The 144,179-nt window shown below is 30.7% G+C and overlaps 7 protein-coding genes, 6 long non-coding RNA genes and 1 pseudogene across 29 annotated transcripts in view; 7 read left to right on the forward strand and 7 right to left on the reverse strand.

The window, feature by feature from the left end:
* Positions 1–2,686: 2,686 nt before the first annotated feature.
* LOC123266946 lies at positions 2,687–3,985 on the reverse strand. Its single transcript, XM_044731384.1, has 2 exons — positions 3,165–3,985; positions 2,687–2,798 (listed from the first exon to the last, which is right to left on the reverse strand). The coding sequence occupies exons 1-2, from the start codon at positions 3,947–3,949 to the stop codon at positions 2,795–2,797; spliced, it is 789 nt and encodes a 262-aa protein (XP_044587319.1). The 5' UTR covers positions 3,950–3,985; the 3' UTR covers positions 2,687–2,794.
* A 5,897-nt stretch (positions 3,986–9,882) lies between these two features.
* Positions 9,883–19,163, reverse strand: LOC123267031. The gene is made up of 3 exons (XR_006509946.1): positions 19,151–19,163; positions 16,917–16,931; positions 9,883–9,960 (listed from the first exon to the last, which is right to left on the reverse strand). It is a non-coding gene; the product is annotated as an uncharacterized LOC123267031 (long non-coding RNA).
* Positions 19,164–26,635: 7,472 nt separating this feature from the next.
* Positions 26,636–49,824, forward strand: LOC123267526 (forkhead box protein F1-like). Its single transcript, XM_044732187.1, has 2 exons — positions 26,636–28,011; positions 49,570–49,824. The coding sequence occupies exons 1-2, from the start codon at positions 26,868–26,870 to the stop codon at positions 49,803–49,805; spliced, it is 1,380 nt and encodes a 459-aa protein (XP_044588122.1). The 5' UTR covers positions 26,636–26,867; the 3' UTR covers positions 49,806–49,824.
* A 12,324-nt stretch (positions 49,825–62,148) lies between these two features.
* Positions 62,149–66,990, forward strand: LOC123268181 (importin-4-like). The gene is made up of 4 exons (XM_044733081.1): positions 62,149–62,365; positions 63,207–63,293; positions 63,371–66,350; positions 66,427–66,990. Exons 1-4 carry the CDS (start codon positions 62,312–62,314, stop codon positions 66,540–66,542), a joined length of 3,237 nt encoding a protein of 1,078 aa, XP_044589016.1. The 5' UTR covers positions 62,149–62,311; the 3' UTR covers positions 66,543–66,990.
* Positions 66,991–68,336: 1,346 nt separating this feature from the next.
* LOC123268182 (adenylate cyclase type 2-like) lies at positions 68,337–80,262 on the forward strand. Of its 9 annotated transcripts, none has more exons than XM_044733082.1 (14): positions 68,337–68,522; positions 72,593–72,727; positions 72,828–73,048; positions 74,959–75,115; positions 75,203–75,352; positions 75,589–75,710; positions 76,394–76,641; positions 76,728–77,077; positions 77,166–77,473; positions 77,547–77,723; positions 77,792–78,056; positions 78,135–78,227; positions 78,300–78,539; positions 78,949–80,262. In XM_044733082.1, exons 1-14 carry the CDS (start codon positions 68,412–68,414, stop codon positions 79,765–79,767), a joined length of 3,396 nt encoding a protein of 1,131 aa, XP_044589017.1. In that variant the 5' UTR covers positions 68,337–68,411; the 3' UTR covers positions 79,768–80,262. The 9 variants fall into 9 exon arrangements, with proteins under 9 accessions (XP_044589017.1, XP_044589018.1, XP_044589025.1 ...); XM_044733083.1 differs by having other exon boundaries at positions 77,190–77,473; XM_044733090.1 differs by lacking the exon at positions 68,337–68,522 and adding an exon at positions 71,667–71,685.
* LOC123268183 lies at positions 72,973–74,143 on the reverse strand. The gene is made up of 2 exons (XR_006510188.1): positions 73,998–74,143; positions 72,973–73,038 (listed from the first exon to the last, which is right to left on the reverse strand). It is a non-coding gene; the product is annotated as an uncharacterized LOC123268183 (long non-coding RNA).
* Positions 80,263–84,669: 4,407 nt separating the features above from the next.
* LOC123266716 lies at positions 84,670–85,479 on the forward strand. The gene is made up of 2 exons (XR_006509843.1): positions 84,670–85,056; positions 85,392–85,479. It is a non-coding gene; the product is annotated as an uncharacterized LOC123266716 (long non-coding RNA).
* A 108-nt stretch (positions 85,480–85,587) lies between these two features.
* On the reverse strand, positions 85,588–86,664 carry LOC123266715. The gene is made up of 3 exons (XR_006509842.1): positions 86,384–86,664; positions 85,889–86,053; positions 85,588–85,729 (listed from the first exon to the last, which is right to left on the reverse strand). It is a non-coding gene; the product is annotated as an uncharacterized LOC123266715 (long non-coding RNA).
* An 870-nt stretch (positions 86,665–87,534) lies between these two features.
* On the forward strand, positions 87,535–90,232 carry LOC123267084 (syntaxin-7). Of its 3 annotated transcripts, none has more exons than XM_044731576.1 (5): positions 87,535–87,794; positions 88,066–88,203; positions 88,265–88,334; positions 88,891–89,284; positions 89,955–90,232. In XM_044731576.1, the coding sequence occupies exons 2-5, from the start codon at positions 88,095–88,097 to the stop codon at positions 90,201–90,203; spliced, it is 822 nt and encodes a 273-aa protein (XP_044587511.1). In that variant the 5' UTR covers positions 87,535–87,794; positions 88,066–88,094; the 3' UTR covers positions 90,204–90,232. The 3 variants fall into 3 exon arrangements, with proteins under 3 accessions (XP_044587511.1, XP_044587510.1, XP_044587512.1); XM_044731575.1 differs by having other exon boundaries at positions 87,535–87,790; XM_044731577.1 differs by having other exon boundaries at positions 87,560–87,622.
* Positions 90,233–92,423: 2,191 nt separating this feature from the next.
* LOC123267136 lies at positions 92,424–94,041 on the reverse strand. Its single transcript, XR_006509978.1, has 3 exons — positions 93,776–94,041; positions 92,731–92,974; positions 92,424–92,642 (listed from the first exon to the last, which is right to left on the reverse strand). It is a non-coding gene; the product is annotated as an uncharacterized LOC123267136 (long non-coding RNA).
* Positions 94,042–95,291: 1,250 nt separating this feature from the next.
* On the reverse strand, positions 95,292–99,769 carry LOC123267870 (annotated as a pseudogene).
* A 2,538-nt stretch (positions 99,770–102,307) lies between these two features.
* On the reverse strand, positions 102,308–106,528 carry LOC123266859. Its single transcript, XR_006509883.1, has 2 exons — positions 106,305–106,528; positions 102,308–102,670 (listed from the first exon to the last, which is right to left on the reverse strand). It is a non-coding gene; the product is annotated as an uncharacterized LOC123266859 (long non-coding RNA).
* Positions 106,529–132,396: 25,868 nt separating this feature from the next.
* Positions 132,397–134,648, forward strand: LOC123266860 (putative ankyrin repeat protein RBE_0220). Of its 3 annotated transcripts, none has more exons than XM_044731301.1 (2): positions 132,397–132,414; positions 133,426–134,648. In XM_044731301.1, exon 2 carries the CDS (start codon positions 133,439–133,441, stop codon positions 134,591–134,593), a length of 1,155 nt encoding a protein of 384 aa, XP_044587236.1. In that variant the 5' UTR covers positions 132,397–132,414; positions 133,426–133,438; the 3' UTR covers positions 134,594–134,648. The 3 variants fall into 3 exon arrangements, 2 of the variants coding, with proteins under 2 accessions (XP_044587236.1, XP_044587235.1); XM_044731300.1 differs by lacking the exon at positions 132,397–132,414 and adding an exon at positions 132,421–132,622; XR_006509884.1 differs by lacking the exons at positions 132,397–132,414; positions 133,426–134,648 and adding exons at positions 132,421–132,622; positions 132,753–132,988.
* A 1,168-nt stretch (positions 134,649–135,816) lies between these two features.
* Positions 135,817–144,179, forward strand: part of LOC123267086 (triple functional domain protein) — a 31,102-nt gene continuing 22,739 nt past the window's right edge. For 3 of the 5 annotated variants that reach the window (XM_044731581.1, XM_044731584.1, XR_006509960.1), the window contains exons 1-14: positions 135,817–136,011; positions 136,791–137,067; positions 137,162–137,275; positions 137,650–137,974; positions 138,061–138,719; positions 138,920–139,030; positions 139,381–139,473; positions 139,905–140,083; positions 140,174–140,321; positions 140,404–140,595; positions 140,674–142,140; positions 142,501–142,802; positions 142,903–143,605; positions 143,687–144,043. In XM_044731581.1, the coding sequence (XP_044587516.1) occupies positions 136,816–137,067; positions 137,162–137,275; positions 137,650–137,974; positions 138,061–138,719; positions 138,920–139,030; positions 139,381–139,473; positions 139,905–140,083; positions 140,174–140,321; positions 140,404–140,595; positions 140,674–142,140; positions 142,501–142,802; positions 142,903–143,605; positions 143,687–144,043 (4,902 nt within the window). In that variant the 5' untranslated portion in view covers positions 135,817–136,011; positions 136,791–136,815. The remainder of the gene's footprint in view (positions 136,012–136,790; positions 137,068–137,161; positions 137,276–137,649; positions 137,975–138,060; positions 138,720–138,919; positions 139,031–139,380; positions 139,474–139,904; positions 140,084–140,173; positions 140,322–140,403; positions 140,596–140,673; positions 142,141–142,500; positions 142,803–142,902; positions 143,606–143,686; positions 144,044–144,179) is intronic. The other 2 variants (XM_044731582.1, XM_044731583.1) reach the window with 2 other exon arrangements.

The following is a 144,179-nucleotide window of genomic DNA, read 5'->3' on the forward strand; positions in this document are numbered from 1 at the left end:
CCCGCTATTCCCATTTTGTGCTGACTTTCCTTTCTATTTTTTTTTTTCGATTGAAAATGAAAAAATTTCTAAATTTGGCTTATTTATTATGACTTTGGACTGAGGTTTTTTTGGATTGTTTTTAAAAGCTCGGAAGTTGAATAAAATTGGATAAAAACAACCGTAAAGTGTATTAAGGGCAACGATTCAATTATTTTATTAAAGTATCGTTTTTAAATTGTTAAAAATCTAAATATTTTAATTATTTTTCTTGATTTAGCGATTGTTTTCTCGACTTCTTAACCGTACTATGTTGTGTCGATTCATCTGACGAAGAAAAAGACTTAATTTTTACCACAAAATTTAATAATGGTGTAATTTGGAGTTCGTAAAATTCTCTTCATCTCGGATGGCGCGCCACAACAATATAAAAATTATAAACATTTTGTTAATTTATCGCACTATAATGAAGAATTCGGAATAACAGTAGAGTGGAATTTTTTCGCTGCGGCACACGGTAAAAGACCATGTGATGAATTAGGTGTTACTTTGAAATGAATGTCCGCACGTGCTAGCCTACAATTGCAACCTCATCTACAAATCGTAACACCATTACAATTATTTGAGTGGGGCCTCAAAAAACTTACTAAATATTAATGTTAAGTTTTTGAATTACATCATTATTAAATTCTGTGGTAAAAACTAAGTCTTTTTCTTCGTCGGATGAATCGACACAACATAGTATGGTTAAGAAGTCGAGAAAACAATCGCTAAACCGAGGAAAATAATTAAAACATTTAGATTTTTAACAATGTAAAAACGATACTTTAATAAAATAATTTAACCCTTCGTTGGTCGCGCTATGAGCTAATCGGCGCCTAACAACTAAATCTATAGAGACTCACTATAGTGCAAGCGAGAAACTAAGAAAAGCGCAGCCAACGAAAGGTTAAGGGGGTATTCTAGTCTAGAAGCATGAATTTCGGGTAATTTTTTAAAGTGCCGTAAAAAAAAGGCAATCAATATTTTTACGATCCATTTTTTATGAGTTATTTATTAATATTACAAGAATACAGAAAAAAATAAAAAAAAAATTTTCAATTTTCTTAGCGGGAAGTTAATAAAAAAAGTTGAAAATTCAAAAAATTAGCAGCTGATGATAAGTTGGGGGGGTCTCAAAAAATTGGCACCTGACCATGTCCACGATTCCAACCCTCCTAGCAATCGGAAATAAAAAAATAAAAAAGATTATTAATCTAGAGTTATATCGATATGGCATGAACTAGGGAAAAGTTGAAAAAAAAATTTTTCACAAAATGGCGACTGCCTGAAAAAAAAAATATTTTTTGTACTACTTTTTTTTTACTTTTTCCAATTTTTTAAAAATAGTAAAACTTGAAATTTGGGGATGACCGTAGTTCATGTCATGTGAGTCTATAGAATATATGAGAAAAAATTTGGATAGCTCGGACTGGGGTTTGAACCCAGAACCTATATATATATAGATAACGCAGCCCCTGTTAAAAGCGGAACTAAAAATTCCAATTTTAAAAGGTTCTCCACGGGATTTATATTTTGGCACACCCTAATATATACAGAATGTCCCAGAAGTAACGAACGCCATTGTAGCATCTGATGAAAAAAATAATTCTGAGACGAAAAGTCCTTAGCCATTTTTCAATTAACCGCATAGATAATTAATTATTAATTAAAAATAACGTCTCTTTATTTGTTAGAGAGAGAGCGCCAGTGTCCAGTAAAGTATGTGCCAAACAAAGACACAACTAACTGTATGACTAACTAGTTTCTATAGCTAACGTAGTCACACATATTTACTTACACATTCACACGTGCAAGCGTCTTCGTTGGAACGCACTTGACTTGACACTAGTGCTCTCTCTCTCTAACGCATAAAAGGACTTTATTTTAATTAATAATTAATTATCTATGCGTCTGATTAAAAAATGGCTAAGGACTTTTCGTCTCAGAATTATTTTGTTTATCAGATGCTACAATGGCGTCCGTTACTTCTGGGACACTATGTATATATTAGGGTGTGCCAAAATGTAACTCCCATGGAGAACCTTTTAAAATTGGAATTTTCAGTTCCGCTTTTAACAGGGGCTGCGTCTGGGCATTTCCTGATATATTTTGGTGTGAGACAATGCATTTGATTTTCATAAAATTTTTTAACAGAAGCTGAGTTTGGGTATTTCCGGTGAAAATTCAAAATTTGGCCGGAAGTGCCCAATTAAATCTCCTGTTAAAAATCCTATAAATAATCAAATGAATTCTCTCAACCCAAAATATCTCAGGAAATGCCCAAACACAGCTGCTGTTAAAAGTGGAACTCAAAATTCCAATTTTAAAAGGTTCTCCACGGAAGTTACATTTTGGCACACCCTAATATATATATATGATATTGATAATGATGAGAATGATATAAGTAATAAATTAAGCGACAAAAATAATGAAAGTGATGACAACAGTGATAACATTGAAGATAAAACTGGTTCAAATAAAAGTTTTCAAGAAAAACTTCGACAGTGAGCCTTAAAAAATTCAAACAGTCTTCAATTAAGGGAGGGGTAAGGGTTTCAGCGTAAAAAAAAACACTTTTTTTGTGATTTTTTATCTCAAATATCGATTGAGCAATTTTATTCAAACCTTCTATACATTATTGAGCATAGTTTTGACTAATGTTCTGTAAATTTTTCATACAAAAATATTAAACCATTAGCCCGTGACAGAGCTTCCCCCAGGACGTCTTGAAAAAAAAAACAATTTGCGGTGTTCACTGTAACTCGGCCGGAAATTATCTGAAAATGAAAAACCATAAAAATTTAGTTAAATTATAAACAAATCTTCCCCCCAACGTTCTCTGATTATTTTTTTTTTAATTTAAAAATTTTTGGCGGCCATCTAAAGTGTGAACCGTTATTTTCGACTAAAATTTCCGCCATTTTGTGGGTGGGAAACACCCTTAATGTTAAAAAAAAAATTTTTACTAAACGTAGGGGGGAGGTATTTTATATGAAGAAAATGTGTACAAAGTTTGAAATTAATCGGTCGAGTAGTTTTCAAATGGCAGTGAACACGGACTTTGAAAAAGTAGTTTTGAGAAAAACGCGTTTAAAGTTTATGAAGCAAAAAAGTGAAGAAAAAAAAATTTTTTTTAAACTTACACAGAATCATCAATTCCAGCTCCATACAGCACACATCCTTCAGCATTGTCGATGTCTTCAGCCTGTTTTTTTTCAAGTCTTCGTTTTATTCTGGCTTCTTTGCTCTGCTGCACAGCTTGGAACTCGGCCCTATCAATGCGATTGCTGTCCGTAGATGATGCATACTCGTGAGCGCTTGGGCCGACACTGACGTCCATGTCAGACAGAAAAGTTAGAAGAGCACCAGCACCTTCATTGAATGTGCATGCAGCTACATAAGATGCAAATTTAACAATTTGTCTGCTGCCAGATAATTTTTTCGGTGCAATTCTCCAAGTCAGCTGGTTCAAACTTTCGTTGGCATTTTGAGTAAAACCTCCAAGACACCTTTCTAGAAGTTCGTCTTTACTCAAATCTTCATAAATCGGTTTGATCGCTTCTATGATATCTTGTGGAAGTGGAGTGTAGTCATGATTGAAATTTTCCACTCCTGTTGTGGCCAAAGCTTTTTGATACGAACACCACGAGTTCTCACCGCTCATGCACTTATGGTGTTGAGGGTAATCGTCTGTTGACTGCTGGTGGTAGAACGTTGCCCAGACTGCATTTTTCATTCCTTCTAAAGAATCACAATTATGTCTGATTGCTGCTCCGTAGTATCGACTCAAATTATCAATGACTTTTCCAGTGAGCTTTCCTTTGCCACCGAGTAATTTACTTTGTCTTGTTTTACCAGCATTTTTTCCGGTTTTTACAACTTTATGTTCAACAGTTTTATTTACTAGATCACGTAGACGTTTACCCATTCTTTTTTGCACGTGACCTACACATTCTTTTTTGCACGTGACCTACACAAACAAATAAAAAAAAACAAGAAAATTTGAATAAAAATACCATACATCGTTTTGTCGGTGATAAGTGATCTGTTTATACTCAGAAAACCACATTTATTGCCGTAAATCATCGAATCAGGATCAGTCAATTCGTTTAAGTGACGTACATTGCTGACAAAAAAAGTGTTTTTTTTTTTGCATAACTTCGGAATTTCTTGTCGAATCATTTTGTAAGTAAGAAATTTTTAAACACAAAAATTCATGTTTACTGCCACGACTCGCATCAATACGGATGATTTATTCGAGAGATACCGCATATCAAAATTTTCAGAAAAATGTGTTTCTAACAACCACTAATTTTTTGAGCTTCAAGAGCTCGAGAATGTATGCGTGCTATATTTTTGAGCTCGAAGAGCTCAAAATTTTGTAGAAACTTTTTCAAGTGGTGTAAGTTTGAATATGGGAAGAAAATGAGAAGTTCTAAGGAAGGCCTGCAGGGTCAACCTTTTCAAATTTTTTTTTTTTAATAAACAAAATTGAATATCTTTTTGAAGTGAAACTTCTTTAGAATCGTTGTGATTTCAAACTCGATGAAACGAAAAAATAGGTCCATAGAGACACAAACACATAAATGTATAGGATTCAGCCAGCGAGAGAATGAGATAGAACACTTTAGACGTTCTCACAAGGAAACTCTCTCCGGTGTCCCCCTCCGATTTTGATGAAACTGAGATATGTTATTCTCCGTCGAAATCTAAGAGACACGTATTTTTTTTTATCTGCGGAAAAACATTTCTAGGGGGTGAAACTACCCCTCAAAGTTTAGCCTCCAAAGGGGTGTTTTTCAAGTTTCGCATACTTGCAGTTTAAATAATCGAATGGGACCAATTGCATAATTTTCAGGGTGGAAAATCATGAAAAATGCTTTTGGTTTTATAATAAAACAATGGATAGAACAAAAGTTATGAGGGTTGAAAATCACAAAACTTTTATAAAAAAAAAACTATTCGATGGATTTCAATGAAACCAACGGCAATCGGAAGAGGAAAAAAAAGTAGAGAATACGTCTTTCGGGGTTTTTCCGAAAAATTAAGTTTAGGGGGTGAACATCCCTTAAGCATATCTACATTGACCACCAAGAAAATATCGTTTTTTATATTAATTTCGATATGAATTCATCAATAATAATTTGTTCGTACATTTCTAGCATTTAGAAAATAATAATAATATTATATCTTAATATTTTACTTACTTGTTTACTTCTCATCCCAAACTTTATTTTGTGTATCGGGACATCAAATATTATAAATGTCATGTAATGTGAATCTGTTTTGGAAAAAAAAGAAAAAAGAAAAAATGCTTACAATATATGCTTTACTATAATCAAATTAAATTTAAAAATAATTTACAAATGATTTTTTACAAAAATATTTAATATTTCTGATGTTTATGAAATTTAATACTTAAATTCATCATTTTGTCATATGCAGATCTATTCAATATATGTTTTGCAATCGTGATGTTCATGAAAAAAATGTTGAAAACACAACGACTTTTTGCACCATGAACAGCGGATAATTGCTATATTTTGACAACCAGGAACCTCACAATGAGAATTGCATGATCTGTGAAATGCAAAATCCACAGGATTTTCGAACTTATCTGGTTTTACTTCTGTGTAGCCACTTTTGTACCACGAGTACTTGAATAAATTTATGTACCGAGGAGATGACAATTGGATATGTGTAAGTGATTGTAATTTTATAATGTTATTTCGTAAATGCAAGTTTATGTCCAAATTCATCAAAACTGTACGATCCGAAAAATATCGAACAAAATTTTTCCATACTCGGAATCCAAAAACATCAAGCGGTTGAATTTTCCCAGTTGTACCTTTTGGTAAGATCATTACTTCAGTATCTTTATTTGTTGGTTTAACGCTTTGTACAACTTGAGGACAATGCCCAGTCCATGAGTCAATTAGTAATAAAGATTTTGGGCCCACATTTGGAAAAACACCCTCTCCAACCAAATTTTGAAATGATCTGAAAATTAAAAAATATGAACTATTTGTATCAACAATAACTTATGCGCAAACCAGAAAAAATAAAAAGAATAATTCGTACCTGATGTAAGTTTTTCCTGATTTTGATGCTTCTATGTATACATTATGAGGTCTAAAAAGTGTTGTTTCAACTATTGGTCCAATTTACCACTTGGTTCTTTTAGAACCAAAAAAGTGGGGATAAAGCTTTCCATCAGCGGATACTGTTGGTTGAACTGTGTAACTATGAGTAGTAGAAGTAACAGATTGTACAAGACATTCTACTTGCTTCTCTCCTTCAACAGCTAAAGTTCGACCGGAATGCATTTCCAACTGAAAACCACTTTGATCTGAATTATATACGTTTGCTAATTCATAAATTTTAATTTTTTGTTTTACATTATTGACGAATTCCTCAGCTTGCTGTTTTAATGATTTACTATCTTCAATGGTTTTGGACGTGATAAACTTATTTATTTTTCTTGATACGATGCGATGTGCTCTTTTGAATGACGCGATCCACTTTGTTGATGCTTTAAAACGGAAATCTTACGCACCAATTTCTTTTTGAGCTTGTAAGGCCCATCTTTTTATGTCACAATCATGTACGATTAAACCTGCATCTATAGCTGCTTTGAAATTTTGTAATGTATATTCACAAATTCTTGCTAATTTTTCCTTATAAGTCCCTCCCTGATTTAAAGTATGAGCCCATCTTCGTAACTGTCGCACAGATTGTACCTTTCTAAATTTTTGTCTAACACTGTCTAAACTTAAATTTCTTTTTCTGCCACTACGCCAGTACTCGACGGCTTTCAATTTATATTCATAAGATAAATCTTCAACATCCTTAGTGCATTCGTCGATAGGTGTTTCTTGATCAACTAGTGCATTTGCCCACTCTTTATCTTCCACGACTTCCATCGTCCAATCTTTATACGGTTCTTGGAAATGCAAAGAACTTTCTTCGACCATTTTGACTCCGGAGTATTCGTTTATAGCATTGAGTAAAATATTTTCAAAACTTTCTTTGATTTGTATTTCTTCGTCATTTACTGGCGATTCTGGAATGTTCATGACTTGAAATGTTGTTAAGAGTAGTCTTATAACATTTATAGGATTGACTTTCATTTTGCTCTATGTACTAAAATAAAGATTTTCGTACAATTTTAAATTATTCACTTATTAAAAAAAAAAAAAAACACGATTATAATATTGAATTATAAAAGATGAAGTACATCGCAGTAACTAAACTAATCTCGAAATGATACATTTATTTATACTATGTTGTTTTTCACATTACTGACTCATATACTAAAAATATAATTATCTCTTTTTTTGTATGAGATAACGATGAATGATTATTATGATTATAATAAATCATTATAAGCATTTTTTCTTTTTTTTTTTTTTTTTTTCCAAAGCAGATTCACATTAAATGACATTTGTAATATTTGATGTCCCGATACACAAAATAAAGTTTGGGATGCGAAGTAAACAAGTAAGTAAAATATTAAGATATAATATTATTATTATTTTCTTAATGCTAGAAATGTACGAAAAAATTATTATTGATGAATTCATATCAAAATTAATATAAAAAACGATATTTTCTTGGTGGTCAATGTAGATATGCTTAAGGGATGTTCACCCCCTAAACTTAATTTTTCGGAAAAACCCCGAAAGACGTATTCTCTACTTTTTTTTCCTCTTCCGATTGCCGTTGGTTTCGTTGAAATCCATCGAATAGTTTTTTTTTTATAAAAGTTTTGTGATTTTCAACCCTCATAACTTTTGTTCTATCCATTGTTTTATTATAAAACCAAAAGCATTTTTCATGATTTTCCACCCTGAAAATTATGCAATTGGTCCCATTCGATTATTTAAACTGCAAGTATGCGAAACTTGAAAAACACCCCTTTGGAGGCTAACTTTTGAGGGGTAGTTTCACCCCCTAGAAATGTTTTTCCGCAGATAAAAAAAAATATGTGTCTCTTAGATTTCGACGGAGAATAACATATCTCAGTTTCATCAAAATCGGAGGGGGACACCGGAGAGAGTTTCCTTGTCAGTCTCCTCTTTATGCGACTCTTCGTAGCATCCCCACTATCGTTTACTAAGCATTGTCTATATGTATGCTCCTGTGTAGTGGAATAGTCAGTATATCTATATCTATATCTATATCTTGCTCCAGGTCCGAGCGTTTTACGTGTTTATGTTAGTCTGTGTTTAACGTAGTTCCAGCGTGATATAATATAAGAGCGTTTACTATGGACAAAAATTTAAAAGCCTCGGCACACAGACGTTCATACATACAATTACATATTGTTAGTCTAGTGATCTGGCAACGTTGCTCTTGAAAACCGTGAAAGATTTGAATTTCCCGCTTTTTATGCTACACTATTTCAGGGAGCGTTGCGTACGGCGTTGCCGAATCGCTATAAATTGTTCAATGAGCAGGTTAGAAATGGATCGAAAATTATTTCTTCTAATTATTATATCTCGATAACAAAACGGTGAGGTGCTATTTTTATTTTTTTAACTTATTCTAAAAACATTTTTCAACACTCTCCTAATTTTTTTTCCAATTCTGCCGAGAGAATATTTTAATATAATAAAAAATAGTTGAAGAGACCGGACATTTTACATACTTTAAATGGAACATGACCCTCAAAATCGCCAACTTTGACTTTAAATATCTCGCGATCTAAACGGTCAAAAATTATGAAATTTTAGGAATTTATAAATAAAGCTATTCTGAACCCGTAAAAAAAAAATCAGTCGAATCTGTCGAAAAGTGATTTCATGCTGGAACTACCTTAATACATGTGTTTGAGTCTGCGTATGAGTAAGCTTTAATATGAAGCAAGCGTGTTGATGCATTTTTATTTGTGTGAATATTTTCATCTCGTTAATTTTACAACTATCCCAAAAACTACCAGATCAAAAACAGTAATTGACGCTGTTTTCCAAAGATGGTTATTATTTACAAGTGGGATCAACCTAAGCTAAGCCATGTTCATTTTTTTTTTTTCATCACATTGAACAATTTTTTTTTTTTCAAATTGTTTGTTTTTTTATGTACTTTTTAAAAAAATATATCTAAAACATCAAAAAAATATAAAATAGAAATTTTATCCAAAAAAAATGAAAGCCAAAATTTTCTTCTTTTGAAGGCAAAAAAGCTATCGAAGTCATTATTTTTTTCAAAAGAAGACATTTTTATCTTAAATGCACCGTAAAAACTAGCAAAATAAAAAAAAATTTTAATTTTTCACTTAGTTACGGCCCAAAATGAGGTTGATCCTACACGGAAAAAAGAAAACTCGAAAAATTACGTTATAAATAGTAATAAAATAAGTGTCCCGCCGTATTAAAAAATAGAAAAATTACAGTTCGAAATAACATTTTTCTGAATTTAAACTTTGAATGTTAATTTTCAGAGCTTTCAATGTAAATATTACACTTTACAATGTAATTCTTATAAAATATGTAATGATTACAATCTGAAACTGTAATTTTTCCAGTTTTCATCAAGGAGCGCCACGTTATACATTATATATTGTAATTTTTCGAGTTTTCTTTTTTCCGTGTATTTGTAAATTATTACCCCAAAGATATATAAATCAAATTAAAACTAGAGCATTTGTTTCCTATTTTAGTTACTATAAACCTCTCGTGTCATTTGTTCAATGTGAAAATATAAAGACTTAATAATATGTAATATATATAATTGTTTACTTCGGGCTCGTGCAAGTTTACTAAGCTCTTGGGAGATCTTAGCAGATCATGTACCAAAAACTAAAAGTGACTACATTCTCTCTAAAGAATATCTATAAGAAAACAATGCAAGTAGTCCCGTCGAAATTTCTTCTTAGCGATTTTTACTGAGTAAGGTCTTTATTTTGCCTCTTCTCAACTGGACTAAAGGTATACTTATCTAAGCTCAATCCAGCGAAGAACTTAGTAAACTTGAACAAGCCCATTAAAATATTAAATAATTTTTAGGCTCGGTGAAAAATAATTAACCTTACATTTATCCTATGTAACGTCCACGTTTTCAAAATATAATTATCTAATTAGTCCCCGGCTCGAAATTTGCTCGCCGGAGTCCACACAGTAAAAAATATTGTGTATTTGCGTCAAAAACGGTCTGTGTTAAAAAATTGTGTGTTGATTTTTGTGTGTTAATTTGACACTTTTTTTGTGTTACCTGAATTTTAACATGAAAATAGTGTTGTTTTCAAGATATTAACACTTTTTGTGTGTTACTAGATAAAATGACACAAAATTAGTGTCAAGCGGGAAATATTAACACTAAGTTTGTGTTGTTGGCGCGTCCTTTCTTCAGTTTACGCGCCAAACGCATTGTTTTACCGGACAGCTACTTAACCACTCGGGCGTATAAATTATAGTGTCTAATTTTATGAAAAATAGTTTATTTAATTATATTTGATAAAAAAAACCAGTTTGTTCACAATTAAAAAAAAGAAAAATTGATATTAATTAAAGTAAGTAAAAGTTTACTACTTTAGTAAAAATTTGCTACATAAATTATTATTTAACGTTAAAATTTATAATATTTATTAAAAATGAAAGACTTTGAACAATTTCTCTGTTAGTTTAACAAATTAATAAAAAAATATAAAAAAATTTATTGATTTTATGTTTTTCTTTTGCAATTTTACTTTACATTTTCTGACACTAGTTTTATTTATTTTTTTTTTTGTAGATGACAGATAGTTCACAAGGGAATATTATGTTTATTTTTCATTGGCTAAATAATAAAGTTTGGGCGAAATTACAACTACCTGTTACATTAAATGATTTCATTTTCAAAGGTTAATTTCTATACTTTTTGACATTTATTTATCAAACTCATTCTTTATGTATGTTGTAAAAAATAATTCTTTATTACAGATCGTGATGTCTTTCCCAGTTTGATTGAAACAGAGTTTTATTTCACTGATTCAGATGATGCTAGGTTGGATGATATTTTGGTCGACTACGTTCTCTCCAGTCAATTTAATTTAATTATTACCTTAATGTGCGTATTTAACGCTAAATATAAAATTAAAAAATTCATTGTACCTAAGGCGTGTCTACGTGATTTAAACCACATCAAATCGGCTTTTAATTTAAATATTTATTAACATTATAAAATAAGCCTGATTATTATTTAATCACAAGTACAATTTTAGTTTTATTGTATTTCATTTTTTTTTCATTGTCATTTTTTTTATATCTTTTATGTAAAAATTACAATTAAGAGCAATTACAAATTATTTTTGCTCATTCATTTTTATTTACTCAAATATTTTTTTCTCTTATTTTATTTATAAATTTAATTATTACCTTAATGTCCGTATTTGACGCTAAATATAAAATTAAAGAAATTAAATAAACTAATTTTCTTGATAAGCGTGAAGATTTATTTATTTTTAATTGATTCCCTAACCTTTATATTCAATAAACTCAAATAATAAGTGAGTTAACACTTTTTTTGTGTAAAATCAACACAATTCTAGTGTTAGATACAGTCGACACAAAATTAATGTTAATTTTAACACACTATTTGTGTTAAAAATTCAACACTATTTTTTGTGTTGAAAATTAACACTAAAATTGTGTCGACGGATTCTAACACTAGGATTGTGTTGATTTTACACAAAATTTTTTACTGTGCAGGGTCTTAAACGGGGATTACATTATAAATAACAAAATATAAACAAAACACTTCATTTTAAATAAATCAAAGAAAAAGGAAACCTCTTTATTGGTCTGATTATGTTAATAAACGATATAAACAATATATTAGAAAATTAAACAATATAAACAATACATTAGAACACTCTTTTCACACATATTCGCGGTTCAAAATTATTAACGCGGTTCAAAATCAAGAAACAATATAAACAATATAAGCAATATACACTAATATAATAGAAACTTTCTATCCAAACATACACGACGGTATTCACAGTTCAAACTCAAAAACGCGGTCTACAAAATACTAACTAGTTTCCCAATAACACCCTCCCCCCCCCCCTCAGGGCGACTAGCCGTCATCCCTGAGGGTCCTAAACTCTACCCTGAGAGCAAGTGGAGAGTATCCTCCTCGCTCCCACCTACACGGCTTATGATCACCTACCGTACCTCAGCTGAAGGCTTCGGCACGGGGAGTCGCACTTTCATCCGGTCGGTCCACGATACTTACCTGGGCCTTGTTCAGACTCCAGGTAGAGTATCATCCTCTAGAATTACTTAGTGAAGAGTTTACTTGGTAAAGAGTATTCACCCGAGTAATTCTCCCGAGAAAGAATTGCTTGTCAAAATTATTTTCAAAACGGAACTTAACATATTTTTGAATCATCACTACAAACGAAACATCTTCGCCATCTATCGAGGCTCGCGCAAACTCAACGATCGTTAAAATAATTCTAAGTTTTTATTCTACAAATAATTTTTCACAAAACTATTTTCTATTTTAATCGCCATTTCTTTCATTATCTATCCATTCGTTTCGTTAAATTCACAATTCTTTATTATTTTAATCGTAATTTCTTTCATTCTCTATCCCTTCGTCGATTTCCCATTCTAAATCTTGCTTGGGACTTATAATAATTTTCCCAGTCTTTTAATTTCTTTTACAATTAATTTTTTTTGCTCGCTTAATTCGCTCGGCTTCAAAATAATTTCTCACACGCTTAATTTCTTAATTTAATCATACCTTCGGTAACAATAATATAATATTATTAACTAAATAAATACAATAACTAAATAATAATCGCCGCACTAATAACAATAATTGTTTCTATTAATTTTTAAGTAATTAATTAAAATAAAACTAAAATACTCAAATACAAAAAGTAAAATCTTGGTCATACCTAATACTCCTGATACTCTATATATCTATCTCAATCTCTCGTAGCCTACCCCTGATTGAAAATACTCATTAAAAAGTATCGAAAATGATGAGATTTGAATTGTTTTCAATAATCCGAATTCTTTTTTTAAGTATTTATAAATGTACAGTTTACATGAAGCGACTGTTCATTTTTTCAATACTTTTCAATAAGTATTTTTATTCAGGGACTTTTCAGAAGTTTCACTTCTACCGTGTGTGACTTGCACACACACATTTTTTAAACTTATTTTGAATTATTTTTTATTAGAAAACGATAAAAGTCTTTCAAATTAAAAAAATTAGAATCATTTTTCTGCAAAGAAACAAATTACTAAAAAAAAATTTCTGAAATGCGCAGAAAATGTTATAAAAGCATTAAAAAATTTGGAAAGCTTTTTAAAAATTTTTCGCTAGGATTTTATTGATTCCTAGACATCAGTAGTCGGTTGACGACAAAATTTTTAAAAATTTTAAAACGAATAATTTTTACTCTCCGGAAGTTTTCTTTATTGATTGAAAATAATTTAATCGTGAAAGTCGAAAATACACTGTATAAAAATCGGGAGGGAACTATGAGTGAATTTTTACTCTAATCACTCGGATAACCGTTGTGAAGAAATAAAATACTCTGCGCTTACAAAATTCTAAAGTTATTTTTTACAAATGATTTCAGAGTAATTACTAAAAAAAAATTAGGAAAACGGTTGACCCTGAAGGCCATTCCTGCAACTTCCCGCTAATTCCATACTTAGGCGCTTAAAATTGCACCAATGACGTATTTGAGCTCTTGGAGCTCAAAAATACAATTTATGGGTTATTTTGAGCTCTCCGAGCTCAAAGAGATTGCTTTCCTATGCTTTAAAGCTCTTCGAGCTCAAAATTTTGATAGAAGGTTGATAAAACACTATTTTTTGAGTTTTCAAACCACAATAACTTTTGAATGAATGAACCGATTTTCACACGGTTGGCCGTATTCGACGCAGTTTTTTAAGCCTTATTAAAATCTGTAAGTTTCAATTGATCAAACTAGAAATTTTTGAGTAATTCCAAAAAAACACTTTTTTAGGTTTTCTTTCCTGCACGATATCTCTCGAACTAATCAACCGATTTTGACCGGATTGGTGGCGTTGTTGATCAAAAAAGCCGTTCGGAAGTTATTCCAAAAAAACCACTTTTGAAAAAATTTTTTTTTACAGTTTTTTTTAGATTTTTCGAAATCTATCGGTCCGAATCGATCCAAATTTTTTCCAAAATCTAAGTTTGGATAAGCCCTTTCGAATGGCGCCAACCGCGATCGAATCGGTCTAGCCATTCAAGTTATGAGAGGTTTACATGCTTACACACACACACACACACACACACACACACACACACACGCACGCACGCACTCACACATACAGACATAGTGACACCCTCGCGGGGATAGTCTGGAAAGCTTCCTGTGACCTTCAAACGTCGAGATCTGATGAAAACTCGATTTTTGTAAAACAGGGTAAAACCAATGACTTCCCGATTTTTGAAAATCTGAGATTTTCTTAGCGGGAAGTTAAAAAGTTATCAACATTACTACGTTTTATTTAATGAAATTTATTAGTTTAATGGAAAGAAATGAACTAACTTATACCAATTTTTAGAATTTTTCAACAAATAAATTATTATAGGAAAAATTAATCAAAAAATGCAACATGTAGAAATTATAATGAAAAATATTAATGTAATATTTTTTTTAAATATTAAAATTTATTTATTCTATTAAACTAAGGAAAAAGATTACGTTAATTTCTAAAATTTCTAAGCACGCATTTTGTAATTTTTAAACGAATAAAAACTATTGTTTATTTTTATTTCATAAAAAAAAAATAATGAATTCAATCAGCGGAATTTTTCTTAAATTAATAACATGAATACCATCCTTTTCGGAGTAAATTCCACTTTGAAAGGATTAAATCAATTAAAAATCGTCGAATTCGCAAATCACTCCGCAAATTTTTTACAGTATACTCTCAACATATTTCATCAACTAATGAATTAAGAAGGAAACAATCACACAACTCACAGTGTAATATCCAAACTAAAAATGAATGTAAGGTAGGAGATTAAAAAGATGATCTATCAAGAAAATAGCAAAGGGTAAAATAAGATAACGGTAGGGTTTGTAAAATACGTACAACCAGTGGTACAAAATTACGGTATCATGTAAACAACAAGACTCGTCGGCCCGTCTGATGACGTCCTGGGTGGGCTAACTTCTATCCCTCACAAGATCTACACAGTGAACTGCGCATCACGTGCTGAGATCACATGGGGCATTAAATTTTATTCCCTCATTTCGATTCATATCACCCTTTTATAGATTGTAATTATGGAAAGTAAAAATTTTGCTTCTTTAATAAATGTCAAATTTTTCATTTCTTTATATTTATAGAGAAAAATTATAACAAAATCAATTTATAGAGAAAAAATTATAACAAAATCAATCAATTCAATAATTTTCAAATCATATTAATAGAATACAATACTATAAAATTTTCACTTCAAAAACTCGGAATTCATCAGGCAATAATTTTCAAACTCAATAAGATTCCAATCATGATGAATCTCTTCGATTTCTGAAAAAATTATCTGAAACAGTTTGTTCGTTTAAGATGAAGAATATTTATACATACACACACTTAGATATTATCCTAAAAATAGTCACAAATTCTTCCGAAGACCTCACAACGTCAACATATGTCGAAAATTCAACTTTTACAAATCAGAAATTCATACTAAATTTGCCACTTTTTTTACACTTTCTACATATTTTGAAAATATTATTTTTAACTTCCCACTAAGAAAATCGAAGATTTTCGAAAAATCGGGAAGTTATTGTTTTCACCCCATTTTGCAAAAATCAAAGTTTCAACAGATCTCGACGTTTTAAAGCCCTAAGAAGCTTCCCTGACTATTTTTACCTTGATGTCCGTACGTCTGTGTGTGTGTGTGTGTGTGTGTGTGTGTGTGTGTGTGTGTGTGTGTGTGTGTGTGTGTGTGTGTGTGTGTGTAAACCTCTTGATAACTTCTGAACGGCTTGAACGATTTGATCGCAGTTGGTGTCATTCGAAAGGTCTTCGCCTAACTTAGATTTCTTGTAAGTTGGAACCGAATCGAACCAGTAGATTTCGAGAAATTGCAAAAAAAGTGAAAAAAAAAGTTGTTTTTTTTTTCATTTTATTAAAATATCTCCGAATCGGCTGAACCGATCGACCTTAAAAACTAATCAGCTCTTAACCTTGAAAACCTGCATCGATTGCCACAAAAAGCGTCAGAATCGGTTGATGCGTTCGTGAGATATCGTTGTCGAAAAAATCGAAAAAAGAGATTTTTTTGTAATAACTCCGAAATTTTTCATCAGATCAATTTTTTTGTTTAGAATTATTTATAGAGCTCAAAAAATTACATCGATTGCTGCTAACCGCGTGCAAATCAGTTAATTCATTCAAAAGTTATATCAGTTTGAAAATTTAAAAAATCGTGTTTTATCGAACTTCGATAAGATTTTTGAGAGCTCAAAATAACACATAAACTGTATTTTTGAGCTCGAAGAGCTCAAAAACATCATAAATACAATTTTAAGCGCTTAGGTACGAAATGAGTGGGAAGTTGCAAGGATGGCCTTCAGGGTCAACCGTTTTCCTAATTTTTTTTTTAATTTTCGAAAAATCTCTGTGTTTCATAAAATTTTTTTTATAATAACAAATTATTATGCGATAGACCTAAAAATTCAAATTTTTTTTAGAAAATGCTTATTAAAATAATTTCCAGATTTTTTGGTCGATTTATTTTAATAGCCTTACCACTAATCTATAAATTAAAAAAACTGCCTCAAATACCACAGACCTTGTGTGAATCTGTTAGTTCCTTAAAGAAAGACACAAACTAAATGTAGCGATACGTAAATTTTCAAATGTTTTGATTCGAAACAAAGCGGAAAATTCCAAAAGTGATACAAAATTTCAAAACTTCTTTTTTATCACAAGTAAATTTACTTTTAACACATAATAATAAAAAACAAAGCTTTTTTTAGATACAGAAAACTCCAATTTTTTTTAGCATACGCCGTTCTTATTTATGAAGGATAAAGATTGAAAAAAGTTCGGAAAATCCAAAAGTGCATGCCTCATAATCTCAATTCTCATAATAAAATTGATTAAAATAAAATACAAATACTTTTAAATCTTTCGCGCCATTGTCCACCCAGAAAAAAAAGGTACTGCGCATGTGTTGTAAGTGAATCTTATTTACAAGATATAGATATCAGACGATAAGTGGATTTTAGTTTATTGATAATTATAATTAAACTACATTGAATTAGACTGTGATCATTGAAATGACTTAGTTTTGGATAATACTAAAGCGTATAAAAAAAAAAAAAAATGGATTTGATCAGTTAAGTTTTTCGGCAGTTATCGTGACCACGCCAATTTCTATACATACTTCAGAAACACGGACGTCCACGGAATAATTTTTTTTAACATTTTTTTTATTTATTTAAAAAGCAAAATGTCTTTTAAAAAAGTCTTAAGGGTTAAAACTACACTGAAAAAAAAATTTTTTTCCACCCAGGAAATTGTTCCAGTAAATAAACTGATATAGCTGTGTGAAGAATACCAAAGTTTTTTTCCTACACTAAAAAGTATAGTGACTTTTAAAAAATTCGGTTTTTTCCGCAGCAAAATACCAAAATAAAAATATTGCCGACTTAACCTCATTTGACACAGACTCAAATGATCTGTTTATGATACGATGGACCTCTTTTATTATAATTAATAAATTAATAATAATTAATTTATAAATTATAATTAAATTAAAAAAATTTAAGTAATCATCATTTAATTTAAGAAAATTAAAGTAATTATAATAATTCAATTGAAGAAAATTAAATTTAAAAAAAATTAGGAAAACGGTTGACCCTAAAGGCCATCCCTGCAACTTCTCGCTACTTTCGTAATTAAGCGCTCAAAATTGTATTTTTTACGTTTTTGAGCTCTTTCAAAAAAATAATTTTTGTGTAGTTTTGAGCTCTCCGAGCTCAAAAGTCTGATAGCAGTTTAATAAAACAGTATTTTTTGAATTTTCAAACCGCAATAAATTTTGAATGAATGAACCGATTTTCACGCCGTTAGCGGCATTCGACGCAGTTTTTCAAATTCTATGATATAATTTTAAACACGAATTTATCAGACCGGAAATTTCGGTGTAATTAAAATAAAACACTTCTTTTCGATTTCTTTCGTCACGATAACTCACGAACGAATCAACTGATTTTGACCGGCTTGGTGGCGATCGATGTGGTTTTTCGATGTTAAGAGCTGATTAGTTTTTGGAATTGATCGGTCAAGCCGTTTGAAAGTTATTCCAAAAAAACCACTTTTGGTGGTTTTTTTTTCGCAGTTTTTTTAAGATTTCTCAAAATCTATCGATCCGAATCGAGAGAGGTTTACATACAAACACACACACACACACACACACACACACACACACATACAGACGTACGGACATCATCGTAAAAATAGTCAGAAAAGCTTCTTAGGGCTTCAAAACGTCGAGATCTGTTGAAACCTCGATTTTTGCAAAACGGGGTAAAACCAATAACTTCCCGATTTTTCGAAAATTTTCGATTTTCTTAGCAGGAAGTTAAAAATTTAAGTAATTATTAATTAAAGTATTGAAAAATTGAATTTTTACTTACCTAAAACGGCTTGATTTCTATTTTTAACTTCCCGAAAATTGAAAATTTTCAAAAATCGGGAAGTTATTGGTTTTACCCCGTTTTTCGAAAATCGAGTTTTCATCGAATCTCGACGTCTCGAGGTCCTAGAAAGCTTTCCTGACTATTATCACGATGATGTCCGTACGTCTGTATGTGTGTGTGTGTGTATGTGTGTGTATGTGTTGACCGATTTCATCGCAGTTGGAGTCATTCGTTTTTTTTTTTCATTTTTTTTAAATATCTCTGAGTTGGCTGAACCAATCAACTTCAAATACTAATTAGCTCTTAACCTTGAAAACCCGCATTGATCGCCACATAGAACGTCGAAATCGGTTGATGCGTTCGTGAGATATCGTCGAAAAAAATCAAAAAAAGTGTTTTTTTGTAATAACTTCGAAATTTTTCATCAGATCAATTTTTTTGTTCTAAATTTTTTATAGAGCTTAAAAAACCACATCGATCGCCGCCTACCGTGTGGATATCGGTTGATTTATTAAAAAGTAACAACAGTTTGAAAATTAGAAAAATCCTGTTTCATCGAAATTTGATAAGACTTTTGAGCTTGAAGAGCTCAAAAGCATAGCAAAGCTATCTCTTTGAGCTCAAAATAACACATAAATTGTATTTTTGAGCTCGAAGAGCTCAAAAACGTCATAAGTGCAACTTTAAGCGCTTATGTAAGGAATTAGCGGGAAGTTGCAGGGATGGCCTTCAGGGTCAACCGTTTTTCTAATTTTTATTTATTGAATCAAACTTGTATAGTGAATAACTCTTTAAAACATGAATTAAAAAAACAATTACCGTCAAAGATTTATTGCAAAGATGGTAAACCCCATTCGAGCAACTTTTATCGTACCCAAGGATCCATTCAAATTATAATATCAATTGTAACACAGCTAGGTAATTATTGTTCAATAAATAATAAATTAGTACAACATTTTAATTATGTAAACAAACACGCCAGAACTGTGAAATTGGAGAGAAATCAGAGAATTGGTGGCACTACCACTGCGATTGCTATGGTAACGCAGCATCAAGTTTTAGCTCCAGAAAAAACTTAGGTATTCTCAGGCGAAAAATACCAATTTCTTTAATATTAAGAAACGTATATTGTATATAAAAAAAATTTGGATAAAAATATTTTTTATTCTGGATGAAAAAAACTTTTTTTTAGTGTAGAGTTTTTCCATGACATTTATGTGTAAATATTATTCTACAAGTGCGATGGAAAATGAATAGAGACAATTTTAGCTCAAAAAATCACTTGATTTTTGTAAGACGAGAGTAGAGCACTATCTCATCTGCTTTGCTTATGAGGCGTGCAACATGAGGATTTATTCAACGCAAAATATAGATTAATCATTATGATCTCAAATAAAATTCTAATTCTAAAAAAAAAATTGTGCTATCTGTTACATTTACGTAGATATTTCTTAATTCAAAAACATTTCTTCGTGCATAAAGACCAACCAATAATACTTCCAGTATCAAAATAACCTCTCGAACAAAATGGTAAATAAAAAATAACTCGACTTAATTAAATTTTTTAAACGCACCACTATGCTATGTCTTGTTTTAATAATTGCTTTATTTTTGAATGAGAGAATCATCATTTCTCGGTTGTTATTTGAGATGTTACTTAATACGCGCTTATTGAGCATATCGTAATAAGCAAGCTTATATGTACCAATGAGACCCATCAATCTGTTATTAGTCATATAACGTGATCGAGAAATAAAAGAAAGCCTTATTTTTATCATCAAGACAAATCTTTATATTTGTTGCCGACAGAAGTTTATCACATGCACGCATGACTATGTGTGACCGAAATTCTACGAATAATACATATATTAACTCATGTAACCAAAAACGATACGGATAATAAATTTGAATCTTTATCTTATTGAATTTTTATGATGATATGAAAGAAATCCATTTTTAGTTACTTTATTTATTCTATTTTTCACCATCTCAAATTCATGCAATTTTATCTTCATTCAATAATTTAACTTTTGAGGGAGAATATTACATTTTTTAAGGGCATTAATTAAGTACACGGAAAGAAAAGTGAAGGAATTTTTACTATTTCACTATTGTAATTTTTATTAAATTGAATAGTAACGGTGGACTATACTTCTCATTTAGTAATTTTTACGATTTACTTTTGTAAATTTTATCCAACAAACAAGGGTAGCAAGAAACTTAAAAAGTCGAACAATATAGAGCAAATTATACAATATGTGTTTGTAAACTTTACAATTCAACTATTCGACGGTACTTTGGTAAAACCTCGTATCTTCGATGTATTTTAAATGAGAGATACGAGGTTTAATCCAGTCGGCAGGGAAAGATTAGGCTGTTTGTTTACGACTTCCAATGCAGATGAGGTAAATTGCAATTTTTTTTTTTTTAAATACTCAGAAAAATATGTAGATCATTTTTACAAAAAAAAAAAAAAAAATCGCGGAAATTCAATTGTTCAAAAAATAGCCTTTTTGCAAGTAGCTTTACATTGAAATATCTCGGAAACGACGCAAAAGTAGTCGAGACATGCTGCATATGAAATTTAGAGAATTAAATAAGGAACAAAATGAGCCAAACCCGATGTCTTTACAACCAATAGTTTACGAGATATTAATTTTTTAATTAAAAAAAAAACGCGGTTCCGCTCAAGCGCTGATAAACAAATAGCTGTATCTCGGCAAAAAATTTAGTTTTTTAACTTCCCGCTACGAAAATCGAAGATTTTCAAAAATCGGGAAGTTATTGTTTTCACTCCGTTTTGCAAAAACCGAGTTTTCATCAGATCTCGACGTTTGAAGGTCACAGGAAGCTTCCCTGACTATCCCCGCGAGGTTGTCACGGTGTCTGTGTGTGTGTGTGTGTGTGTGTGTGTGTGTGTGTGTGTGTGTGTGTGTGTGTGTGAAAGTATGTGAACCGCTTATAACTTTTGAACGGCTTGACCGATTTCATCGCGGTTGGTGCCATTCGAAAGGGCTTGACGAAACTTAGATTTTGAAAACTATTTGGACCGATTCAGATCAATAGATTTTGAGAAATCTTCAAAAAACTGAAAAAAAAAATTTTTTCAAATGTGGTTTTTTTGGAATAACTTTTAATCGGCTTGATGGTTCAATTCCAAAAACTAATCAGCTCTTAACCTCAAAAAACCACGTTGATCGCCACCAGTCCGGTCAAAATCGGTTGATTCGTTCGAGAGATATCGTGAACAAAAGAAAACCGAAAAAAGTTTTTTTTCGGAATAACTCCGAAATTTTTAGCGCGATCAATTCAAAGTTTAAGATTCTTTGTGAGTCTTGAAAAACTGCGTCGAATGCTGCCAACCGCGTGAAAATCGGTTTATTCATTCAAAAGTTATTGCGGTTTAAAAATTCAAAAAATAGTGTCATCAAATCCCTATCAGACTTTTGAGCTCGAAGAGCTCAAAAGCATAGGAAAACAATCTCTTTGAGCTGGGAGAGCTCAAAATAACCCATAAATTGTATTTTTGAGCTCAAAGAGCTCAAAAACGTCATTGGTGCAATTTTATGCGCCTAAGTATGGAATTAGCGGGAAGTTGCAGGGATGGCCTTCAGGGTCAACCGTTTTCCTAATTTTTTTTTTTTTAATTAAAGCTATTGTTATACTCTATAAGCAAAAATATCAGCTAAGCTCAAAAAATTTTTTTTGAATTTAGATGAATAATTTTCTGTTTTTCGAATTTTTGCATTAAAAAATATTTAAAATTAAAAAAAAATTATTTTTTTTGCATAAAAATGTTTTTCCGCCAACAAAGAATCAGTACGAAGAAAAAAAAATTTTTTTTTTAAATTTTTTTAATGCAAATAAACAGTTAACAAGTTTAAAAAAATATGAGCTTGCGGGGACTCGATGTCCGGATCCGAGGAAGTGCGCGTGCGCTATTCCCCTCAAACCGTTGTCGGAGAGTGATGAGGGAAATAATAAGAATGTGAAGCGAATAATAACAATAGTAAGTGCCCGCCAAGATTTTCATCATTTTTATAATTTTTTCTAAGTCTTAATTAACTTTTGAAAAATCAATTTCACAATATAGGTATCAAACGATTGCTAATTTCATGAATCGTAAAGATATCCTATCGTGTGAAGAACTTTTTTTTCGAAAAATTTTTTCTATTTGTTTAAACAAATATTTAATGAACAATTAAAAATTTGTTTCCACAATGTAGGTATTAAACGATTGCAAATTTTATGAATCGTCAAGATATCCTATCGTGTGGAGAACTTTTTTTTCGAAAAATTTTTTCTATTTGCTTAAACAAATAGTTAATGAACAATTAAAAATTTGTTTCCACAATATAGGTATTAAACGATTGCAAATTTTATGAATCGTCAAGATATCCTATCGTATAAAGAACTTTTTTGCACGCCTCATAGCGCGAAGCGCGTGAGGTTGTGCTTTATACTCGACTCGTCAAGTTCAAGCAATTTTGTGATCTTTAAATGCCTCTATCACAAGCATACTACACTTATACAATGATATAAGTAGATGTACACCGAAAAAACAGTTAAATTAAACCATCTTTTATTTTCTAAAATCATTTTAAGTTGCTATTTTGAAAAAAAAAAAAACGTTTTGAAAAAAATTTTACGTGGACGTCCGGATGTCACCGCATTTTGGATGTACCAACGATTACTCCCGAATAAATTGATATTTTAAGACCGGACCTTTTTTATTAGTTTAAGAATTCGATGAACTGGGTCCGTATTTCATATCAGTGGCCTAGTTTGCGTATTTTTTTTTAAATTGAATTTTTATTAAAATTCACTACGATACAACCGTACAAAGCCAAACGAACTTTTCTTATTTGTCACATAAAAACTATGGAGCCACTTGATCAAGCTAGATTTTTTTAGACTGCGTGCGCATATGACAAGAAAAAAGGGCGCCGATATTTAAAAAAAAAATAAAAAATACTCTGTAAGAAATTACTTAATTATAATTTTTTTTTTTTTTTTAATCAATTACACAGTTAATTGTTTTCTTAAAAAATGAATGAGCGTTATGAAGCGTGACTTTTGGATTTTCCAGACGTTTTTTTAATTTTTTCTATTTGTTTAAACAAATAGTTAATTAACAATTAAAAATTTGTTTTCACAATGTAGGTATTAAACGATTCAGAATTTCATGAATCATAAAGATATCCAATCGTGTGGAGAATTTTTTTTTCGAAAAATTTTTTCTATTTGTTTAATTCTGAAAATCAGAAAAAACTTTTTGATTCAAGAGATAAATCTTGTTTCTTTGATGTTTTTCCAAACTTCGAAAAATCGACCCGAAAAATCGCTTAATGGATAGATCTGCAAATTTACAGGACTGTTGAGCCAAAAAAGCTGAACAACTTATTTTTCTGTAGTTACCTCGAAAGTATTGCTCTAACTAATAGAAAAAAATTTTTTGGTAAAATTTGAGCTCTCAATTTTAATATCAAGAGGTACCTATTTGTGATTTTCAATTTCCAATTTGAAAACAAATGAAATTTTTTTTTTTCTTTAAGGATTTTATAACGTTTTAACGAATGGAGAGGGATGGAAACTGACGAATTGAAAAAAAAAAAAAAAAAAAAATTTTTTTTCTTAAAATCAGAGCTTCTACATTCAAAAATACGCGCATAAAATTTTACATCAAAATTTTGAAAATTTTCAGAGTTATAGTAACTTCAGTGAGAGCAGGTAGACCGACCGCTTTCGCCGAGCACTTCGACGAAAATGTCGCATCCTCTAAAATACGAATTGAAATAGTCAACAAAATAATTGGAAAAATCATGGACAGAACCGGAGATAACAATGACGAACCCTAATAAGGCCCAGGCCGATAGTTTAATGTGAGTACAAATATTTCCTGAGATGCATGATTCAGACTAATGTAAAGTAAAATCGACTAAAAACTTCGAGTTTTTTTCAAAACTACTTTATTCAAACTGATGGTATCATCGATAATTCAAACAGGTATCAATCGATTTTCAAAAATTTTTTTTTGTTCCGTTCGTCATATAGTGGCTAAGGTTTCGCGAAGCCGATTTTGAAAATTTTGATTTTTAAGATTTTTTAAGACTGTTCGAATCCAAAAAAACAGCCAAAAACAAAAAAATTTTCAATCGGTCACCACTTTTTTTCAAGTCAGAATAAAAAAAATCGGCTACGTGCTGCGATAACTACATTTATACAGTTTATAACGCAACTAAAATTTTTTTTTTTCGGATAATCCGTTTTCGAGAATTCGATGCGACCATGAAGGAGGAATTTTTTTCTGAGACTGGACAAGAATATTAATGATCTTGTAACGATTTGATATTTCTTGATGAAAATTTAGGATATTACCGGAATTTTTTTTTTTTATTTTTGTTTTTAAATGAAGTTGTAAAAAAAAAATTTTAATAATTTTTTAAAGTTACTCTCATTACTTTTCTTCGAATTTTTGAAAAAAAGGAAAATATCTCGATAATTGCTATTTTTGATTTTTTTTTTCTATTAAATACTTTGACATTTTTATTAAAATTCGTAACTTTTATGTGGTTAGGTAAAAAAATTTAATAATTTTGTAAATACATTAGTCGGGTAGAAAACGACAAAAAACTTATAATCAAATCAAGGGGAGGCGAATTTCAAACCCATCAATGTACCGTGAAATATCCCTTACACAAATGATGCTCAAGCTACGTTTATTTTATTAAAAAATTTTAATGTTTGACTAAAGATCGCGAATACACGATAAAATTGACCAAATATGTGATTTTTTTACTTTCAGATTATTAATCCGTAATAAACTTTGCGAAAATTGTAGAATTCATCATACATCATTTGGGATTGAACTTTAACACTGAATTACTTTTTTAAACCAGTCGACTTGGTAAAAAATAATTGTAAACCTTATTTGTAGATCGTTAAATTCCCTTTAAAAATATTTATTAAGTTTAACGATACATTAATTCATTAAAAACGTAATAAGACTTTAAAAAATTTTTTTTTCTTGTGATATACAAACGGGAATTGAAAATCACAAATAAGCACCTCTTAATATTGAGATCTCAAACTTTACCAGAAATTTTTTTTCTATTATCTAGTACAATATTTTCAAGATATAACTACAAAAAAAATGATTTAACTTTTTTGGCCTACCCTAATAATAATTTTCATATCATATTATTTACAATAAAATTTCAATGGCATATATATATACTTGTGTGTTTGTAAATTACATTACCTGAAACGTTTTAAAAATTCTTAAAATTTTTTGAACCATCTAACATTAAATCACTTACGTAACGTAATTTCATTATATATTTTATTATGTTAAATTAATTTTTTCTTTAATATTATATGGAGGAGCCTGTTGTGCTCCCCTCCTTACCCCAATCTTCATTAAAAATAATAAATTTTCATTCGACAATGTCCAAATGGAATATATCATTGGCTCAAATAATTATTTTTTTCAATGTGCAAAAAAATATCTTTACATTTGAGTACGGGCTAATTGAGGAAAATTTTATAGGTTATAACAAACAAGGCTTTATAAAAAAAAATTTAACCAATTAAGCTTATATTACAACAATTTTTTTTTTTATGAATTTCCATTTCTTATACAATAATAGAAAGTTATGAACAAAAGCTGAGATCATTATTATAAATCATGAGTTACAAAACACCACTTCTAAAGATACAAAATGAATGCTTTAATTTTCATATGAACAACTAACAGTTTTTAACAATACACCAGTGGTTTTTTTAAAGTAATTTTTCAAAAATTCGAAGCCTCTTGGTTGGTTAATCTAACTATGAATCTTAAATATTTTACCACTCATGTATCAATACCCGCCCAAAGGCGTGTTTAAAAATATCAGCCACACCTTCCCCTAGTGTTTTATCGTATCTCATTTAGACATTTTATCTGATTTCCAGTCAAGCGAAACAGTCGAACATAGTAGTTCCGTCCTCTCATCACGAGAGAGAAATAGCTTTTAAAAATAAATTTTATAATTGATACGATAGATTATCTCAAGCAGTTTACTTTGTTTAGTGTTTTAAGTAAATTAACTTAAAAAAAGCGATAATTGTTATTGATTGATAGAATAAAATGTTTTGTATATTAAAGTTATTGTAATTTTCTAAATTGATATCCATTGTGAGGTAATAAACAAAGTGTTAAAAAATGAAGAATGAAGTTGATGTTTCTTCTCTACAAGTACTTAATCATAATCTAATTAAAACATCAGCAAATTCGCATACATTAAATTCGCGTAATCCATCAACGGTTATTGCGAACTTATCTCGAAGTGAAAGTATTCTAGTATCAAATTTAACAACAGAGCCAACACGAAAATCTGGTGCCCGTCGACAAGAAAAACCTCCTTATTCCTATATTGCTTTGATAGTGATGGCAATCCAATCCAGCCCAGAAAAACGGCTAACGTTATCGGAAATTTACACTTTTCTTCAACAACGGTTCCCTTTTTTTCGCGGAACGTATCAAGGTTGGAAAAATTCAGTGCGGCATAATCTGAGCCTAAATGAGTGTTTCGTGAAGTTACCAAAAGGTCTAGGAAGACCAGGTAAAGGTCATTACTGGACAATTGATCCCGCAAGTGAGTACATGTTCGAAGAGGGAAGTTTTCGCCGCAGACCACGAGGTTTTAGAAGAAAATGTCAAGCATTAAAACCTCAATACAGTCAATATTTTGGTGGAACTGCCGGAGTTGGAGGAAATATCCAACCTCCTGGTTACGACAATTTGGCTGGAACAATAGAATATTCGAATAGTTATCCAAATCAATATCAAAATTATCAAGAATATGCAGTATACGGACCGTCTGCCGGAGCAGTTGCAGATTGGACGTATCCTGAGTACAAATCAGCTCCACCAATAGCGGAGGTGACTTACAAGACAACCGAAGTTACTTACAAAACCGGAGACAGTTCTTTGTATCGTAACAGCGACATTTCTTTGAAAAATGAACCTTACTCGAGGAATCAGGATGCCATAATTACTTATAGACCTAATGAATTATCTTTCCCGCACAATCATGCACATCAACAAAGTCAAGATGTTACTTATAAAACCGAAAACGAACACCAAAGTCTAGCTATTTGTAATTACAAAACTAGTGACAATAATTCGAGTCATCAACAATCACAATGCATACCTGTTGAAGACTATCACATCGGTTATGGATTTACTGGAAACTCCGGAAATGTTCCAGCGCTGAGAGGCCTCCAAGGACAATCTAACTCTCTAAGTTCGATTGGAAGCATTAACAATTCACATGGAGAATCTCAAAGCTCATCGACTGAACATGGTAAATAACATTCATTATTTTTAATAAATTTGATAAAGTGATCATTTAAAAATGGATTATTGTTGTGTAATATATAGAATACATATGTGGAAGTTGTACGTGTAATATTTATGGGAATTCTTTTTTCATAAAATTTTTTCGTATTTTTTTTAATTTTCTATTCTTTGGCGTATTTAAAACCGTAAATTAACGAATTACAATACTCAAAATTTCAATTTGTAAGTTCGACTTCAAAGTTTCAAAAATAGCAATTTTTTGAAAAAGTTTATATAAAAAAGTTTTTTGTCTACTTTTATATATTTTTTAAATAATTTCCAAATAGCATGTTGTGTGTAGAAACAAGTGATTAAAAGAGACCATTTTAGACGACGGCAACTATAGCTGCCTGAGCAATTACCTAGATATTATTTATATTATCTGTAGTGAAGCTTGAAGTTTTGATGTCCAAAACCAGTTCGAACGCTGGAACTTATATAAAACCGAAAGCGCAACTTTAACGATCAAGTTATTAAGTTATTTTGAGATTTACAATGAGCTAAAGCAATTCTTACAGACCTTGAATGATACTATCTTCATTTAGCAAGCAACTCAAGAATTTAAAATTTCGGGAAGAAACCGATTAATTTTTCTCGGTAAACAGTCGCATGGGTCGGAAATTGTCTTATTTGGCAAACGACATCAACGGACTGTAAACTTTATTTCAATCAAAATAATAAGAAAATATAAGTAATAGTTTAAGAAAATAAAAAACCCATTTTAATAGAAGACCAAACTAAACAGTAGAAAATAATTTTCAATAAATTTAACATAAGAATAGAGTCATTAACAAAAAATTTCATTGCATCGTAAAAAAGCGTAGGCCCTGTTGAAAATCTCCAATAAGATCCCATTAAAAGCGACAAAAGCCACTTAGAAACCAATAAAATTTATGGGTTTCTAAGTGGCTTTTGTCGCTTTTGATGGGATCCTATTGGAAATTTGAAACAGGGGGGTACTTGATGTCAATTGTTGTAAATATTTTGACAGATATTGGTAAAAGTACACTGATAGAAGGATTTCTTAGCATTTAAGAAGATTTCATTGTATTTAAGAAATCATTTCTTAAACATCATTTCTTAGTATTTAAAAAATATTTCATAGTATTTAAGAAATATTTCTTAAATACTAAGAAATATAGACATTTCTTAAATATTAAGAAATATTTCTTAAATACTAAGAAATATTTCTTAAATACTAAGAAATATAGACATTTCTTAAATATTAAGAAATATTTCTTAAATACTAAGAAATATTTTTTAAATACTAAGAAATGATGTTTAAGAAATGATTTCTTAAATACAAAGAAATCTTCTTAAATACTAAGAAATCGTTTTATCAGTGTAGAGTTATATTGAGAAAATATCTTAAAAAGCACCATACGTTTTTTTACAATAAAATAAATTTTTTTGTTAATCACTCTATTCTTATTTTAAATTCATTAGAAATTTTTTGACGTGATAAAGTCTTATAAATTGATGAATACCGACAGCGCTCACGAAAAAATGTAACGTTCCGCCTGAGCCTGTGCGTGCAAGCGAGAGCGCGCAACAAACGATAGAGAGGCCCAAGCGTTGGCTTGTGTCACATATATCTCTCTTTTCGCGTGACGTCAGAGCTAGCAGTTATAACACCGGTCTATAACTAATTGTTCATGATTATATTTAAACAAATTATTTAAATTAAATTTTCAAAAACTGTTAATAATATTTGAAAATTAAAAATTAATGTTTATAGCTAGTTTCAAAAAAATTTATGTCAAATTATATCAATTATATCAGATTATTATTGTTGATAATATTAATGATTGTTAATAAATAATATTAATTATAAATAAATTAATTAATAATAATTATAAACGATAAATTAATAATAAAAAATAATAAAATAATTAATATTAATTATAAATAATAATAATTATATCAATTATCAAACTATTGTATCAATTTTTAATTAACAATGTATCAACAAGTCCATTTTTTTGTTAAAATAATTTTTAAATCATCACGTAAAACTATCGTCCGTAAACCGACTTTACAGACAACCAATTTTATTATTTAGTTTGGTTTTTCCTTAGGAAGGTGTTTTTTAGTTTTTAAAGCTAGTGTTTATTTTTTGTTTTTTAGTTCGATATTAAAGCGTAATTTTTAGTTTTTTAAACTATAATCTCCCAAGCGACACAAAAATTTTTTTGGTAATATTTTGTTGAATTTAAGTTGAAAATTATTAATTTTTGACTTCTTGTTAAATAAAATTTACCAAAAAGTCAACAATTTTTTACGTGACGCTTGGGATATCAAGTTTCTATCTCTAATATGTGACAGAAGTGGGTAATTTGCGCGTCTGCTACCTCCTTTGAAGGTAATATAGCCGTTTCTCATCCATGCTCTCTCCATGATAAATTCAAAAATCGCTAATCCTGGTGATTTTGGTCAGGATAATGGGTTAAACTTTAAATTATTATACTATCATCGGTCCTTAATAAGTTCAAAAATTATGTTACATAGATAGATAGACAGATACAGGCGAAGCTACCCGAGTCGAAAAAATAAAGTTAGATAAGCTTAAATCAATTGTTTTAGTATAGCAGTGAGGTTCATTTAAGTTAATTTTTTCAACTCGGGTAATAAAAGAACGGTAAAAAAAATTTATTTTTCTTAATTCATAAAAAAAAATTTTAAACTATAACATCCGAATTATATTAATTCAAAATATTTTATTTTTTAAACACATTGGTAAAACACGTTTACATTAAGAAAAAGAAATACGTTAAGAGTGAAAAAAAAAAATAGGAAAACGGTTGAACCTGAAGGCCATCCCTGCAACTTCCCGCTAATTCCATACTTAGGCGCTTAAAATTGCACCAATGACGTTTTTGAGCTCTCCAAGCTCAAAGAGATTGCTTTCCTATGCTTTTGAGCTCAAAAGTCTGATAGGGATTTGATGACACTATTTTTTGAATTTTTAAACCGCAATAACTTTTGAATGAATAAACCAATTTTCACGCGGTTGGCAGCATTCGACGCAGTTTTTCAAGCCTCACAGAGAATCTCAAATTTTAAATTGATCGCGCTAGAAATTTCGGAGTTATTCCGAAAAAACACTTTTTTCGGTTTTCTTTCGTTCACGATATCTCTCGAACGAATCAACCGATTTTGACCGGACTCGTGGCGATCGACGTGGTTTTTTGAGGTTAAAAGCTGATTAGTTTTTAGAATTGAACCATCAAGCCGATTAAAAGTTATTCCAAAAAAAACACATTTGAAAAAAATTTTTTTTTTTCAGTTTTTTGAAGATTTCTCAAAATCTATTGATCTGAATTGGTCCAAATAATTTTTAAAATCTAAGTTTGGCGAAGCCCTTTCAAATGGCACCAACCGCGATGAAATCGGTTCAAGCCGTTCAAAAGTTATAAGCGGTTCACATACTTTCACACACACACACACACACACACACACACACACACACACACACACACACACACACACACACACACACACACACCGTGACAACCTCGCAGGGATAGTCAGGGAAGCTTCCTGTGACCTTCAAACGTCGAGATCTGATGAAAACTCGATTTTTGCAAAACGGGGTGAAAACAATAACTTCCCGATTTTTGAAAATCTTCGATTTTCGTAGCGGGAAGTTAAAAATGGATGCTAAAAATTTCATTTAAAAACTGCAAAAATTGTTTATTTGTAAAACTTATAAATTAAATTTGAGTAACTGGAATTCACTTATTGCTACAATGAGTACATTTAATTTTTTTTTTTTTTTTTTCGTTAATTTGCTTAATCGCATAGTAAGCTAAGAAAAAAAAACTAGTGATCTTATTCAGCTTTACATGCAGGAACAAATTAATTTACCCCATTTTTCCTCTAACACATATAAGGGATGTGTATTCAAGCATATATTATATATTTTAGTTTAAATAACATTAATGAAAATATAAAATATAGCATACATTTTTTAGATCCTACATATATACACAAAAAAAAAAATTTACTTGAATCAAGTAAATAATTTTGAAGAACTTTATTTTATTGATTTGAGTAAAAAAATTCTTAAACTAAGAAATTTTTCTTGGTTTAAACAAATTTTACTTTATTCAAGAATTTTTCGTCTTGATTCAAAACAATTAAACTGTTCAAAATTATTTTCTTGATTCAAGAATTTTTCACTTGATTCAAGTTAATTTTTTTTTTCTGTGTACCAGATATATTTTAGAAAATGGGTACTAATTACATATTTATATTTTTGTGCAGATGAACAGTTTGATAAATTCAATAAAAATATATTCACGGATTAAATAGACACATATACATAGCCTTACGTAGATTTGTAGATAAAAATCTAAGTACACGTGGGCATGTATATAGACACCGGAGTGGCGCAAAAAATCGACTTTTTATCGAGTCTCACAAGAAAGTACGTTATATTAGCTTCATCATATTTAAAGAACCCCCTTCAAAAATCAGCTCGATTAAAAACTTTCCACAGTTCACTTAATTGAAATTTTCACAAACTTCAAAATCTCTAAAAAATTAAATATCATTGTTTTTCATTTTTAGCTTCCCGCTAAGAAAATTGAAAATTTTCAAAAATCGGGAAGTTATTGTTTTCACCTCGTTTTTCGAAAATCGGGTTTTCATCCGATCTCGACGTTTCGAGGTCCTAGGAAGCTTTCCTGACTATTTCCGCGGTGATGTCACCGTGTCTGTATGTATGTGTGTGTGTGTGTGTGTGTGTGTGTGTGTGTGTGTGTGTGTGTGTGTATGTAAATCTCTCATAACTTTTGAACGGATCATCCGATTCGATCGAAATAAGCGGCGTTCTGAAGAGTTCCTTTGCCCCTAGAATTCTGATACTAATTTACAGAATTTGAGTCGATCAATTTTGAGAAATCTCAAAAATAAAATTTCCAAAAATTTGTTTTTTTTTTAATATCTTTTAAACGGCTGAACCGATCAATTCCAAAAACTATTCAGCTCTTAACGTCAAAAAACCACGTCGATTGCCACCAGTCCGGTCAAAATCGGTTGATTTGTTCGTGAGATATCGTTGTCGAAAAAAATTGAAAAAAATGTTTTTTTCAGAATTTCTATGAAATTTTTGGTCTGACCAGTTTACGCTTAAAGATTTTTTAAATAACTTAAAAAACTTCGTTGAATGCCGTAAACCACGAGAAAATCGATTAATTCATTCAAAAGTTATTGCGGTTTGAAAATTCAAAAAATAGTGTTCTATAAAACTTCCATTAGCCTTTTGAGCTCGAAGAGCTCCAAAGCACTGAACAGTGATTTATTTGAGCTCGGAGAGCTCAAAATTACAGAAAAATCATATTTTTGAGCTCGAAGAGCTTAAAAAATAAGTGAATTGTTGAGCACTTAGGTATGGAGGTAGCGGGAAGTTGCAGGGATGGCCTTTGGGGTCAACCGTTTTCCTAATTTTTTTTCTCGTTTTTATTTCATTTTTAACTTTCCGCTAAGAAAATTGAAAATTTTCGAAAATCGAGAAGTTATTGGTTTTACCCCGTTTTTCGAAAATCCTGTTTTCAACGGATGTTGACGTTTTGAGGTCCTAGGAAGCCTCCCTGAATGTTTCCGTGGTGATGTCCGTATGTCTGTATGTATGAGTGTGTGTGTGTGTGTGGCCGTATGTAAACCTCTCATAACTTTCGAACGGCTCGACGGATTTCATCAGGGTTGATGCCATTCGAAAAGGGTATTTTGAATACAATTTGGACCGATTCGAACCAGTAGATTTTGAGAAATTTCAAAAAAAATACAAACAAAAATTTTTTCAAATGTGTTTTTTTTTGGAATTACTTTTAAACGGCTTTACTGATCGATTCCAAAAACTAATCAGCTCTTAACATAAAAAAACCACGTCGATCGCCGCTAGCCCGGTCAAAATCGGTTGATTCGTTCGTGAGTTATCGTTGTCGATAAAAAACCGAAAAAAATGTTTTTTCGGAATTACATCGAAATTCCTACTTTGATCCATTAAAACTTAAAGATTCTTCAAGATGCCTGAAAAGCTGCGTCGAATGCCACCAACCGCGTGAAAATCGGTTTATTAATTCAACAGTTATTGCGGTTTTAAAATTTAAGAAATAGTGTTTTCTTAAACTTTACCAGATTTTTGAGCTCGGAGAGCTCAAACTGACACGAAAATTATATATTTGAGCTCGAAGAGCTCAAAAACGTAGTAAGTGCAATTTTGAGCGCTTAAATTCGAAATTAGCGGGAAGTTGCAGGGATGGCCTTTAGGGTCAACCGTTTTTCTAATTTTTTAACTTGCCGCTAGGAAAATCGAAGATTTTCAAAAATCGGGAAGTTATTGTTTTCACCCTGTTTTACGAAAATCGAGTTTTTATCGAACCTCGACGTTTCGAGGTCCTACGAAGCTTCCCTGACTTCCCGCGATGGTATCTGTATGTCTGTATGTATGCATGCTGTGTGTGTGTGTGTTTTTATTACTTGTATTAATTTTCAACACCAAAACTTCGAACAACAAAAAATAAATAAAAAAACAGAAACAACTCTGTGTGTGTGTGTGTGTGTGTGTGTGTGTGTGTGTGTGTGTGTGTGTGTGTGTGGATGTATGTAAACCTCTCATAACTTTTGAACGGCTTGACCGATTTGATCGCGGTTGGTACCATTCGAAAGGGCTTGACCAAACTTAGATTTTGAAAATTATTTGGACCAATTCAAATCCAGAGATTTTGAGAAATCTTCAAAAAACTGAAAAAAAAAATTTTTTTCAAATGTGTTTTTTTTGGAATAACTTTTAATCGGCTTGATGGTTCAATTCCAAAAACTAATCAGCTTTTAACCTCAAAAAACCACGTCGATCGCCACGAGTCCGGTCAAAATCGGTTGATTCGTTCGTGAGTTATCGTTGACGAAAGAAAACCGAAAAAAGTGTTTTTTCGGAATTATTCCGAAATTTTTCCTTCTATCAATTGAAACTTGAAGATCCTTCATAAAGCTCAAAAAACTGCGTCGAATCCCACCAACTGCGTGGAAATCGGTTCATTTATTCAAAAGTTATTGCGATTTGAAAATTAAAAAAATAGTGTTTTATCAAACTTTTGAGCTCGAAGAGCTCAAAAGCATACAAAAGCCATTTTTTTGAGTGCGGGGAGCTCAAAATAATACACAAATTGTATTTATGAGCTCGAAGAGCTCAAAAACGTCATGAGTGCAATTTCAAGCGTTTAGGTATAGAATTGGCGGGAAGTTGCAGGGATGGCCTTCAGAGTCAACCGTTTTCCTAATTTTTTTTTTTTTTTTTTTTTCGTCTACTAATATATTTTTTTTTTCGAAAAAACTTTAAATTTATAATTTAATATTTAAATATTTTATACATTGATTTTTAAAGTAGTGTACTTAAGATGTTTCAGAATTACCGGAATTAAAAGTTGTTTTTTAACATCTCAGCATTTACCACTAAATTTTCAAATTTTATGATTTTTTTGTACTGCTCTAAAACCTTAAATATTTTTAGTATAATTCTGAAAGTATTGTGAAGTTTTCTCATTAACAATGAAAACATCTCATCAAGTCTCGTTAAAAAAAAAAAAAAAAAAATAAAATATTTTTAAAAGGTTTGAAAAGTGTACAAAAATAATAAAAAAAGAAAAAAACCTTTCTTACCACCCACAGATTTCTTCAAGTTAATGTGTTGACTTTTACGAGCGTAAAATTTTTACATTGATCTCAAAGGATACAGACAAGGTTACGTTGAAATCGAGCCATCTGGAAATTTTATAGACACTTTACGCGTCGAACGTCATTAGTCAAGTAACACAAAATTGTCTAATATAATAAACTGCTTTATAAAATATAACAACTGGTCTAGTATTGGTTCAAGTCTGAAATGAAGCTATTTTTCGGTTTCAAGTAAAGTTTGTAATCAAACCGGTCGATTTGTAAAACCTAAATTTTTTTATAAATCAAAAATTTACGCATTCATCATAATTTTATAATTTAATGTCCTCTTAAGCCAGTAAATTAAACAATTCTCTTTTGCTTGTAGCGGTCGATTTATTTTATTAGACCCCTTAATATTATCCTTGTTGATCGTTCATGTTAAACACACCAGTGGCTTAAAAACTTTCTTAACACTTTACGGATATGTAATATAATGAAACGGAAGAACGTTGTCTCTCCGATGGAAAATGACAACGGCTATTAACTGACATGACATACCCGTCAGTCTATTAAATTTAAATCTCACATTCCTTTTTTTTAACTCACTTGTTATATTTTCAAACATCTTAACACGTGTTAGACTGTCGAAATTTGTACGAATTTTTTTTCTCTTCAGTAAGCTATTAAATTTTTTTTTATATACTTTTAATTTATACTTTTTAAATAAAGAATGTTAATCCAACTCAAATTTTCAAAATTATGAAGAAAAATTTATTGCAAAACGCCTCTCCTTTTATTTCCAATTTTACGCTGAGAAAAAAAATATTTTTCAGACAAGGATTTCTTAACTCAAGAATTTATTGAAATGAACCATTTAATTTATTTATTTCTTCACAAAATAATATCAATGTCTGCTTTCATTATTAAAGATAAACAAACAAATAGCTTCATTTAAATTAAATAAGAACTATGTTATTCAGTTCTTCAAAAATACTATACTCTCAACGTTTTTATTATTTTATTTATATGCTTACGTTTATTGCTAAAATAAGAGTGCCGATTAAAATTAATAGTTTATGATAAAAAATTATTTTTTGATTTGTAAAAAAAATTTATCGACAGTTTCTTATTTATATTGGAAAATATCTTATAATATAGAAGAATAAACTCATATGAATTCGAGCTTTTTAAAGTCGATTTCGAGAGAGAGAACGGCAAAAACTCGCGCTTTTTTTTATTTTTGTTTACTTGAAAGAAAAAAAAGATTACTTAAACCAAGAAAATTTATGGGGGAACCCAGGTTATTTCAAAGCAATATGAAATTTTCTTGAAAAAATAAAATTATGTTTTTCGTTTTCCTAAATATTTTTATAAGTCAAGAAAATAAGTTCTACCATGAAGAATGTTTCTTAATTGCATAGGTGCACCGTGTAGTAAAATTCTGGGTTCTCAGTTCCACATTAGAAAAAAAACTTAGAAAAATTATAGCTTATGGTTCACAGTATAGAAGTTGAGCGCGCTGAGCAAAAAAATTACTATATCAAATTCAGATTTTCACAAACTCTGTGAGAAATACATTTTTTAACTGTGAAACTATATATTAAAAACTATGAAAATCAATACTTACAGGAGTATTTTATAAAAATATTATTCGAAACTGTATTTTTTTTTTAGTTTCTTATTCAGAGCTCCTGTTATTACTACAAAAACTGTTTCTCTTATTACGACAAAAATTACAGAAATGAATAATAATTTTTCAAAATTCAAATATCATTTTGCAGATTTCATAAAAATCTAACTGTTACATTTGTCTTAGTTTGGGCACTTCCGGCCAAATTTTAAGTTTTCACCGAAAACGCCCAAACTAAGCTTCTGTTAAAAAATTCTATGTAAATCAAATACATCGTCTCCCCCCAAAATATCTTAGGAAATGCCCAAACACAGCCCCTGTCAAAAGCGGAACTCAAAATTCTAATTTTAAAAGGTTCTCCACGGGAGTTACATTTTGGCACACCCTAATATATACATAGTGTCCCAGAAGTAACGGACGCCACTGTAGCATCTGATAAACAAAATAATTCTGAGACGAAAAGTTCTTAGCCATTTTTTAATCAGACGCATAGATAATTAATTATTAATTAAAATAAAGTCCTTTTATGCGTTAGAGAGAGAGACCACTTTGTACCGGCATCTCGTATTTAAAGCCAAGATACATAATCAGACGCATAGAACAGTTGGGCTTTTCATGTAATACTTATTATACATTTTGGCACGTTGAATAAAGAAAAAAAAATTAATAACATTAAAAAAAAAGGAAAGAATAAAAGTAAATACAGATTAATTTGTAAAAAAATATAAGGAATATTTTAGAAAATGACCGTATACTTCAGTTTACTTAAGAAAGTTAAATATTATGGGTAAAACCAATAACTTCCCGATTTTTAAAAATTTTCAATTTTCTTAACGGGAAGTTAAAAATTAATAATATTTTGGGAAGTACGGGTTAGCGAGTGAGCGAATAGAAATATTTAAGTTTAAAAAATTTTATTGAAATAAATTTAACTATTAATACACGCGTGTAACTTAAAAGCGAAGTGAAGCTAATGGGTTTCCAGGACTAACTGATTTTTTTAAAGTGTCCATCTCGGCCTCTGACCTCTCAGGAGGTGGGGGTACTCGAGGAAAGTATTGAGAAAATATATAGGATAGGAGTACTTAGTTGTACGTAAGTATGGAACTAGGTACAAGTAGGTCTAGGTATAGGATTGATTCTGAAAGTATGTAAAAATTACAGAAGTAGAAGTATAGTTAAAAGAGGAGGAGAGAGATATAGGTACAGAGGTACAGGTATAGAGCAATCCGAACAAAAACAGTTTCACTGTAAAAAAAAATCGCGCCAAGTCCACGTTCATAAGACTATTAAGAAAAAAAAATTTCTTATTTCTTTACAAAAAGATATAAAATTAAAAAATTCAAGTAACCGATATGATTTATTGTGTGGTTGCAAAATATTTTACTTTTAATGAAATTCGTGAAATCTATTTACTAGGACTTTTTTTAAATTGAAATACACAATGACGCACACCAAGTACGTTCCAAAATTTTTTTTTTAATTTTCAAATTTACAATAAAATTTTTTTTAATTTCCGAAAATCAAATACAATCATATCAGTTACTTCAATTTTTTAATTTTTTTATTTTATATCTTTTTGTAAAGAAATAAGAAATTTTTTTTTCTTAATAGTCTTATGAACGTGGACTTGGCGCGATTTTTTTTACAGTGAAACTGTTTTTGTTCGGATTTTAGTAGTTTTTGTAATTATAATAAAAATTTACAATTGATACCAACTTAAATCTCGCGTTGGCTGCATTTTTTATAGCAAACTATCCTCTTGAAGCTACAGTTTATGTAAAAACAATTCCAGTGCACCCTGGCGGATGTAGATGCAAGCTGTGAAATGTATTTTTTTAACTGTAGTTTCCCATCTATTGGAAGATTACCATGTATTCTCGAATTATTTAGTCTGTGGCATGTCACTTTTTACATAGAAAAAAAGTCAGGATCGAAATTTTTGAGCTTGCTATAGTTTGTGCTGATAAAATTTAATAATTTCAAGTAGATTAATTATTATCCGAACAAAAACAGTTTCACTGTAAAAAAGTCGCGTCAAGTCCACGTTCATAAGACTATTAGGAAAAAAAAATTTTTTTTTTCTTTACAAAAAGATACAAAATAAAAAAATTAAAAAATCCAAGTAACCGATATGATGTTTATGATTTTCGGAAATAAAAGAAAAATTTTATTGCAAATGTAAAAATAAAAAAAAAAATTTTAGAACGTATTTAGTGTGCGTGGTTGCAAAATATTTTACTTTTAATGAAATTCGTAAAATCTATTTACTAGGACTTTAAAAAAATTGAAATACACAATGACGCACACCAAGTACGTTCTAAAATTTTTTTTTTAATTTTTAAATTTACAATAAAATTTTTTTTAATTTCCGAAAATCATAAACAATCATATCGGTTACTTGGATTTTTTTATTTTTTTATTTTGTATCTTTTTGTAAAGAAAAAAAAAATTTTTTTTCCTAATAGTCTTATGAACGTGGACTTGGCGCGACTTTTTACAGTGAAACTGTTTTTGTTCGGATTTTAGTATTTTTTGTAATTATAATGAAAATTTACAATTGATAACAACTTAAATCTCGTGTTGACTGCATTTTTTACTGCAAACTATCCCCTTGAAGCTACGGTTTATGTAGATGTAATTCCAGTGCACCCTGACGGCCATAGATGCAAGCTATGAATCACTTTTTACTGTAGTTGCGTGTCTATAGGAAGGATTACTACACATTTTTATTTTATCTAGTCTGTGGCGCTGATATTTCCCATCGAAAAAAAGTCAGGATCGAAATTTCTGGGCTTACTATAGTTTGTGCTGATAAAATTTAATAATTTTAAGTGAATTAAGTGTTATAATCGATTATAATTAATTAATATCAGTAAAATAAAGTATAAATTACTTTTATAATATATCATTTTGGAAAAAGGAGAACCATATAATTAAATAAAATTTTGCAACCTGGAAATACCGTTCTGCTTACAGTAAACACAGTCGGTAGTCTGGCGCTCCGTTTACAACGGGATTTTTGAACGGAACTTGGCGCCAGATTCTACCGAATCTGTGGATAATTGAATATAATTAATTAATATCAGTAAAATAAAGCATGAATTACTGTTATAATATAAAATTTAGGAACAAGAAGTACCGTAGAATTAAATAAAATTTTGCAACCTCAAAATACCGTTCTGCTTACAGTAAACACAGTCGGTAGTCTGGCGCTCCGTTTACAACGGATTTGAACGGAACTTGGCGCCAGATTCTACCGAATCTGTGGATTACTGAGCTCATGGGTCCGGTCGCTGGCCAGGCGACAAGAGTTTTTAATCCCTTAATTGCTTTTTAGAAAAAGGTAGGTTATTGGGATATTTTTATGAAAAATATTTGGGAAAGCCCTTAAGCTTCTTACAAACAAACTTATACATATTTTTAATCTTACTACAATACATTTTATTAGGGTCTCGCCAGCTGCAAATGTGAATTTTATTATATTGCACCAAAATTACAATAAACTAAAATTTCCCAAAATATTGTTGCAGAGACGAGACTTTATCAATCGCTTGGCATCATCAAGTAAATTATAATCCGGTATAATTTATGGTGATGAGACACAACTGAAACTTTTCTAAGAAAATCTTAATAACGTTGTAGAAAATCTACAACTTAAATAATAACTGCATCAATTAACCATTACTAATAAACAATAATAATTATTAACTAAATAATTATATATGATAATAATAATAATCAAATAATTATAACTAATGATAATTAATAGTCAAATAATAAAATTATAATAATAATAATAGTGAAATAATGATAATAATTAAATATTACTAATTATAAATAATAATAATTAAATTATATTACAAAGGAGTGGGTGAAAGATATGACCCCCACAATATCAAAAAATGGAAGAAATAAAAGTGAATAAAGATATATTTGTAGAAAAATATAACGAATGTTATGAAAAACAACCTAACAAACGACCGTATAATATTTACCTTTTTTAAGTAAACTGAAGTATACGGTCGTTTTCCAAAATATTCGTTATATTTTTTTACAAATTAATCTGTATTTGCTTTTATTATTTCCTTTTTTTTTAATGTTATTAATTTTTTTTTCTTTATTCAACGTGCCAAAATGTATAATAAGTATTACATGAAAAGCCCAACTGTTCCCGTGAAAAAATATTCTGATCAGGCTTGATATGAGCTGATAAGGCCATATAAAAATTTTTGATATGTTCATATCTGGTCTGATATGATCTTATATGCCCATATTTAATTTTTGATATGTCCTGATATGGCCTGATATGAAAATTGGCCATATCAGGCCTGATCAAGCCTTATCAATTTAATATGTCTATATCAGACTTGATATAGCTTGATATGCTCATATCTAATTTTACATTATTTTTTAATAGGTCCTGATATGCCCTGATATAACCTTATAAAGTTATATATACTTTGATAAACTTGAAAAAAAAATCCCTGATCAGGGTTGATATAACTCGATATGGATTCATATGGTCTGATATACTCATACCCTTACCAGCACATAATTAGTCTTATGTACTCATATAAAGGCATACCCGAATAAAAAAAAACTATTTATCATTATATATGATTCATATCTAATTATATAGAAGCATATGTAATTCATTTATAATTATATAGATGTATATATAATTCATATAAAATTATATATGAATCATATAGAATTCTATATAATTTTTTCTACTCCAGTGAGTATTGTGTGATTACCATAAAACATTCTCTTTTTCTATCTAAGAGTCTGTTACTCCAATGATTAACAATCTTTTAATATATAGTATTTTTCGGATGAAATAATAGGAATTAAAAAAAAAATTTAATTTCACAAAAATTATTAGTTTGGTCAAGTTCAAAAATTGTTAGCCAGGCCCTCCAGCAATATATAGTTCCATATACTAAACAAATAATTCCATTAAAATTTAAGCTTTCAATTCTCATTTTACCTCGATTATTTTTTTAATTTCAAAGAAATTATAAATTTTAAAGCAACGAAGTACCTGAACAATATATCGTAGAATCATTTTTGCGATTTCATGTATACATAGATAATTTTATAAATCTACATATAGATACTATTATTATATATATATAAATATTGACAGTTAATAATTAATAAATTAGATAAAAAATTTTGTTCACTACGAATCGATCATGTATACGATTCGCATTACTTGTAGTTATAATAAACTTTGTTCTCCAAGTAAGTCTTTTAGGTAAACGGGTAGTGAATTAGTCTTTCAAGCGGTAAGTCCCCGGTTCGATTCCCACTCGCGCCGATTTTTTTTTCCTATGGAAATAATTATATATAATTATACCTAATTATACATAATGATATAGGGCCATTTTTCATTTATAATTATGTAATATAATGATATATAATTTTTTTTACCGGGGCGGGTACATCCCGACTAGAAATTTTAATGTAAGACCTATTGGGCCCTCGTTAGGTTTCCTAATAGGGACCCCACATGGGGATGTCACGCAAAGTCCTATGCGGCCCTCATTGGGCAATCCCTCTCAGGTCCCAATGGGGAAATCCCCATCACAGCCCAATCTAAATTTTGAAAGAAAAAATATTATGATTTTCGAAAAGATTAAAAATAATTTAGAACCATATACTCATATTATATTATGATCTCGTTAGTAAATTTAATTTGAATTGAAATGAAATCGTTGATAGAAAAAATCCTTGTCGTGAGTTGGGCTCGAACGTGCGTCCTTCTGGTCCTCAGTCCTTGACATTACCGCTGGTCCAAGCAGGAGTGCTGATGAGAAAATTTCCTATCTCAATCATATACATGAACTTTACCGGTTGATTGAGACATTATTCATGTTATGTTCAAGCTTTAAGAAATTTTTTTTTTTTAATTTTTATTTATCCACTTTACTGACGTGAAAATAAAATTTTTGTATAAATTAAATAAAAAATTTAAAAATAAAAAAAAAAAAAAGACTGAAAAATGTAAAAAACTTGAAAAAATTAAAAATAATATTCCTTAAAAATTTCCGATTAAATTTGGAATCCCCCTTATACCACCACAAAATTTTTTTTTTTGAAAATTAAAATTCTTTTGAAATGCAAGTTATTTTTTAAAATTTTATTGTATGGATAAAAATTTAATTATGAAAAAGTTTAATTTTTTTTGCAATATAAATTCTTTTGCAAATGTGAATCCTCAAAAGTTGGATATTTTTCAAAAATTGAATTCTTACATACTCATAATAAAAATTATCTTTATATAAAATTTTTTTTATACTGAGAAGAAAAAATTCGGAGTATGAATCTTGTTTCAGCAACATCAAAATGTATTTCAGTCTAAAAACTCACACAGAAAAAAAAATTTCTTGACTAGAGAACAAAATTCTTGGCTCAAGAAAATTTTCGGGTGCCTGAAGGAAGACCGAAGTTGTGTTGGCCGAAGTAAAAATTTTTCTTGAAATTCTATTCTCGGTGGAAGTAATTTTTTCTTAATTCAAATTATTATAAGTACTTGATACAATAAATTTTTATATTTGATCAAGATTTTTAGGTACTTTAGAGAAGCAGCGCTACCTACTTCAGCTGAGAAAAAAATTTTCTCTTGAATATTTGACACCCATTTTATATTATTTTAGCGTGCAATTATACATATTAAATGAAAAAAAAAAGATTCAATATTATATGATCTTCCCATTTGACATGTTGATCAATAAAAATATTAATGAAAATTTACTTCTATCGAGATATTTAATTTTTTGGAGCTAGAGAAAAATTTTCTCAAGGTAAGAAAATTTACTTCTATCAAGAACTAAATTTTTTTGGAGCAAGAGACTAAATTTTTTCAAAACAACAAGATTTTCTTAACTTAAATAAATTTTCTTGGATCAAGATACTTATTTCTTTAATAAGCAAGAAAATTAATTTTATTGGAATAAGTGAAATTTCTTGTGCCAAAAAAATTTTTTTTTTCCCTCAAGAAAATAATTAGAAAGAAAAATATTTTCTTGGCTTAAGTGAACCTTTTTTTCTGTGGAGTACTTGAATTTAATCTCGAATTGATCCCAAATTAATCTGGAATAACTCCGCTAAAAAAACTTCGGATTCACTCTATACGCGAATCGTTTAATTACTTTACTCCAAAACTCCGAGTAATGGGATTGAATTTTAATTTGGATTAAGATTTATTCCAAATTCATCCCGATTTTTTAGAATGTATTTTTAATCTCGTAAAATTAAATTTTTCAAAATATAAAGTTATGTAAAATTTGATAAATCTAAATTTTGTAGTTTTTATTTAACAATGTTGGATGAATTTTTTTCCTAATTATTTTCTATACTTAACGGCTAATTTTTATTTTTATTTCTAATTAATTTACAATGAATATATGCTAAGAATATAAGCTCACCAGATCTTTGGGTGATTGATTTTTTATATAAATAAACGATTGTCTAAATTTAAAGATTATTGATTCATGTATCTACTCTCAGGTTGGGTTATTCCAATTGGATCCTACTACGAGCCCAGTTAGGAAAACCCATCGATGCTTTATTTACATTACGTTGGAAAAATCCTCTCCGGTCCCACACCGATCCCACTTAGGAAAACTTAGCAATTTTGTTTTTCGTTGGGTTATCCCTCTTAGATCCCACACAGGACCCTATTGGGAAAAACTGAATAAAAATTTTTAATTTTACGTTGGGATTTCCTATTTAAGGAAGGGAAGGAACCCGCGGGTGATTCTTTTTTCGCCATACAATTGTGTGTTAGCAATCGCAATAGTATAACTTTTCGTTTCCTACAAAATCTTGATAGACATCCCAGAGCAGAAATCATCATCTGCTATACAATGATAGAAATTCTCAATAAAAATTAGCATTAAAATCACGTTAGTTGTAGGATATCGAGCACTGCCTCTATCACTTGTTGATTATTGAAATAAATTTTAAAGTTCTTTCAATGAATTCAAGCCGATTCTACTGTAAAATTTTACCTTACCTATCATAAAATGAATTATTAGAATCTAAAGTCTATGATAGATTTCCAGGAAATCGTATCAAGAGGCACGAAAGAAAAGATATTAGGGTGTCAAAAATTGACGTATTGTGAAATCTCTGAAGCTTTCGAACCAATAGTGTTTAAATTTAGTTTCTTTTTTTTTTATAATCCAATATCTACTAAAAACTAATTAAATTTTACAAAAAGCGACTCCATGTGCAGGCTGCGTGAAAGTGGTGGAGTTTATTTTCAAAACACTTGGAAATAAATGCTCTAGGAAGTTTTTTTGCTCCTTGAGCTCAAAAATACAACTATATATATTTTCGAGCTCGATAATCTGTAGTTTTTTGAAAATAAAAGGCTTTTTTCCTCATGAAGAGCGCACTTACGAAACGATGAAAAATTCCGAAATTCTGCAAAAAAAAAAAAACATTTTTTTTCGAAATCTTTCGACAATGATAAGGAGTTTACACACACCCACACACACGCGCGCACGAAGACATCATTTATCTATCCAGTAAGCCCCTACATTTTTTCGTTACTTAAATTTTATATTTTAAATATTAATAGTTATTTTCGATACGTATGCGCAAAGATAGGTATTTTGGTAAGCTTGAAGTGACGTCACGAGGCTGAGATTATGAGTGCATTTTCAACAAAACCGAGTACGTTGTTATCGGTCGAGCGAAACGAGACCAGATAAAGCGTACGAGGTTTTGTTGAGAATGTATTTATAATCTCAGACGAGTGTCATCACTTCAAGTTTATTACCAAAATGCCAACCTTTGCGGATTTGTATCGAACAAAATTTTTTGTAATAGCAACGGCAAAACTCGGATTTGAGAGGATGCAAATAAAATTTTATTCATTTATGAACAGTCACACGTAAATAAATGACAAACTAAAATATTAGTAAAATTATTTACAAGAATCGACTTGTCGCAAAGATTTTTTTTTTTTCGATTCATACTCTCCCTGGCGGACGATTGTAGAAATAAACGAAACTAAATATCCTATAGTGCATTTTAGCATGCATGCGGAAATATAGAGACAGATAGAGAGCAAGATGTCACTTATCGATACGTGTGCGTGAAAAGTAGACTCAACTATAGATGTCCAGATATCATTCATTTTACCCTTCCTAACTATAGCTCGAAAATCCAAGTTTCGCGGTTAGTATTACAAAAAATAATTTTTATTAATAAAATGTCCGAAGTAGGCGTGGCTTACACAAGCCAGAGCACCCGTTTTCGGCCGTATTTTCATCCCTCTGGGGAAATTATAAATATTGGTCCTTCAGTTCCGGGAGCTGAGACTTTTTTTTACGAAATGTCTTCCTCTTTTTTTAAGTTTTTTTTAATTTGAAAGATCTTTTAAACTAAACCCCTTTTTTTTAGTTAATTGTTAATGACTTTTGCAATTTTTGCAAGCGGTACTTCCTTTTTTTCAAAAATCATCTACATGCCATATTCCCAGTCGAATGAACTTCAACCATATTTTTCGAAGACTGCTGATACAAGTTTACCAAAAAGGCACTTGTTAATTATACTATATTGTTTTTTTATCAATTAGTGAATTTTTATTTTATTATCATATTGATAATTATGGTTTTGTTATTTGTAATTTGAGCGATCACTATTTATTTAATTATCTGAGTATCCATTTGACATCTTCTAGTTAAGATAAGAAAATTCGAAAATAGTTGACACAAACAACTCATAAAATTATGTAAAAATAACTCAAATTTTTACAAAAAATTTGTTCAGAATACAAACATTAAATTTTAATTTAATTTTTTATTTTTTTAACTTTACACAGTGAAAATCAATAGTTACTAACCAATAAGAAGTTAGTGATTTCACTCTGATTTTGAAAAATTGAGCTTTCATCAATTTTCGACGTTTTGAGGTCCTAGAATGCTTATCTGATTATTCTTACGATGGTGTAATTATGCCTGTAAGCCATGCATAAACTTTAAATGGGTTGACCGATCGAAACACGGTTTAGGGCACATAAAATAGAAACACTCAACTTAGATTTCGTGAAATTTTGAATTGATCTGGTCTGATAGACTGAAAAATCTTAAAAATAACATTTTCAAAAAAAATTTTTTTTAATAATTTCTATAATGTAAGAGCCCCCAATATCTGCTCATGTACCAGTCCATGTTCACTCCATGTATTTGTATATATATTCACAAATATAGATATACAAATACATGGAGTGAGCATGTACTGGTACATGAGCAGATACTGCAGCTTTTACCTTACTACCATACCAAATTACCTTCAAAACACACAGTAAAAAAATTTTCGTAAAATTTAACATAAAATTTTGTGTAGATGATTTTTTTACATAAAATTTATGTTAATTCTACACAAACTGTTTGTATTGATCAATCCATCCATTTCTTAACACACTCAAGTGTTAATTCAAAGTAAAACTACACTTTTTTAATGTTACTGGCCAACCAACACAAAATTTATGTTAAAGAATACTCCCATTCGATTAGTAGTATAAATAACACTTTTTAAATGTCAATTCAATATAAAGGCTGTGTTGATGTTTTCTATAGTAACACAAATAATATGTTGAATTTACACAAAGATATGTTAAATTATGACGCCGCTCCGCTTTATTTTGCGCGGGATCTCGGGAGTACAAGCATAGTCACGTATGCCACACAAGATATTTAGACATGTGAATGTGATAGCCTCAACGTCATTTTAATTTGGTGGATTTTGATTTGTGTCATTACGTGAAATACTTAAATGCAGCGTGAAAAAAAAAATTATTTTCCATTAATATATAATTAACGAGTTTATTAATAATTAATAATTAGAAATTAATACATCATTAATCCTATAATCATCTATTGCCACTGACTTGTAGTAAAGTAGCAACTATTGATTAAAATTAATTAATCACTATTTAAAAATTTTGAATTCTTTATTGAGTTCTTTAACTTTGTATTTATGGGAAACAATTTATTTTTTATTCAGAAATTAAAATCTATTTGAATATATATTTAAATTATTAATAAAACTCACAAATTTGACAGCTGATCTGAGTAACACAAAGAAAATGTTAAAATTAACACTTTATTTGTGTTATGGATAACATTTAAGTGTGTAGAAATCCGAGAATCAGCCGATGAAAGTCTTAACATATTTTTGTGTTACTTTTAACACAGAATTATGTTGATTTTATCAATATAAACAGTATGTGTAGAATTAACATAAATTTTGTGTAAAAAAATCATCTACACAAAATTTTATGTTAAATTTTACGAAAATTTTTTTACTGTGTATAATCATCAGAACCGGTTGATCCAATCAAAATAAATGATTTTCAAATGATTTCTTGCCAAATTGATTTTTTTATTCAACTATTGTTTTTATCTTCGAAAAACTGCATCGAAAACCGTAAACCACATCGAGATGCGCTTAAATAGTCGAAAGATAATACAGTTTAAAAATTTCAAAAAATGCGTCAATTTCTTCGTAGAAATTTCATTACACTCGTCCGATTTTTAAGCTCGAATATCCCAAAAATGTATCTCAAACTATTTTTTATGTTTGAATCGCTCAATTTTTAGTGAGTATGTACGCTTTCGTGCGCTATGAGCTCAACAATAGCGGGAAATTCCCGCTATTGGAATGGTATGGTCTGCTGAGATAACTGCTTTACAGATTATTTTCGTTTTCTTAAAACTTAACATAAATTAAACTTTAGTAATAATTTTCGGGTCGATATACTAAAACTCGAAAGTCCACATTGGCATTTTATTATTTGGTCAACAATAATTGTAATTTTTTGTCAGCAATTCTTATTCATAAAAAAATATTCCCAACTTAGTAAAAAATTATTAGAGTTCCAACAGCTTAAGTAAAAATAATGCAAGAAAGGTAGAAATTTGTATGATTAAACCATACGAAGTGTAGCAAAAAATGTGATACAAAAAAATAAAAAAAACTATGATTGGAGATTGAACGGAGTGGTATCTTGGTTCTGGAAGAGAATAATCCACTTGAGAGCCTCAAGCCTCTTTAAATTTATCTTAAGGCTTTTTGCCCTCTTTTTTCTTGTAATTCCGTGTGGTCTTTTACAAAAAAGTACATGATAAATTAGGTAAAATGATAAATAAACTCAATTTGAAGCCTTTATTTGAATATTTTTAATTATTTTAAATAATTTTCATATTGCAGGTTTGAAAGCTCAATGTTCGAATGCCAGCTCTGGTGGATCTCTAATGGAAAGGAAACCATCGTACATTGGTCAAACATCAAGCTCACTATCATTAAATAATCTTAATTCATTGAGTTCGCTATCTCTAAATAATCTTAGTGGACTAAGTATACCCGGTAGTATACCATCGAATGTTCACAATACTACGTTACCTAGCTCTAGTTTATACTACGATCAAATCAAATATTCAGTGTAAGATCAAAAACAATGATACTTTCAGGAATAAAAAGTTTTAAATAAATAATTGAAAAAAATCGTTGTAAATGATAAAAACATTAAATTTTTGTCGTTTTAGTTATATAAAATTGAACACTTACCTCATAAAATAAGCTTCATCATTTTTCTTTTTCGATGATTTTTCAACATGCTCGATTGATTGGTAATAAATGAGTATTTAAAAAAAAAAAACTATTTTTACTAATTTACCTAAAGAAATGATTCTTATAAGAAAAATTGAAATTGTTTTCATTAACGTATTAAAAAAAAATAACAAAATAATTTATTTTCGTAAAAATCACGTGAGAGTAAGATGAAAATAAAAAAAGAAAATTTTTTAGCCTTCTATAAGGGTTATTATAGCTTAGCATATTTTGAAAGTCCTTTTTTAAAATCAATGCGATCAAAAAGTTTTTAAAGGTCGTTCAAGATTTTTACAAATTACCAGAATCATTACAAATAAAAAATTTTTTTTTTGTGAATACTGAGTGTAGGCTTTTTTAAACTACTAAAAAAAAATGGATCAACTTATTCGAAGGCATTAAAGCATTAAATCATGAAAATTTTACCAGCAGTCATAATACTAACACATATTTTATCAATGATCATTTTTATCCCAACTTCTGCTAAAAAATAGTTAAAAAATTATAGTTGAGATTTTTCTAAAATTGAGATAAGAAAATAGTTTTTGGAAAGCAATCTCATTAAATCATAATTAAGTCCATCGTTTTTTAATAAAATTTTTACGTACAGATATTACGATCAAAATTTATTCAACTTTGTCAAAAAAAAATTTTTATATGCAACATTCCATGCTAAATCCACAAAGCTTCGATTGAAAATCGTGAAATCATTTCTAATTTTGTTTTTTATATTTTTAAATACTCATAAAAAATGATCTCATTCTAAAATTGTGGGTAATTAATTTTAAATGTAATGAGCGTTTAAAATAAGTTAAAGTTTCTTGAAGTAAAAATCGCAAAACTTGTAGAAAGAAAAAATCATAATTGAAAATGGAACATTAATTTTTTTACTTTTTTTTATAATCCGGAGGCACTGTAGTGCCTCCAACCAAGTAAACGTTTCATATTCTTAAAATTATTGGAATCAATTTTACAATGTTAGAGTCTAAAGTTTAATCACAGATAATTATTTCTTCCCATTCATTATAATTTTCAGATCTTTCAAAATAAATTTTGCTAGCTTAGTGAATACTATTAGCTTGATGAATTTGTAAAAATAACTTGATTTCTAGGCGAAAGTAGAGCATTGCCTCCGCGCTTTCGTACTTAAGGTCTTTAAAATTTCATTTTTTTTAGTTTTTCTTCCTATGTGCAACAAGATTCTTTACACATATATAATAACACACTTCTTTATAGAATATAATTTATGAATCTAAATCATAGACTAATCAATTTTGTTTTAATATCTGTTGGATCAATAATCTGTTATAATTCTATCAATTTTACGAATATAAATGTTCAGTTACAAAGACTAGAATTGTTAATTATCAACAGCATCTCCATGTAATACAAGTAATGAAAGTAAAGCTTAGCAAATTTTTTTTCTTTAGATTAATTATTTTTTCGGACGACAATATAATATGACCTATAGCTATTAACTAATAAACACTTCAATAAATTCAGGTCAAAATATACTTTTATTAAATAAATATATTAGGCAAAAAAATTTTCTTTATCACTGACTTATTTATACCTTAAGACTCGTAGAACTTTTCCATAATTAAACTTTTTTTCGGTAAACAATTAAAAAGGGAAATAATTTCAAGCAAAAAGTTTTCCCATCAATCTCAAATAACAAAAATATTATATTTTTTTATAATTATCTACATCATTAGTTCATAAAATTATGATAATTTTAAAGTGAAAAAGTCTATTATGTTGCTTTCAGTTTAAGTTAATCAGAGAATTTTCCAGTTTAATGAAAAAAACATTCAAGATATTTTTACCATTTTTTTCACCAGATACCAATTATCTATTGATATTTTCATAACATGTTAAAAAATTTTGATCGCACAGAAAAAAAAACTTCTTGACTGGAGAACAAAATTCTTAGCTCAAGAAAATTTTCGGGTGCCTGAAGGAAGACCGAACTTGTGTTGGCCGAAGTAAAAATTTTTCTTGAAATTCTATTCTTGGTGGAAGTAATGTTTCTTAATTCAAATTATCATAAATACTTGGTACAATAAATTTTTATATTTGATCAAGGTACTTTAGGGAAGCAGCGCCACCTACTTCAGCTGAGAAAAAAATTTTCTCACCTTGAAAAAATTTTTCTCTTGAATATTTGATACCCATTTTATATTATTTTAGCGTGCAATTATATACATTGAATGGAAAAAAATGATTCAATATTATTTGATCTTCCCATTTGACATGTTAATCAATAAAAATATTAATGAAAATTTACTTCTATCGAGATATTTAATTTTTTGGAGCAAGAGAGAAATTTTCTCAAGCCAAGAAAATTTAATTCTATCAAGAACTAAATTTTTTGGAGCAAGAGGCTGAATTTTCTCAAAACAAGAAGATTTTCTTGACTTAAATAAATTTTCTTGGATCAACATACGTATTTCTTAAAACAAGAGAATTAATTTTGTTGGAATAAGTCAAATTTCTTTTTCGCTCAAGTAAATAATTAGGAAGAAAAATATTTTCTTGGCTCAAGTGAACCTTTTTTTCTGTGCAATAAAATTAAGAATTAGAAAAATTATAAGTTGGCAAAAAAGGACAGTAATAAGAATATTGTTATAACTCCCACCTCAGAGAATAAAAAAAAAAGCTTTTCGCAAGATGGCAGCTTTTGAAGAAGAATTTTTTTTACAGTTTTAAATTTTTAACAAACACATACTTATATTTAGTAAAAAATTTTTTTATTATAAAAGATAAAGGTGATGGTTTATATACACTGATAGAAAAAATAAATTGATTCAAGAGAAAAACTATTACACAAAGAAAATAAGACAAAAATAATTTCTTAGTTCAAAAACTTTTTTGGTTGATTGACAATGAAACTCCTTCAAAATGATTGGTTTACGAGTTTTTCTTTTTATTTTTTTTTCAATGTAGAAAAAGTTTTGTACCGAATTTCAAGTAAATCGGTTTGAAACTTGAGATATCATATCAACCGTTTTGAAAAAAGTAGCTTCCCGAGTCGAAATTTAGAGCCCATTTAGAACCTTCTAAAATCGGATCTATTTCTGACTTAGGGGCTCAAACTAGAGCCTGTTTCCATGTTTAAGTAGGTCCGGTTTTGGTCCCACAAGCGCTACAAATTTCCGTTTTCGGCGCTTTAGGGCTCAAAATCGGACCTGATGAAAATAAAAATTAGATCCGATTTTGAACCCCTGAGTCCTCTTTTATTATTATTTTTTTATTAATTAATTTTTATTTCTCTTAGTTGCCACGACTGACCCATGCCTGGTTACCAGGACTGTGCCTTAGTCAATTTTCAAGTCTGCCTCATGCTATTCCATAAGAAATAATAAAAAAATTAATTTTTTAAGCATCATTTTTTTTTCTATTTGATTTTAAATGTAGAGGCTAACGCAAATTCAGACTGTTTGACTCTTATTTAAACCTAACTTTCGCTAATCATAGAAATAAAGTGAAAATCGCATCCGCCCTATCCGAGATTCGAACCCGAGCCGCGCGCTTGCTAGACCGATACCTAACCCCTACACTATACGACCGATGAGCTGCTACGCATCTCATCATTCTTATAAGCTAAATCTATATAATGATGAAGTGTGACGGTTTAATAATTTATGTTATTTAATATTGTGTTTTGATGAAAATTAACTATTTTTTACACATGGTTATTAATTAAAAACAATGCAAAAGTCAAGTCCTTATATTACTCTAGAATTTGTACACCATTCTGTGGATTTTCAATATTTTATTATAAATTTTAATATTTAAAATTATCAATATTAAAAATTTAACTGTAAATTATCAAATTTAAAATTTTTTAAAGACCATATCAATTTTGACGATATGTAATTGTTTTGGTTGAATAATAAATTTTAAATTTTAGCATTTGCTAACAAATATTCGTTAAACAATAAATTTTTACAATAATTTTAAAAAAATTCATTGTGTTGAATCAAGACGAAAAATTCTTGAATCAAATAAAATTCACTTAAACCAATATAAATTTCTTAGTTGAAGAATTTTTCTCTTCAGATCAAGAAGAAAAATTTTTTTAGTTAATAAATTTAATTTTTTAATTATTGATGGAAATTTTAATTAAATAATTGATAGAAAATCAATTTTTAATAAATGTAATTTTCGTGTCATTTTGAGTTCTCCCAGCTCAAAAATCTGATAGAAGTGTAATAAAACACTATTTTTTGAATTTTTAAACTGCAATAACTTTTGAATGAATGAACTGATTTCTACACGGTTGGCGGCATTCGACCCAGTTTTTGAAGCCTCACAAAGAATCTTTCAGTTTAAATTGATCAAACTAGGAATTTCTAAGTAATTCCGAAAAAATACTTTTTTTGGTTTTCTTTCGACAACAATAACTAACTAACGAATCAACTGATTTTGACCGGGCTGGCTGCGATCAACGTGGTTTTTTGATTAAGAGCTGATAAGTTTTTAGAATCGATCGGTAAATCCGTTTAAAAGTTATTCCAACAGAACCACATTTGAAAAATTTTTTTTTTAATTTTTTTGAGATTTCTCACTTTTCTCAATTTTTTAATTTCGATAGACACAAAAAAAAATTAATACCATAAACTCAGTAAAAGGCCAAAAAAAGTAAGACAAGTTGAAAAACTCATATGATAATATTTTCTGAAGGTGGCCCATTTTGCCCTACATTTTCAATTTTTTATTTTCAATAAACAGAACAAATTAATGTCAAATACTTGGCAAAGGACTAAAAAAAACGTAAAATCAGAGAAAAACATTAAGGATTTCACATTTTTGTCTTAATAGGTCCGTTTTGCCCCCTCCCCCTTCTCTTACTTAATTATTAATTAACTTTAGATTTTCCATTGAATGGCCAAGGCTAAGTTATTCAGTCTTGACCCAAGCCTAGCACACCATTAAATAGCCAGAGCTAGATGACCCAGTCTTGGTTCAAGTCTGGTTCACCAAAAGAACGGCCGAGACTGAGTTGTTCAGTCTTGGCCCCGTCGTTCGACTCTGGGGACTCCTACATAGAAAAAAAGGTTCACTTGAGCCAAGAAAATATTTTTCTTCCTAATTATTTTCTTAAGCGAAAAAGAAAATTATTTTTTAACACTAGAAATTTCACTTATTCCAACAAAATTCAATGTCTTGCTTTAAGAAATACGTATCTTGATCTAAGAAAATTTATTTAAGTCAAGAAAATCTTGTTATTTTAAGAAAATTCGGCCTCTTGCTCCAAAAAATTTAGTTCTTGATAGAAGTAAATTTTCTAGTCTTGAGAAAATTTCTCTCTTACTTCAAAAAATGAAATATAAAGATAGAAGTAATTTTTCATTTACATTTTTATTGATTAACATGTCAAATGGGAAGATCAAATAATATTTCATCATTTTTTTCCATTTAATATGTATAATTGCACGCTAAAATAATATAAAATGGGTATCAAATATTCAAGAGAAAAATTTTCTGAAGGTGAGAAAATTTTTTTCTCAGCTGAAGTAAGTGGCGCTGCTTCCCTAAAGTATCTAAAAATCTTGATCAAATACAAAAACTTATTGTAACAAGTATTTATGATAATTTGAATTAAGAACAAATGACTTCCACCAAGAATAAAATTTCAAGAAAAATTTTTACTTCGGCCAACACAACTTCGGCCTTCCTTCAGGCACCCGAAAATTTTCTTGAGCCAAGAATTTTGTTCTCCAGTCAAGAAATTTTTCTTTCTGTGTACATGGGTTAATTCATATTATTTTACTTTTTTATTTTTAATTTTTAATTTTTTATGTCATGAATAATTTAATTGTAGTTAATAAAAATTTATGAAGAGGCTAATATTGACGGACTTGAGGGTTCAAAATCGGACCTCTCGGTGAATGTTCGGATCTGTGGGTTCAAAATCAGAGCTATGGGACTATAGGGCTCTCAGTCAGATCTATTTCGGACTAAAGGGTTCTATATAGGCTCTAAATTTCGACTCGGATTTAGAATAACGTATTTAACTTTTTAACTTTTTGTATTTATTTTGTAGGTTTGAATAAAAAGATGGTAAAAAAAATTTTTTTTTATCGAACATAAAAAAACGACTAAAATTTACGACCTCTAATTTAGATTATAGAAAAGAAAAAAATTTTTCATTGTACTAATTTTCTTCACTCAAGAAAATTTCTGGGAAAAGAAAAATTCCTTTGGCTAAAGTAAAGTTTTATCAAGCCTATAAAATGTTCTTGTCTCAAATAAATTTCTTTTTGCTCCAAAAAAAACAACTTAGATCAATTAAAAAATTTTGTTGGTCTAAGTAAACTTTTTTTCGGTAGAGTCATGTGAAGCAAATGTGCGCAGTGGGTAACAGTGCGCAATCCCATCTAATTGGGACTCAAATGATTGGGATGGCGCACTCTTACCCACTGCGCCCATTTGCCCTACATGACCCTATGTATAGGTATTCCTTTTTAAAGCGCATCCGAATCTTTGAACCTACCAATTTATTACTTTTTTATGTCAAATGTTTTAATTTACAGATTTTTATCCTTGTTTAATATTCAAACTTACTATTTAATTTATTTCTCTTTAAATAGATAATATTATTAATCAAAATTGTTTGCCTTATCTTAATTGTTATAAGCCATGATAATAAAATGATTATTAAATAATTATATTAATAACTATTACTTCTATAATAACAAACAACTTACTGGAAAATGAAATCGATAATTTTAGTTTAAATGATTTCAAATGAAAGAAAATAAGACAAAACGAATCGAACACATTGCAGTCAAACGTAAAATCAGAGTATTCGCTCTCAGAACAGTGTAACTCTTTTAGATTTACTAGTTTACTAGTACTATAAAAAGAAGATTAAGAAAAATGTATAATATTTTTTTATTTTCTAGCAATATTATAAAATTTCCTATATTTTTTTATTCTAAAAAAATTGTTGATATCCTAAAACAGCGGGTAAAGATAAGATGGACAAATTGCTTAGTATAATCAATGAGTGTATCTCAGGTCATCTTTTCTCGCTATTTGTTTATATAATAAATTAAACGTCTCACAGTACGATCCACAACGGCTGAACGCATGTGGCATGCGTCGGCGTACACGAAGCAGACTCAACACCATCGGTTCTCTTTTGTTTTTTTTCTTTTACATGGAAACTATCGTTGAACTTAACATAAAACGTTCCTTTTGTCTCTATAAAATCATGTTTGTTTATACGTATAAAGTTTTATTAAATATTGAAAAAACAAGAATTAAAAAAAAAAGTTGTGAATAAATTGCATTATTGCAAGTAAAATTTTAATTTTTGCGCCCTAAATATTTTTCTCGCATTTTTTTTAGCTTCTTCATGCTCAATCAAATATAAAATCGACCTAGCTGAATCATATATACGTCAGAGTATGGGTATTATGATATACAAGCGAAGCCACTCAGCATCATTGATGATAGCTATGTACATTATATTTATAACGTTTTTTTATTACTTGTATTAATTTTCAACACCAAAACTTCGAACAACAAAAAATAAATAAGAAAACAGAAACAACTGTGTGTGTGTGTGTGTGTGTGTGTGTGTGTGTGTGTGTGTGTGTGTGTGTGTGTGTGTGTGTGTGTGTGTGTGTGTGTGTGTGTGTGTGTGTGTGTGTATGTGTGTGTGAACGCCACTTATACTTTTTAACGAATAAACTGAAGGAGATATTATTATAGCAGCATTCGAATAAGCTCCACTTACAACTTAAATTTGCTAAAATTTTGATATATGAACTATGTTAGTGAGAAATCTCAAAAATAAAATTTATAAAATATAGATTTTTTGCAACTATCTAACTTTAATTTATCGAAAAACTGGGCCCATTACTTAGTTTACTAAATGTATACAAATTAAATCGAAATCTTTAATATTAGACATTAAATTAGTTGTCAAAAATCTGATAATTGTTGAAAATTAATTTCCTTTAATTCAATCAAAAACAGAATGAATAAAGAAAAATTAGTTTTGATTTGTAATAAATTTTTCGGGAATCATAAATAATTGAAAAATTAATATTTTGTATTTGCTAAATTGTTTTATGTCTTTAAAAAAAAAGTATATATAGCTGTTTGAAAATTATTTCATTGTGAAAATTAAAAGCAAAGATAGCGAAATTGTAAAATTTTAGAGATTATCAACTGACTGACTTCAAGATATTCTGATTTTTGTATATTTTTATCAATTGATATTCTGAAAATCGTTGAAGAATAGAACATTCAAAATGAATCAAAAATTTTTTCACTAAACCCTCTTTCAAAATAATCATTGAATTTCTATCAAGTCGATTTTTGAAATTTACTAACTTATCCAGCTCAAATAGCTGCGTTGAATATCGTGAACTACTGCAAAATAAGTAAACTAATTTAAAGGATATTGACGTAATAGCAACTTTAAGTAATGGTTTTTTTGTAACTTCCCGCTATGAAAATTAATGATTTTCATGTAATCGGGAAGTTATTTTTTTTTCTATTTTTTCATTCACTTACAAGTAAAAATTATTGTCGAATAACGGTGAATGTCTCGTTCCAGAACACAGTATCTGGCATTTATCAATTTCTCGAAATTAGTCTTGTAGAAAAAACTTTAGACTCTAAATTAATAAAAAATTTGATTTACACAAGAAAGATAAATAAATACCAAAATTTATTGTTAGAAAAAAATATCAGATTGTTGATTTACAATATCAATAAAAAAATGCAAAAATACCGAAACTAAAAATTTTGCCATTACTTATAGTGTTTTGAAATAGAACGACCGTACGTTCACTATGAAACGATAAAAGAAGATTAAGAAATATGATAGATTCTTTTATCAGAAAGCTTTGATCTACCCGATATGTTTTATAAACAACGAATGATAAACTTTTTAAAATTAATTATTTCTCAGTTTTAAATTGATTTTTCGTAAAAAAAAAAAACAAATTGAGATACTATTGCAAAACAGTAAATAGTGATAAATTATATTTGTATTTTTTCATGCTTTTTGGCTTAAAATTGAAATGTAATTGCAGTGAAATTTGATGTCAAGCTAAAACTACTCTTAACGTCGATATGCTCGATCTATTATTAAATGTATTATAATTAAAGGGTTTCGAGATCATTCTTATCATCAGATGTAAAAGATGATTTTCTTACTGTATCAAAATAAAGAAAACAAAGAAACCGCCCTGATAGCCACCTTAGCTATAACTTACTGTCAATCTACGTCCGCAATTTGAAGCAAACTTGACGGAAAGAGTTGGCAAAGCGAGCGATTACCTATTAGTTACCTATAACTTACTCTGCAAATAGACGTCAAAACTTACTGTACAAGTATTTCCGTCAAATTGTAGTAAAGTTGAAAGGAAATTTAACTACAAGTTTGATTGTTAACTTGTATTCAAGTTGCGGCCGTAGATTTCCGTCAATTTGCTTACAACTGTTGTTGAGTGAAGAATTACCGCCAACTTGATGTATAAATTAACCGCAACTGCTGGAAGTCAACACTTACTGAGAAAGCGCTGGCTATCAGGCCCTGATCAGGGAAACAATTCGCATCTAAAATAGCGGCTTTTATAAAAGCCATATATGGCTTTTATAATTCATTCTACGTCGAATTTCATTAGATTCTTATGTAAGATTACTATAGTGATTCATCTGTATATTGAATATTTATTTCAATTTAATCTAAATATGTACATTTACATACCTGAAAAAAAATTCAAATCTTGCCGCTCTTATAAATAAAATGCAATTTATTTTTCCACTGGGGAATGTCTTGCTAAATTTCAACACATGACATCAATAATTGATGTCAAGCTAACGTCAAGTCAATCTGAATGGGCACGCAAAATGGAAACATATATGTTTCTGTATACAGGAATTAAAAATTATCAAATTAAAAAGTATATAAGCCAATCCCATGGCTAAGCGGTACAACGCTTGTCATGCTTGCTTGGGACTGGTGAGGCGTGGGTTCGAATCCCGGTGTGAGCTGAAATTTAATTTTCAGTGAACATCGGTGCCCGTAACTTACGCCGGGCTTGTACAGGTTTGGGTTTTTCGATGGTTTCCCCAAGCCCTGTGCTACCGGTGGGGCACAGTTGCATGCGTGCAGTTTCCCCAAAGTCGGCCCATCGCCGCGTTACTCTCCAGGCTGAAAAAGTAGGTAATACCGCCAAACTTATTCTGCCAAACTTAATGTACCGATCAGCCTGGAGTCCCCCTCCGGTCTCGGTCGGACCCCCATCGAGACAGAAGTCTGAAAAGCGGGGTTATAAAAAAAAAAAAAAAAAAAAAAAAAATTAAAAAGTATAAATAGTGCAATTTTGTTGTGATTTTATTCGCAAAAATTATTTAATAAAAAAAATAGAAGATAATAAAATTTTTTTATTCCAATTTTCTACAAATCCACTACTGAATGGTGGCTCCACTAGTAACACAAAATTCCACACACTCAGCACCCGGTTTACAGAGTTACCAGATGCGGCGACTTATCGCCATTTAGGCTACTTTTAACAAGGCTCGGCGACTAAAATGTTATTGAAGGCGACTTTTGAAATTTAACAACAGAACGACAATTTTTTTTATTATTTTTATAAAAATTAATAAAGACTACGAAGAATTTTATTAAAGTTTTTATGTTTCATGAATACTACTTGAAATTTAGTCATGTTTATGTGAATTTAAATATTTGTGGAATAATTTTAATAACTTTTGTGATGATTTTCAATTACAATACGTATAATTGTACACTTTTAGAGTGAGAAAGATTACCTGAGTGATTTAATCACAATATTACGATGAAAATATATGTTAATTTATCTAAACTAATTTTATATTTCATGAATATTACTACGTAAAATTTAGTCAATGTTTATGTTAATTTAAATATTTGAGCAATAATTCTACTAAGCTCGGTGACGATTTTCAGTTGCAATACATTTGATAGCGCAGTTTAGAATAAGAAAGATAATTATTCAATGCCGATGACTGATTACCTTAGTGATTTAATCACCACATTACTATTGAAAGTATTTATAATATTAGAGTTCCGTTATTTACCAATTTGGTTTTTGACTTTGCAGTGCTCATTAGATTTTTAGTTCGTGATCTAATAAAAAATATCAAACCCATATAAGCCCATATAAGCCCTTAATATTGATATTAAACCGTGCCACAAAGACGATACATTTCCTATTTAAATAATTTTGGGTTTTGGCACGTTTTACAATTAATTTTTTTGTTTCTATGCCAATTCCATGTATGGCAATGGCAAACAAGTATTATTGTAGAAAATTGGACGTTCTATACATAGAAACAAAAAAAATTAATCGTAAAACGTGCCAAAACCCCATGTTATTTAAATGAGAAATGTATCGTCTTTGTGGCACCGTTCAATATCAATATTAACGGCTTATATGGGTCTGATATTTTTTAAGGTAGTTGTTGCGTGATAGGCATTTCAACAGAAAATTATGAAATATTTTTTATTGAAAGATAAATATATTAATAATTCACTACCAAAATTTCAGATCAATTGACCGCACCGTTTTTGAGTAATTAATTTTCGAAATTGTATCTTTTACACGTAGAGGTATAGAGAGATGGTAAAGTTAGTATGAAATCTTCCGTACCACTCGAGTGGGCCAAAGATTTCATATTAACTTCATCATCTCTCTATACCGCTACATTTAAAAGATGCAATTTCAAAAATTAATTACTCAAAAACGGTGCGGTCAATTGATCTGAAATTTTGGTAGTGAATTATTAATATATTTATCTTTCAATAAAAAAAATTTCATAATTTTCTGTTGAAATGCCTATCACGCTACAACTACCTTAATAGGTCACGAACTAAAAATCTAATGGGCACTGCAAAGTCAAAAACCAAATTGGTAAATAACGGACACCCTAATATAACATATATGTTAATTTATCTAAACTAATTTTATGATGAAAATTTCACTTCATAAAATTTACTTGAATTTTGTATTCTAACTTTAGTTTTGTTAAATGATAATAATTTTATAATTTTCAATAAACCAGATTTGAAAAAAAAAATTGTTATTTAATTTTTATAATTTGAATTGATCGCGGCGACTTTGGGCGACTTTAGCGCCACAGATCGGCTACGCGCTGAAAAGAAAGTCTGGGTACCCTGCCGGTTTAATTCACAAAGATAAACATTCATAACCTTTATAAAGTAAAAACAAAAATTCTTGAGAACCAACATCGATAACTAATCTGTGAAAAATTAATTCATTTGTTATTTTAAAACTGATATAACTTGCTTTGTACAAAAAAATCTAAAAACATGGAGGAGATTTTGGCAAAATTATTATTAGCTGACAATGAGGCAATTCATCAAGTATGTAGAATATTGTATATTTTTTTGAAGTAATAATTAAGTTTCAACACGTGTTTAACTAACTTGATATAGATGCTAACATATAAAAATGCAGAAAAAAAAATCTGATATTGATATTATCAGACAGCTGAAAAATTCTATAATTTTTCTTAACGAATAAATTTTCATATAAAAACTCTAAAAGTGAAAATTGAAAAAAAATTATCATTGTGATTTTTGAATGATACTGAAATCATCAGACGACTAATAATCTTCGATTTTTTTCATTAATTAAATTAACTAAAAAACAATTTTTAAAAATTACACTCATGTTTTTTCAAATTTTCTATAATTGATATTTTTCCTTTAATTTTTTTTTAAATAATTTTTTCAATGAAAAAAGTCATAAAAATTATCTCAAATGTCTGCAAATTTTATTTTTATATTTTTTGATGATACTGAGAATAATAGACATCTGAAAATCTTGGAATTTTTTTATTAAATCAATCCTTATAAGAGATTTCAGAAAAAAACATGAACTTGAAAATTTGAAAACTACAAATGTAAATTTTCAAAAATTTTTTTTTAATATTCATTTATTTTTTATGTAAAACCTAAAAATTTTCAAATGTGTGTTGATTTCAATATAATTTTTTAAAAATACTTTCTTGATTTGTTTTGTCAAATAAAAAAAATGATTTTGCATCTGCAAATTTCAAAATTGTAAAAATATTTTCGCTTTGTTTGATTTTTTTTTTTTTTTTCTTTCATTATTTGATTACTACTTACAAATAACAATTTAATATAATTATCTATGAATTCAAATACTTACAATAGTTTTACATATCGTTGTTTTTGATAGGGTACAGCTGAACTTCGAGAAGCTCTGAAAAATCCTGAAAGTACATTGGTGTTATGCCAAATAATTATTTCGTCAGCTAACCCAGCAGTAAGAAACAAATAAATTTTTGTATGAATCATAATTTAATTTTTATTTCTTAATTCTAATACTATTAATTGTTGCAGATAAGACATTATGGTGCCTTACTGTTAAGAAAACGGTATACCAAGACAAAATATTGGTCCAAATTACCAATAAATATAAAAAACGAAGTAAAATCCATTTTACTCCAAGGCTTGGTTAATGAAGCAGACAAAAATACCAAAACAGGAATTGCTCAACTGATCGGTACGATTGTCAAACATGAGCTACCAAACAATGGATGGCCGGAGCTGTTCCAATTTATCCAGCAACTTGTATCTAGTGCTAATATAATCGAAAAAGAGTTGGGAGTATTTACTCTAGCACAAATGACTGAAATTGCTCCGGAAACTTATACAGCGCATTTAGATTCACTAGCTGGTCTTCTAGTTCAAACATACAGCACCTTACAAGATTTAGGTCATCCTATTGCATATTATATCATCAAAATAATGCTGTATCTAGCATCGTTGGTGGAAGGGAATCAAGCGATGGTCAATGCATACAATCAGATGATACCATTGGCAATGGGTACCATTCAAACGTTGTCTACAAAAGAACCCGATAAGGCCCAAGAGGCGATGGAATTATTTGATGATTTATGTGAACAAGCTGTAACTCTCATATCTCCTCACGCAAAAATCTTTATTCACATGTGTCTGACGATCGGAGAAAACAAATCGCTGGATGATATGCTGAGAGTACGTGCATTAGGATCGCTAGCTATTATTATAAGAGCTAAACCACGATCCATTATTAAGCATAAATTAATGGAGCCAATTGTCGATACCGTTTTTCGAGTAATGTGTTCACCAGAGGATGAAGAGGATGATGATGAAGATTCCAATGATGATAATCCAACATACACTCCGGTAACTCGTGCAAGAGAAACTTTGGTTGTAATGGCAATACACTTAAAGTCTGAAAAATTAGTTCCACTTTTACTTCGGCACGTAGAACCGAGTGTACAAAGCGATAATGTATGGGTAAAAAAAGCTGCATTTTTAACTGCGGCATCATTAGCTAAAGGTTGCTCTGAGTACATAAGATCTAAATACCTTGAATATTTTCTCAAATGTATCTATCAAGGAATCAAGCATAGTTCTCATATTGTGATGAGTGCTGCACTTTATGCTTTGGGTAAATTTTCCGAGTATCTCCAGCCGGAAATCAGTCAATATTCTCAAGAACTTTTGCCTGTACTTTTTGATTATCTCAGTCAAATGTGCGTACACATAAAACAAGAAAAATCTCAACCACCAGCAGTCGATTGTATGTTTTATGCACTTGAAACTTTTTGTGAAAATCTTAATGATGGAATCTTGCCGTACCTTCCAATTTTAATGGAACGTTTGTTTGAAACATTAAGTATAAATGCTCCAAATCATATTAAAGAATTGGCTCTAAGTGCTATTGGAGCTGCAGCAAACGCTGCTCAAGAACATATGGTTCCATATTTTCCGAAAATCATCACAATTCTTGATCCTTATTTCACAATGGTGCCAGATGACAACACCATGAGCTTACAAGTGCAATCAATTGATACATTGGCTATTCTTATACGAACAATTGGAGAGGAAAATTTTGCGCCGTTAGTTGGAAAATCTTTAGATTTAGGCATGAAACTAATCACTGAAAATAATGATCCTGATATTAGAAAAGCTGTGTATGGATTATTTGGTTCTTTAGCGACTATAACAAAAAAAAATTTAGCACCAGCGCTTCCACAAATTTTAGAGTTTATCTTTAATAGCATTCAAAGTTCTGAAGGAGTTGTGGCTCATCTTAAAGAATTTGAAGACGCAGCTTATCCAATTTACGAAGATCTGAGTGATTCTGAAAATGATGATGAAGAAGATATCGAACATACTGACAATGAAGATGATGGTAATGATGATGACGATATAGCCGCTTACACACTTGGTGACTCTTACATTGAAGAAAAAGAAGAAGCTATTTTAGCATTACGTGATATAGCTCATTACACTGAAGAAGCTTTTTTACCTTATTTAGAAAAAGCATTCGAAGAAGTATTCAAGCTTGTAAATTACCCTCAAGATGATATTAAAAAAGTATCTATTGATGCTTTAGCTCAGTTTTGTATAAATTTTTCAAAAATTTATTCAAATGAAGGTAAACAAGCATTATTAAAAGCATTATCTGTTTTCATTCCTAAACTTTCAGAGCTTATTCGTCTGGATGTTGAAGCGGCAGTCGTAATAAGTGGGCTCGAGGCTCTTGCCGAACTTTTAAAAGAAATAAAAATTGATGTACTAGTTGGCGAAGGTCACAAAGAGGCTATAATGAATTGTGTGACAGATGTTTTTACTGGTAAAATTGAGTGTCAGGATCAAGAGGATGCAGAAGAAGACGATGAAGCTGAACAGGACGAATTTTTAGTAGAATGCGCTGGTGATGTACTTTCTAATTTCGGAAAAATTATTTCAGCTGAAGAGTTCGCTCACTACTTTCAAACTGTTTTGCCGTTCCTCAAAGAGAGAACAAAACATGATAAATCTGATCCTCAAAGATCTTTCGCTGTCGGTACAATATCTGAATGTTTAGCTGCCCTTCGACATATGACAGCAAGTTTTGTACCTCAACTTTGGCCATTCTTTAAAAAGCGCATTCAGGATCCAAGTCCAGAAGTGAGAAATAATGCATACTATGGTATAGGAGAACTTGTTCTTTGGGGCAAAGAAGCTTTTCAATGTCATTATAACGAAATTATACTATTAGTTGCTAATGCGCTTCAAACTGAAGAACATCCTGGTCCTAGAGACAATATGGTTGGAATTATTGCTCGACTTATCATTACGAATTATTCATTAATCAATATTGAAGTCGTTTTTCCTGGTTTTGTACAACAATTACCCTTAAAAAAAGATTATGAAGAATATTTGTCTGTATTTAAAAGTATATTAACTCTTTATAGAGATAAACATGAAGTTCTTAAACCTCATATCCATACTCTTCTAATAATTTCGATTAATGTGCTGTATGAGAAGAAAGCTCCTAATGAAGGTAAATTTATTAAATTTTATGCTTGTAATGTAAATAATCATTTTATTGAAACTGACTATTATTTATTATTTTTCAGAAACTAAACAAGTTATTTTAGAGTTTATAAAATCTGTCCAACAAGATTTTTCAAATGAGTGGAATGCTGTATTTTCTGAACTGCCACCAGACATGAGACAAATTCTTTCATGTTAAAATAAATGTTAATTTTTAATGATGTAATATAATTTTCAATACCAATACTTACAAAGTTAAAAAAAAGTATATAATACTTTGTTTATTAGACACTAATTAACACTGGGGTAAGTTACGAAAAATTTAATTTTTCTTTTTTATTATTAAAGTTTATTTTGAAATAGAAATTGTCATAGTAATAAAAGTGTAAAGGCGTTTTTCACACCGGGATATCATTTTATCCATGAAAAAAATATTATCGTCAGTACATCTATAAATTAAAAATATATAGATATATTTTAGCATTGAGTAAAATTTTATCCTGGATTGAAAAATTTGCCGTAAAATTATTCATGCTTAAATACGTAGAAGTTTGCATAGGAACTAATCATCATTTATATATCAAATTAAAAAAAAATTGATGTGTATGTTATTTTTAATGAATAAAGTTTTCCATTTTTACACTTAATTTTTTGTCATTACGATGAATTTCATTAGTTACAATAATATAAAATTATAAATAATATAAGTGCATTTATATCATTCAATATTATCAATTTTATCATTTTCAAGCATCAGTTAATCGCATATATATATTAAAATAAAAAAAATAACTATTTAACAATTGGATCAAGTATATTATTTTCTTAGTATGTAAACAAGAAAAATGATCTGACCACGTGATATTTTTTTTCACTTTTAATCATAACAAAAAAGTTCATAACTAAAAAAAATGTGATAAGAGATTCCGCAGGATAGCACTTATGATTTCCGTAATACATCGGCTATTTATGATATCAAGTGGTATTGTGATATCATAAGCATTATCAAAAGTATTACAGATAGGTCTAAATGGTCAGTCGATTTTCGTCAGACAAGAAGACTTGCATGTCTGCATTTTAGTTTGACAGTTTCGTTTTAATCTCAACAATAAATTGTGTACGACGGGACTGTAAAAGTATCGAAGTTAAAGTGTTTAACTGTGACAATAATTTATTGAAAATTATATGAATAAGTAGTTAAATTTTAAAATTATTTAAAATTTTTTAATAAAAAATTGTAGTAATTTTTGACTCATTAAACAATGAAATATTTTATCAAAGCGTGAATATTTAATTGTTACCAACATTTTGTCACTAATTGAAATAAATATTTGCATCTATTAATCCTTCAGAGATTTTTTAAAGCTGAAATAAAGCTAACAGATGGATTAATGTTTGTACGATTAATAATTAAGAGATTTTATTTTCACTCTAAAAACTTCTCACAGAATGCAACCGATACTGTGGCCATATGAGAGAAAGTTAAACATGAACGTGATGCCGAAACACATTATTATTGCGTTCACCTATCAATCGTCCTTCGCTTGTGCCACTGACTAATACTTATTCTCGATTTTATCTTCATTTATATCACTGAATTTTAATAAGTATTTATTGTAATAAATCATTGATGGGAAAAACTGAACAAATTAATATCTAAACCATTTTTATAAGAAAATAAACTATCTTCATAACTAAAATCAATGGTTGAAAGTTAATTTGATGTATTATAGTCATAAATGATATTTTATCCGTGTTTATAATAAAAATATAACCAGTTAACTTCCGGTTTTATGTTAAGTGACCTATTTCTATTATCTCTACAGACCTCTAAGCTTGAAGTGTTAAACCACTTTTTTACCAGCATAAGTGCTAGTCTGTGATAATAAAAGTGAGTGAATAATGTAATAAAATATAAAATATATATTGTTAATGCAATGAAGAAAAATAAAGCAAATTTATTATTTATAAAACATGCTGCAATAAAAAAAAGATAACAATGAATGAGTATTTATTAAAAGTAACCATAATTTAAAAAGAATCAACATTACTAAAAATATTTGAAGATATGGATGTAGAATTAGTTACAAGAACATCACTTAGTTCCCTCAATAAAATAGACGATGGAAGAATTGTGTCACCGAATAGTCTTGACGAATGGACTTGGTCTAGTCTTCGGGTATGTTTAATTAAGTGAAATATAAAACTTTAAATATTAATTTGTATCATTTAAAAGAATATGGGTACAGATCACAAAATTTTTGAGTATACAGAAAAATTTTCTTCACTCAAGAAAATATTCATGAAGACAATCATTAGTCTACTGTCCCCACTACGAAACTTTTCTGGAAGTAATTGCCAAAGTCTATTTTTTTTTTTAAATGCAAAAAAATTAAAGAAATCCAATGGTGCAATTTGCACTCAAAATTTCGTTGCCGATTTTTTTTTATTTATAAAAAACTGTTGCAAAAAATGTTTCAGCTGACTACTATCAATATGTACGGAAATACTTTTTCCGTGGAGTTGTTTAAACGTTATAAATATAAAAGTTCAATGTTTTCTAAATCCATTAGTTACAAATTTTTTATAAAAATATTCATTTTTAATAACAAAATAATAAAATTAAATAAAAAAATACTTGCCTAACAGCTGAGCTTGTTACCGACACAGTCTGCGCAGCTCTTGAGTGGGGAAAGTTGCGCGCGCTGCTGGGTCCGTTTGAATTGCCACGGCGTATGACATAAAATTTTCAATAAATTTTTTTTTTATCATTTAAATAATCGTGTTTTTCAAAAATTATTCTCAGAATTATTTTAAACTTTAAAGTTGTATGAAAAAAAATATTTTTTTTAATGAAAAATTATTATTTACTTTTGTAAAAAATGTTTTTTTTCATACAACTTTAAAGTTTAAAATAATTCTGAGAATAATTTTTGAAAAACACGATTATTTAAATGATAAAAAAAAAATTTATTGAAAATTTTATGTCATACGCCGTGGCAATTCAAACGGACCCAGCGGCGCGCGCAACTTTCCCCACTCAAGAGCTGCGCAGACTGTGTCGGTAACAAGCTCAGCTGTTAGGCAAGTATTTTTTTATTTAATTTTATTATTTTGTTATTAAAAATGAATATTTTTATAAAAAATTTGTAACCAATGGATTCAGAAAACATTGAACTTTTATATTTATATCGTTTAAACAACTCCACGGAAAAAGTATTTCCGTACATATTGATTAAAGTCAGCTGAAACATTTTTTGCAACAGTTTTTTATAAATAAAAAAAAATCGGCAACGAAATTTTGCGTGAAAATTGCACCATTGGATTCCTTTAATTTTTTTACATTTAAAAAAAAAATAGACTTTGGCAATTACTTCCAGAAAAGTTTCGTAGTAGGGACAGTAGACTACATTGTCTTAGCAAGAGTAAAATTTTACTAAGCGAAAATAATTTTTCTTAGCTTAAGTAAATTTTTTTTCTATATCCGTGCGTGCGTATTTGTCTTTTGTTATTTACGGGGCTGATTATTTTTTTTTTCATTATCTCCTAAATTATTTGTTAATACTGTATAATACATCAAACCTAAAAATGTCTTAATATTTTGACATTTAATTTTTTTGTCCTAATCAAGTGGATATACAAAAATCTAAAATAGTTGTCCTTAAAGAGAATTGAATACTCTAAAAAAATTTTATATCAATTTATGATATTATTACTGTATACAAATTATTCATAGTCAAAGATGAGACAACGATAACTCTCAATGAATCAATTGATTTCAACCGAGTTTGTAACATTCAATGCATTTTTATTAAGCTTAGAGCTGTCTGAACTTCAAAATGAGTCATTAAAATAATTTGGAATCCATGCATCAAAAATATAAATACTTTCTATTTATAATGTTTATTCATCAAGTTCTGACCGATTACCTGAAATCTAATCAGATCTAAGTCGATAAACTCTTTCAACTACCATCTACCTGACCTCAATCGATTGATTCATTCCAAAGATATCATACGATAAATAATTTGCGCATATAATAAATATACCCAACAAATGTTTATATCAGAAAATGTGCGAGACAAATTCCTTGAACCTTTAAACGATGAGATCTACAGAGAACTCGGATTTTGAAAGTTGATCCGAAACTAACAATTTATTTATAAGCCAATATTTCAATGAATTTATATACGATTTTTGAGTTTTAAAATTAAAATAATTTTCTTGAAATTTTATATACCCTTCAATTTTTATAAAAATTTTGAACCCGGTTGAAGTTAAAGTTTATGAAAACTATTTATTTATAAATCTGAAAATTTTTTGGTTTTTTTAAATAAATAAATTATAATAAAGAAAAGTGTGAAACAGTTGGCAGCTTCATAACTCAGCATACCCGCTTTTTTCTTAAATGCCTATAAAATTATTATTATATCAACTATTTTCTACTTAGCGCGTCTAAAATACATTTAAAAAGTACTTAATTTTTAATAGTTTCTTTTATCAATAACTTAAAAAAAAACATCAATTTACTGAAACGAGACTGCTAATCAAACAGACGTCTAAAAATATGTATCAATAATTTTTTTTAATTTCTGCTAAATTTTTTTTTGTTTTTTTGCTAAAAAAATTCTTAAAAAATATCAGATATCTATTAATTCTAATATGTTTTTTTTTTGCGTATTGAAAATTCCACAAATTTTTTTGCTATATTAAATTAATACTATCTTATCATCTATAATGATGTCCTATAAGAAGTATACTTCCTTTTTTTGGTATGCAATCTTTTGCTTGTATTGATACATCAATGGCAAATGACACATCCAAAATTCATCTACTTTACATGTAATAACTAAATGTGTTTTCTTTTGTATATCTGACTATCTGAGCTCATATAACTTGTTCACTGATAAAAAAAACTTTTTTTTTTTTCAAGAAAAAATTTTTCTTTAGTATAGCTTGCATCGCCACTAATGTTTTAATACATACTCATATAAAATCAGATACGCGGAATTATTTCCGGGTATTTATAAATGCAAGATCATACTTGTCATACTTGCATCTAATGACAATAACATATACTTCATAACAGATAGTTCATTAACCTTAATCAATTGAATATAATCTTGATGGTCTTTTAATTCATAAAAATAGTGTGTTTATATAAATATGAAATATTAAAAAAAATTTTGCTTGCGCTCATCCATCACATGTACAGTTTGCTGTTTGTTGTAGGTTATAGACATTAAACTGAACCCGTCAAACATATTTATGTATGATTATATGTATTTTAACTGTCTTATATTGAATACTAGGTACTATACATACATTTAAATATATGGCAGGTAATGTATATTTACAATCTCAGTTGAATAATGAATGTCGTGGTATTGTTTACGTGTAAGTTCTGTGTATATAATCGTTGAAATTCATTCTTATAGTCCTCGAGTCTTTTATCATAATTGTTATTAGATTGAAATAAAAATAACTGAAAAAATATTTAAAATTCTCTAAAGTTAGTATTTTTATTACAGTCAACTAAGCTCGTATCATGACCTCTCTTATGTCTAATAAATTATTTTCTTAATGATGAACAGTCGACCGGTAAATTATATGTAATTCTAAAAAATTTTTTCACTTTCGACAATGAGTAACACCCGTGAGTTAGTATTAAAAATAAAATAAATGATTTGGAATAATTTATTTTCTTATTTGTATCAACCACGTGGTTATATCGGTAAAAAAAATTTTTATTTTTTTATTTTACATATTCATTTTAGTACTTAAATATGAGAGGGAAAAACCTCTTGATTATTTTTCTTATACAGTTTATGTTTACATTAGAATCAGATGTTTCTCAATTTTAGTAAAAATATCATTTCACTGCTGTTTTTAATCAAACTTTTTATAACTTAAAAAAAAAAATAAACTTTTTTTTCTAACGACGCAAATTATAACATAAGCAAATTAATTTTAATTCGCGTAAGTTTTATTCTTGGTCGAAATTATTTTGAATCATTCAACATTCAACATATATGTTATTACACCTCGAGTTTTTTATTAGCACTTTAATGATAATAAAATTAACTAATACTAAATGTATATAAAAAAAATTATTTACTGATGACATAGCTATTTTTTTATTAATGGATCTGAAAGGAATGAGAAATTATTAACCTGCCAGCTATTACACTAATTATAACTTATATTTATTTGTTTGGATATAATTGGAAATTGTTTTTCTAATTTCAGAAACAATTTAAGTACAAGAACCTTGAAAAATTATATTCAATTTATCAACGACGATTACAGAATGGTTATTTGTCACTTTTCGGTTTGGTGCAACTGGTGCTTGGAATCGCACACTGTAGTGTTTTGGTAATGACGGTAAGTTTATTGCTACTAAATTTTTGTTTTGATTAACTTAGTTTAATAAGATTAGTAACACCTATTCACTAAAATACTTAAGTTTATATTAATTTTACAGGTCGAAATAAATGCGTCTTTACCAGACGTCATGACGTGGAGCATAATGGGAGCTTTTCTCTGTCCAGTGATAGCATTATCATTCAGATCTAAGCTTGTCGCTCGAGAAACTTATATTCCTGTAATACTATCCTGTGTTATTGTTGTAATACTCGTTCTCGGCGATTTGGCTGTCCCGTTCTGGTACACATTTTCTTACAGTGAAGATATGCCTACAATAAGGTAAATTGATTTAGAAAATATTAAGATTAGAAGTTTAAGTTGCAATTTTTTTTCAATTGAGAAACAGTTCTGGAATTTTTTAAATATCATACAATATCCCATCATTGTGAAATTGAAATAAAAATTTACATAGCAAATCAATTAAAATGAGAAATTATTCATTTGTGCATCTAATAACGATATTTAAAGAAAGTTATCGAATTATCGCTTTTTAATGATTTGCAACTAAGTAATATTCAAAGACTTTGAATAAGAATTTTCGACATTCGATTATTTGTCGAAATTTCAGCTAACTATCATCAATTACCATTGATCCAAATTTACGATCGATCAATAAATCTATTTTTGGAGTATTAGTGACAAATACTTTTAAAAATTTTTAAATTATTTCATCACTAGTTAGATGAGAGAGAGAAAGAACTATTTTGCTTCAAAAAGATCAAACTTTCAGAATTTTACTTTTCCTAATCATTTTTTAGAAGATTGATTTATTACTTTCTACTTTTAAAACCCTAAATGAAAATCATCAATTAAACATTTTTTACTAACGTTACTTACAATCTTCAATATTAAATACTTTTCAAGTCAGATGATATCTTTTCAAAAATTTCTTTTGACAAATGCTTGTCATTTGTAATTTTCAAAAGTAAAAGTAATGTAATAACTATTAAATTTTTTAATTTAAAGTAAAGAAAACAAGCCTTAACTTTATAATTATTTTATATTCATTCTAAAAAAAACTATGTTTTTTAAAACATTTCTTTGTTCACAACAATGTATTGCAATTTTTTCATTATAATTGTAAAAAGAAGAGTCTAAAATTATATTTTTTTTTTACTTTATACTACTATTCAAACATATCGCAATTTTAAATATTATTATAATTAGGAAATAACAAATTTACTAAAATTATTAGTATTAAAATCTCCGGTATTAAAATGATAAATACTCAAATCTTTGTCGACTCTTTGGGGTGTTCGGGTTCTTTAATTTTCTGCTCAGTAGCTTTTAAGCCATCACTTGCTCTCTGAAACCATTCTTTAATACGATCTTGTACTTTATCCTTAGTTTCTCCGTACTTTGTCACCAAAAACTCTGTTGAAATAATTAACGAAGTTGAACAATTAAAATCATTTTAACACTACGCAATACACTTTTAACAAGAAAAATTAAGTAAATAAAAATATCAATATATATTTATATTTACTTGCCTTTGTCGATGTTATTTTCACTTAATCTTCGCCAATTAATTAAAAAAATCTTCATCCAGACTTAGAAATGCACTGAATATACTGAGTATAATTGATGTAGTCGGGACATTAGCTAAACTTGTAAGAGACTGCACGCGTTCTTGTATACGATTTATGGAACAAAAGATTTTACTTGTTAACGAAAAGATAACTAAATATTTACAAACAGAAAAATGTCAACAAATTGTTAGTTTACAGTTGGCTCAATCTCATGACCAGTTGCGCATGTGTTGCGAAATTTAACGGACAAGTAGTGGTTTACTGATTGAAAGTTAACCTTTAGTCATTTTTATGGATGCTCGAAAAGTTATCCAAAAAATGTTAACTATTTGTCATGCTAATATTATCATCTTTTAGAGTAACATTATTTCTAACTTATTGCTGGCTAATTAAGCATTCTAGATTATTAACAATATCTCGCCACCTGTAAGATGACATAATAGAGTTAACTTTTCAAGTTGTTCATTATGTTTGTTTTATATTAACTTTTGTAATTTACTTAAAGTTAACTGAAATTGTTATCTTATAAATACCAAAAAGTTACTTGTGCCGCTTAGGATATTACAAAAATGTAGATATGTAATCTATAAAGCACGTTTTAAATTCAAGTTTAAGCTGTACTGCCTCATAACTCTAAAATATCTATTTTTTAATTTTCAGACCTGCATATTCTACACATGTTCTGTTGGCTTGTTACGTCTTTTTACCACTCACAGAAAATCTTCATGCTTTCATTCTTGGAGTTACAGCAACTTTATGTTATTTAACAAGCCTATCATTAATTACTTATCGAAATCAAAAAGATTATACAACAAAGGTAATGAACATGATCTTATTCTCATACCGACTTTAAGGACTTAAAGAGAAATGCATTTTTTTAATAATTTTTTTAATCTTTTTCTAGATCATTGCCGATACTATTTATTTTGCGTGTGTTAATGGTCTTGGACTTTACTTCAGATTTATGAATGAAATTGTCATTCGAAAATCATTTTTAGATCGACGAAAATGCGTTGAATCTACTTTAAGATTAAATTATGAAAAAGATCAAGAAGTAAGTAGGATTTAGAAATTTATCATTAAATAATACTAATAAATAAAAAGGCAATTGCTTTAGTATATGATATTTAAAAGTACAAATGAAATAATATCTTTAATTTATATGAATTTCGAACTTTTTTTAAGAGTTATATTGAATGTATTATACGCAACAGTAATTATCTTTCATATCGATAAACTTTTAAATATTTTTACTAACAATATCAATTTATTAAATGTTATTACAAACAGGAACAACTTACCAGAAGTATTCTACCTCAACATTTTGCAGCTAAAATTAAAAAAGACTTTAGAGACATTTTTAAATTCATTGAGGAACATAAGAAACCACCACCTAAAGGTCGCCGACGCAAGTAAATTATTTTTAAATAATTTGGAAAGGTAACAATTGCCTACAGTTTTGACAAATTTCTTCATTACTTACATAAGTTGAATAATTACTAAAATGATATCAAATCTGAAAATATGGTATCCGCATGAATATAACTATCAGTCTAGGTACTGTTTAATGTTTGGCCAATGTAACCTAAATTACTGCCAACTCAAAATCGATTCTGTAATCGTTAACTAAATTTGAATACAAGTCACTATAGTTACTTTACTATGGATATTTCTTTTATTAAGTTGTACGAGATTAAATTCATGTATATTTCTAAAAGAAATTTTTATCCAGTATAATAGTTAACAGAGCTTTTTAAATAAAACCGGAGGAGTTAATAGCCCTAATTTAAAATTTTTAATAATCAGCGAAACATCTGAAGTCATTATTTATCAAGGGTAACATCTTATAAATTTCAAGCTCTTTAAACTCTTTCATTTTTATTTTTAATCTTTGATTATTTCCATAAAAAATGTCTCGACAATAATTCAGAGAAATCTTTAACAAGTTCAAAGCACTCTCTTTTTTGTAACAAATACTATGTAAGTAATCGATCAAAACGTAAAAAACTGATAGGCAACAATATTTTTCCAATAATTTATAAGTTATTATAGAATAAAATTTAATTATATTATATGAATGAATTATCTGTTACAGTGATTTATACGTAGAAACGCACAACAATGTTAGCATTTTATATGCTGATGTAGTCAATTTTTCTGGGTTAACAGTAACATTACCCGTAAAAAAACTCGTTGAAACTTTAAACGATCTCTTCGGCAGCTTTGACGAAGCTTCAGAACGTCACAATGTGTTAAGAATAAAGTTTTTAGGTGATTGTTATTACTGTGTAAGTGGAGTCCCAACACCAAACGCTCAGCACGCAAAAAGTTGTGTCGATCTTGGTAAATAAAAAATTATAATAAATTATTGAAAAACCTTGTTTTTTAAATTTCTTTTTTATTTTAATAAATAATCATTATTTTTATAGGTTTAGATATGATAAAAATAATAAAAGATGTCCGTGGAAGAGTACGAAGAGAAAGCGGAGTTGAGATTAATATGAGAATAGGCGTTCACTCAGGAAAAATAATATCAGGAATTTTAGGAGCTAATAAATGGCAGTATGATGTTTGGTCTAAAGACGTAGTAATAGCTAATAAAATGGAGCAAACTGGTCAGCCAGGAAAAGTACACATAACACAACAGACATTAAATCTTCTTGACGTTAAACAGTACCATTGTGTACCTGTGGAAAATCTTAATGACGAAACTCTTAACAAGTACAACATTAAGAGTTATTTAATCACTCCTGATATATCAGAACCGACAGTTCAACAGGTGCTTAAAAATGAAATAAATTTTTTTTTTATTTTTAAATCAGCTTTATTGAATTAACAGAATTATTTTTTTTTGCATTTATGACTAGAATTACAAACAAACCTTGTTGCAGAACAGCGAGAAAATCTTCCCACTTTCAACACCAAGTACTCCACCGCCTATAAGTAAACACTATGTCCGATGGTACAGCGGAAGACCAAGTACAAATGTTGGAGCATCACGAAGCTCACGAAGATTAACTTCAACAATGAACAATCATGCTGATGTATTTGCTGGAACATTTAGACGACGAACACATTTCATGGATTCGTGTTTGAAAGATTATCATCTGATGTTGAAAGCTGCTGATGCAGAGATGGAAAATGCAATAAAACAAATGCCTCTCAATAAATGGGAGTAAGTAATTTTATTATAAAAGTTTAATAACGATAATCATAAATAATAACTCTGTCATTAAAATATTTAACAGGCAGTGGTCTAAATGGGAATCAATAAATCCCATCTTTCTTACATTTTCACATTTAAATTGGGAGATTCCATTTCTTCGAGAACCAGATCCTTTGTTTAAGTTTTTTGTAGGGTGTGCAGTGATAGTATTACTTTTTATGGGATTTATGCTTCTTGTACCAGCAATTAACTTCTCTGAGTATGTTTATTATTTGGTGATAAATTTTATAAGTAGCATTTTTTTTAATTTTATTAAATAATTTTTAGGTGGCACCGTAACACAACTCTTGGATATATTTTTGTTCTGTTATTTCTGATTGCTCTTTTACCGTTTACATGGACGCATTTTATATGGAATCGATGTCAAGATCCTCATGATGAACAAGATGGACATATTCCACAGCCTAGAAATAAATTAATCCATTTCATGTACCAAACAAGTATTAAAGTTGTTTGGAGTGCAATTCTTAGAACTGTTTTATATCTTGCTATTACTATAATGCTTGCAACTTGTGCTATGTTTGATATGTTGGTAAGATTTCAATATTTTTTTATTTTTTTCATAACCAGAATTATTTTTATTAAAATAAGTTTTCATTTTCAATTGCAGTTTGAGTGTGAAAATGCTCATCTATCAAAAAATAATGTAACTTCCTTTGCGGTAAATGACGCTTCAGATCTTAAATGTATTTCTTCACCATGGGTAAGATTGTATTACATTATTACTATTGTTAAACATTGGAATAATAAATAATAGAAATTTTTTTTGTTTAAGCATTTGTCCGAAACATGTTCGTTGGCCATTCTTACAAGCTTTCTTTTTCTTCGAGTGCACTTTTTTTTGAAACTTATCATAGGATTTGGAATTGTTGGTTTTTACACCTGGAATATTACTGAACATCGTTCGTCCATCTTCCAGACGGGCGAATCGTGGCATCCTCATTTAGAACCAAGACTTGCACATATTCTAAATGTTGCATTTCTTACTTTTTCTCTTCATCTTATTGATCGTCAGGTAACGACTTATTTTTTTTTCTTGATTTAGTTGACTTAAATCAATTTTAGGCATTATTAAAGCTTTAAATATTTAAAATATTTTGGATTTTTTTTTTAAATCAACAACTATTAAAAATAATATAATTTCATCAAATCTCGACCATACATTTTCAGTACAATTGTTATTACTAATTTTTCTTTATAATTATAAATAATTTTGATTAATCGAATTATGATATTTTATTTTTTAATTGATGTTAAGTTCGACAAAAATATTATAGCTAGAAATTAAAAATTGCTATTTGTTATTTAAAAAAAAAATAATTATGATACTTTTCAAAATTTCGTTTTTCTTTTAATCGATCTAATGTACATATATATTAACAATAATTATAATTATTATTGTTGTTTATTTATTTTTTTTAAAGGCAGAGTATCTAAGTCGATTAGACTATCAATGGAAACGTCAATTGACTCAAGAACAAGACGAGGCTTTTCATACAAGAAATGCTAATAAATTACTACTTCGTAACATTCTACCCGAACATGTTGCAGATTTTTACTTAAATATGAACAGATCTGAAGAAAATGAATTGTATCACGAGTCACATGATTTAATAGCCGTCATGTTTGCTTCTTTAACTAATTTATCAATCGATGAAAGTAATATTTTAATAGACCTAAATGAAATAATTTGTGAATTTGATAAGTTGTTATTTGAGCCTGGATTTATATGTCGTGTAGAGAAAATTAAAATCGCTGGTACAACATATATGGCAGCATGTGGTTTAGAAGCACGAAGACGTGATTCAATAGAAAGTACTGGTGATGACGAACATGGTGATAATTATGTAGTAAAGGTAATGGCTGAATTTGCAGTAAGGATGATGGAAGTATTGGATCGATTAAATTCTAATACATTTTGCAAAAGCTTAAAACCTTACAAATTACGTATTGGTATATCACATGGGGAAGTTACGGCAGGTGTTGTGGGAGCACAAAAACCACTTTATGATATTTGGGGTGATGCTGTCAATATGGCATCGCGAATGGACACTACCGGTGTTCCTGGTAAAATCCAAGTCACGACGGAAACTGCTAATGTTCTAGAACAAAATGGGATAAAATGTTACTTACGTGGTGAAACATGGGTGAAACCTAAGGGATTTGTAACTACTTATTTTATAGGTGTTGATAAAAATCGACGGCTCATAAATACTGATATTCTCGAGGAAACGAATCTCTGATCTTTAATAGATCACTTTGTTCAAAGCGTATCATTTTGTTCTAAGCGAAAGAATGCGATTAGGTTTAAAATTAAATTTTAACAATTTCGAAAAGTGAGATACTTGATTGCCACTCTCTCTTTGATCTTCCTTTATAAAATGATTGGATTAATGAAAAATAGAAAAAAAAAGAATAGCTAATTTTTTCAATTAACCAAAGAAATTAGATCAATTTATGTACTGAGTAGAGTATAAAAATTCTCAGCGATTGCATAAATATCTAGTACAATTATTTCATTTAAATTTTAACTTTAAACTTGACAACTATTGTAGAGACATGAATTCAAAAAAAAGAATTCCAAAATGTTTATCAATTCATGATAAATATATTTTAATAATTTATCTTGCAGATGGATTATTCAGAAAAGATATCAATTAACATCCAAAAGATAGTTGAATGATGTCAACTTATTGATAATTAAAAAAAAAAAAAAATGTAACATTATTTTTATTCAACGCAATAGTATATTATAATAATCTTCCATGTCCATCGAGAATGAAAAAAATTTTGTCATGATAATATAATTGATTTTTTTTAATGAATTCAAATAATATAACACATGATAATTTTGTCATACAACTAATTTAAATTGTCATTATCTTCATTTTGTTAAAAAATTATGAATTATAGTTTAAGATACCTAGAAGTAATTTTTTGGGTATTTCGATATTTTATTTGTAAATAATTCTGTACATTTTCGCTAACTATAACTATTAAAGAAATTTAAATTTATTGTAATAAAAGTAATAACATAAATTTTTAAAACATAATATTTATATAATTAATAAATGACTGAATAATATTAATTAAAAAAATCTTTAATTATGTACATATTTATAATGCAAAAATTAATGTCTTGAATCAGTGAAGTAGTGTAGTTGAAATACAGAAAAGTGAAAAGCGTGTAAATAAATTATTAATCTCAATAATTTGGGTCAAGTTTATGTAAAATAAATGTACCGATTATCGACATTATAAAAGATATGGCTAAGATTAATATTTTTTAAACATTTTTAGAGTTAAGGTTGTTGATTTTTTTTTTAACAATGTATTAGTTAGTTTTTTGACTATATAGTGAATTCATATTTGTTTTTTTTATAGTAATATTTCAAATTTAGTAATTAATTTCAATTGATAGTTATTAACCTGGATTCACTAATTATTGACATAGAAAATTATCTGATCTAATTAGTGACATGCTGTTGTACCAATTATTATTACCCATAATGCATATAAGTCATTGTTATTAATATATTCATCAAAATATAATAAGTCAAGTATATATAAAAATATTTATATTATTATCTATAATTCAAATTATTTTTAATATTTTTAAAATAAACTAATAAAATAAAAATTAGTTTAAACAGTTACATCGATGTCTAAAATTACCTCTCAATATGAGATCCAGTTTAAATTTATCTGCTGATAATTGACATTTATTATTTCAAAAGTAACAATCATTAATTTGATTAAAAATATTTAATATGGTTGGTTTAAATACTTCATTTATTATTAAAAAAAATTTGATTTGAATAGATGAAAAACGGAGCGGGTATCTTTTACCCATATCCCGATGATACATATCCCAATTATTCAAATTTCGATCACACATAAACCCAATGATGCATATGTGCAATGATACATATCCCGATGATACATATCATAAAACAAAACAAAATCGTTGATAAAAATAGGTGGCGTCTTATTTTTTATCGGGACCCGGGAAAAAATGATCAGATATGAACAGGCATGAGTCTTCAGGTCTGATCAGATATGAAAAATGACCGGGTCTGATCAGACCTGGCCAGGCATGTTCATGTCTGATCAGATCTGTTCATGTCTGACTCGATCAGGTCCATAAAAGAAAAAAAAAAAGATTGGTGCCGACGGGAATTCGAACCATGTACGTTGCGCTCTTCAGACTGATACTTTACCTGTTGACCCAATGACTTATCTTAACCCTAATGTACCTTTCAAACTACTTTAAGTAATTTAAATTTTATACATGACTTATCCTTATAGTTAACGGAGTTCTATACTTAATTTATTAATTATTAATAATTAATTATACACAGTAAAAAATTTCGCGTCATTGCGTCAAAAAGTTTTGTGTTAAATATTTAACATTTTTATGTGTAAATTTAACATTTATTCTGTTAAATCAACACAAAAATGTGTTAAATATTTAACATAAAAATTTTTAACACAAAAAGTTTAACACTAAGGTTTTTGACGCAATGACGCAAAATTTTTTACTGTGTATATGAAAGTGATTTATTTGGGACGGCTATGTATTTTTTTCGCTCCATTAACATATGGTTCTATGTAAAGTAAAAAAAAATTTTCTTCAAGGTTTATTCCGTAATTATAATTTTATTGTTTTCTTTTAAAATTGAAGTTTTTTTTAATTAAAACGTATAGAAAATGAAGAATTATTTGTGTGTTTTACAATTTAGCAGCCTTTGACACTACTGCAATGGACCAAGGCGTAGCTTAAGATAATAGCAGACACCTTGAAAGGACTTTTCGCCTATCGATATCAACTGATATATTTTGGTATTTTCACGCTATCAAACTCAAACTTTTACTAAATAATCTTATTTTTCGCGTATTCAATGGAACACAGTAAAAAATTTTATGTCATTGCGTCAAAATTCATCGTTAAAAATCATCGTTTTGGTATGGAAAAATAAAAAGTACATGCTTACATAAGCCGAAATTTGATGAAAGTTGTACATTTAAAATTTATAAGGGGATAGAAACTGATACGTCATACGGAACAAATTAATTTTAAAAATAGAACTGCAGCCTATAGTTCGATAAAATTTTTCTTCCAGACTTAAAATATCATTTAAGAGGGCAAATCATGCATGAACAGTTCTTGTCAGCTGATATATGGAATTTTAATCCTTATCTATTTTACACTGATAGAAGGATTTCTTAACATTTAAGAAGATTTCTTTGTATTTAAGAAATCATTTCTTAAACATAATTTCTTAGTATTTAAAAAATATTTCTTTGTATTTAAGAAATATTTCTTAAATACTAAGAAATATATATATTTTTTAAACACTACGAAATATTTCTTAAATATTAAGAAATATTTTTTCAATACTAAAAAATGATGTTTAAGAAATGATTTCTTAAATACAAAGAAATCTTCTTAAATACTAAGAAATCCTTCTATCAGTGTAGGCTATAGATCAGACATGGACAGGTCTGATCAGGTTTGAGCGTATTTAACGCTTCAGACATGAACAGGCATGGACAGGTCTGATCAGATCTGATCAGGTCTGAGCGTATTTAGTGCTTCAGACATGAACAAACATGAACAGGCTTGATCAGGTCTGAGCGTATTTAACACTTCAGACATGAACAGGCATGGACAGGTCTGAGTGTATTCAACGGTTCAGACATGAATAGGCTTGATCAGGTCTGAGCGTATTTAATACTTCAGATATGAACAGGCATGAACAGACATGAACAGGCTTGATCAGGTCTGGGCGTATTTAACACTTCAGACATGAACAGGCATGGACAGGTCTGATCAGGTCTGAGCGTATTTAACGGTTCAGACATGAACAGGCATGGACAGGTCTGATCAGGCCTGATCATATATGAACAGGTCTGATCAGTCCTGATCATTTTTTCCCGGGGAATTATAATTATAAAGACGCCACCTATTTTTTTTTATCAGCGATTTTGTTTTTTTTTATGATACTAGCTGTGAACACCCGCTTCGCTGGGTCATTTTTAATAGAGCAGTTATTTGTCGATATTAGAAAATTTTTTGGGATGTTTTAAAAGTTACGAAAACAATCCAGCATATTTTCGACCGATAAGAATACACTTTGAAGTTTTCTACTTTACTTGGAGTTATTCTAGATCATTCTAGAATTTTCTAAATCACTCTCATTCAATCAGAATCTAAACGTAAATTTTAGAACTTCCCAGATCAATTTAGAATTTTTTAGAACATTCTCATTTGATCAGAATCTAAACGTAGATTTTAGAACTTCCCAAATCATTCTAGAATTTCCCAGATCATTCTAGAAATGTCTAGATCATTCTAGAATTTTTTAGAAAATTCTTATTCGATCAAAATCTAAACGTAGATTTTAGAATTTCTCCGATCATTTTTAAATCTCCCAGAACATTCTCATTTGATCATAATCTAAACGTAGATTTTACAACTTCCCAAATCATTTTAAAACTTCCCAGATCAGAATCTAAATGTAAATTTTAAAACTTCCCATATCATTTTAAAACTTCTCAGATCATTCTAGAATTTTCTAGCACATTCTCATTTGATCAGAATCTAAACGTAGATTTTAGAACTTCCCAAATCATTTTAGAAATACTAAGAGCACTCTAGAATTTTCTAGAACTATCTCATGCAATCAGAATCCAAACTTAGATTTTATAACTTCCTAAATCATTTTAGAAACTTCTAGAACATTCTCATTTGATCAGAATCTAAACGTATAGATTTTAGAACTTCCTATATCATTTTAAAACTTCTTAGGTTATTCTAGAAATTTCTAGATCATTTTGGAATTTTCTAGAACATTCTCATTTGATCAGAATCTAAACGTAGATTTTAAAACTCCCCATATCATTCTAGAATTTCCCAGATCATTCTAGACATTTCTGGATCATTCTAGAATTTTCTAGATCATTCTTATTCGATCAGAATCTAAACTTCGATTTTGTAGCTTCCCATATTATTTTGGGATTTCCCAGATCATTCTAGAATTTTCTAGAACATTCTCATTCGATCAGAATACAAACGTAGATTTTAGAACTTCCCAGATCATTTTCGAATTTTCTAGAACATTCTCATTCGATCAGAATCTAAACGTAGGTTTTAAAACTTTCCAGATCTTTCTAGAAATTTCTAGATCATTCCAGAAATTTCTAGAACAATCCAGACTATTTCAGACCAATGATAGTCTCACATTTTTAAAGTTAACATCTTTCAACCCGTGTATTTTTTACACCCTTATAATTATCGACTTGCAGCCACCATAGTGCACGATGGGAACCTTATTCGCTCTGTGCGCGACTTCAGCGCCATGGCACGTTTGAACTACAGGGGGCTATTGTAATATATTTATTATATATTGAATGGCTGTCAGAAATAATAATATCGAATGATAAATAAAAAAATGTTTTTTTAATTAAAGGAAATATTTATAATAAATATTTGTTAATGTAAAGTGTTCTTGTGCATTAAAAAGTGAAATGTAAGTATATTTAATACCGAAAAAGTAGCATAGAAGTTAGCACACATAAAAATAGGTTAACTGAAATCAGACTGAATTCAAATAAAAAGAAAATAGAGAAAAATTATAAGAAAACTTGAATAAACATTTAATTATTTTTTTTTATAAGTAAATTTAGATTAAACGAAATTACCAAAATATTTTATTGTTTCAAAATTCTACAAATTAAAAGTGCTGATTGTTTTAGAGTACAAAAAAAATAAATTATGTTTGCTAACTAAAATTAACATATTACAATTCAATAATAAAGCTGGGAAAAATTTTTAATCGATTAAATTTATCATTTTTATTTTTAGATTTGGATTTAAAATGGAAACCATAATAAAAACGGGATTTCAATCAATAACCCACGAAATTCAGTTCCAGCCACAGACATTGGTAAAAGGAAAAAAGCTGGTTCTTGCTGAACATGTCCGAGAGGTAGAAGAGTTTCGCAAGAATAACGAAAGCTATTTAACTTGACTAGTTAACTTGACTTTAAAGCTAGTTAACTTGACACTCTTGATCAACTCTCAAATGAGTTACTGTCGGCGGATCTTCAGTAATCATTTCTTGCAATTCATTAACTTCAGGCTCAGGATTGAGTGCTGAAGATGCATTTTTGTTCTGCCGGCGGTCCATTAAGCGCTTAAATCTGAAAAATTTATTACACAAAAGTTCATATTATTTGATTGCTGATAATCACAAATTTTAATAGCGACAGTATTTATTTATAAAATAATATCTAAAATTTATAGTAATACTCTCCTTTTTAGTTTTTAAATTATGTTAATTTCAATATATTATTACTCACCTATTCGTGACCATTAACTCATTAACTTTTTGAGATTTATAAACTGTAGGAAATTTAGTAGGAATGTAGCTGGGACTCGATTCTATGTCAGACTTTTGGCCTCCAATAAAATGATCACTACAAATATAATCATGTGCCTTTGGAGTCCACAATGAGCCATCAATACTGCAAGGAAAATTGAAAATTTTTAATATTTAATATTTAAAATTTATGATCATTGGTATGGATAATCTTTTAGTTTAATATAATAAGTAGCAAAAGAGTAAATGAATCTTAAATAATAAATGAAAAGTTTATAATAAAAAAAATTCAATCTTATTTTTTAATATATAATTAATAATTATTAATTATGCTAAATTTATAAATGTTTAAAAAAAATTTTTTTTTTAATTAATAATAATATTTCCTAGCATTTTCTAAACTTACTATTTTTTTAAGTTTTACTCCTTTCAAGATTTTTATTATTACCGATAGTAAGGTTATGATTCTACTTACTTTTGTCTCCTCAGCGGCTATCCATTTTTTCCTTTGATTTATTTTCCAACTTGCTGTTGGAAATTTATAAAAATGACAAGCACTTTTTCTACCTGTATTCTTACAACTAACAACACAACAACTTTTGTGACTCATTTTATGTTATGTTATTTAAATAAATTTTAAATAACAATTCACTTGTATATATAGCTAACTCGAAACATAAAAACAGCCCCCCGTAGTATCGGATATAGCCACGGGTAGCGCTGACGGTAAATCAGTTTCTCCCCACCATGGCTTCGCACTGAGCGAATAGCCAATTTGGGGCCATACAACAGTATATTTATTAATAAATTTAAATAATTTTGATCCAATTTGAATTATTTGACGGAGATTTTCAGTCGTACAGAATCGATTAATTTGAAAATAAAATGATAGAGAAATTTCATAATAAATTACTACACTTAATTTTTTTTTTTTTTTTTTTTGAAAATTAAAAAGCATTTAATTAAATTTTAATTTCAAAGCTCAGCGTCACACACTCACAGTGCATGTGACTTTATTACAGATACTATAGTAAATTTACATATACTTATTTTACATAGAGATGTTGATGCATGGATTTATTTTGAACCTGAAATATTTTTTAACAGACTTAATCACGATTAGATTTATTGTACATGGACTTATTCTTGCTTATAATTATTGTCAAATAGACAAATTTTTCCCATACAAATATTCCCTAGAAATATATTCAATAGAAATGTCTAACATGGTGCTCTTTACATAGAGATGTTTTCGTGTACGTTTGTCATCGTGTACGGGAGAAATACATGTAGCCGACTGTATGTATCATCGGGATATGCGTAAACGACACCTACTCTGAAAAAGGTGATTTAAAATGAGGTTTTTAAAATACTTATCTAATGAAAATAGTTAAGGAATTTTAGGCTCACGAGTTGTTTTAATAGACTCGCGTAAACTTTTCTTTTTCAATGATAGATATTTGATATGATTCTGAATAAATAAATAAATTAATTAATTTATAAATCTATTTAGAACAAATTAAAAATGTATCGCATGCGTTTAAATAAACGCGCACTTTATTAAAACACGAATAGAACGCCACCAAGTTCTCTTTGGTCGAATTCAGAATTAGTAAGATAACACAACAAGACATTACAATACTAAACGGAGGCGAGACGAGAGAATGACAGCTCTCATGTAAATTTTCAATGACCATTTCTCATCGATTATATTGTAATAATTTTAATAATTCATTGTCAACTAAAAGTGATTAACATCGTCCGAACGTTTTACAAGTGTAGCAAATTTTAATCCAATATTTGCATTACAGTTTATTTTAAATAACGATTGTATAGTTTGTTTGTGACTCACCTTGCATCACGTTTGATAAGTTCTTTGACAGTAGGTGACGTATTAACTACAAATCTTATTTTGCTAATTTTTTTTAATACTCTAAATTCTAAAATTAATTTCAATAATTTTTTTAATTTACAGAATTTTAAAAACTATTGTTATTTTATGGATTAATCTTAATGAATGTGCTTAATGTTGATATAAAATGGCATTTAAAAATAAAATATTTTTGATTGTCAATTAATTAATAATACGAATCAAGGAATCAAGTTTACAAGCATAAACAAAGATCAATTACTGAGACTGAGCTCTTTATTTTACAGGTTGAATTGAACAAAAGTAAAGTGTAAAAATGGATATTGGATTTTCTTCATATCACAATGGTGGGCCAGTAAGAGAGCAAGATTTTGAAAGACTTTCACAAACAGTTGGGACATCAATCCTTAAAATTTCTCAAAATGGTACTAATTTTTTTTTATTACAATTTAGCAAATTTATTTAATATCTCATTTTTTTCACTAGTGTCATCAATGCAAAAGATGGTCAACCAGTTGGGAGGATCGACAGATTCACAGGAGCTTCGAAATCAACTGTAATTATCCAATCATTGTAAAATGAAAAAATCAATACAAACGAAGTGAAATAGTATATAAATACTATATCATTCACCTAGGACAGGAAAGTAAAAAATGTCTCAGATAACATGTTTCTCGACCTCGGCTTCGCCTCGGTTAACAATTGCATGTGATCTGAGACATTTCTTACTTTCCTGTCCTAGGTTTGTAAATATACTATATTGTTATTACAATTACTAAAACTGTCATGACTGGATTCTAGATACCTTTGAACACTTTTTTTGTTCAAATTTTCATGTCATGGAGACTTAAAACTGAAATTCCTATCATTATACCTAAATATTATCTACATCTTCGGAAAAATTCTTTTTAAATATTTTCAATAGAGTTTGCTGATACCATTTTTTATCAATACCGATTTTATTACTTTGTAATTTTAATCTGCTTTATATTATGATATACCATTTATAAATTTTTAAAATCAAATTTCTATCTTTAATAGACAATCTTTTTATAAGCTAGTATAACAAATGATGATAATAATAATAATAATAATTTCAATTATAATTTTAGGCATCAAATTCAACATTATACACAGCAACTGGCTAAAGACACGAATGTACATCTAAGAGATCTGGCAGCGATTGTCAGTAATTCATCATCAAATAGTCCTGGAGATCAAACGCGTCGAAAAATGCGTATGCAAACAGAAAGGCTCCAAGACGAATTTATGTCTGCTTTAAACAGTTTTCAAAGTGTTCAGAGACAAGCAGCAGCCAAAGAAAAAGAAATGGTTCGAAAAGCTAAAGTTAATGCTGGTGTTGTACCATTTGGCGAGAAAAAACAAGAAACATTAATTGAGCTACAAGATAGCAGAACACAAAAACAGATACAACAACAGAACTTACAAGATGAACAAAATTTACGTATGCTTGAAGAACAAGAAGCCAGTATACGTCGACTGGAGGTAGATTTATTTATTCATACTTTGCTCTCTATATCTTTACTAATTATTTATTGTTGAGTATATATGTCGTATATGTATCCCCAAAAAAGTTTATGGGTAATGTTCGTTAATCAACTCAACCAATTAATCGCAAAGACTGTTCAAAAGTTAGTTTTTCGTAGATTTTATTGTGTGGAATATAACGTATTTCCTCAAAAATTTTTCAATTTTGATTTTATCATTTAGTTAAGCGTACATTTAATTAAAAGAACTTTTTTGTTGGATAATATTAGTTCAAAGGAGATTTTATACTTTTAATCTGTAATAATCATCTTGATTGACCAACAAATTATTATCAGCTGTCATATTAACTTTACTTACGCATCTATTAAAATTTTTTTTTTTGATACTGTAGTCAATTTTATTGCATTCAACTTTATCTAAATCACTACATTTTACATAAATCCACTTACTGCATTCACTACATAATATACGTGAGGTATTGTTATGCATCGCAAACATGCGGTATAATGGCGTTATAATGTTTCTGCTCAGTATTTATTTTATTTATTTATTTATTTATTATCAATTATCTTTTAACTGTTAAAAAATAAATAGTTAACTTTGAATTTTAAAATAATAATTTTTTATACACATAAATGATAACAATTTAAATATTATTTTTTTCCAGAGTGATATTAGTGATGTAAATCAAATATTCAAAGATTTAGGAGCTCTGGTACATGATCAAGGGGTTGTAATTGATTCAATCGAAGCATCAGTAGAAAGAACAGAAGTATTTGTGCATGAAGGCGCTCAACAATTGAGGACAGCAGCAACTTACCAAAATAAGTTGCGGAAAAAGAAGTGTGTATTAGTAATAATTGGGGCTGTGGCTGTTTCTATTTTGATTGGAATAATTGTTTGGCAAACATCTTAAGATTTACTATTATTTTACTTTGGTACTTTAAAAATGCATAAAATAGTCAGTGTGTCTGGAATCAATTTTTTCATTTCAAAAAAAGATAAAAAGTAACTTTTTATATTAAATTTATTCCGTAATTCGTTCAAGCGAACTTTGTACAAAAAATCAATAGAAAAAGATAAAAAACAATAATATCATTTTGATTTTCGATTTTGTTTTATAATGTAATATATATAATTTTATTTTTATTTCATTTTAATGAATCGAAGAAAATTGTTTAAATTTGTAGTTTTGAAATAACCAACGTTTTTGATTGACAATTATAAGGTATTGATGACTCTGATAATAATCGATTTAAAATTATTTAGTATTTTGTATGTATTATAATCAATAATTATTGTTCAATACTGATTATAATCAATATTTATTTTCATTTTATTATATCTCCAATGAGAAAATATAATAACGAAAAAAAAATATGAATTTCATCTCAAAATTTAATTTTGAGTACTAATACTAGTTAAGTTTAATTATGAATTTTTCCTAAGGGATCTTTAATTTTTATTAATGAGAAATCGCAAAATAAGTATTATTTAACGTTTTTGAATTATTTCAAAAGATTATACTTGGAAAATTAATTTTCATCGCCAACTAATTATAATATCAATATAATTACTCCAATTAAATAAAAACTAAATTAAATTTTTGGACACTTCTATTCGTACGTAAAAAAGCCTTGATATTTTCAATAAAGCTCTCATATTGACTTGGTACAACTGAAAAGCTCTACTATTCAAAAAGTATGGCTTTATCAGAACTTTTTTATTTATGAATAGCCTCATCTTAAACATATTGTCTTTTTCACATCAATTGCCTAGATCATTGACTAATTCGAGAGAATTTTTGATCGAAAATTCAAAGTATTTTTCATTAACTTGTGACGAAGGAAACTAAATATTGTATGCATTTATCTTTCATTTGAAGAAAGAGAATATTTTCGTGAACCATACCTAATCAAATTACAGAATATTAATTTTAACTTATCAAAAATAAGCAATCCTTTTTTGAGCATGTTTTCTAAATTGTAATAAAAAAATCACAGTAATGTTGTCATAAAAAGAATAATTCCTTCTGAACTTATTTCTAATCTCTACATCTATAAATAATGCTCAATTTTGATTATTCAAAACAATAGTAAGCAATCAATGATTTTCAATTGTGTAATGCCAATATAATTCATCGTTTTTGTCAAGAATTTGTATTCTAAATCTTCTACTGAAATGACAATATGCTAATTTGTCATGTTTTAAGAGCCATTCCTAAAAATGAAATATATTGGATAATTTTAAGGATTCACTCAAAACATCTAAAGGATGGTGCTAAAATAAATCGTTGTATATTTCTATTGATTTTTTGTACAAAAAGAGAAAAGTATGTATGATATATTCACTTGATACATTATTGCCCATATTACAGTAGATGCTAATGCGATTTATATTAATAATATAATCATTGTTATTGTTATTACTAATAATAGGATATTAAATGTGTCATTCAATAAATTAATAAATTTTTATTTCTACAATGAAAATATAACGTATTTGAAAATAAACGTATACAAAAATTAATATATTTGTATTTGTGATGCAAGTCAAAAATTAATGATTGGTTTTTCTAAATTATTTTATAGTATGTACAGATATATTTTATTTCTGATGAGAATCATTCCTAAATATGTTAATTTTATTATCTGTATTCTTCAATGAAAAAAGAGTAACTCTAAAACTGTAAGTAATTCCATTAGAAGTCATTGTAATCTAATGTATTATAATTAAAAATGTTAATTTATTTAAAAAAATGTAATGAAATTAACTAAAAATGAACAAATAACTGATAATTTACATTTTGCCATTTATTTCATTATAATACAAACAATTTAGATTGTACAGAAAAATAAAAGAAACAAACGGATTTTTTAAAATAAGTTTTCTTAATCTTTTAGCTATTGATTATGGTTGGTTATACGCTTTTACATTTAACAGGCGAGACCATCTTTTTCTCGCTTTGCTCTCACGGAGTTCAACGTAACTATCTCTGTCGCACTCCTAACAGCAGAGCAATTGCAGTTTCGATTGGTTTGACGAAGCGAATGAAATTTTTGAAAAAACCGCTTTGTGGTGAAATAGTTTATTAAATTATCTATTATCTCTAAAAACGTTTTTTCAAAATTTCCATTCGTTTCGCTAAGCCGATTGAAACTGCAATCACTGGTCTCGGCTGTTAAAAAAATTTGCGGAGTGAAGTGGATTGAAGCGGAGAGGAGTAGATGATTTTCGGTTGACTTACCTCATCCAGGCCTGGATATACTCCGGAGTATAACATTCGCTCCTAGATGGATTCAATTTACACTATTAAGTAATTTACTCCGCGAAGTGTATTTTTTATTTTTTTTTCCTTGATTGAAAGTAAAAAAATAGTTGTTACTCATTTAAAAATTATAAAATGCGTATTTAAAGATTATTAAAATAAAAATTAATATAACCTTCTTGAATATCTGTCAAAATATGATTTTTTTTTAATTATTATTTTGTTCAATTTTAATTTTTGTACATTGATGAAAAAGTGTTTTAAGTGCGAGGAATTTTTGACTTATAGCCTCCGAGTGTTTTGAGCTCGAAGAATTTAGGTAGCTTGTCTAATCTTTTTTTGGCATATTTTAATAATATGGCCCCAATTTTCCATATATGCAATATTCCAAAAAATATTCCTGCAACATTGACATTTGCCTGTAATATAGTAATATTCAGTGATCGGCAAAAAAATAATTTTAGATTTTTAATTACTTACTATTAACAAAATTAATATTTTTATCTATTACATTTTTTGGTAGTTTAATAATTAGTAATATTAAAATAAATATTCTATGTTACTTGGATAATGAAGACATTAATTTCTCAATATTTTTAATATTCGAAAACGGAATTATTGTATTCTTTAAAATAATAATTATTCAAATAATTAGTAATTTAATTTTTTTTATTACTAATTATTAATTCAATTTATATTTGAATCATTTCAATTATCAAATATTTGACTAATTAATAATTTATAAATCTAAATTATTAGTTATTAGAAAATTTAATAATTAAATTATTCCAATTCCTAATTATTTACGCAAATAGTACTTAACGTTTTAAATAACTTATTGTTTTAATTATAATTATCTACATTATTAAGAGAATAAGAAAATTTTTGGGTCCAGGATAGTCATACGATCAAATCGGTTTTTTTTTAGTGAAAAATAGTGTCATTGCAAAGGTCTTGACTTGAATTAGTGCTTTTTCAAGGTTTCATATCATTCTCACCGAATTTCAATTTATTATGATAAGTATTTAGGCTGCATTCGAAAATACTCTATCTTTAGATACATAATTAAGAAATGACCTTTTATCTTGAGAACTATTGACATTTTTAAAGATAGAAACTCATCCTGATGTTACACTCATCGAGATCTTTCATTTGAGTACCCTCATGCATTTTGACATATTTTTCATATATACATATATTTTATTTATTTAGATTTTTACTTGTATGCCGTTCTTGGTTTTTACAAGGCTGGGTAGATGGTAGCTGTCGCATTCCGCGAGTGCGCCGCCGGCCTGTGTTTTTATACTGTCCTTGTTTATTCAACGCTTTTTTGGACCCCGGCACATCCTCTTTTCACTCCTGTATTTTCACTACATAATCAACCTTATTTTTCGCACATTTGTATACTTAACTCTTTATTATTATCACGCGGCTGTGGACCGACTTGTGCTTTCTGTACTGTATTTACCCTATTCCTCACCCCTTTCTATCGATTGTTGGAATAGTGGCGATGGGGAAACCACAGAAGAAAACCCATGCCAGTACAGTTCGGCTACCGGAGCGACCCCCGACGGTTGGTGTAGGAACTATTCGAACAACCGTCGGGGCTCGAACCCTCGCCTCACGGCATGATGTGCGAGCGAACTAACGGGATAATGACTTAACCCGCTCGGCCATCATGCCACTTATATATATTACATATAAATATATGAAAAAATTGATGTGGGTACTCAAATGAAAGGTTTTGATGGGTGTAACATCGGGACGAGCTTATATCTTTAAAAATGTCAATAGTTAAGAAAGTACAGTGCAATTTAGCATAATTAAGAAACTACCATGTATGTTGAGAACTATTGACATTTTTAAAGATATAAGCTCATCCCGATGTTACACTCATCGAGATCTTTCATTTGAGTACCCACATGCATTTTGACATATTTTTCATATATACATATATATAATATATATAAATATATGAAAAAATTGATGTGGGTACTCAAATGAAAGGTCTTGATGAGTGTAACATCGGGATGAGCTTATATCTTTAAAAATGTCAATAGTTAAGAAAGTACAGTGCAATTTAACATAATTAAGAAACTACCATGTATGTTGAGAACTATTGACATTTTTAAAGATATAAGCTCATCCCAACATGACACTGATCAAGACCATTCATTTGAGTACCCAAATCAATTTTTCATATATTTATATGTATATATGAAAAATATATCAAAATGCATGTGGGTACTTAAATGAAAGCTCTTGATGAGTGTAACATCGGAATGAGCTTATATATTTAAAAATGTCAACAGTTAAGAAAGTACAGTGCAATTTAACAAATATCTTGTGAACTATTGACATTTTTAAAGATATAAGCTCATCCCGATGTTACACTCATCAAAACCTTTCATTTGAGTACTCACATCAATTTTTCATATATTTATTTATATCATATATATATGTATATATATGAAAAATATGTAAAAATGCATGTGGGTACCTAAATGAAAGATCTTGATAAGTGTATCATCTGGATGAGCTTATATCTTTAAGAACGTCAATATTCAAGAAAGTACAGTGCAATTTAATGAATATCTTATGAATTAATGACATTTTCAAACAAACAAAGGTGGACAGTTATTAAAAAAAAAAAAAAAATTTGAAATAATTGAGTATTATATTTAACATATGTCAATTTTTATAACAAATATTTTTACAATAATTTTTTACGGTAATTTTTACAATAAAATTTTTTAAATCACTTTTTTTTTTGGCAACACTTGTATTACATTTCATGATCACTCTAAGTTCAAAATTTTTATCAGTTAATTTGTTATATTTTGGAAGATCATACATAGTCGCATAGCTGAAAAGTCTTTCAACAGGTGCCGAAGACGGTAGGATAGTGTTGGTTTTCAAGAAAATTTCTCTCACAATTGGGTAAAAGTTCAAAATTTGATAATCTTTTCTTGATTCAGCTGTAAATTTTATGAAATTAACTTCTGGAACAGTCGATCCAAATGGTCTTGTAACACTCGGAGCAGTAGAAGTACTAGAAGCAGCAGAACCAGATGTATTAGAAACACTGGAAGGTATAGAAGTACTAGAAGCAGCAGAAGTAGATGAAATGGTTGAAAATCGATCACTAAAATCGAAGAAATCATCTATTGGTCCTGCTTGCAATTCTTGTGGCTGATCAACAGGGTTATCAGAAAAGCACTTGATTGCTTCTTGTATCGCCTTCATGACATTATCTTGAGCATATTTAGTTAAAAGTGGTAACCATGTCAGCTTAAACAAGGATGAGAAGCTGCAGCTACGGCTGCTGTTTTTCCTTCTTCCACAACATCAAAAATATTCTCAAAACGCTTTTCTATCGCTCCAATTAATCCTAAAATCAATTTCGAGCAGTAATGGAATTTTAAATCTTTGCAAGCTACTAGTTTACGTCGTGTCATTATAAGTGTAGGTAGCAGATATCCATATGACGCAATTTGATCGCCTTGGAAAACATCAATAGCTTGAGCGATAGGTTGATGACAGCGGCAATATTCTTCAATGAATCTTGAAAAAACAAATACACATAAATGAAAAGAAAAAATAAAGTTCATTTGATAATTGTATCCTGAAAATTTGAGGAGGATAAAAGAGTTCAAAATTTTTTTGTAATTTTCGGAGAATCGTAAGTCACAAAAAAGAAAAAAAAAACAAAGAATTAAAGTACAGGATTTTTAGTTTTTAGATCTAAAGCTCAATATTTTTTAGTGTTAGCTTTTCTTAAAGAAATGTCAAGAAACTGACGAATAGGTAATACATAAAACTTTTCTTCGTTTTATAGAGATATATTACATTAACATCATGAGAAGTCAAACAGATTCTAAAATTTTTCAGTGATATTGGATAAGCTGTATACACTGATAGAAGGATTTGTTAATAGTTAAAAATATTTGTTAATATTTAATAAATCATTTATTAGAGACCGCACTTTTTAGTCCTTAACAAATATTTCATAGTATTTAAAAAGATTTATTAATATTTAATAAATTAATATTGGATTTATTAAATACAAACAACTCATTTTAAATACTAAGAAATATTTGTTTAATACTAAAAAGTGGTCTCTAATAAATGATTTGTTAAATATTAACAAATATTTTTAACTATAAACAAATCCTTCTATCAGTGTACGTGAAAAAATCGGATGAAGGAATTGGAAAAGCATTTTAAAGCTACACAGAAAAAAAAGTCATCTTGACTCAAAAAAATTATTTTTTTCAAAATTTACTTCTTGTTTCAAGTTATTCTGCTATCTTAGTTGAAAAAATTTATTCTTGAACTAATAATGTCATATACTTATCCCAAGTAAATCTTTCTCTTGGTTTGAGAAAGTGGCGCCTACGTTGGCGACGTGATTTTTTAGAATTAAACCGAAATTTTTTTAATAAAGAATTAAATTTAAAAAAATAACCTTATGCATGATTTTTATTTTTTGTGTTCATTTAATTAGACATTTTTGATTAATTTTTAACGTGCTGATTTCCCATTATATTACTGCTTTACAGTTAAGTGTGTAGTGACAAAAATATATGTATATACAAGTATTTGCTCGACTCATACAAAGTACACGGTTAGAAATTTGTTGCGTTAATAACTCAATAACTATAAGTGATATCGACAATCAGAAAAAAGATCCTTAAAGAGGAGGAAATTTCTGAAAAAAAGTCTCGACTCCCGGAACTCTAGTTCCATAAACAATAATTTTTATTTAATGTTGAAAATGGGTTTCCGCGCGGCTGCTGTCCTACTCGGGCCTCGATGCGCCCGTGTGTACATCAAGCAAGTTCAAAAACCAAGAGAATGATTTACTTGGATTAAGAGGTTTTTTTCTTGACTTAAGTTGATAAGCCTGTTGGAACTAGGGAATATTTGCTTAAACCAAGATTGACCAATACAAGAAAAAAATTTACTTAACTCAAGAATATATTTTATCTTCAGTTGAATATACTTGGATCAAGTAAATATTACTTGACTCAAGATAACTTTTTTTTCTGTGTATATATCCATAACTTTACTATATTTAATTAAAAAGTCTTCAGGAACCACAGTTCCTGACTTGATTTTGCAATCTCATGGCAATTTATGCAATTTAGAAGGATAGCGCAATGTAATATTTTAAAATTTTTTGTCATTTTTTTTGCTTTACGGACTCGAAAAAAAATTATTTGTATAAAACCATCATATGACCAACTTAGTCTGTTACTCTACATCTAATTCTATGTTTATTATTTTTTTCTTCTATTTTTTATGAAAAGACACCAGACTTTGAACAGAAATGAAAAATTTTTACTTGAAGATCTGAAAACAAGAATTTTAGCGCTTTAAAGAACTCTTTAAATTTCTCAATACGACTTTTTTCGCTCAGAAAAAACTTGTCAAATATTATTTAACAATTAAGAATATTCTTAGCTCTTTTGTAAAAAATCTATGATTGATCAATTACAAAAAAAATTTACTTTAAATTATTTTCTATTATCTTACAACACTTGAAAAATTATCCTGTAGTTAAAATTTTTGGGATATTTATCATTTTTGTATGATTTAAAATTTAAAAAAGTATACTTTACCTAAAGTCTGCTTCTTCAAGCGGTTTGGTCACTTCCAATGCTTGCACGTTGTTCAAAATTTTTTCTTTTAAACCAAATATCTGAATAAGCGAGTCATATAAAGAATTCCATCTTGTAACAACGGGCCTTTTGAGGCTTTTACCAAGAATATTTTTAACATTTTCGGCCTTTTTCGGTGCAGATATCAATTGCCACAGTGAAGAACAATGTGTGGCTCGCGCAACGAATATGCGCAGGAAGTATTTTTTTTTAATTCGTTCTCCATTTCCATGGAAAAAGATTCATTCTCAGCTACTTCATGGTCTTCTGAATTGCATTCTTCTTCTGATTCAGACATTTCTTGTGACATAGAATTATTTTCTGAGTCAGATGAAGAATCTACGTCTGCTTCATTTTCTTCGGCTTCAATACTGTCTACATCATCTATAAAGAAGAAATACATTAGTTGGAAAATGATGAGACTCAAATTTTTTGTAAATGTTAGTTTATTTTTTGATGAGCTGTAATTTCGGTAATAATTGTGTGTAATTTTGAGCTCTCCGAGCTCAAAAAATAGCTTTTGTACGCTTTTGAGCTCTTCGAGCTCAAAAAGTTGATAGAAGTTTGATAAAACACTATTTTTTGAATTTTCAAATCGCAATAACTTTTGAATGAATGAACCGATTTTCACGCGGTTGGTGGCATTCGACACAGTTTCTTAAGCATCATGAAGAATCTTTAAGTTCAAATTGATACAACGTAAAATTTCGGAGTAATTCCGAAAAAACACTTTTTTCGGTTTTCTTTCGTCAACGATAATTCACGAACGAATCAATCGATTTTGACCGGACTCGAGGCGATTGACGGGGTTTTTTTATGTTAAGAGCTGATTAGTTTTTGAAATTAATCGGTAGAGGTATAAAGAAAAAACATTACCTAGCGGAAAACATTAATTAACTTTTAAATAATTATTTAAATATTTTGTGTGCTGGTACGCGTACCGGTACGCGCACCGGCACACAAAAAAAAAGTTGTCTGTACACTGGGCGCCACCTATCTACGGGCATGTTTTTCGACCCGCTGAACACGAATTTCAAGTCAGTCTAGGCCGTCCAGCCTTCAATTTCGAGTAAATTGCAAAAAACCCCAAAAAATAGCGAAAATTCGATGTTTTGGCAAGAAAAAAAATTTTGAGATCGAAGGCAAGCATAATTTTTATGTATTTTGGTCTGTTAAATACTAATTTTGATCGTACTTTAATCATAAACCGTTTTAGATCTAAAAAAATTGTAAAAAATCATAAAAAATTGCTAAAATCAAAGAAAATTGGGATTATCTTGGTATAAAAAATTTTGTGGACCTGGATTGATGAAGATTTTTATGTAATTCAATCTGCTTGATCTTATTCTGCAATAAATTTGGCCCATTGTCCCCTCAAACATTCTCTTTTGAGTGATCTCTTTTGAGTGTCCAGCAATAGTCTGCCATCATGATGATATTCCAATTTTCTTGATACCTAATATCAATTTCACCTATGTCACCTTGACCAGACGCCGATACTGGGTTTCCGAATCCCTGCATCGTAAAGTACTCATCACTTGTACCTGTCATGATGGCACATACATACGCCGTTAACCCAGGGACTCTGCCAGATGGTTCTGTTGCCCACCGTCACCCCGAGGAGGTGCCCTGATTGCGAGTACAAGCGATCATGCCATGAAATGAAGTCTGCACATCGAAGAAATTGAAATCCCAACACGATGGCAAATTTTTACTAAATAAAGGAAAAGGTGGAAGACGAGGTGCCCACATCGTAGATCATTTGAGAATGAAACAGTACAATACCTTCGAAAAACCGTTAAAAATCCAATTTGTGTACATTCTTGGATCTTAATCTTGTATTTTAGAAATGAAAAATACAAGAAATTTATTTAATAATGTTTAAAAGATTTTTTTCCATTTTTTCAGCAGCAATTTTCTGCTATTTTATCGGTTTTTTGCAGTTTTATGAATGTTTGAGGGGACAATGGGCCAAATTTATTGCAGAATCAGATCAAGCAGATTAAATTACATGAAAATCTTCGTCAATCATGGTCCACTAAATTTTCTTTACCAAGATAATCCGAATTTTTCACGATTTTTGCAATTTTTAAGGATATTTTACAATTTTCTTAGAATTAAAAAAGTTTATGATTAAAATACGATCGAAATGAGTATTTAACAGATCAAAATACATGAAAATTATACTTGCCTTAGATCTCAAAATTTTTTTTTTGGCCAAAACATCGAATTTTCGCTATTTTTTGGGGTTTTCTGCAATTTACTCGAAATTGAAGGCTGCCCGGGAAAAAATGATCAGATCTGATCAGATATGAACAGGCATGAGTCTTCAGGTCTGATCGGTTATGAAAAATGACCGGGTCTGATCAGACCTGGCCAGGCATGTTCATGTCTGATTAGACTTGTTCATGTCTGACTCGATCAAGTCCATAAAAAAAAAAAAAAAACTGGTACCGACGGGGATTCGAACCATGTATGTTGCACTCTTCAGACTGATACTTTACCTGTTGACCCAATGACTCATCATATCTCTAATGTACCTTTCAAACTAGTTTAAGTAATTTAAATTTTATACATGACTTATCCTTATAGTTAACTGAGTTCTATACTTAATTTATTAATTATTAATAATTAATTATACACAGTAAAAAATTTCGCGTCATTGCGTCAAAAAATTTCGTGATAAAAATTTTTATGTTACATATTTAACACTTTTTTGTGTTAATTTAACAAAATAAATGTTAAATTTACACATAAAAGTGTTAAATATTTAACACAAAATTTTTTGACGCAATGACGCAAAATTTTTTACTGTGTATGTTAGAGTGATTTATTTGAGACGGCTATGTATTTTTTTCGATCCATTAACATATGGTTCTCTGTAAAGTAAAAAAAAAATTTTTTCAAGGTTACTTCCGCAATTATAATTTTATTGTTTTTTTTTTAAATTAAAGTTTTTTTTAATTAAAACGTATAGGAAATGAACAATTATTTGTGTGTTCTACAATTTAGCAGCTTTTGACACTACTGCAATGGACCAAGGCGGTAGCTTAAAATAATAACAGACACCTTGAAAGGACTTATCGCCTATCGATATCAACTGATATATTTTGGTATTTTCACGCTATCAAACTCAAACTTTTAATAAATAATCTTATTTTTCGCGTATTCAATAGAACACAGTAAAAAATTTTATGTCACTGCGTCAAAATTCATCGTTAAAAATCATCGTTTTGGCATGGAAAATTAAAAAGTTCATCCCTGTTGAAATAATCCCATAGATTCCAATAAAAAATAACTTTATTGGGGTCTAATGTGCTTTTGTCGCTGCAAATCCATATACAGATCTATACAAATTTTCAAAGCAAAAAAACGGAAAGTTTAATGGAATTTATATGTCTCAAGAATTTCTATCTGGATTTTAATGGAATTTGTATGCCTAGAGAATTTCTATCTGGATTTACCAAGATGTACTAGAGCAAGTGGGTTCTATTAGAAAATCCAATAACATAGCGTAATGATAAAAAGTGTTTTCTGGTAGAGTGTCCAGTTTTATGATAACTTTAGTTTAATATGTTTTTATCGGTAAATTAACTTTAAGAGTATCTTACGTCTACTTATATCAATCGGACTATCCCGAGTGGATTTTTATTCCAAGTCTATAGTTATACGACTGGATATACCTAGGTGAAGTTGTGGGCCTTTACAGGAATATTCCATACAGTAATACAGATAATTCTATTTATTTTTATCTGCAAATAACTATCAAAAGGACATCAGAGCTACATAAGAAATTATACCTAGGTGTAGTTGTGGACCTCTATATGAAAAACCAGTATTATATTACAATCACTTTTATGTATTTTCATTTGTAAAATACAATTAAGAATGTCTTATAACTAAATGGTATCAAATGGATTATTCAGATTGGACTTTTATTTCAAGTCCAATGTTATGTATCTGGATATACTCAGATGTAGCTATAGGCCTGTATAGGAACATCCGATATAAAAATAAGAGTATTTTAATGTATTTTTATCTGTAAATAACAATTAGAACTTCCTTAAAGCTATATGAGATCGAATAGACTATCCATACCAAATTTTTATTCCAGGTTTAATGTTACATATTTGGATACATCCAGGTGTAGCTGTGAGCCTCTACAAGAACATTCCATACAGTAATACAGATAATTCTATATATTTTTATCTGCAAATAACTATTGAAAGGACTTCAGAGCTATATAAGAAATGGATAAATTCTTTTTCTTTTAAGGCTAATTTCTCTTGAAGGACAGATTGGATAGAATTATCGCCACTTTCCGTTTTTTTTTTTCACGGTTATTTTTGATCATATCCACATCACTTTCTTCAGTGCCAGAAACTAGTTTCGAAACTGGAGGAAATTTGGTACGCTGACTATCTATAGTCTGTTGAAGTTTTTCTTCAGTTTCTGAAAAACAAGACAGGGACAAAAACTGATTAAAAACTATTTCTTCTTTAGAGTTTTCTTTAAAGAAACAAAAAATAATCAATAGATATCTGATAATTTACATTTTGGCAGAAGACAAATTTTGGCAGAAGATAAATTTTCTCCGCTCAAAAATCGATAGAAGAAAAAAAATGTTATTGCAATCCCAAAAAAAAATTTAGAGAAAAATTAAACATACAACAGCTGATTTTTCTTTTAAAAGTTCATGCAAGTTTATTTCTGGCAAGGAATAAAAATCTTTAAACGATAAAAATAAAAGATTTCTGAAATTATTCCTTAATATTTTGTGGAAGTATTCAATCATTATAGTTATTTTTTTTTTCTCATCTATAGAAATTTTTCAAAAAGATAACTTAACCAGTAATGAGAATTACATTAAACAAATTTGATTACTATTTGGGCTAAACCGAATGTTCAATAAAAACTATAATATAAAAATTAATCTAATTTATGTCAATTGAAAAAGAATTTATACGAAAAGTTTAATAAATCCAAAAATGCACGACTCATAATGCTAATATCTTTGTAAAAAACAAGCATAGGAAAACAGATAAAAAGAAAATTTTCATAAATAGTTGTTTGATTATGTTTTTAATTATTTTAACTTTAAATATTTTGAGGTGACAGAAGTAATCTCCATTAAATTATTCATAAAATGTTTTAATTATTTTAATTTGGAAAAATCCCGAAAGTATAATTATTAAAATAGTTGTGAGACAAAGGCAAAAAAATTTTGAAACGTAGAGCCCAATTTCTGATGTTACGCATTGTGAGTCGTGCTATATCAATATTGATTTACAGAATTTTCAAAAGAATAGAATACCTTTCAATCCTGTAATCAGTAAGGGTTTTCACTTAAATTGTTAGGAACATTTTAGCAGAAAGAAAGTATGAATTTTAATCACGCAAAAAAGTCAAAATTTTTCATTTTCATAGTAAAAAATTACAAATTATTATTATTTTAGACATATACGTAAATACAACCGGACTATAAAAATTGATTGTTTTTGCCTACATGAAATCATGCATACATGTTAATTTTTTAAATATTATAATTTTATTAAAGCATTGTTAATTACGCTAGCTACGGAATAATAATTTTATAATAAAACCTAATGGACTCTGATATTATAATCGATACATCAAATAAAATACTTTCCAATCCCAGAACTACTTCAGTTTTCTAATAGCAGTTTATTGAAAAAATACTATAGAAAATTAGGATCACATTCTTTAGCGCAAAAATGCAGCCAGGGTATTTTTGAATGGTAGAGTAACGGATTTAAAACTACTAGGTCATTTACGAAAATAAAACGTGATGTTGATAATAGATTATTATTGATTAATCATAAATCATAAATGTGTAATAATTCTTCTAGGAAGTATCTTTGAATTTTTTATAGGAAAGCCTCTCAATATAGTAATATTTTTAAAACTTTGTTAATTATCATACACCAAAAACAAAGTGTAAATTTTTTAATAAAAGCTTATAGATTATAATATAGTAGTTGGTACTCCATACAGAATATCTTACGATTCCATAATCTGTTAAGGTTCCATACAAACAATTATTGAAAATATTTTATGCAAAAAAAAAAAAAACAATAAAATTAGCAGCGCCAAAAAGTAAGCTGTTCTTATTTTCTCAAAATAAAATTTACGAATTCAAATTTATTGGGACACTAACGCAAATAAAATAAATAATTAAAGTTAATTATTGTTAATAACGAACTAATAAATAGATATTCTTGCTATAAAAAAATGTATATCTACAGGTTTTAGGAAGTCTAAATTTAATTATATTTTTTAAATTTTGTTAATTATCATTCGCCAGTAATAAAACAAACATTTTTTATTGAAGCCTAATGGATTCTAATGTTATAAGTGGCATTCCGTACAAAAGATCTTAGAATTCCATAACAAATTTACGAATTTAATTCTACTGTATAAACTACGTCTAATTTTAAAACAATTGTTGATTTAAACGTTATTACTTCATCAACATCTAACTGTTTTACATGCCCTGTTGAAAATCTCCAATAGGATCCCATCAAAAGCGACAAAAGCTACTTAGAAACCAATAAAATTTATAGGTTTCTAAGTGGCTTTTGTCGCTTTTGATGAGATCCTATTGGAAATTTTAAACAGGGTGGTCTTGTTTAGTTATAATTAATAAAAAATCGCAACTCTCATTGTATTTTACATCTATGCTTCCGCCAAAAAAAGCATTGTAGAGCAAAGGGTTAAATATTCCGGTGACAAGTTAATTTACTTTCACCTAAATACACAATTATTGAAGCAAGATACTAACGTTATCGCAGAGAAAAAAAAATTTACTTTTACGATGGTACAAGTTTTAAGGAGCAACAAACTAAAATGTTTCAAGATAAAACAATTTCGGTATACATAAAGAAATATTAATTGTGATCCCAAAAAAAAAGTACAGAAAAAAATTAAACTAATAACAGTTGATAACTTGTTTGACTTCAAATTTAAGCTCTTTACAAATCTCATGGATGTTTATTTCTAACAAAAAGATCAAAATTTTGAACGATAAACTTAAATAAAGAATTTTCCATAAATTTCATAAATAGATAATTGGTGTTTCGAAAAATTTTGATCTATTAATTATAGACAGTCTGAGTAAAATTTAATTTAGGAAGTTTTAATTATTAATTATCATGAGTCAGTAAAAAAAGAAAAATTTTTTATTGGAACCTAATGGATTCTAATGTTGTAATTGGCGCTCCATACAGAATATCTTTCAATCACGTTCATGAGCTACAAAGGGTTTTTATATTAATAATCAGACATATTCTTAAAAAAAAATAGTGTAGAATTTAATAGTGTAAAAAATAGGAATTTTTCGATTCTTGAGGAGAAAAAAACAATTATTTTTTAGTTATTAAAGACACAAACGAAAATAAAAACCAATTTCATAAACATTAATTAAAGTTGAATAAATGAATTTTTCAATATAAGACAATATATCAAAAAAAATTCTATCAACTTTTTACAGCCAGCCCCAGTACAATAATATTATTAAAGCTTTGTTAACAATTAATTAATATCCACACGTCACACACAAAAAACGAATTTCTTGCGCCAAGAAAATTTTAAGGAAAACGAAAATTATTTTGGAGCAAGAAAAAATTTTCTTGACTCAAGAAAATTTTCTTGGCCAAAGAAACTTTGACTTCATTCAAGAAATTTTCAACTTTCCTCAATATTTTCTTGAGCCAAGAAAATTTACTCTCCAGTCAAGAATTTTTTTTTTTCAGTGCAGTAACACAATGAAAGTTTTTATTGTAACCTATCGGATTCCAATGTTGTAATTGGCACTCCATGCAAAATACTTTAGAATCCCATAATCTACTAAGGTTTTAATATCGATTGTTGGAAATATTTTGCTAAAAAATTAAGAAATTTTGATTTGAAAATCCAAGATAAAAGTCGATTTCAGTTTTTCAATAAAAGAAATTAGTAATTTTCTTTCACAAGGACATTTACGCAAACACAATGGATTTATGAAATTAATTTTGATCTTGTCAACAAAGAAAGTGGGATTTTATATTATAATTATAATTGTACTTACAGTTTTCTTTACGTCGTTCTGACAAATAAAATTTTTTTACGTCTCCTTCTGCTGTTACCACGGAATTTATTTTTTGAAACAAAATTTGACACACAATCACTGACTTCTTACAAAAGCTCTTATACGCACAACTCTTAGAGAACAACTGACTAACAGTCCAGGGCCTGGACTCTGGACTCCAGGCTAAGCCAGATCGTGAATAGAGTAACCCCCTTCCTCACTACCACGTGGCTGCAGTGCCTTCGTTTTGGCGGGTAAATATATTTTTTACACATATGACTTTTTCTTTTTTCTTCTCGAGCGTTTACTTGCAATTTACTCACTAGATAACAATACTAAAGTTAGCCAACGTTTTTAATTTTTATTTTTTTTTTTCACTTATTAAATTGGAACCGAAAAATATTTTTTAAAAATTGCACTTAAAGTTATTCAAGTTTTTTACAAATGAAATTTTTTTTTCTTATTTTTTTGTAATAATTTTTTCAATTAAAAATATAAAAATTTTAGATGTCGGCTAACTTAATTTCATCGCTAGATACTACAGTATCTAAATGTAAATTATCAAACGTTTAATGAAATCACTTTTTGTTTCTTAAAAAAAAGTCTAAGCAAAAAATAGTTTTCAATCAATTTTTGTCATTGACTTATTTTTCAGAAACTGAAGAAAAATTTCTCAAAACGATTGACAGCCAGCGCGCCAGAGTAATTTATTCAGATATAGAACATTAGTCTTGAAATAAAAATCCAATCTGGATAGTCCACTTAGTATCATATATTTGTTAAACACTCTTGATTGTAATTTGCAAATAAAAATATATAAAAGGAATCTTGATGTAAGACTGGATATTTGTATAGAGGCACATATAATAGCTAAGCCTGGGTATATCCATTTACATAACATTAGGCCTGACATAAAAATCCAAATTTGTATAGTCCATTATATTTCATAGAGGTTTGAGGTAATTTTAATAATTATTTACAGACATAAATACATTGAATTATTTCTATTATAAAGTTGAATATTCCTATAAAAGCCCACATTTACACCTATGGATATCCTCATGAATTTCATGAGACGGGATAAAAATTAAATATGGATAATCATCAATATTACATAATTCTGAGGCACTCTTAAACGTAATTTATAAATAAAAACATCAAAATTATTTCTATTTTAAAACTGGACTCTCCAATAAAAACTAAATTCTGCTGTAGAATTTCACTATGGATATTCTGCTTGAATCTATTAAATTTTAAAGTATTTTCCAATAGTTACTTACAAATAAAAATCTTTAAAATGACTTTTAGTATGGAGCTGGAAAGAACAATAAAAATTTTGTTTTATGATGTGTATTTGTCGATGCAATTCATAAGTTATTCCAGTGTATACGTTAGTTGATTATGTTCGTAACTGCTCATAAAATAACATCCCTCGTGGTTTCCTGGAATCACTGTAAAATCACAGTGAAATTTTAGTGAGATTATAGTAAAAAGATAGTGTGACCATGATGAAATTACGGTGAAATCACCATACTCTGTGCCATTCGGTTACTGTAGTTTTATGGTCATCTCACAGTGGTAATGTTGTGAGTTTATGGTACCACTGTGAATTTACAATGAACTAATAGTGAATCTACGGTGAATTCACAATGAATCCAATAGTGAATTTACGGTGAATTCACAATGAATCCAATAGTGAATTTATGGTGAATTCACAGTGAATTCACCGGGTAAAAATAATTGTATATAATTATTTCCATGAAAAAAAAAAATATCTGTCGGGAGCAGGAATCGAACCGCGAACCTCATACTCGGAAGACTGACTTGCTACCAATTGACCTAAGAGAACATCGCGAGAAAATATGTTCGTGTGAACTACAAGTCCTGCATATGTTATATAAATGACTATTTTTTTTTTCGTTACATATAATTATATAAGAATCATAAATAATTTTTCGAAATTGCAAAAACCATCTCATATTATTACATATAATTATATATTAATCATATATAATTATTTGAAATCGTAAAATTATTACATATAATCATGTATAATTATACATAATTATATATAATCACAAAAACCATTATACATAATTATATTTAAATTAGATGTAATTATATATTAATCATATACAATTTTTCTTACCTCGGACCCAATGAGTTCACAGTGAAATTACTATGAATTCACAGTGAAACTCTATCATGAACTAACGGTGTTACAACTATCAGATCATTCTGAAGTCACGGTTAAATCATGGTAAAACGACAGTGAAATTACTATGAATTCACTGTGGAACTATTGTGAACTCACGGTGTTATCTCTGTGAGACTACCATGAATCTACAGTGATACCACCACTAAACCATAGTGACGAAATGGCACAAAATCACTGTGAATTCACTATGAAATTACCGTGAACCCACAGTAGATTTACGGTGAAGACGATTTCACTGTGAATTCACTGTGATTTCATAGTAATTCCGAAACTGCGAGGGATAGACCAAAATGTCGTGTTATTGGTGTTGGCAGATAAATTATTTATTTCCAGTTTATATGGAATTACTTAAAAATTCTGATATTTTCAGAGTGGCTATTACATGTAGAATACATAATTTTTTCCGATTGAGGAATTGTCATTAAAAATCATTAAAAAAATTTTCTGTTTCGCATTCGGAAATCCACATAGTTTTTTATGTCCATATAGACTTACGAAAAGAACAGATACAAACCTAAGTGTAAGGTGCAGATAAGATCCATACAAATACAAATAACATTATAATCCGATTAATTCCAATAAAGAAACTCCGCTATGATAGACTTACATATAGATTCCAATAGATTCCAAATCTCAATCTATCTGGAAATTTTTTACTCCAGATAGATTACATATAAGCTATTACAGATTCTATTGTTCTGTATGGGACTGTATTGGATGTTTTCAACAGGGATGCTTATATAAGCCGAAATTTTAGATGAAAGTTGTACATTTAAAATTTATAAGGGGATAGAAACTGATACGTCATACGGAACAAATTAATTTTAAAAATAGAACTGCAGTCTATAGTTCGATAAAATTTTTCTTCCAGACTTAAAATATCATTTAAGAGGGCAAATCATGCATGAACAGTTCTTGTCAGCTGATATATGGAGTTTTAATCCTTATCTATTTTAGGCTAGATCAGACATGATTAGACATGGACAGGTCTGATCAGGTCTGAGCGTATTTAACGCTTTAAACATGAACAGGCATGGACAGGTCTGATCAGGTCTGAGCATATTTAACGGTTCAGACATGAACAGGCACGGACAGGTCTGATCAGTCCTGATCATTTTTTCCCGGGTGGACGGCCTAAACTGACTTGAAATTCGTGTTCAGCGGGTCGAAAAACATGCCCATAGATAGGTGGCGCCCGGTGTACAGTCAACTTTTTATTTGTGTGCTGGTGATCATATATTTGCTTAAAACCACAATTTTGACCGTTTTGTTATAAAAAAATAGACTCGCAACAAACTTTTTTTTTGGATTTTTTCGGATGTTGTAGTTTTAGCATATTTTGGATCATTCAGGTCCTAGGAAGCTTCCCTGACTATTCCCGCGAGGGTGTCACTATGTCTGTATGTATGTATGTATGTATGTATGTATGTATGTATGTATATGTGTGTTTTTTTTTTTTTAACTTAGGGGGGGGGGAATCCCTTTTACGGATTCCAGGCATAGCTGTTCGGCCTGGATATGTGGCGACTCGACGCAGCGTTATACTAAAACTCGACGCTAACGCCCCTACCCACTAAACCCTAAACCCCTTTTCTTCTTTCCTCTAATCCCTTATGGAAACCGCCGTCAGGCATTACTTCGTGAGGGGAGGATCTAGCTACTGCTATTCCTTCTGGTGGCTAAGGTGTTATTTTTCCTTCCTTCTAGTTTCTGTCATTTGCCCTTTTTCTTTCAATGGAACGCAGCTCTGTAAGCTCTTCGGTAATAAACGTGCTTGTGGCGTTCCAGGCAGCTTCGGATGACAGCATTTCTTCTACTATTGACTCTGGTGTGATTTTCTTGTTCAGGATCTTCTCTAACTTATCATGCTGTGGCTTAAAACGAGGGCACTCAAAGAAAACGTGCTCCGCATTTTCAGCAACTCTTGGGCAAGACGGACACTCTGGGAAAATATCGTGCTTAAAGCGATGAAGGTACTCCCGGAAGCAGCCGTGTCCTGACAACATCTGGGTCAGATAGTAGTTGGCCTCGCCGTGATTCCGGTTAAGCCAAACGTCAATCCTTGGTATAAGTCGATGAGTCCATCTTCCCTTCTCCGCAGCATCCCATAGTTGTTGCCATCTTGCAATACTATGTTGTCGCTCTTCAGTTCTCAGTTCTTCAGCGCTCAGTGTAGATGACCTCTTTCGGTGGTATAGGTTCCGTCTTTCCTCAGCTAGGACTCTAAGAGGCAGAGTTCCAGAAATGACGCACACTGCCTCCTCGGATATTGTGCGGAAGGCGCTTGCAACTCTCAGTGCACTTAATCGGTAGACCGGTCCGACTTTCCTCCATGATTCTTGGGTCTCCAGCGCGTCTGCCCAAACGGATATTCCATATGTGAGCACTGATGTGACTACTGACGACAGCAATAGCCTCCTGCTCTGCTTCGGGCCTCCAACATTCGGCATCAGTCTTGATAGACTAGTTACCACCGCTGATGCTTTAGCACTTACGTGTTCGACCTGTTGCTTAAAGTTCAGTCGGGCATCCAGCGTCACCCCCAGATATCGGATAAATGGTTGCGATGCGATCTCCTGCTCGCCGACATTCAGCTTGATGTTTTCTACGATCTTTCTGCTGGTGATGAGCACAGCTTCAGTTTTGTGCTTGGCTAACTCCAACTTCATCATCTCCATCCATAGGTTAATCCGGCTAAATGTGATATCGAAAGCCAGATTGATCTCTTCCAAGTGTTTCGCGACAATCACTACCGCTACATTATCGGCATATGCAACAAGTTTCACCTCTGATGGTAATGCAATTCTCAGGAGACCATAACACATGATGTTCCACAGCAAAGGACCCAAAACTGAGCCCTGTGGCACTCCTCCGGTTATTTCGTACTCCCTTGGACCGTTTTTCGTGTCATATTTGAGGACTCTGTCTGTAAAGTAGTTTGCTACCATTCTGCGCAGGTATCCTGGCACTTCTTTATCTTCGAGAGCTCGCCACCAGGTTGATCGCATCCAGCGTTGATCGTCCTTTCCGGAAACCATACTGGCCTTCTGCTAGGAGTGGATCGATGACTGCTTCTATTCGTTGGTGCATTATACGCTCTAATATCTTACCCGCTGTATCCAGCATGCAGAGTGGTCGGTAGGATGATGGCTCGTCCGGTGGCTGCTTCCCTTTAGGGAGAAGTACGTCTTTGCTGTTTCCATCTTCTAGGAAAAATCCCTTCTTTGAGGCACGAATCGTAGGTATCTAAGAATAGATTTGGCACTGCTTTAATAGCTGTTTTTAATGCAATATTCAGGATTCCATCCAATCCCGGCGCCTTATTATTCCCTACTCGATTGCACGCCTCCATCAGTTCCTCTTCTGTGACAGAGGAAACAGCATAGAAACTATTCTTTCCAGGATCTGTGGACACGTAGGTGATGGCATTGGCTGGCGCTTCAGGTGGGTCATGACCACCCTATACGGTCTGCCCCATGGGTCCTTTTCTACCTCATCGACGAGTTCCTTCCAACAGCGTCTTTTGCTATCTTTGATGGCCTTGTTCAGTTCTCGACGGGCCTTTTTGTATCCTGCGACCAGCTCCGCAGAGTTAGGTCGTCGGTGGACATGCTGTGATAATCTTCTCTTTTTGTGACAGGCTGTGCGAAGGGCGTTAATCTGATCATTCCACCAGTGCACCGATGGTCTTTTATTGATGCCACGCTTACGGGGCATGCAGGTGTCGCACGCCTGGGCAATTCTCGTCATTAAGACCTTCGTCTTCTCTACAGCATTTCCTGTGATGATGGTAGAGTCACTGTCTAAGGCTACTACCAAAGCTTCCGAGTCAAAGTCTTTCACTTTCCATCCAGCTGCATTAGTTTGTCTAGTTGCTCTTTGAGGGTTCCGGCCAGCCGATATTTCCCAAAGTATTGCACTGTGGTCGCTGGCGGTGTAGGTGTTTAAGACTTCCCAAGAATAGTTTCCTTTCAATAAGCTGCTGCTGACGAATGTGAGGTCTATTATCGAACTAGCCTCTCCCTTGGTATATGTTGGTGTCTCACCGATGTTGAGAAGGACCACGTCCAGTGAGGCCATTGCTTCACGTAGTGCCTTGCCTCGCGCATTAGTCTGCTTGCTGCCCCAGTCTACCGCCCAGGAATTGAAGTCCCCTGCTATAGCTACTGGGTAGTATTGCTTTGCGTCTTCGATCAGTCGATCCAGGAAGTCAGTAAAGTCGGCAATGGAAAGGCTAGGTGGTGCATAGCAACTATAAAAACGGATGTCGTTAATAGACGCTGCTACAAAGCCGATGCTATCATTGCTCACTATGCTCTGGAAGGGAAGTTTGCCACAGGACCAGATGACAGCCTTGGTGGTGCTGTCAGTTTCCCAAGGTTGGTTATTCAGGTGTCTGTATGGCTCTGCTATTATTACTAAATCAAGCTCTAATTCACGCACGGTCTGCACGAGCAGGTCATGCGCGGCCTCACAGTGATTGAGGTTAAGCTGTAATATCCTCATGTTTGCTTGCTTGTCATTCTCTGGAGTGCCTCTTTGTATACCGGGCACCTGTATATGCCGGCGTGATGGGCAGCGTTCTCTGCGCTCTTATTTTCCGCGGATAATACACACTTCGCTGGGTTTTTACAGTCTGCAATCTTGTGTCCTTCTTGGCCGCATCTGATGCATAGCTTGGATCGATCTGTCTTGCTTCTGCACTGGGATCCGTGGTGCCCGAAATGCCAGCATTTGTAACATTGGGTAGGTTTCCTCGTTGCTCTAATTCGGCAGTTGACCCAGCCAATTCGGATTTTACCGCTTCCTTCTAATATCTTCTGAGCTGCTGCAGCCGGTAGTGTCACGACAGCGGTTTGGGTACCTCTGTAGGCTTTGCGGATCTTGATTGTCTCTGGTGGTATTTCGCAGAGCTCCTTGGTTACCGTATGCAGGGCAGCCTGAATATCCTCCTTTGTTGTGGTGTCATCTAGGTCTCGGATCTCGATGTCTTCTTGTGACCCTTTGCAGATCACTTTGGCCTCCTCCTTAAGAATGTTTGCGATGGTCCGTTGCAGGCCTTGGCCTTTGTCCACGCTCTTCCGCGAAATCGTAATCAGCAAGTCCCCGCTTCTGGTCTTGTTGATCTTGTCCACCGTTGTGCGAACCTGCTCATCAGGGACGTCCTTCTTTATGCGACGCAGAATCTCGGCGTACTTTGCTTTCTCGGCCGGGCGGATGATCAGTGCGTCGGGTCTGATCCATTTGAGCGGTTTTTTGCGCTTAGGCTCCGGCCTGGGCTTCTTTGAAGGCTCCTTTGGGAGCTGTTCTTCGGCTAGCCTCCGTTTCTCTTTCCTTGTTTAGACATCGTTCCAATCAGTCGCGTCTTTTTTTTCGGCGTTCTGCTTCATCACGTTTTTCGGAGGACTTGGTTTCAAGTCCTTTCTCTTCGTCAATCGCCCATCTATTCCATCTGGGGAGTTTCGGTCCTTCCTCTTGTTAGACTTGTTGGAAGTATGACCTTCGTCTTGAGCATCAGATTCACCGTCACCATCGCCTCCGGTGTCCATTGATTCTTCGATCTCCACAGTAAGTTGACTGCTCTTCTCCGGCGTAAGACGAGGAGTGAGTCGTCGAAGTATCTGCCATTCTTCGTCCAGTTTTTTAAACCTTCGAAGGGCGTTAACTACCCCGGTTACCTTGGCCTTTACCTCTTTATGGATATTGACCTTTGATTGGACAAACTCATGCAGTTCGCTGGTCAGCTTTTCGAGGCGTTCCAGCGCTTGCGTCCGCTTCATCTCAGCGCTTGCTGTAATCGCTGCTTCTTGGGCGTGAGGCCCACTAATACTCCTGTCCTTTTCTTGTTTTTTCGTTTCTTCCATGATTTTGAGTGATACTCCAAAGCAAAAGGTCGTCTCCGAACGCGATGCCTCCGGAAGTGGAGGGGTAATCACTCTTACAGCTACCTCCATTGCTATAAGAGCTTTCGGTCATTGAAGCGGGAAATCTCAACCGATTCGACCCTGCACCTGCTTCCTTCATCGGCTTCCTCTTGCTCCCGTGGGTGCGGCACGTAGATGCCGGGAGTTACCACGTACACCGCGCTATAAGGATCATTTCGCACATCTCTTTCGAGCAGCATCACCGTATCCGCTTGCGTACGTGACCCTAGGTCAGATGGTGTGACCAACCTTTCCTGCCGAAAGGGGAGTTTTTGTTTTTTACCACGAGAGCTATTTTATTTCGCTCTTACCCTCTGCTCCGAAGAACAGCGAGCTTTTTCCGACCCACAAGGATACACGGACGGTGGCTGTTACTCTTCAGCTCCGATGCCTGATTTGGTCCGCAAGGGCTATTTTATTTCGCCCCAATCCGCCGATCTTACGACCGGTTAGGACCCCCCCTATCCACTACCTGGGGACGCGCCCGGTGGGAGTTTGGGCTTCTTCCGACGGGTATGTATGTATGTGTGTGTGTGTATGTGTTTTTTTTTTTGTTTTTTGTAGAGGAGGTAAAATACATTTACGTATGCCAGGACTAGGTGTTGGTGCCTGGGTATGTCGGACTCAGAAGTCAATATTATTTTGCAACAATACCGACTAAACATCCTCCTCTCTCCTTTCCCCATAGATGTTACAGGGAAGACTGGATCGGGACCGCGTTAGCATTATTTCGATCCAGTCCATATTGTGTCTCACGATACCTACTTCTCGTTACTACTGGTTTCTAATCCCTTTCTGCGATTTTTTCGTTTAAAAGGCGCTGCGCGTAGGCTGCGACAGCTGACCAGTTTTCTTCTTTTGTGATCATGCAGGTTACCAAGCTCTCAGGGGAGAGCGTTGTGCCTATTGTTTCTTCGGTGCTGATTCTGTCGTCCTTCCACCGATCACACTCGAAAAACGTGTGCTCGGCGTTGTCAATTTTGTCTGGGCAGTATTTGCACGTTGGTGTGCTGTGCAAACCCATCTTGAAAAGATAGGCATTGAACTGCCCATGTCCCGTCAATAGCTGGGTCAGGAAGAAGTCCGTGTCCCCGTGCTTTCGAGAAAGCCAGACGTTGATGTTTGGGATCAGGCGCGCTGTCCATCTGCCCGTCTCTCCCGATGTCCATCGGTCCTGCCACTCTTGCTGCATTTCCGCCTTTATCCTCGTTCTTGCGTCCTTCATGTTTTCGTCACTATCTTTAGCGTCATAGAGTTTAACTCTCTCGAACTCTCATAGGTCGATGGGCGTGGCTCCCGCAATGACCAATACAGCCGCTTCGGAAACTGTGCGGTAGGCGCAGGCAACCCTGAGAGCGCCTCGCCGCTGTACTGCTGCTATCTTTCGCCGGTAGCTCTTCTGCTTTAATATGTCTGCCCATATCTCAGCTCCATAAAGCAGTACCGAGTGGACTGCTTCTAGAAGAACTCTTCTCTTTTTTGTTTTTGGTCCCATGGTGTTGGTCATAATTCTTGCTAGGCTAGACACCGTCTTGCTGGCTTTCTGTCATGCATTATCGAGGTGTTCGCGAAAAGATAGTTTATCATCTATCATTACCCCCAGATAGCGCAGGGCCCTTGTTGACGTTAGTGTTGTTCCTCCCATGTCCACAGCGAATGGTTTTGGGAACCATTTTTGACGAGTCAGAACGACCATCTCGGTTTTGTGCTTGGCGAGTTTCAGGTGGTGTTTATCGAGCCAAGTCTCAACGGCATCATCGGTTTCCCGAACTAGTAGTTCGGCCTCCTCTATGCTGTCTACTATTATCGTGGCCGCGACGTCGTCTGCAAAGCCCGTTAGCTCTACTTGCTTTGGTAACAGAATCTGAAGAAGCTCGTCATAGTCGGCGTTCCATAAATCGGGCCCCATTATTGAGCCTTGCGGCACGCCAGCCGTTATGGCGTATTCTTGTGGTCCTTCTGTAGTTTCCGCTATTAGCTTTCTTTCTTCAAGGTAGTTGTCGATTAGTGCCAAATTCTCTGGCTTTGCGTCAAATTTGTGTTCCAAAGCGTCTATGATATCTCCCCAATTCGCGCTGTTAAATGCGTTTTTGACATCTAGCGTGAGGAGAATGCAAACTTTACGAGCTTTGAGGCTACCAGTCCATGCTTCTCTCGCTGTCCCTACGACTGTCTGGATCGCGCCGACTGTTGAACGTCCTTTCCGGAAGCCATGTTGGTTTGCGGCAAAGCCTCCAGCACGATCGATGTCGTTTCGTAGTCTTCCCTGTATAAGCTTTTCAAGCAATTTCCCAGCAATGTCTAGCATGCAAAGTGGTCTGAACGACGAGGGTGTTACAGGGCCACCTTTGCCTTTATCTAGCAGAACCAATCTCTGCCGCTTCCAGACCGCGGGAAACGTGCCAGTTGCCAAGCATGCGTTGTAGGTGTTCAGGAGTATGTCTGGGTATTCCAGGGCTACAGTCTTGATCACCGATGCTGGGATGCCATCAGGGCCGGGTGCCTTTCCTGTTTTGAGTGACTTGGCCGCGTCTTGTAGTTCCATAGTTGTGAAGGGTGTTACCTTCGCTGTTTTGAGTGTAGTGTTTCTTCTCCCGCGACGGGTGTTTGGGGAAAAGCTCCGCTACAATGCTGCCCATTAAGGCTGGAGACCGGCGCCTCTGGTGGAGCCTTTCCAAGTCGTTTGGTGACAATTTGGTAGGCTTTACCCCAGATATCTTTATCAAAGTCGTTACAGATCTCTTGCCACAATTTCGCTTTGCTTGCTTTGATTTCCCGGTTTAGGTTCTTTTTGGCCTGCTTATACTCGCTCAAATGTAGATCTTGATTGGGGGAGCATTTCGCAGCTCTCGTTGCTAGCCGACGTAATCTGTGGCATTTTTTCCGGAGTTCTGCTATGTCTGTTGACCACCATATACCGTCACATGCGGCAGCAATTTCCTTCATCGTATTTAGCACTGCCTTTTCCGTCTCGCTGCAGGTATCCAGAGTCGGGTTGTTCTGAAGGATAGACCAGCTTCGTGCAAGTGGGGCTTGCAATGCCTCTGGATCAAGCCTCTTGGCATTCCACTTCCGCTTAGAAAGGTCGCGTTGTGAAACCGAAGCAGATGCCAATCCAACGTTGAATGTCACGAACTGGTGATCACTGCCGCTGTATTCTTCCAAATTGCTGCCATGCCATCTTCGTCTACGAACCATGTTTTACCTTCGATGTTTAGATATTGCTCGCAGATAAAGCAGACGTCGATTTTATCTTCAAAGACACGCTGGCGCAGCAGGTTTTGCGCCAAGGCGCACCTATTCAGGTTGCCTTGTAGTATGCGTGTCATTTCTGCCCTTTCGTGGCTTCTACAAGTGCTGTGCGGAATGCCTTGCAAGCTCCAGTGCCAGAAATATGGCATAGACCATCCTGGGCATTTTTGTCCGGAGCACAAAGGAAGCATTTTGGCTTCTCCGTGCAGTTTACGGCCTTGTGGTTCTCTCCGCCACATTTGTAGCAGCACTTGCTTCTGTCTGGTCCCGCACAATGACGTGTTTGGTGTCCAAATCCAAGACATTTAAAACAGCGTGTTACTTTTGCAACTGGGCGTATACGACAGTTCATCCAACCGATCATTATACGGGCCTTGTCAAGGGCCTTAATCGCACTGGCCTCGTCTACTTCGCAGAAGGCTGCCAGATTGCCTCGTGGTGTGGGTTTTGTCAAATTTACCTGTTTGACCTCCAGGCTGTCAGTGAATTCACGTTTAAGTGCTTCACGGACTTCGCTCTCGGTAGAGATTTCATCCAAGTCGAGGATCTCGATCGTTGTTGTTGGTGTTAGCGTCTTGACTGTGCCGATGTTTGCAGTGGCTGCCTTTACTGCATCGGTGAAAGCCTTGCTGTCTTCGGTCTTTTGAGCCATTTCAAGGAAAACGCCTCCGTGTTTCGTCTTTTTAATAGACTTTATGTCTACGCCCGTCTCGACAGGGCTTACTTTGGCCTAGATTTCCTTGAGGAGATCGGCGTATGTTCGCCCTTCAGCTGGTTGGACAAGCACAGCTTTAGTTCTTGTCTTCTTCCTCCTCGGTTTCTTGGAGCCACCGTTGTTTGGCTGGTTTTGGGCTGTAGCAGATTGAGCCGCTGGCTCCTGTTCTTTCTTTTTCTTGTTTTGCCGAGTCACTTTGGTCCAGGTATCATCCCGGGCTGTCTTTTTCTGTGCTGGCTTGTCAATTTCTGCGGAAAGCTGGGCGTGGACAGCGGCCTCTTCTTGTTGTTGCCCTCTCCTTGCTGTGATAATTTCTTAGGAGTGACCAGAGGTGGCTGTGATTTTTTGCTCAGACTCGTAGATGGTTGAGTCGTTGACGCCGACGTCGTTGGTGATTTGTTGGCCAGCCTATATGCCGTATTAATAGACGTAACCAATTTTCTGATCTCATGATGGAGATTCTTCTTGTCTTTTATGAAGTCGGCTAACTCTTCGATCTTGCTGCCGAGCCTCTCCATTGGTGACTGTTGGCCTGTAACAGTCGGTACAGAGTTGATTCTTCCTCGGTAGGTTTGATTAGTGACAGGAGCAAAAGGTCTTCCACTTTTTGGAGGAATGTTGCTCAGCTGTCCGTTCTCTGCCATCTGGGCCGATTTGGTACTCCCTGTAACCTTGCTAGCATTGCTAGACAGCAGAGCCATGGGGTCTACTCCGCTGTTCAAACGGTCGCTTGATAACGACGAGTTTAGGCCCGTTTGCACGCCTTCCCTCGCCGGCACTGAGGTATCCCCCCCTCTGCCCGTAGACAATGTTTGAAATTGATCTGTCATTTTCATATCATCTTTTGCTAGGTTTTGGTCAACCCCGAGTATTCTATTTCCTCGGTACCCGACGCATCTGACGTGCAGATATGCTGGGCATTCCCCGATCCGCCACCTGGGGAGGTGCCCGATGCGGGACCCAGCAAGCCCGACACGAGGTGTGTGTGTGTGTGTGTGTGTGTGTGTGTGTGTGTGTGTGTGTGTGTGTGTGTGTGTGTGTGTGTGTGTGTAAGTATGTAAACCTCTTATAACTTTTGAACGGTTGAACCGATTTCATCGCGGTTGGTGCCATTTGAAAGGGCTTCGCCAAACTTAGATTTCTTGTTGAACCGATTCGGACCGATAGATTTTGAGAAATTTGGAGAAATCTAAAAAAATATAGGAAAAAAAATTTTTTTGGAAGTGGTTTTTTTGGGATAACTTTTAAACGGCTCAACCGATTGATTCCAAAAACTAATCAGCTGTCAACCTTAAAAAACCACGTCGATCGCCGCCAATCCGGTCAAAATCAGTTGATTCGTTCGAGAGATATCGTGAACGATAGAAAACCGAAAAAAGTGTTTTTTTGGAGTTACAGTTGTGCATAAAATTAATTTACTATATATATAAAAATACTTACTATGCCTGTTTCAGTCGATTTAAAAAAGTTGGCAATATTTGCTGCTGTCTGCTCTTGAGGGAATCGGTTTAGAAATTCCTTTTTATGTACTGCAGACAAATGTTTTTTGAGACCGGATGTATTCCTATTTTTCATTTTTATTTTTAAAATTTTTTTACTTTTTTCACAGAGTTTACATAATTCATTTAAATCGTCTTTTGAATTAATAAGATCGAAGAACCCTCTAAATTTACTCTTATTTGACTGTTCAAGTTTCTTAGATCTTACAAGTCCTTATATTACTCTGAACTTTGTACATCATTCTGTAGATTTTCAATATTTTATTATAAATTTTAATATTTAAAATTATCAATATTAAAACTTTAACTGTAAATTATTATATTTTAATTTTTTTAAAGACCATATCAATTTTGACGATATGTAATTGTTTTGGTTGAATAACAAATTTTCAATTTTAGCATTTCCTAACAAATATTCGTTAAACAATAAATTTTTACAATAATTTCAAAGAAATTCATTGTGTTGAATCAAGACGAAAAATTCTTGAATCAAATAAAATTCACTTAAACCAATATAAATTTCTTAGTTAAAGAATTTTTCTCTTCAGATCAAGAAGAACAATTTTTTTAGTTAAAAAATTTAATTTTTTAATTATTGATGAAAATTTTAATTAAATAATTGATAGAAAAATCAATTTTTAACAAATATAATTTTCGTGTCATTTTGAGTTCTTCGAGCTTAAAAATCTGATAGAAGTTTAATAAAACATTATTTTTTGAATTTTTAAACTGCAATAACTTTTGAATGAATGAACCGATTTCTACACGGTTGGCGGCACTCGACGCAGTTTTTGAAGCCTCACAAAGAATCTTTCAGTTTAAATTGATCGAACTAGGAATTTCGAAGTAATTCCGAAAAAATACTTTTTTTGGTTTTCTTTCGACAACGATAACTAACTAACGAATCAACTGATTTTGACCGGGCTGGCTGCGATCAACGTAGTTTATTGATGTTAAGAGCTGATTAGTTTTTAGAATCGATCGGTAAATCCGTTTAAAAGTTATTCCAAAAGAACCACATTTGAAAAAAAATTATTTGTAATTTTTTTGAGATTTCTCACTTTTCTCAATTTTTTAATTTCGATAGACACAAAAAAATTAAAACCATAAACTCAGTAAAAGGCCAAAAAAAGTAAGACAAGTTGAAAAACTCATATAATAAACATTTTCTGAAGGTGGCCCATTTTGCACATTTTTTATTTTTTATTTTCAATATATAAACAGAACAAATTAATGTCAAATACTTGGCAAAGGACTAAAAAAAAACGTAAAACCAGAGAAAAACATTAAGGTTTCAACATTTTTGTCTTAATAGATCCGTTTTGCCCCCCCCCCTCCTTCTCTTACTTAATGATTAATTAACTTTAGATTTTCCATTAAATGGCCAAGGCTAGGTTATACAGTCTTGACCCAAGTCTAGCACACCATTAAATAGCCAGAGCTAGATGAGCCACCCGGGAAAAAGTGATCAGACCTGATCAGTCTTCAGGCCTGATCAGACATGAAAAATGACCATGCCTGATCAGACATGGTCAGGTCTGAAAGCCCATTGTTACTTTTAATTAATTATTTTGCTTAATTTTATGGATATAGTATTTGATAGAGTCATACGCAATTCTCTATAATAAATAAAAATAAAAAAAAAATGATTACATATAATTGTACGGCTGTATCACCAGCAGTCACCCATCCAACTACTGACCACGCTCAATGCTGTTTAACTTTGGTGATATCCATGCGCCTTGAAGTTCCCGCCTGCTGTGCTGCTATCTTATGTGACAACAATTCTATGAAGTACATAACGTATCGAATAAGTTTATCATAAATATAATATAAAAATTGATTTTATAATATATTTTGACAGTCCTAATTTATTTATTTAACCGAATCTCATTATAACATCACATTTATTTAAATAATAAAATAAGTAATGATTTTAATATTAGGCAAAAGCAGAGCAGAGCAAAACATCCCATAAAAAATGTAACAAATTTTTTATTTCAAAATTATTTAAACGTAATGATAAAAATAATTTTGCACTTTTTGTGATGACCAAAAAAATTTTTTTCGTCAAAGAAAAAATTATTATCACATCTCTAACTATGCAAGTCTGATCAGATCTACCCGGAAAAAAATGATCAGACCTGACCATGCCTGTTCATGTATGATCAGGCCTGAAATTAGACCTGCTCATGTCTGTTCATGTCTGAAGTGTTAAATACGCTCAAGCCTGATCATACCTGTCCATGTCTGTTCATCCCTGTTCATGTCTGAAGCGTTAAATACGCTCAGGCCTTATCATACCTGTTCATAACTGTCCATGTCTGTTCATATCTCAAGCGTTAAATACGCTCAGGCCCGATCATACCTGTCCATGCCTATTCATGCTAACCCTGGCGGATTCGTGGTCACGGTAAAATGATCGTGAAACGACGGTGAATGTACCATAAATTCACAGTGTCGACAAATGATCATCGAATGACCGTCACTTGACTATCGAACGGCCGTCATTTGACAGTGAATGACGAGTATCATTGTGAAAGTTTTTCACTGTTACTTTATGATTTTTATTCTGTATAGTTATCATACTTCACTATTCGAAAAACCAAATTTTTACTTGATTTCTCCGATTTTTTACCTGAGTAAAAATCGTAAAGTCGTCCCGTCCAGTAAGTCGCCGTCGGGTACTTTCGGGTTTTTTCCCCCACTCTCTCAATTTTGCCCCCTCTTAGCTAACCATGCGGGATTGTAGAAACGCCGTCTGCAGTCAACGGTGGATCTGATGATAAAGAGCAAGGAAAGTTATTCTATTCTTCAATGTAACAGTCAGTAATTTGTGAATCTTAAAAAAGTAATACTTATTCTCACGCATAGATATCAGTATCAATCAATGATTACTCCGATAATTATTCCGACAAGATGCTGGAGATTATTTTATTTAATTTATATGTTACTTTATTTAATATTTGTATTCACTAACACCTGATAAATATTATTGTGATAAATAATCAACTTTATTTAATTATTTTGAATACCTGTGACTCCGTTATTCAAATTGAAGAAAAATATAAATTTTGTATTTTTAATTTTTTTTTTGTAATAGCTATAACTTTTTTAACATTCGACTTTACGGGACGTTTTTTTTTTTTTCAAATGTAATTTATTAACTACATTACATAAAAATTATTTAAACCTTTTTTCATTGTTTTTTATATTATTTATAAACAGTTCTGAATTAGAGAAAGTTACATAAGTATTTGAAAAAAATTTTTTTTTTATTATACATGAATAAATCCATAGAAATTCGGCCTACTTCATGCGGCATAAAAATAATTACAGAACAATCAATTTTTTATTTAAATTTTTCAGGAAAACAATTTTAAATGATGGATTTTCAGACAAAGACAATTTTCTTGTCAAACAACCAAAAAATTTCATCGAAACTGGCTTCTGAAATATTTTTTTCAGTCAAATGCATTTGAAAGCAAACAAAAAAAAGCACCTGCTAGATAGGTAAATTTTTTGAACAATTAAGCCAAAAAAAAAAAAGAGTGATTTTTAAATCGATTACCTCTCTTAGATTTGGTAGTAAAATTCGAAGAAAATGCTTTTGGGAGGCTGAAAAAAATTGTAAACCGTCGGTGAAATTGAAAGAAGTCAGTTTCAAAAGTGGTTGATTCATCATGTAATGAATAAATTTGATTCTTGTTGATTTTTATAAATTTCTGTTTACTTAAAAAAAAATTTTTTTTACAGAACGGATGAAATTATTTTAAGAAATACTTCATGACGGATATTCTCCTTTGAAAATCGTATTGAGGTATTTGATATACAGCATTATTATATCTGGTAATAATCTCAAGCAATCAGAGTGAAGATGAATATTTCATCAATCAGGAAGAAAGAAAAACAAATAAATTCTTCAAAGGATCAGCGATTTGATTGTACGTTTTTTGAAGAACAGCAAAGATTAAATTTTACGATTTATTTGAGGTCAGAGAGCTCAAACTTATACGAAAATTATATTTTTGACTTCGAAGAGCTTAAAAAATAAGTGAATTGTTGAGCACTTAGGTATGGAGGTAACGGGAAGTTGCAGGGATGGCCTTTCGGGTCAACCGTTTTCCTAATTTTTTTATTCAGGGCCTACAGTTTTGGCTTTATTTATGGATATATAATTCACCATTGCAGTTTATTTAAATATTTGGTTCTCTGATGGGTGCCGAGTTAAAAATTTTATTCGATTTCTGGAGCTCCCATTCATTCCTTTTTCCGTTCATAAGAAGCGTGAAAGTGAGTCTAGGGACAGCGTGTATGCGACACAGATCGTAGGAAGCGTGAGAGTGAGTCTAGGGACAGCGTGTATGCGACAGAGATTTGATTCCTTGCACTGTGTTTCTGGCATAATTTTTAATTTAAAAAATATTTTTAAATTTTATTCCTCAAGGTGATAAATATATATCTTCCCCAGTTGCTCCCGAAGAAATCAAATTTATCGGTACACGTCTACGACACACAGTTTTTCACCAAGTTGAGCATGGAGTCCTACAAAGGTGTAGCTCATTGGACCAAAAAGGTATTAATTATTTATGACAAATACAGTCAAGGTGATAAATATTTTCAGCAGAAATAGTATAAGGGTGAGACCCGATAGGTCGTTAGACCGAGGTTTCATATCCCTGCTGCAAATAATTATCATCTCGACCGTATTTACGCGTGGCTTGTCCATTCTTTATTAAAAAAAAAGATTTGAAACGATTCAACCCATGCAAAATGTATATCTATATGTTTGTCACGTTGAATCGTTTTTAATTGCTTCGAGGCATTTCGAATTGTTTTAAATCTTTTCTTTTAATCCGGGATGGTGCTTAAAAAATTTTTCGTTCTGCGGCGGACGTATGCGGGTTTTTACGTGCAGGGAATATATGCTCAATTTATGAATAAATATGTAGCGTACGATGTCATAACCTTCTACTCTTCTAAATAAAAATACATGAAAGACTTGAAGTTAGTCATAAGCGCGCTGTTTGATTAAAATGACAGTTAGAACGTAAGCTATTCGGCTGTTTACAGATTGATGGCGTAAGGTAAAGGGCCCAGTTTTTGACACTCTAATAGTGACGGCAGAGGTTATAACACAATAATTATTACAATATTTAATTGGGGTATATAAATGATTTTTGCATCATAAAAAGATTTAGAATTTTTTGAAAAGATTATCAACGCGAAAGAATGATATGGGATCAGTTTATAATTTAAATTAATGTTTTAAACAGTAACGTTGTAAGACCTAGTTTCTGACACTCAAAATTTCTTGTGTTGTAGTTTCTGACACTGACGTTGGCCTAGATTCTGACACTCATTTATAAAAATAATTCATTATTGGTTAGGTGTACATTATTTAATTAAAATAAAATAAAATCATTCAATAAAAGATAAATTAAACTTGTATTATAATAAAAACAATTTTTTTATGTAAAAAAAAATGTTTAATGTTAATTTAACTCTATGATTATAAATAAAAGCATATTATCTATATATACAGAGTGTCCCAGAAGTAACGGACGCCATTGTAGCATCTGATAACCAAAATAATTCTGAGACGAAAAGTCCTTAGCCATTTTTTAATCAGACGCATAGATAATCAATTATTCAACGAAGACGCTTGCACGTGTGAATGTGTAAGTAAATATGTGTGACTACGTTAGCTATAGAAACTAGTTAGTCATACAGTTAGTTGTGTCTTTGTTTGGCACATGCTTTACTGGACATTGGCGCTCTCTCTCTAACAAATAAAGAGACGTTATTTTTAATTAATAATTAATTATCTATGCGGTTAATTGAAAAATGGCTAAGGGCTTTTCGTCTCAGAATTATTTTTTTCATCAGATGCTACAATGGCGTCCGTGACTTTTGGGACACCCTGTATATATAAGAGATTTCCACCTATACGTTGACTCATCACGATATCTCCGGAACCATAAGGCGTAGAGACTTGAAATTTGGTAGGAATATTCCTTTCGCCGAGTAGAGGTTAGCTAAGAACGGATTTTACGAAATTCCACCCACAAGGGGTGTTGCAGGGACGTCAACAATGAAAAATTCCCGTTGTTAAACTATAGCTCCTACACGCTCCAAATTTGGTAGGAATCTCCTATATGTGATGAAGAAATTATCTATGAGCGGATTTTATGATAACTTATCCCCATTAAGGATTGCGGCGGTGGGTGTTAACAATGAAAATTAAAAATTTCTAAACTGTAGCTACTATAGGTTCCAAATTTGGTTGGAATCATTTATATGTGATCCAGAAATGATCTAAGAGTGGATTTTATGACAACCTACTTCAAACATGGATTGCGGGGGTGGGTGTTAACGATGAAAATTTTAAATTTCTAAGCTTTTAGTACTTAAACTGTTTAACTCAATGTTAAATAAATATTTTAAAGTGTTTTAAAAAATACATTTAATCGTATAGTAACAAAAAAATTATACAAATAAAGTAAATAAAAAAAACAATAAACAAAATTCATTATTTTTAGGGCGAATATTACTGTTTGAGAAATAAAAAAAAGAATTACACGTTCTGACCTCACATTTTAAACAAAAGGTAAAAATACATTTGAATGTTTCTTAAAGTAAAGGACTTAAATGTATGTTTAATGTTAATTTGATAATATAATTTAGCAGATATTTGATAATTTTAAGAATTTTTTTAACAAGTAAATTATGGTAAAAAAAATTGACATTTAGAAATTTAAAAAAATTAAAAATGCAATTTTTTAAAAATAATTTTTTGGAACAAATTTATTTATTTGTTAAAAAAAAATTAAAAAATAGGCAAGTGACTGCTAACTTTAATGTCACATATAATAAATAGTTATTTTTGGGCCTAAAATCTTTTATTTTTATTTTAACACAAAGTGTCTAAAGCCATACTAAATGATTGTTCAAGTACCGCAGCCTGTCACAGTTTAATGTTCAACTACTGGGGCTCTTGAAGGATTTTTTTAAATAATTAAAAAAAAAAATTTTCTTTATGTAATTCCGATTTTTTTTTTAATATATTTAGAATTGAATATATTTTATTAAGTCACTTTGATTTAGTCAGTTATGATGAAATTTACGTGCTAAAATTGTGGTCAAACACAATACACTGTCAAATCTGTTTAAGTACTGGGTACTTTACCTAATACGGATAGCACTTAACAAGTAGACTGTACTCAGGGACTATGCAAATTTAGAAAATTTTTTTCAGATGAGAGTCATGTGAAAATTTTCCAATAGCGTACACTCAGAAGGTGTTGCACCACAAAAACACACCTTAGATTCATGTTATTGATTCGTTTCAGGCTATTTCCAGTCGATACAGACACACTTTTTGGTTGTAACAAAATTTTTTCCCAGATACACTTAAAAAATTTTTGACTTTGCTTACAGCACTTAGAAATTTTTATGAAAATGGGACTTAGAAAAAATTTTTGGTGTAAACTTGGTGTACACTCAGTGTATATACGCCACGTATACACCGTGTATATTTGGTGTATAGCGATCCGCTAGGGTTGTTAACCAAGACTGGCCCAAGTTCTTAAGCCAAAGCAAGCCCTGGCTTATTCACCACTATAGAATTTACTAAAAGAAGTAGATTACAAAATATATTTAGAATTTAATTGTTTAATGTGAAACCAAATTAGTATTAAGAACCCAATTTCAAATAAATTGAATTCTCTGAAATAAAATAGTAAAATTCTACGAAACGGTTAAATTATATTGTATAAAATGAGTAGTTGTTAGTTGAAATTATAAAAAAAGAATTTTTTAATTGTCAATAATTTATTTCAATTTTGATGTAGAGCTAACGCAAGTTTAGACGACTTAACTCTTAATTTAGACCTAACTTTCACTAATTATAGAAATAAAGTGATAATCGCATTTACCCTAACCGAAATTCGAACCCGAGCCGCGCGCTTGCCAGACCGACCACTAACCCCTACGCCGTACGACCGATATAACTCCAGAAATGTTCACGTTCTGTGATAAAATGGGAGTGCTACAGGATGAATTCAATATATCCATCATCTACCACGTAAAACGTCATTGCACCTGCAAAATAATAAATATTGATAATGATTAAGAAAGAATCCTTGATTTCTCCAAAGCACTACCAAAGGTCGACATTATCGACAAACACAGATTGAATGAAGATTACTGGTGGCTGAAAAATGACGCCAAACATATCGATGAGATCCGAAAAAGAACGACATGGAAACAATAACTCCGCCGACTGAATATTGTGTTTTGATGAAAATTATCTCTACTCACGAATTTTTACATTATCAATTAACCATAAATTTGTGAGTATGTAGAGATGAACGTGAGTACAGTTGTAAATGATTACAAATATAAGTGAATAAATTCTTTGTGAATAGAGATGTAACTGAGTTAAAAATTCAGTGAATAGACTTGAAAATGAATACAATTGAAACTGAGCAAAGTTGTAATTGACTACTGTCGAATTTGAGTAAGGTTGTATCTGATTAAAGTTCTACCTGAAAGCTAGTAATATTGAGTAAAGTTGAATCAGAGTAAAGATTTGATTGAATAAAGTAACGACTGAATGAATATGATTTCGAATAAAAATGTAATTGAGTGCAGATGTCGTTGATAGCTGTGAGTAGAGATTTTATGAGTAGACTTGTAACACATCAGCCAAAATCTACTGGTTCGAATCAGCTCAACATTACAGGAAATCTAAGTTTGATGGAACTCTTTAAAACGCCTTTTAGTTTGGTTTCAATCGGTCAAAACGTTCAAAAGTTATAAGCAGTTTACATACAGCCACACACACACACACACTTGGCTTGATAAACACCACCTGAAACTCGCCAAGCACAAAACCGAGATGGTCATCCTGACACGTCAAAAATGGTTCCTAAAACCATTCGCTGTGGACATGGGAGGAACAACATTGACGTCAACAAGGACCCTGCGCTATCTAGGGGTAATGATAGACGAGAAACTATCTTTTCGCGAACACCTTGATAGCGCATGCAGGAAAGCCAGCAAAACGGTATCTAGCCTATCAAGGATCATGGCCAACACAATGGGACCACGAACCAAAAAGAGAAGAGTCCTTTTGGACGCAATCCACTCTGTATTGCTGTACGGAGAGGAAATATGGGCAGACATCCTGAAGCAAAAGATATACCGATGTAAGATAGCAGTGTGGTACAGCGACGAGGCGCTCTCAGGGTTGTCTGCGCCTACCGCACGGTTTCCGAAGCGGCTATTACTGGTCATTGCGGGAGCCTCGTCTATCGACTTACTAGCGTTCGAAAGGACAAGACTCTAAGACGCTGGAATGAACGGTGACAACTCTAAGGAGGCAAGAGCAAAGATTAAGAAGGAAACGCTACACGAGTGGCAGGACCGATGGACACCAGGGGAGACGGGCAGATGGACAGCGCTGATCCCAAACATCAACGTCTCGCTTTTTCGGAAGCACGGGGACACGGACTTCTTCTTCACCCAGCTATAGACAAGACACGGACAGATCAGCGCCTATCTTTTTAATATGGGACTGCACCGCACGCCGACGTGCAAATACTACCCGGATCAAATCGACGACGTCGAACACAAGTTCTTCGAGTGTGTATGGTGGAAGGACTACAGAAGCAACACCGAAGAAATTATACGCACCAAGCTCTCCTCCGCGAGCTTGATGACCTACATGCTCAAACAGGAAGATAACTAGTCAGCTGTCGTAACCTACGCGCAACGCCTTCTAAAAGAAAAAACCGCAGAAAGGGACCAGTGACCAGGAGCAGGCGTCGTGAGACACAACACGGACAGGATTGAAGTAATGCTAACGCAGTTCCGATCCAGTCTTCCCCATAACATCTATGAGGAAAGGAGAGAGGAGGTGTTTTAGTCGATATTGACATCTGAGTCCGACATACCCAGGCCAAACATCTGGTCCTGGCATACATAAATGTATTTTTTGTACATAGATAAAATTTTTAACCTCTACTTTTTTCGAGCTTTACTCAACTATTTAAAAGATAATATGAAAAAATTTTAAGTAAAATCGGCGATGTTAGCCGAGTGGTCAAAGGTGCACGGCCTATAGAGCACTCGAACTAACTCACCGACCAGGTGTGGGTTCGAATCTCAAGCTAGTCTTAGAAACCAACTTGAGATCTGAGGACGAGATTTGACCCTTGCCGCGTAGGTTAAGATTCCACAATCTAAAAAAGGCCCCAACATACCACTTAGTCCGGTCAATTTAGACCAAAAAATGAGAGTGAAGTTACATAAAGTCCCAACAAGCTGAATTTCAGTGAAATTGTTCAAAATATAATTATAAACAATGTCTAGAAGTTCCCCATCATTCCCCTGTAAGGAAAAAATTTAATTCAAGGTCAAAGGTCAAAAAAATGAGTTTTTCGCGATTTTCAGCAAAACGGTAAGTTTTATCATAAAAGTACCTTAAACAAAAATTGTAGATCATAAAATTATCTATAAAAAATGTATCTATACTTTTTTTCTTACGAGCCACCGTTTCTGAGATATAACGATTCAAAAAGTTATAAAAGTTGTTATCGTCATAATATGCATGAGTACGCCACGTATATACATCTAGAGTTGTAATATTTTATATAATATATATATATGTATGTACGGAGCTCCTAAAAAAACTACCTGTTTAGATAAGCATCGATATGCATGTTTCGTTAAAAATACTAAAAATAGAAAACAAGTTCAATTAGCTTGTCTTCCTCCAACCTCAGTTGCTGCTCATCAACATCTTTTTCGAGTACCTATATTACCAAGTTCAAGTGTGGCTTGGTTATCAGCTAGACCCTACAGACTGGGGTTGGAAGTTGGTCAACAATATATTAGAGCCAGTTCAAACTTTACTTCCACCTGCGCCGGAAAAACTGCTGAACACTATTTTTTGCAACTGCAAAAAGGGATGCAGTGCTAAATGTGGTTGCAAAAAAGTCGGACTGTCTTGTTCTTTGGCATGCACAAATTGTCAAGGCCGGTCGTGCTCTAATATTGAATCACAAACAATGGAGGATTCGTTTGACTCCGACGAAGTATCATGCGATACATCGCTATTGACGCAATTTACTTGCATCCAAAATGAAGATGAAGAAGAAGCAGGAGAAGAAGAACAAGAAGAAGATCAAGAAGAAGAACAAGAATTTGAAACTTACGAATAAGACGAATAAACTTCAACACTTTTTTTCATTTACATCGCTTTTATCTTTCCCAATCTTTGAAAATTTCCGTTATTTTGCAATAGTTTTACATTAAACAGGATCACAACTGACCCGTGGAGTAGGCCTACTGGGGAAACCACGTTAAAAAAAACGCGCTAAGTACACTACCTCATAGGTGGCGTGGAAACGTGTGCATATTATGACGATAACAACTTTTATAACTTTTTGAATCGTTATATCTCAGAAACGGTGGCTCGTAAGAAAAAAAGTATAAATACATTTTTTATAGATAATTTTATGATCTACAATTTTTGTTTAAGGTACTTTTATGATAAAACTTACCGTTTTGCTGAAAATCGCGAAAAACTCATTTTTTTGACCTTTGACCTTGAATTAAATTTTTTCCTTACAGGGGAATGATGGGGAACTTCTAGACATTGTTTATAATTATGTTTTGAACAATTTCACTGAAATTCAGCTTGTTGGGACTTTATGTAACTTCAAATGTCTAAATTGACCGGACTAACTCCCAACAGTTAAAGTCGGCGATATGACCACAGCAGTTAAAACCGACTCTAAATAAAAATTAATTTAAAAAAAAAAAAAAAAAATTTAAGTAAATTTCGACATGAGAACTAATGCAATAGATAGATTTCTTTGAAATCTACCTAAAAGTAAAATAATATTAACGAGAAGTACTATGTAAAGGTAATATATTACAAGTTCAAACCAAATTACGCACGTGACTGATTGACGTGACATCTAAAATAAAGAATTAAACTAGAATTCAATTTGCGCGCGCAAACGCGCGCCTGAATATAGAGTTTGCATATATTTTCATGCTTACGATGTATTCGACCAATCACATCACGAATAAATTGGTTTCATATACATATCATCTCTATTTTAATATTAAAAATTTTATCATAGGATTCAATATGACTACTCAAGTAGGAAGTATTAGGATAATATACTAAGAACATAAATTAAAAATTACTGACCAACATAGTCTTGTAATCTAACAGGTGACACTACCTGTCAGCAAAACGCTAATTTCAAATACTTTAATGTGGTATTTTCAAAATATTTTAATAACAAAGTCATAAAATTAATTAAAATTGTAGTCCTTAAATCGTTCTGCATATCTTTGAACTAATTGTTTTTAAATATTTATACTATTGTTTTATATATCATAAAATAAGCGTCGTATGCAATTGATTTTTTTAATACATTTTTAATCATTGCGCATGCGCCAGGGGTTAGCCGTAGAAAAGGTATGATGAGTGATTATTTTTTTTCTCATTACTTCTTGTAAAAATTTTGTACTCCGGTAATAAAGCTTTCACAAAAGTTAACAGTTATATGGCTGTCAGTTTTTTTTCGGAAATTCTATTTTATTTCATTTTATAATTTATTTGAGACGTAATTAGAAACAAAATTTCTAGAAGTCAATTTAAGTACTGTCCAGCCTTAAAAAATATTGTAAGCTCAATTTAATTCGATTTATAATAATAATAATAATAGTAATAACAATAACTTATTGACCAGTTTATTTATATTATCAACGAAGTTTTTAAGATTAAATACTTTCATAGATTTTGATTTGTTTAAGGATGATCCTTGTCTTCTGATGGTCTTGCAGATAAATGGGAACTAGTTAAAATTTATTCTATATCATTCATTAATATCAAATGTTTTTATAAAATTATTATTTTGGAAAAACAATTAGAATAAAAAAAGATCAATTTTTAAAAACCACCGATATTTAACGTGCATAACTAGTTGACAAATTTTAATATATAATAAAATTAAAATTTAATTAATCAACTTATTTATTATAAATTTTTCGTAGTGTCATAAAACATAAAAAATTTTTAAAAATCAATTTTGATACAAAAACAATTTGGAAAAATTCAATTTTCGTTCAAATATACATTTTTTAGTAATTATTTAGTTGATTAAAAATCTAAAAACATAAATTATACAACGAAACGCAAGTTTTACTTAAAACCCAAGCGTTTCAAAAAAAAAATGTTGACGTTTTGGTAGATTTTACTCAACAAAAAGTCAAAAGTAGTTGCTAATAGCCAAATAGTTGATGCGACTTTAAACAACTAAATTAAAAAAAAAATAACAATAATAATAATAATCGTCAACCAAATATTTACAAAAAAAAATTCTTGCCGCTTGAGAAATGACAAAATTGACATTTACTGAAAAAATATATCAATAATACTGGCAAGTTACTACTTTTTTATTAATCGAAAAAAATTTTTTTTTTTTAGCATTTCTTAAAATATGGATAACCTTACTTTAGATCTAAACAGTGTTGACCATAAAACAGTTGAAAATTTTTTAAATAAAGGATTAGATATTGATTGTTGTGGAATATATAAAAAACTTTGTCATTCACCTCTGATGGCTGCTGTCAAGGAAAACAATGTTGAGTTGGTGAAATTTATTTTAAGTAGAGGCGCCGATCCAAACAAATTAATTCCATGTCACGCTACATATGCTATGACTGCTTTACATGCAGCTATTTTTACGGAGAATATTGATATAAAAATTATTCAATATCTACTTGATTATGGTGTTGATGTGAATTATCCCGCTATTGATAGAGAAAAAGGACATGAAGTATACTCGTCACCTTTGCAGTACGCGGTACACAGTCAAGATGAAAAAATAGTCAGTTTGCTTTTGAGTAAAAATGCAGACGTTAATTTTAAGTCTAAAAATGATGGTACAGCACTTCACATTGCTTGTAGTAATGAAATTTCAAATATTGTTCGCTATCTATTAGAATATGGAGCTGATGTCGATGTTGTATCTGATGACAACTTAACAAAAGGTCAAACGCCTCTATTTGTAGCTATTTCTTGGAATCAAACAGAAGCAGTAAAACTACTATTAGATAATGATGCTAACATCAATATTACAAACTTTAATGGTAAATCTGTGCTAAAGTTACTAAATGAAAATACCGATGAAAAAATTAATGTGATGGTAAAGCAGCATGTAGTTAAATTAATGGCTGCAAATTATTATGTAGATACAAATATTTCACAAGAAGTTGTGAACGACAATACTTTAATCGATTTTCATAATATATGTATCAATGAAATAGACAAAATGAAAAGAGAAAAAATTTATGGAACGAGCGTTGTGTATCATCATATCATGATTAAGAGTATTCATAAATTATCCCTATTTGCAAAAAACGAAAGAATCAAATCAGGGCTTTCAGATCCTGTGAAACTTGAAAATATTTTTCCTCATTATGCCTTTATATTAATCAATCGTTTTAAAAAAGGACTTGAAAGAAGAAAATTATTAGATAAAGCTGAAAAATTTATTTTTGATTTTTTCATGAATGAACTTCCCAATACTTTTATCAGACAATTATTTTTTTATTTTAGTAATAGAGATTTAGAAATACTTAGTATAGTGTAACTGTTGTACAGACATATTTGATAAATAAAAATTTTATTATTACAGTCAAAAAAAATATATGGGGCTAGTTTTTTTCTTATATCATATCTAAAAAAATGCAAAAATATTTCATTTACATGTCCATCCAATATTTTGAGGATATATGTATGCGAAGCTCCATATCATTTTTTAAATTCAACCTTCAAATAAAAAAAATTCTATTTGTTAATATTTTTCTGAAATCTATTTTTTGTACTTAGAAAAGTGAATGTGGAAAAACAAATTCATAATTCATCTAAAATTATGATTCTATTTACTCTTGTATTTTTATTTTAAACTAAATATGTTTTTGGATTAATGACTTTCAGTTTTTTTACTAAAAATTTTTTAAATAACTCTAGAAACTTTATTTTCATGTAATCAAACTCGTTTTGGAAAATTATATAGATCATTCTACGCCAAATCAACCACTTTTGAACCTGAGTCTTTTCGATTATTCGCGAAAGCAAATTCTTAATTTTCAAAACCCCATGGTTAAAAATAGTTCAAAAGGCTCTTTTTATTTATTTTCTTTTTTCTTGAACCTAGTTTCTGGATATTATTTTTCTAATTAAACGTCTTAAATAAATTTTGAAATAAATTTTTTGAAAAATAACATGACTAACTACTGCAGTTTTTCAATAATTCATCTAACAATTTTTTCAAAAAATAATTAAAAAAATAAAATTTCAGAAAATTCATTTACTACGGCCAATCCTTAAAATTTATTTTTTTTTAAATAAGTGTTTAAATTCTTTTTAATTATCCAAGCGTCATAAAAAAAAAATATTGACAAAGATTAATAAATTTTCAACTTCAATTCAACAAAACATTAGCAAAAAAATTTTTGTTCCGCTTGGGTAAATTAAATAAGTTTTTAAAAAAGTACAGAATAATTTAGTTTAAAAACGACAGATTTTTTTTATCTTCAGATTTTTAAAACGAATAATATTAAAGTTTGTTATTTAATAAATAATAAAAGTAATTGCTATTGTTTTCATTGTTGATGAATGATATTAAAAACCAAATACTTAAAATAATATAAAATTACAAACACATGAAAACAACGATATGGCTGTAAACAGACTGTAGCTAATATCGGAATATGGACTTCTGTGGAATGCATGTATATTTAGATGACAAAATAGCCCGTGCTCAGTGCTGTTGCTGGTGTTGAAATAACGAACCACCAACCGCAACTGTTTACAGTTGGCAGTGGGAGTTGGAGTCTCGGAGAAGATGGCAGAAGATAATATTCTCCTCGCGTTGCTTGCATGACTTTACGCCGCTAATGGAACAATATGAACCGTGACGTTATTTATTCTGACTATCTGAGTGTTTTACATCACCACTCTAAGATCTGCAAATGTACTAGCACTTTGAGGATTAGATTTACTCAGGTAAAAACAACATTCTTTACTCCCACGCAATTGTTTTTTTTTCATCATACCAGAAGGGAAAAAAGGGTGATTTTGACAATTTATGGCTCATCACTAACGCCTGGTATTATTATATTTTTAACTGTCATCTAACGTTATTGAAAGAAAGTGCTATTGACGTCGTGTTATTTTATAAATGTTTCCATTAAAAAAATCTTACTAACTTTTTTTAATTTTTGTGTTTTTTTTAGACGTGTTAAAAATGAGGGTTGTAGGCGCGTGCACACGCTCTCTTTTCTTCATGGTCAGAGATTGATTTGCGGCTAGTTTAGTTATATACGTTCAATAAAAATATTGTTTTTTTTTAAAAAAAAAACTTCGTAATATTCCTTATCATTATCAAATTTTTCGATTAAAATTGTTTAGAAAAAGAAAATTTTATTTTTTTTTTTAATATTAATCATGAGTACATTTAAAAAAAAAAAATAAAAACATTGATTCGTAAGTAATCTCAGTGATACTATTTATTATAACGTACTCTTAATATATTTGTCCGTACGTTTAATTAAACTCAATAAGATCACTGCAAATCCCTAACCACAATAATATTCAACATGAATAAAACTTGTTATTGCATTCTATTATTTATTAAGATAATATTTTGACATTACTGATTTTTTAAAATCTCGTTTTTAATAAGAAAAATAACACACTATTGAATTTTTTTCTTAGAAACAAAGAATTAACAATGTGTCAACGGTTATATTATTTCTATTTCGAATTTTTTGTTTTTTCTTTAGACAATACTTTAAAAAAATCTAAAAAATGGACGGAACGCGTGCCTCAGAGGTTTTACCTTTACTAGAAGAACGCCTGGCAATATTACCAGGTGGACGTGATCGCCGAGGTGGTCCTCTTTTATTATTTCCTACAACATCAAGGAGAGAACGTACTAAGTCAGAAGATTATCGTCGCTTACTCCAGTATCTTTTTGCTATTTCTAATGATGAAGCTCGCTTTACGGTTATTGTTGACATGCGAGGAGGAACTTGGGACTCTGTAAAACCGATATTAAAGGTAAATATATATTAATTAAATCAAACAACAAGTATGAAATTAAATTAAAATTTACTAAGTTTCTTCATTGATATTTTTATTATTTTTGTTATAGGTTCTACACGAGTACTTTCATCGCTCCGTTCAAGTTGCATATATTATAAAACCAGATAACTTTTGGCAGAAGCAACGAACTTCTTTGGCAAAACAGAAGAAGTACAACTTTGAGGTAAATGGAACAATCAATAGAAATGTTCATTTGAATACAGATTTAGTATATAGCGATAACACCAGAACTGTTGGCAAAATTCGCTGTCCTACTTTGGACACGATATTGTCGCAGTAGCGTTTATTGAATGCATCCAACCAGTAAAATCCTAGGCTGTTCATTTGTGCTACAAAATGTGCACTCAGACACGAGAAGATTATTGTGGCAAAAACTTGACCTTCTAAAAAATCGATTTCTGCTGCTACCACTGCTTTTATATTTTTAATAATCTTTTTTAAATTCTATTTTTCATTTTTTATAATAATAACAATCAACAAAACCAACCACAAAGATATTGTATATCGTTACAGTATAAATTTTTATATCGTTTTCAGGTAAACACAATAAGCTTGGAAGCACTGACAACAGTCATTGATCCATCTCAATTAACCGCAGACTTGAATGGATCTTTCCAATATGACCATGCTCAATGGATCAATACACGTTTGGCTGTAGAAGATTTTACTTGGCAAGCTGCAGATTTACTTGATCGTTTGGATGATCTTCAAGAAGATCTTAGTCGCAATGATTTTGCGGACGACGTAAGTGGTGCTAAACATGGTATGGATCTTCACAATGAAATGAGAAAAAAGATAATGAAAATACCAGTTGAAGAAGTTGAAGTTGTAGGCCAACGATTATTGCAGCGATTCAATCAAGGTATGTAAAATATACTTTTTTTTTTTTAATTAATTAATTAATGAAATATGACAGTAAATTTTAAATTATAAATATTCATGAATAAGGTATAAGCGGTACGTCAAGTGATAGTGGTAGCATTGAAGGAGGAGCATCAGGTAGTGTCGATTCTGATGGCTGTGCACTGGCAACTTTAGTCATTCAGCATTTGGATTCCGTTCATGCGGCACAACAGCATCTACTTCAACTTTGGCATATTAAGAAAACAAAATTAGATCATTGTTTACAACTTCGGATGTTCGAACAAGATTGTGAATCAATGTTTGAGTGGATTTGTCGCCATAGAGAAATTTTTCTTGCCAATTACGTTGAGATTGGTCGATCTTTTCAACTAGCAAAGAATCTTCAAGAAGAGCATAAACATTTTACAATGAGTTCAATGAATGTTTATGTTACTATAAACAAAATATTAACAACAGCAGGAAGACTTATAGAAATGAAACACTATGCTACCTTGCATGTGAGAGCTGTAGCTAGTCGTTTAGATCGTGCTTGGAAAGAATTCGCTGCTGGACTTGATGAACGTACTGCTGTTCTTAGTCTTAGTGTTGCTTTTCATCACAAGGCCGAACAGTACGTTGACAGCGTAGCAGGATGGAGTCAAGCATGCGAGTCGACAAATCTACCCAACGAAATTGCAGTCCTTGAATCTCATATACGACAACATCAAACACTATATGAAGCCATGTGTCAAGCATATACTGAGGTATGTTTTTTTACTTAGTTCATTTTATTTTTTACATATAATTTTAAATATATATATATATATATATATATATTTTTTTTATATTATTATACTTAATAATAAACTTGATAAAAATAGTGGGTGATAAAATTCAGATTTCGTTTTGCTGAGAATAGTAAATTTTTTTATTCTTTTTATTAAAACAAAAAAATATTTAACAGGTTTACAATGCATATCAGGCCCTTTTGAGTGGTCTAGGTACTATGCTACAAGTTTGTCACAGCTCAAGTTCCACTGGGGTCATCAACAATGAGATTTTTCCCAGCGAATATGTACGCTATATTTTGTATTTTATAAATTTTTACAGCCAATGACAAAACCAAATGATTGCTTGGTGACTGGGCGAAGAATAACATTCATTATTATTTCATTCTTTTCAGGGATATTACTAATTTAAACAATGGTGACGTGATTACATAATGTAATATAGTGACATTCTCTTTTCTTAATTTGATTATAATAATAATAATAGCAATAGTCATCAATTATATAATAATATTAATAATTACAATAATATATTTAAAAGTGGTTATTAAAATTATTTCTAAGGTGAAGGTAACTAAATCATCGAATAGATTTTAACATTCTCCTAAAATTGGCTTTGGCTTGTAATATTGTTTAGGTACACAGTACCAGTAAGAAGCTTCTTTATCAACTGGATCATCTTGTTCAAGTCTGTAATCAGCCTCAAGGGATTGACCACAACAGAAAACATGTATGTTCATGACTTGCTCTTTTAGTATATATATATATATATATATATATACACACATATATGTCTATTATTTTTTTTTCTATTTTATTTCTCTCGCTTATCAATGCAATGTCACTTTAACTCACCAAACTATTAATTATTTTTTTAAAGTTTTTTAGCATCATTTCAAATTAATATATTGCACATATGAATTGCATGACTTGACTAAATACAGCATGATGTGTAAAAAATTTAGCAGTTCAATAATATGTTATAAAATTTGATTCAGAATTATTTGAATAATTAACCATATGCTTGAAGTATTTTTACTTTTAAGCTGAAATTAAATTTATTAATTATATTATTGCACTACTTTAAATGGTAGCTTCTAAATTTTACTAATAATTACGATGTGGTTCAGTAAATAAATTATAATAATTTAATTTGATTAGAGTCAAGATGGCCATGGAATAGACAATCGTGGTGGAATGAGTGGAAATCCAGCTGCGGATTACAGTGAGGGTGCGTCACATGTGCTTGCGGTTATTCATCGAATTTTAAGCCATCATAGAGCTCTGGAAGCTCGATGGCATGCTCGCAAAGTCAAATTACATCAACGACTTGCTTTAAGGTATATAAGTCATTTAGATTTTATATTATATGCTACAAATTTTTATAAGATTATTGAGAAATAATTTTTTTTTTTCTCACTTTTTTTTAGATTATTTCAAGAAGATGTAAAACAAGTATTAGATTGGTTAACAAATCATGGTGAAGTTTTTATCAGAAAAAATACTGGAGTAGGAAGAAATCTGCAAAAAGCCAGAGTTTATCAAAAAAGTCATGAACACTTCGAAAATGTTGCTCAGGTAAATGACAACGAAGTTAATTAATTCATAAAGTTTAATTTTTATATCTTAATAAACGAAACTTGAAAATTTTTTTATTTAGAATACTTATACTAATGCAACTAAATTACTCACTGCTGCTGAAGAACTTGCGCATACTGGAGAATGTGCAGCTGATGAAATATACTCAGTAGCTCAAGAATTAGAACGACATGTGAGTAATTTTGCAACAAGGGTTGAGCAAAGGCGTCGTCGTTTACACCTAGCTGTTATATTTTATACTCATGAAAAAGAAGTAAGTGCAAAATATGATATTCTTTACAATTCTTAAAAAATATAATTATTTATTTATTATTTTTTTAACTTACTTTAGTTAAGCGGTTGGGTAGATGAATTACGCCAAGAGTTACAACAAGATGAAGTTGCAGAAAATTTAGAAACAGCAGAAAGACTTTTAGATCAATGTGCGCAGCACAGATCATCTTGTCTTGAAGCTTGTACTTCAACAATAGCACAAGGCGAGGCTCTCTTACAAGAACTTCGAGATTCGACTGAAACTTCAGATACAACTGGATCAGTAAGCGCAGTAGAAGCAGCTCTTGATCGACTTGCATTATTACGTCAAGAATTTGAGGAACTTTGGGCAACTCGTAAATTACGATTAGAACTTTGTTTACGTTTGCGCATGTTTGAGAGGGATGCGCTTGAAGCAAGTGGACAACTTGAAATGTGGGCTCAGGAGCTTCGAGGACCACCGAGAGAAGGTTCGCCTGAACAATTGCTTCGTGTTCACAATGATGGAGTGGCTCATATGCAAAATACTGCATTTCAAGTTTTACAACAGGGTCAAGAACTTGCTCAAGTTTTAGATCAAGCTGGAGTTTGTATTATGGCTGATGGTCAACATACCGCAACTGCTAGAGTTCAAGTTCTTTTAGAATTTTTAAACGAACGAGAAATGGATGCTGAAGATTTAGCGGAGATCCGACGAGTACGATTAGAACAAGCTGCTCAGTTAGTACAGCTTCAAAGTGATGCTCAGCATGTTGCTAATTGGATCAGAAATGGTGAAGCTATGCTCTTGGCATCACTCAGAGTTCCAGAAAATCTATCAGATGCAGAACAGTTACGCTTAGAACATGAACAATTTCAAGTAGCTATTGAAAAAACACACACTTCGGCTGTTCAAGTTAAACATAGAGCAGATGCATTAGTTGGTGCTAATCACTATGATCCTAAAAGTATTCGCGAAGTTGCTGAAGACGTAACAAAACGATGGCAACAACTTGTTACTTGTGCTGAAGAGCGACATAAACTTGTGACTGCTAGCATTAATTTTTATAAGACAGCTGAACAAGTAAGATCTGTACTAGACAGTTTGGAACGTGAGTATCGTCGTGATGAAGATTGGTGTTTTGGTGGAGAAAAAGGTAATCAAGTACCAACGCTTGTTGGTAAACATCAAGAACAAAAAGAAGCTTTTCTTAAAGCTTGTACACTTGTACGACGAACAGCTGAAACATTTTTGAAGTATACCAATAGAAGCTTACAATTTTATAGCTATAAAACTACCAGTGGTGGATCTGAAAATAAAGTTAAAAATATTCTTGAAGAATTATTGAGCAAAGAAAATAAAGTATTAGAACATTGGACACAACGTAAAAAACGGCTTGATCATTGTCATCAATATGTTCTATTTGAACGTAGTGCTAAACAAGCTTTAGAATGGATCCGTGAAACTGGTGAATTGTACTTAGCTACACACACAAATGTTGGAAAAAATCGTCTAGAAAATGAACAACTACTTCAAGAACATAACGAATTTAAAGGTGCAGCAAAAGTAAGTGTTATCATTTTATACTTTGTAATATTTATGATATAGTAATTTAGATATAGTTTATTCAATCACGACATATTTATCTAATTTTTTAAATATTATAATTTGAAACAAAAGATTAAGGGCCAGTTTTTCAATCTAGAATAAAATTTTATCCAATGATGAAATATATCTATATATTTCATGTATATAAATATACTGGCAATAATAGTTATATTTTTATCCTGGATTGAAAAATTGGTCCTAAGAAAATAACTATGATAATAATCTTACTAAGTATTTATTAGCATTTTGTGTTTATACTATAGATATTTAGTATACAGTACATAATGTTATTTAATATTGGTATTAACGTACTTATAGGAAACAAGAGAACGAGTAAAATTATTAATACAATTGGCCGACAATTTAGTTGAAAAAGGTCACGCTCACGCCACAGCCATAAAACAATCTGTTGCTGAAGTTGATCAGCGTTATAAAGATTTCAGTATGCGCATGGATTGTTACAAAACACAAATTGAAGATGACTTAGGAATACAATCTGATGATGGTCAAAAAGATTTATCAATAGATCGTAATTCAGATCCATTACTTGAAGAAAAAATCAAAGGAAAAGATTTAAAAGAATTGAATGAAGAAAAACGACGTTCTGCTAGAAGAAAAGAGTATGTTTTCACTGATTTTTTATTATTAACTATGATAATAATTAAGAATTAAAATATATTACTAATTTGAGTACTAAAAATGAATATTATTTTATTTTAGATTCATTATGGCTGAATTATTGCAAACTGAACGGACTTACGTCAAAGATTTAGAGACGTGTATTCGATGTTTCTTGGAAGAAACACGAAATGGACGTGGTAATGTCCCACCAGGATTACAAAGTCGTGAATCAATAATATTTAGTAATATGGAAGAGATTTATCAGTTTCATAGTGATATATTTTTACGTGAACTCGAAAAATATGAAACAATGCCAGAGGATGTTGGTCATTGTTTTGTTACTTGGGCTGCTAAATTTGATATGTACGTTACATATTGTAAAAATAAACCAGAAAGTAATCAATTGTTGGTGGCTCACGGAGGGGTTTGGTTTGAGGATTTACAAAGAAAACATCGCGTTGAGCATCCAATAGCTGCATATCTTATAAAACCTGTACAGCGAATCACTAAATATCAGTTACTGCTTAAAGATTTGCAAGCTTGTTGTCAAGAAGGACAGGGTGAAATAAAAGATGGACTTGAAGTTATGTTAAATGTGCCTAAAAAAGCAAATGATGCCTTACATTTAAGTTTACTTGAAGGCTGCGATGTTAGAATCGATGCACTGGGGGATGTAGTTTTACAAGATTCTTTTACTGTTTGGGATCCCAAACAACTTATACGAAAAGGCAGAGATCGTCATATTTTTCTTTTTGAATTATACCTCCTTTTCAGTAAAGAAGTTAAAGATTCTACAGGAAAGGTAAACAATTATTTTTTATTTTAAATAAAACGAAATAATTTTTTTATTTTTCAATAATTACAATATATTTATATTTTTAAGGTCAAATATATTTATAAAAGTCGCTTAATGACTTCAGAACTTGGTGTAACTGAGCATATTGAGGGTGATGAATGTAAATTTGCTGTTTGGACTGGTCGTGCACCAACTAGTGATACAAGAGTCGTATTACGTGCTAATTCATTGGAGGCTAAACAACTGTGGGTTAAACGTTTACGTGAAGTGATACAAGAAACTTACTTCAGTTTAAGTATGCCTAAAAGTCCAGCGAAAAAGAGTTCGAGTCAGCGATCAAGTCGTGACTTGGAGGAATGTGCATCACTTGATGACAGTGTAGAAAACCTAGATAGAAATTCATTAGCATCTTTTGGATCTACGAATACAACTGATTCTGAAAAAGTGAGTTTAATTTAATTTAATTATTTAATAAATGGTTCTTAAAATTTTTTTATTTTTTAACTACCCAATCAGTTATTTTTATTTAATAAAAAAAAGAAATAATTTATCATTATAACGGTTATTCCATCGAATTATT

The sequence above is a fragment of the Cotesia glomerata genome, linkage group LG6 (assembly GCF_020080835.1).
Source record: "Cotesia glomerata isolate CgM1 linkage group LG6, MPM_Cglom_v2.3, whole genome shotgun sequence".
Taxonomy (NCBI): Eukaryota; Metazoa; Arthropoda; class Insecta; order Hymenoptera; family Braconidae; genus Cotesia; species Cotesia glomerata.

Excerpts from the sequence above, each read along its gene's own strand:
- LOC123266946 (XM_044731384.1), bottom strand. The coding sequence starts at position 3,949 with ATGGGTAAACGTCTACGTGATCTAGTAAATAAAACTGTTGAACATAAA.
- LOC123267526 (XM_044732187.1), top strand. The coding sequence starts at position 26,868 with ATGAAGAATGAAGTTGATGTTTCTTCTCTACAAGTACTTAATCATAAT. Across the intron at positions 28,012-49,569 it reads AAGCTCATCGACTGAACATG|GTTTGAAAGCTCAATGTTCG; the intron begins GTAAATAACATT and ends TTCATATTGCAG.
- LOC123268181 (XM_044733081.1), top strand. The coding sequence starts at position 62,312 with ATGGAGGAGATTTTGGCAAAATTATTATTAGCTGACAATGAGGCAATT. Across the intron at positions 62,366-63,206 it reads ACAATGAGGCAATTCATCAA|GGTACAGCTGAACTTCGAGA; the intron begins GTATGTAGAATA and ends TGTTTTTGATAG. Across the intron at positions 66,351-66,426 it reads GAAGAAAGCTCCTAATGAAG|AAACTAAACAAGTTATTTTA; the intron begins GTAAATTTATTA and ends ATTATTTTTCAG.
- LOC123268182 (XM_044733082.1), top strand. The coding sequence starts at position 68,412 with ATGGATGTAGAATTAGTTACAAGAACATCACTTAGTTCCCTCAATAAA. Across the intron at positions 72,728-72,827 it reads GTAGTGTTTTGGTAATGACG|GTCGAAATAAATGCGTCTTT; the intron begins GTAAGTTTATTG and ends TTAATTTTACAG. Across the intron at positions 73,049-74,958 it reads GAAGATATGCCTACAATAAG|ACCTGCATATTCTACACATG; the intron begins GTAAATTGATTT and ends TTTAATTTTCAG.
- LOC123267084 (XM_044731576.1), top strand. The coding sequence starts at position 88,095 with ATGGATATTGGATTTTCTTCATATCACAATGGTGGGCCAGTAAGAGAG. Across the intron at positions 88,204-88,264 it reads CCTTAAAATTTCTCAAAATG|TGTCATCAATGCAAAAGATG; the intron begins GTACTAATTTTT and ends TTTTTTCACTAG. Across the intron at positions 88,335-88,890 it reads CAGGAGCTTCGAAATCAACT|GCATCAAATTCAACATTATA; the intron begins GTAATTATCCAA and ends TTATAATTTTAG.
- LOC123266860 (XM_044731301.1), top strand. The coding sequence starts at position 133,439 with ATGGATAACCTTACTTTAGATCTAAACAGTGTTGACCATAAAACAGTT.